Here is a 120,801-nt window from a genome sequence, read left to right on the forward strand (position 1 = left end):
AGCGAGGCGCTTTGTGAGTGACCGGCGCTACAACGCGACCCCAGTCACCTTTGAAGGAAGAGGGAATCGAGATGGGTCCCAAACGTCTTGTTCTTGGTTATTACTTTTGGTTGGAGAGGGCGATATTTCCTCAGCTACTGGGAAAAGGTTGTTTCGTCTAGGATCTGTCTTGAGCTAGTCGACTGTACAACGACGTCAATGAAATCGTCACCAACAAATCGGGATGGGCGCGACCGAACGGTTGTGACCCAGCGTGTGGCGCTGATACACTTGGGCCTGTACGAATCTGATATTTTACTCAAGAGTTCTTTCTTTATCGCTTCGTAACCTCCTTCGATTCAGATTTCCTCCATTGACTAGTGGCTGCTTCACTGGTAAGCCTGAACCTCACATTTTATACTTTATACTGTGTTCGTTTTCCCAAGACACCAATGTCAATTAACTTATTTGCAAATGTGTGGTGGAATCTTTTTACAACGTACGAAAGGAAACGACAACATTGTCGGAGACAAACATCCACACGACTAGCCGTTCACTGGCCGCTTAGACAACTCATGTACGGCCAGTCATCTCTTTCCCTGCTAAATGTTCCCTTTCTATCTGCTTCCATTCTCAGTAATCACATAACCATAGAAATAGAGACCCGACAATGTATCTATTTCAAACGTACTGAAATTATCACTTAGAGAAATTTCCAGCAGTTGCATGCTGCCACAGAGGCTGCCTTTAGTGACAAACGGGCAGGCGCAGGCGGTTTTTCCGAATTTATGGGGCGGCCGTTTCCTTCACATTTTATACCACTTTTCCTGCACAATACTTGGAAATAGCTTTTTTTTTAAGTCCGGCTGTTGTTTATTTGCTGAAACAACTTCTATTTCTCCCCCAGCCTTCTTTCACCATGCTCCGCCTGTGGTCCTTCAAGCATAATTTGTCCAAGGTGTGTTCCTAGACACAGGGAGATTGATGTGAATGAAGTGACTATTTGTCTTGCATGCGTTGCCTTTAAACATCCCTATCATTGCTGGCCACCCTCCTCCAGGCCCGCGGGACGTCTGCATGATTTAGTCGGCACAGCGGGCTGCAAAGCTTTCCGAACGCCTCTGGCGACCTGACCACCTTATAATAAGTGTCGTTTTCTGACGAGGCCCGAGACTCTCTCACACCTCCATTGCTCTTGCACGCATCCATTCGCTTGGTATCGACTGTAAAATGTGGTACTCTCACACTGCCGCATATCAGCCTTCCCTTTTCCCCTACCCTACTTTGGTTTGGCGCATTACACCCTGTGCTGCCGCAAGTAGCTCTTGGCGACTCCTTTCTTGGCTGCTAATGGTGTTTTCGTGCTCACGAGTGACACACCATAACGCTCCTTACTGTTAGGATTTTTATCGATGCCTAATTCACTGAAAATGTCAGTGTTGTTTATCAAGATCTGCACCAGAGTCGTCGTCTGGGGTTCTCTAAACCAAGCTCGTGTAGCTATTATTGCCTAAATAACACACGGCTTCTTATCTTGCTGCTTACTTTTCTAATATATTGCCAGTTCTTTATAAATAACTACACATCAAGTATCCTGTGGCTTCATTTCGCATCGCATGTCGCATATTATGCATGCTTGCATTGACGTTTTGAAGCCCATGCATTCAGTAGCTGTAAAAAGTTTTTTTTTACATTGGTATCCAAATGAAAGACAAAAATTTGTCGAGACCAATCGCTCTTGTCGCACGATGAGAGCAATGCCGAGTGACAAGAGTGACAGAAATCGCTTTTGGTAACTCCAGTCGCAAGTGTGAACCAGTCTTCATATGCTAACAATAGAAGACATTAATATTATCAATAATAACAATAACACTAGTTTTATTATTAATCATTGTTTTGTATATGTGAGGGGGAGACAAATTTTCTGGGCCCCGGGTGCAAGTTTACCCAGCAACGCCACTGCTCAGCTTCCATTGCCATCACTGCTGGAGAGAGAAAACTGACAAGGAAAACCTTATCCCTGACTAATTTCAGTTTTAAGTTGTAGTGGTACTTTTGTGCTGTTCGACAAGCAATAACTTATTTGCGGTAAGATTGCTGCAAGCAAGTCCTCAGTCACGCTAAACACAGAAGAAATGAACTTGAAAGCATTGCACATCATAAGATCTGTTCCTAAAAGTACATACTGAAGTACAATATTGTTCTTCAGCATGTGACAGCACACATCAAGGATATATTGGGTGAACTGACCAGCATCTGTTGAATGTATGGCATTATACCAGCTTGAACGTGCCTTAGAAGGGATAATTTTAAAAACGGTAACTTGAGAGGGCCCACGAAAAAAAAAAAATGCTTGGCACCAGGGCTAAGTGCAACTATAGTTAATATTTTCTCATTCACTACTTGAGGCCTGGATATGTATTATTAAGGCTTGGTTCCTACAGCCGGTAACAACAAAAAACACCTTTGTCCTTACCTCCCACCGGGCTGCATGTCCTATTATCAGCTGACTTAAGGTTTCAGACCAACAAAGTGATTAGCAGACAGATTATGGTAGTTACTACACCTTCGCAATGGTGAACATTACCTGCCTGCCTCACGACTCCGAACACACAATTATACCTTCGCACAGGTTAACTCCGTTGTACTGGGACAAAAACACAGCCCTGTGGTCTACGTAGAAGTGGTCTACGTTTGCAGTGGCTAGCATGGTTACGATGGGAGTGGTCATGCGCCATCCCAGTGCCCTCGTTGCTGCCTCTCGCCACGGCACGTAGACGGCGAAACGCCCAGCGGCCTCAACACGGCGCTCTAATAAAACACAGTGCAGAAATTCGACGGGAACGCACTCATAACTGCCGTAAATCGAGGCGGCAGAACTGATGCAGAGCGCCCGTCGTCACCGTGGCAACGTACTACGCGAAAATTAGGCAGTCGCACACACTCAGCGTCCCGATCACACGCTGCACACCACCGTAAGTGCTCTCCAGAAGTTCTTCGAGAGCACCTTCATCACAATCGTAAGCCAAACACCTATGCACCGCTGCAGCGGCAGGTAAAAATCACGACGAGAAGAGCGCAGCGAAATGACCGCGCATGGAGGCATGTGACCGCGCAACAGCTGCCATTGTCCTTAAACCATGACGTCACATCCGGCAAAAAAAAAGTCGCTTTCCTTGTTTTTTGATGTCTAGTTGGCGCATGCGCAGTAGTGCTCGTCCACCGTTCCTGAACGTCAGGTCTTCGCCGGCATCGTCCGCGATGCATCTCGGGACTGCACGCCGGCGCACCGTCGACTCTCTCGGTGCGCGGCGGTGCAACCAAAAATTGCCCCGCGACGGTGCACCCCGGTTTATCGAGGACGGACGGTGCACACCGGTGCGGTTTATCGAGGATGAAAAGGCGCACCGGTGTGCCCCGGTGTGCACCGGTGCGGTTAATCGAGGATGCTATTACAAACATGGAGCCCTGAGTGTATGAGACGAGAGCTTCGCCGCTGCGACATTCCACAATAAAACACAATAAAAACAACGTACTCTACTCTCGCTACCAGACCACTGCTCGGTGGTGATCTCTGCGCCCTCAAGCGTATTTTTTTTTCTTTTTTTTTTTTTGTCTTTCCCGGCATAGCGGCTTCTTGTCGCGTATGTGCGGTCGTCGCTTTTCAGCAGCGGCGGGTTAACCAACGGATCGCCAGCGATGCGACATGGTGAGTGTGGTGAGTACATACGACCAGTTTGTTACGATTCAATGCTTTTAATACCTCTACGCTTCCTTCTTTGCTGTCCCGCCCCGAGACTGTTGTCGCGAGGTTTCACACTCGATCCGCGAGGACAAATTAAACGGACGAACATTGTAAATTTACCGCAGCATCTAGTGACTGTTAGAATCCGTTGACATTAGCTGTTAATAGTGCCAGTCTTTGGTGTTTCGCGGACAAGCTGGTTGCCCAACCTGAATGCAAACGAATGAAAACGCAGCACACATTAGGTAGGGAGGGACGCGGATGCGACAACTGGCTGCCTTGGCATTTAATTACAGCAAAATGTTTGCACCAAGAAAATTGATGAGCTATAGCGATCGCCATTCATCACGTTAAAACCACATTCTCGCAAAGTCAAGCCTAGGGATTGTCACGCGATGAAAGACTTCGCAACCCCTTTGGCTCTTACTCGGAAATAATGTTGGGGCGTTGCTATACCCAGCACACAACAAAACAGAGTACAGTGCATGTGCCACACACTTGTCTGTAACAGCGAGCCTCTGAAAACGGCGGAAACAATCTTTTACAAAAACTGTGAGGCCAAAAGTGGTCGGTAAGATTTAAGAACGCCATGCCATAGTAGTTTTCTTTATATTCTTTTCGGGCGAGGAAGGATGAGGCTAGAAGTACGACAGTTGTGTTATAGATAAGTGTGTTGCTCTCTGTACATACTATATCACCGGTGGTTAAGGAGCTAGGGATAAAGGAGTGACAAAGAGGGAAAGGAAAACTGTTCAAGTTGGCTATCATTTTTGAAAGTACAAGGGCAGTCTCACCAAAACTGATTTAATGTGACGGGTTGGCCTAGTTGATATTCCATTGCTCGAATAGTGGAGGGCAATAAAATGGACAGGGGCTGTGAAAGGACAACACAAGTGCGCTACTACAACTGCAGTTTATTATACAGACACTCTTTTTAAAAACAAGCTAAGGACAAATAAAACTGTGCAGAAAGAGAAAGAACAAATAAAGGGGTAATCACATGTGATTAATTCTGCACGCTCAGACACCCGTTAACCCATGCGCCATCTACAAAATTGAATTTCAATTCAATTTCTCTGCCTGGTGGTGCAAGTGATACACACCGATACACCTGTCTTATGTTAATTGTTGAAGTTTGCTAATCGGCATAAAAACTACCTCCCTACTGTGCCGATCGCTCGATCGACTGCAGCGGGTGGAGCTGAGATTGGGTAAACCATTCAGGCATCATGGGACCCACTGCAGTGGCTATGGTGTTGTGCTGCTGAGCCCAAGGACGCGAGTTCGATTCCCGGCCATGGCGGCTGCGTTTCGGATGGAGGCGGAAAGCAAAAACGCCCGTACGGTCGAGATTCGGTGCACGCTAAAGATCCCCAGGTGGTCAAAATTAATCCCGAGCCCTCCACTACAGTGTGCCTTTAGCGAAGGTGTAGCTTTGGCACAAGCAATTATTCAAGCATTGTACCAGGTGAAGAAAAAATAACGTAAAAAGGTAAATAAGTTTGCATTGTTTTCCTTTCATGCAAATAAATTAAACGTGCTGCTGGTCATAGCAGAAATTTTTGGGTTCAGTTTTTTAGTATGAAGGCCTCTGGTACTAGTGCTCCCTTTAGTACGTGTTATCAAATGCTGTGTGCTGGCCACCAGACCCACCCGCAGCTTGGAGAACATCTTCTACAGCCTTCTGCTCAGTTATTGTTGGCTTGGCCATTTTTCCGGGTGCAGCATGATTAGGCTTCCGTTTCGTAGAAACAAATCTGAGCTTTTTTTGTTGCTTGGAGTATTCGCCACCGGATGCTGCACCTAAGAGCTGCTTGAGAAGTAGTGCGTGTGTGTGTGTGTGCGAGTGTTGAGTCATGCAAATCAGTTGTAATGTAAACAAGGGTAGGCATGCAGGTGAAAGTGTTATTTGGTGTGTTAAACCCGAAATTAGACTGCTTATCCTTCCGGTTTATCAACCATTCTTTGGTGCTGTCTTCATGTGGCACCCAACTTGCGATTCCCATTATAGCTACTCAGGACCATAGCCAGATTTTTTTTGGGGGGGGGTATGGATTTTGGGAAGGAGGTAGTTTTCCCGAAACAACAGTAAGTATTGCTTACATGCTGCCTGGAAACGATATTGGGAGGGGTTCAAACTCCCCCTCTGGGTACGGCCCTGTAGCTACTGCATGTAATTCAGAGTTCAGCTGACCATCATCTGAAGTGAAACTTTGCTTCTTTTGCAGCTGACTGCGACACACTGGGCCATCTTTGGATATGCAGAAAAATGGAGCAATAAATTTGTACGCTTTATTAACAAAATACTTCTGTTGAATGGTTACCTGTGTTACCAGAAAACTTTTCTTTGAGATTTATGGGCCGATCAAAATTCATCACATTGAGGTAATGGCAGGGCATTATTTTCTAGTACCAGGGTCCTTTCACCTGACTGTGGTTCCCAAGAAAGACACGGGGTCCCTGGAAAACCGCACCTTTACTTGAAGTCCCGTTCCCCCAAGGTCCGATCATCAGCAGGTCACGCTGTGCACACCTAGTCCAGCACTGTTGGCCATGTTCTAATCCAGGCCATGTGATGCCACATCTTCGTCTTCCCCTGGGACATATCCCGTGGGATTGACCACCGCCACCGTTGTCCGGTTACCACAATTTGAAACGACGCGCAAGGAGCAGTATAACGGATGAGCAGTTGTGCACAAGCAAATTACATAGGCAAAGTTACACATGCCGTGATCCACGGCTAGTCATCATTTGTCTGGCTGAAGTGCAGAATAAATGTCTTTCCATTTCTGACCATTTTGGTGTTGCCATGTCACTTCCTCAGCAAGTGTAACAGGTCATGCGAGGCAACAAAATGAGCCATAATGGAGTAAGGGATACAACAGGAGTTGCAAGTTATTTGTTTTCATAACGTTACTATTAGTAGACTACCTATAACAAAGCTACCTTTCAGTTCTTATGAGGTTTCACTGTAAATGCCACGAAAAAGTAAATCCCTGTTAGTCCATGAAGAAAAAATGAATGTTTGGTTCATTGGAATGACTGCCTCATTAGTATGACACTGGCACGCATTATGGGACGCAGTGCAACTGGCTGAGGCCAGCAAAAGCAAGCGCAAGTTGTTAGGCAGGGCTTATGAGCTTGAAAAACAAGTTTTTTTTTTTTCATTTTATCATAGTAAGAATCGGGAGAACAATGGAACTTGAAAAAATTACGTAAAATAAACAAAAGTACCAGTGTGCACTGTTGTGCTGTGCACAACAGTGCACACTATGCTTGTTAGAGCTGCTCAGCAGTATGACGCTTTGGAGTTTTCTCAACACTGACCGATTGGCGTAAGCGACATCGTCTTGCATGACCCTATTTCTTGAGCATACCCTATATTTCACGAAACGATTACTACATGCTGTAACAAAGACAAGCCAGAAATACAAGCCAGGTGCACATACGCTCAAAAACAAAGTGAGTATGGACAGTGGGCCTGAGTTAAGGTCTGAGTGCAGGGTTCGTACAGGCTTCAAAAGCAAAAATTCAAGGGTTTTCAAGGACTTTCAAGGACCAGAAAACACATTTTCAAGGTCCCCATCTAATGTTTTATCTGGGATTATTTATAACTTTTCCAACACAATGCAAAAGTTTTTTATTGCACAATACCTAAGCACATTAGTGCACATTTAGATAGGTGCTAACGGGTTCGTAAATGCTCCCCCAGCTTTATTTTCTTAATTTCATGACTCGTATTTACAGGTTTTTCTTTTTCCTTTGCGTTTTTCTGAGGCTGTTTTATTATATCGAGCTGAAATTATATTGAGCAAGTGTTGCTTCAAGGCAGGATGAACTATGTACACGTCCACCATTTGCACGTAAAAGCAAACGTAGATGGAGCGTATGAGGCACAGCAAACATGCAATGAGCAAGCGTGCACAGACTAGATGCAAGATAGAGAACAGAAGCTGGCTTTCACTGGATTGTATCCTGATACGGATTGGATTGACAAGTGCCTGCTCCCAATGTTGCCTTGTAATAATGAAAATCCACCAAACTTGTAATTTCACGCAATACACTGAAACTTGACTGTTACAATGTTTCTTTACATTCGTTAACACCTAATATCCATGACAAACACTTTAAATTCTTGTGAAAAGATAGGGCCATTGATTCTCTCCGGAAAAATCAAGGGTTTTCAAGGACCATGTAAAAATTTCAGGACTTTCCAGGCCTTGAAATTGACACTTCTAAATTCAAGGGTTTTCAAGGTTTTCAAGGACCTGTGCGAACCCTGTGAGTGGTATTCATGCGCCATCTAGAGGACCAGCGGTAAACGAAGAAATGAAATTATAAGGCATTAATTTTGCCACAGGGCATAGATGAGGGAGTAGGAGTTGATGATGACAAAAGCTAATTGAACATGAAAATGTTCACGTCGCAGATGAAGTCCAAGAGAGAATGATGATGAGGCCCATGTATCCATGTAGTGTATGCAGTTGCGTCGCCTACGCGGAGGCCTGTCACCGCAAGATGTTGCATCCTTGTCGGATGCAAGGCAAGGTTTCCCCATCTGCTGCAGCCCTAGGTAACGTGCTGAACATTCATTTCAAATGCCTGCCCTGGATACATCATCGCTGACATCACAAGAGACATATTTAGCGAGAAGATTGAAACTTTGGCTTAAATTGTGTAATCTCTTAATGAATAAAGCATTATTCGCTGCTTGGCAAGCAGTACACCCAATGTTGTGAGTGAAACTGGTATTTTGTCCTAATGGCCCCTTTAACGTGAATAAAAGGTTTGCTCTATAACAGGATTTGTAGCAACTGCGAAACTTAGCAAAGAACTGTAATGTTGTGGCACAGCAGATAAGACGAACCATGGTTGAAGGTTATGAGCGATCTATTTACATCATTTACAAAATGGCCATGAGAGAGTCAGTGGTGGCTTCGCCCCCACGCAGCTTCTCCCTCGTAATTGTCATCAATGGTCAGCCATGGGAATTGTCCACCATGCCCCGTGACAGAATGGCACCTGGAAAAATCAAGGAATGGTCAGGGTTATTCATTAAAGGCCAACGGTACTCACATTTCAGCTCGGCCAGATTTATCAATTTGTAGTAAGTACCACCCAACGCCGCCTGTATAAACATTGCTTGACACGTCGCGTGCTTTTCAATAGGAAGGGTAGGGACGCTTAGTTCAGCCACTCATCCGCTATGTGGTGCGCGCCGGCGGACATTTCTCCTTACGTCGCTGCTCTGGAGTCGCAAACGCTGCACCCACTTTTGACGCATGTCTGTCGGCTTGCCTGTTGGGTTTCAAGAGCCGTTTCGGTCACATCTTAGGCGCGACGGGGTGATAGTTCTGGGGCGTGCTGGGGATCTCGTTCAACATGTTGCTCGCTTTATACTTGCTGCATTTTTCCAAAGATAACTGACGGAGGAGGAACTGAAATATATGTGTAAGAACATATTAATTGTCAGGTAGATAAATAGCGAACAGAAAAGCTATATTTTAGGAAGGTGCAGCCATTATTTAACGGATGTTTTTTTCTCTCTGGAGAATTTAGGGAGGAAAAAATTGCCTGCACATTTTTCATTCAGACGCTCGCTTCCACCATTACTTTCGAAAAATATCACGTGCTTGTAAAGCTTAGAAGATTATAGAAAAAAAAAAGGATAAGCAGCTGAGGGTTCCGCCACACTGTCCGGACGCCTCTACAGTACAGTCCTCAATTTTAAAAGTGCATACCGATGCGGAGTGCGAACAGCGGGGAGAAAACAAGACCGAAATGCGGAGGGGACAGAGGGGGGTATGCCCCACTCAGAAAATTTCGGGGCCCGTGATTCAAGTAGATAAGAGCGCAAAGCTGGCACCAGCCTGCGGCAGCACAAGTGATTTTGCTCCGAGGCAAAGGCGGTTTTATCAGGGACAGACCAAGACAGACAGGCATGGTGAAAAACAAGGCGTAGGAGCGCCACCTGGGGAACCCTAAACAAACTTTAAACTATTTTGCATAGTTTCCGAGAAGCGGTGCTGGCGGGCGGACATGAAAGCACAAAGGAAGGCTACAAAGCGGGGAAGGGTTGGAGAGAGCAACAGGAGAGTGGCTGTTTGGCCACTTTTTCGCTCACGTGTTAGGCAGTAATCATACAGACGGCGCTGGTGCCACCAAATCAGCTGGGACACTAGTGGTGGCCCCGCGAAACGCTTTGTTAATCAGTCGGAAGAAAGCTCCGCGTCAGACCACGCTACACCTGGCAGCGCATCACAAACAGCCATGACGCGCCTGTTATGCTCCAGCCGACGGGGCTTCTTTCTCCAGCCAGCCACGCAACTGGAGAACCAGTCGAGCTCTGCTGTGAACACTTCACCTATTTGCTGCCCCATGCGCACGCAGAACTTGCGCGCTGGACAGCCGCAACATCACTCCAATGGCTGCGCTCTTCTCGATTTTGGTTTCAAAATCGACGATTTTTGCTGACCGCTTGCGGCTTCCACGCAAGCATTTCAGCTGTTGTGTTTTCATCTCACTTTCTTTTTTCAGAAGACCATACAGGAATATCGTTTTCAAGAGGTTGAAATTTTAGTGCAGTTGGCCTTTAAGAAAAAATTATTTTGGTAAGGGTAGTTTGCAAATTTTAACACTGCATAATTAGTGTTTACTCTATTGCTAAGTTGCAAGCACATTTGCAGCATTGTTGAAAACATTTATTAAAATAAGGGGAAGGGGAAACAGAAAAAGAAGCAGAGGGTGGTTATTCCAGTCCCATAGGTGGTAGGCTGCGTGCATTCACAGCTGTACTGCCCTGGGAGATCATCAACTCACTGTCTGAGCAAGTTGCTGTGCAGCAAGCCCTTCCACTGCTTTGAGGAGGGGGAGAGAGGGAGTTTGTGGGAGAGCCATGCCAGGTGGGGTGTAGTGTGAGGGGGTATTGAGGTAGTAACAGCAATTGTTGTGTTAGATGAAATCCTGTGAAGTTTGCGCAAAGGTGGTGATAGTGAGCGTGGGTTTAACGATCGTTTTAGATGCACCCATCTGCCATGGAAAAAGAGTGGGGGGGTGGGAGGCCCGGCAGAGGTAAACATTCTTAGCTTGGAGAAAAGGTACAGGATGGGACAGTCTTGGAGCAGGGTGTAAATGCCTTGAATGCAAGGTCACAGAGCACGTGCCACATTATTCCAATGAAGAGATGCATGGGCAGGGACAATGACAGTCTAGGGCCACTGAAAGGAAATGGTCGCTGTGAAAGTCCCAAGGAAAAGCACCCGCATGCCGCCTGCAAGTTTGTGAGTACGCTAATACAGGAGGAAGAACCAATGCAATGGCTGCTGCTTCGGCTGGGTTTCGAAGATGGTGAGGAATCCAGCAATAGGAAGAGTTACACCACTGGCATTGATGGCTTTTCCACATTACACCAGAGCTGTGCAGAACAGCCCTGAATATGTGGGTAAGTTTCAAAAAAAAAAAAAAAAAAAGCAGTAATTGTGAATTGTTTTTTTGATCACGCACGCCAGGCACAGAAGTGCCGTCTTTCTTCCGTTACCCCTCCTGGCTACCTGGCTCTGGCTCCCCCGATGCCTCGCTCTGCGGAAGTATTCGTCAACAAAGCTAGGGCCAACGCAGCTCTCACACCCCACATCACTAGAAAATGGATTTACCCAACGGGATCTCCACCTGTCCCCATTGCCGGATGACCGTATTCGCCACCCTTGACCAACACCACAACGAATGTGATGCATTGTGCGGAAGAAGCAGGACATGGAATATTATTGGGGCTCTTCGATTGAGTGTGAAACCTCGCGACAACAGTCTCGGGGCGGGACAGCAAAGAAGGAAGCGTAGAGGTATTAAAAGCATTGAATCGTAACAAACTGGTCGTATGTATTTCACCACACTCACCATGTCGCATCGCTGGCGATCCGTTGGTTAACCGGCCGCTGCTGAAAAACGACGACCGCACCTACGCTACAACACAGCCGCCATCACGCCGATTCGAGAGGCAAAAAAAAAAAAGAAAAAGAAAACAAAAAAGTACGCTTGAGGGCGCAGAGATCACGACCGAGCAGTGGTCTGGTAGCGAGAGTAGACTACGTTGTTTTTATTGTGTTTTATTGTGGAATGTCGCAGCGGCGAAGCTCTCGTGTGTATGAGCGTGCCAGGCATTTCTCCATGGTGCCAGGTGTTCGCAAAAAACTTCTTCTCATTGGCGACGACATAAATGCAGCTATTTTAAGAATGAGTAATTTATTGGAATTTATTGGAATTTATTGGAATGAGTAATGGAATTCTCACTTGGCCTATGTATGTAAAAAAATTCGTGCCGTATCATCTTTGTTGTACAAATTAAGAACATTTATTCCATTTTCGCTGCGAAAAGTCATTGTACATTCCCTTTGTTATAGTGTGCTTAGGTACGGTATTACAGTATATGGTCACTGTTCTTTACGTAGGATAGAGCGAGTCAATTCCATTTTGCGTTTTTTGCTGCGTACCATTGCATATGACTTGTGTATGGAGATAGATGACAATGTATTCAAAACCTTGATGTTGCCCGATTTTACCTCGCTCCTAAATGAAACCGTTATCTTAAAACATTTTTGGATTAATACATTCAAAACGTGTTACACTCCTGCTCGGTCCCTGAGACCGAAGCAACGATACGCAATTCCTCGTTGTTCCACAAGGTACGGGAAAAGAACACGCGGTTATTATGTGCCAGCTATATTTAACACTTTGCCATCTGACTTTTTTGCGCATGCTTCGAAATATAAACTGAAAAAGGCTTTGAGGCGCATGCGCTAGTGCTTTCCAGAGATTTCGGGGATACCGCATGGTTATCTGTTCTTGGTTGGTACTGCGCATAGAGTTTCTTACAATACAACTAGAGGGGAAACTGGCGCTGCAATCGTACGCCTCAATGGGCGTGATGGGTAGTTGTGGATTCGGATTGGCGCTCGATGGCTCGTGGAACTTGCTATGGATTGCAGGCAGTTTCGTTTTCGTTTTGGATTTACATGAACGCATTTGCCTACGCGGGGTGTTGGAATAAGCGATCAAAAATACGTTTCTCCTTGAACTGCATGCCTCCTGTTGCACTGACGCCGCCCTGAGTGGAATGTTTTATAACCAGAGTTGCGAATTGGGTGGATTATCAATTCACTGCCGCACAGCGAGCACGAAAACACAAATGACGGCGCTCTGTGCGGCGAAGTTGTCTGCTAATTAGGAGTTGCGGCGCTGCTCATTCGGTCCGCTGCTCATGTCAAAACTGACGACGGTTGCGAATCGCTTGGAACAGCCACACCTTTCGTGCGAACGCCGGCTCCTACGGCGTTGAACATGGTAGAACAGCAGCACCGGCGGCTGATAGGAACGCAGCTTGATGGATGTCACTAATTCAGGCAAGAATAACTTCTCCAAAGGTAATCGGTTTCTTTTTTTTTTATGAGCACAAAACTTCTCTTACTATTACAAACCACCAGCGCCGAAACTTTTACAAGTGGTTATTAAAGAAGTCCGCGTCCTGCTGTAGTTGGCGGAAAATGGCAAACCTGCTCCACAAACCTCCTCGACTCCGCGTCTGCTTTTTATTTAAACGCGCTGTTTTTTTCGTACAAAACCGGTTTTTCGTCACTAAATTTCTTGTTTGCCATGTAATTTGCAAACGGAGAACCGGGCAATAAGAGCTTTTTTGTCAAAAAAACACATTTTGCGCAGCCACAAGCCCGTTTCTATCCTACGCAATCCGGTTCCAAAACTACCCATCATTCCCATTGAAGCGTAAGCGCCGCTGCCATGTTCACGTTGACACTAGCGCCAGTTTCCCCTCTAGTTATTTGTATGAAACTCTATGGTACTGCGTACTGTAACATATATAATTTTTGGCAAAGGCTGCTGCACCCCGGGGATTCTTTCCCCCGGGGCGCTCCAGCCTCGCCCGATCGGGGCTGGCTGGAGCGCCCCACGGAAGTGACGTCACCTGTTTTTTGTTATTATTTCTTGGATTTGGTCGTCGTTGTTGATCACCGAAACTAGTACGAAGTACCATGCCGGCCGTGCAAAGCGGCCGTGCCGGCACTCATGTTTAGGTCGGCTGTGCTTTTCATTGTTTACGATGAAAAGCACGCGCTTTTTGTACGCACCGTAAGCGCAGGCTGATAACTCTCCTCTTTGGTACATCGGCTGTCGTTCGGTGTTGTATTATCTACGTACAGCGCACCTGCGGGCAAGGCAAAACCACTCCGAGTGGAGGATTCGGAGGATTGTGTTGCACGTTTAAATTCGCCGGCTTCTGTAACCGCACTTCTTTCTTTATTTTTATTTTGGAAGGTGTGTGCGTGCCCCATCTCACGCCATCAGGTTTGATCTGCTGTGGCTCAATAGGGAAGAATGGGTCTGTGTCCTCAAACGTGGGCACTGGCTGAAGACTCTGCCAGCAAAGGTCGTTGCACGAAGGCTGCTTGCGCTCCCATTTAGATCATAGAATCTGTGGCTTTTGTGGGGAGAAGAATAGGCCGAAGGAATACCTTTGAAGGCCCTCATTTGACAAGAGTTCTCTTGGGTCTAGATTACTGGTGCCCAGTGCACTTGATCTTCCACTCTGGTGCACTCTAGTACGCGCCGCTGAACACCAGCGTTTTTGTCCGTATAGTTTTGGCGCAGCAGCCTGAAATGTTTTGAAACCTCACCATACTTTCTGTGCATAAAAAGACCAGCAGGTGCCTTATTTTGGGGAGTGAAATCAGCACAGCTGGGACAAAAGAGGCCTGAATGTGACAAAAAGATGTTTGGAGTAAACGCGTGTTAAATGCCTCTTTTCGTCGTGCCTACAACTCTGTATATTTGGTCATGTTGTACCAACTTTTCCGAGCTTCCAAAGTTACAAGGTACACTGCAGTGCTACATCACAAAGTGTCAAAAAATTTGGCTTCTGGCAGAAGCACAACTTTTCCACCCTTGTTAGTGATGGCCTAGAAAGAATCACGCCGAAGCAGGAAGCAACGACCAATCCAGGAGATACACTGCACTTCATTTCACCAACTTCACACACCGTTGTAAAAATTGTGCTGGTAACTAATAAACAGCGAGAGCACAGCGCTGTACCACACGCTGGTAAGGGCAGCAAATGTAGCGCCAACAATATTCTCCCACATAAACTGTGCCCACAGCTCCTGTCAACACCAAATTTATAAAAGCGTTGTTGCACATAATTTGTATACAAACGTCATGTATGTAGTGCGCATGTTGCTTCTGGTCATAGCAGCAGCTGTCCAACAGCCTACCACTGCAAGTGATGAAGAACCGGCCAACCATGTGACGTTTGTTGCCCAAAAAGAAAGAAGCGTACAGGCCTTCGTTTTCTGACAAGCAGACTGGATGCTCATCACTCTGAAGTTCCCCCGCAGTCAGAGCTGTGTGTGCGCATCCGTTTACGCGTATACGTGCTGCCACGTGCACCTGCAGCTGGCAGCACGTGGCAGCAAGGTTCCATTCTGCCAAGGTGCCGGTTTAGCGCCGTAGTGAGAGGATTTGGCTGCTGCTCTGGCGAAATGAGTTCAAGTACACCAGTCCATACAGCGGTGGCCCCGCCGACGCCACGTATATGTACGGTCAGTTTTCGCGTTTGATGTTACACCTTCGTCTTTAAAACTGGCGAAACTTGCGCTAAGTGTCGCAAGGCGAGCTGGAGGATTTCTTTTTAGATCTTCCTGAAGCACTGAATGACACGTATTGCGAAATTTGTTTATTTACGTGTTCCGTCGTCGCTTCTCACTGTGGCAGTAGTAGTCATCGTCATGTCCATCTTCCGCATGAATGACTGGCTGACCCGGATTGCTTTGTCCGCAGGCTTTCCTATTCCTCCTAAAGTGAAATGCGTCGGCACGCGGTAGAACCGGTTTCGCGAGCTGGGCGTCTGCGAGGTGTCTTGTGCTCATCCATGTGGCGCAGACGTACGTGACTGTTTCCCTGGTATTTTTCCGAGCACCACGGGCAAGCCAGGTTGATGCCGCACGCTCATTGCAAAACGCGTGCACAGGTGCGCGGTAAACGGCGGGAGTAACTATGACATTATGTTTTCTGATGACGCCGCACACATTACGGCCAGGAACGTATGGCGGCTGGTCGTAATTATTATTCATTTTATAATGGGCACAATAGCAGTATTGTCGTAAAAAAGAACTGCAGCTAAATTATAAATTCTAATTGTTGTATGCTAGTGACATGTTGCAAGAAAATCGGAAATGTAATAGTTATATCCCTTCGCTCACCATCTGTACAAGTTGTACCTGCCCCATGAACCTTCAAATGCTGATTAGTCTCATGGCCAACTGTTCCCAAAAGGACTACTAGCAAACACACAACCTCCAAGAAAACACATCCGGCATTGGGAAGAAACATTTAAAATTGGCTCACTTTATTTGACCAACAACCAGTACATTTTGCTTTTATAGCCCACAAAAGACAATCGCCAGCACTGCATTATGGCTGAAGAACTTTTCTGCAGTTGGCTTTGGCAACAAGCAGAATGCACCACTGGAAACAAGCCACAGCTTTTACCAGCCGATTGGTTGCACTGGGTGTCAAGAGATAAAAAGGAAGAACCAGCAAAAATGCTTTAATGTATGCACAATGATCAAACATTAATTCAGAGTGTAGAAAAACATCCCTTCCAGCATGTTCGGCTGATCAACCCATTTGTGACAGCCTTATCGAAGTGAAGGCAAGAACGAGTCTGTGGCAGGATTTCGATGTGGGCTTTAAGAACTGTAGGCTGTCTGCAGTCACAATTACTATTGTTCGCCAAACACCCTAGTACACTGAGTGCAGTGAACTTCAGCAATGAAAGTAGTCATAAGAAATTTTTATCGTATGGTGACCGTTGCGAATCCTAGTAAACCGTTACAAGCACCTGGCATGCTGGCAAGAGAGAGGTAGAGATAGTAAAATATTTTTGAAAGGAGAAGAGGCCAGCCTGAGAAACTGAACTTGGGCCTGCTACTTAAATCCCACTGGGGCAAGGAAGGTACTGAATACTGAGGGTATGAGAAATGACAGTGAAATCAACCAATGAACTTTGTACACTTAAAGCATGTATAGGGCGCAGAAACAGACTAATCACTGCATAATTCACATAACTTATTTACCGACCATAAAAAAAAGTTCCGCAGTTTGTGAAATTTCATTACATAGACCCAAGAGTCCTGACAGGTCAAGCAGCGATTTGACAGCTCGATCTTGCTTCTTCGTGTCAGCCCACGTGCCAAAAATCTTTCGTTCAGACAGAGGGTAAGCATTCAAGTGTAGTAAGGCTGCTTCAAGGTCTTTTCACCCACTAGTATACCTTGGTCAAAAACTATGCAAATGATCAATTGTCTCTGTACAGCCTTACACAGAAGGCAGTCCGGGCTGTCCTCGCGTCCGATTGTGTGCAGATACTTTCAGGTCAATGCTACTTTAAGCCACAGCCTGTGTAACAAGGTTTCATTGACTTCTGTGAAGTTGAGGGGAATGAGCGAGCCAGAACCTTTGCTCGGGATCAGTCCTGGGGAGCTGTTCCTGTCAATTCTGTGGGTCAGACCAATGCAAGGCAGCAGCTTGTGCACGGGCTCTGTAGAGTATTGCGTTGCTATCTTGTCTTATGATGTGTGTAGCCAAAACAGTGTATATCCTTTAGCCGGCACAAGGCAGCATTTCCTTGACAGAAAATTAGTTCTATAATTGTAATTACACTAGCTAGTTTCTAATAATTTTTTCAAACAAAGCGCACGACTACAAAGTGTAACAAAGGGAAGAGACAGCAACGACTTCCAGCTAGTGCCTTGTTTGAAACGTATGACCCATATAAATACCATGCGCTTTATAACATCACCATAGCAAAAACAGCACGACGCCATGCTGCAACTTTTCTGCTACGACCCCCATGAGCACTGCCAGCTTTCATGTCCGCAACCTCGTTAAACTCGGTTTCCCCTTGAGAACATGATTTTAGTGCTAAAGATGACAGACACACTTTACTGGTGCTTGCATCTATCAATCAAACACCAGCAAACGTCAGTTAATTTGAAATGATACGGGGTAAACTTGGAAGCTGGCACAACTCGGTGGGATGGGAGTGGCAACAAAAATCTGTGCTCAATACAGCCCTGTTGTGGCATTTTTCAGCACGGCGACAGTTGTCACACCGCCCTTGTTAACCTATATTCGAATCTCCTGATACTATGGAGAGACTTGTTGCATTGGTGGCACACTGGAATAACCACTGTGTTGAACCATGGAGCCTGCCAGTTGCCATTCAAGTATGCGAGTCTGCCGATGGTAATTTTTTCTGGCGACTGTTGCACTGCCCTGCAGTGCTTCATGAATTATTTCCTGCTGGCACAGCCATTCCATTCCACGCAGACAAACAAAATGCGCACAGGCCGCATGCAACAGGCATGTGTTTGTGTTGTTGTGTGGGAAGCAGGTTTGGCAACGGGTACCAGTCGGCTGCGCAGTAGCACCCAATGTATGCTTAGATGCAGATATACCTAGCGGGTCCACCTTGGTTCATTCCACGGAGGCAAAAGCAACGCTGTCTCATGTTTCTCTGATGGTGCTTTTCAATGGCCTCAACTATGCATTGCATTAAACAACGAGACAGAGAAATATTTTATGGATTTGCGAGCAGAAGGATGTTAGGGCTTCCACCCCGTGAGAGCCGTTCTTAGTCCAAATGCACTGAAACCCACAAGTGCCGTCAGTCGCCCACCCCGGACTTTCACTACCGCCTTCACCATCGCTACAGTTACATCTGGATTTTTTTAATTATTAGTAACGATTAATTATTAACAGTGACTCCACACGGCTAGTCAGTGAGTGGAAGTGGTTTGGTTTGTTGGGTAAAAATCAGAACAGACTGCTTTCACCATATGTTGCGAAGTGGGCGTGACAGTGACCCTGGCTCGTCAGTGAGCAGAAGTGGTTTTGCCGGTTGGGTAAAAATCAAGCATGACTGCGTTGAGGGGCAGACGAAGAGTGTGGAGCACGTCAGACATACTTTTAGCCTGTGCGATCAGTGTACGTGCTTTGTGCCATTGAGAAATTTAGCAGGTATATCCCGTGTATTGTTTTTTACAAGTTTGTCCGACATAACTTTATACACAGCGTTAAATCATTCGTTCCTTTTAAAAGCAACACAAAGCCAGCAGGTGAGAAAGAAAAAGGTATGCTAGTAATACTAAAGGAAATTCAGGCTATTAGCAATGGTTCAGAACGACATGCAAACAATCTTTGCTAGCATGCACAGTAGCTGACGAAATACTGCAGGGTAACAGTATCACATGCACACGTGATTGCAAAGAGGGTTATGGCATGTACAGGTAAGTGTGTAAGGTTGATTTAGTGCTAATATGCTGCGTGCACACGTAAATAAAAATACCCTGCAAAAAAGATGAACAAGGCAACTGAGGTTAGATCAAATAGAAACAACAACTACGCAGAGTCACCTAGATGGTATGCTTAGAATGTAGATATAACAGTTCAACACAGCACGTAGCATCTGTTATTGCTGAAGCCACTGACGCATCACCTAGCCTGTCATAAATGGGCACGATCACGTACGTTTGGCGACATCGTAAATTTTGGAGCACACGAACACAACACACACGGAAAATGCCACAGTAACTCACGACAGATACCCGGCGCATTTTTTGGCCACGCTTGTAACGACAGGGATCACGGCAAGTTGAAGCGAACGAACGAAAACTCGCTGTCACTGCGACGCACCATAGCTAACTGATGTGGCTCTAGATTATTCACGTATACACTCCTGCAGCGACACGAATCTGGACACTTGCAAGTCGAGTACGGAGCAGTATCAAAGTATTTGCCTCGCGTTGTGATACCGACACAACACCGTGTATAACGATGACTGTGATGATAGCATCGATGACTGCGGCCCCAGCAGCTTCACACAAACAAACCTCTGGAAAATTATGAAGCACCACACACATCGGTCACGTTTTGAAGGCAACACGGTGCTTCGTACTTTACTGCACATTTTGGGGCAACATTTGGTTCTGATACGTACGTATTTGATATGAAAACATTGTGCTCTGCGCAAGCGCTGACCAGCACTTCGCGTTGCTGCCACGAATAGTCATCGGACTTTGAAGACTGTGAATTACTGCAGAAGATACAAGCGCGGTGACACAGGCTTGGAGCTGAACACCTCATATGAAACGAAAACACAGCGCAGCACCGCACCACTCGTGAGCGACTCCACACAACGCCGACGCTCGTAACATTCTCGCTTGCCTCGGCACCGCGCGAAGCCGGAATATTTGAAATAGGCCAACGGAACCATGGAACGGAACAAACTCGGAACAGACAAGCCCGTACTAGAGTGAACTCTACCCGTACGTATGCCAATACGGGGCCGAAATTCGCTCTTCGATGGAATTCGGCCTCTTCTCCACGCCGCTCGTCCGTTGGTCATCCGTAAAACCCGTGGTAAATCTATAAAAAGTGCTTTGTTTGCACAACTTTCTTCTACGCGAGTGTCAAAAACAATAACAAACTCGAGTTTCGCAGAGAAAAATATAATGCAAACATCTACAAAGCATGTCTATGACGTCACGGTGACTAGGTGACGTCATATTAAAAGACAATAAACTCAGGCTAAAAATAAATCTTGATATTGTAATATTAGTGTGTCACTGCCAAAAATATATGCAATACTATTGAAGTAATTGCAGTGTAATGCAGTTACGCAATTTTTTTGTTGACGTACGTCACTTCCGTGGGGCGCAGCAGCCAGTTCGGGGGGAATCGGCTCGGAAGCCCCGGGTTGCAGCAGACGCAGCCATAATTTTTTTTAACGCTTGTCGCCTGCCAGGCTCTGCCTGACAAGCCCGTTGCGGCTTAGGTAGGCCTGATTATGTACATGATTTCTGTTTGACTAATAAATATTATTATTATTATTATTATTATTAACGGTGAACTTTATGAATAACATGAAAAGTCAGAATAGCCCCTTAGTGGCTATAAGTGGCTTCGCAAGGTCTTGTTTTGTCTCGCGTTTCGCGTTTGTTGGCCCAGTGTTTGTTGCATCGCTAGTGTAGACCCACGTGCGTGCTCATAGGCGCGTCGCTTGCAATGCTTTCTCAAAGTAGGATGGGTTCCCAAGTCCCGACGCTGAAGTTCCCCGATGTGCGCGTAACGCCTTCAGGGCCGGTTTCCGTGATGAGCGCCATCGGTCCCGAGCTGAATTTCATGACCGGTGAATACGGAGAGCAGCCGCTTTCGGAGATCTACGACTGGCACCAGGACGTCGCGAGGTGTGTTCGATCCGCGTTCAAACGTACGCTCGGATGTAACGCCGCGTTTCCTGTTGTTTCAGGAGCGCCTTTGCCGACATGCTTCACGACGCAGAGCGGGTAACTCGCATCTCCATTTTCGCCTCTGCACTCGTGCTGTTCCAGTGCGCGTATGCGTTTCGCATCGAGTGACAGTTGCTTTCGCAGCATTGCACGTGGTGCTTGTCGACAGGAACCGCGGCTGTCACCTCTTCCGTTACTGACAGCCGGTATGTTTCGCCTTCCAGAACCAACTCTATCGCAGGGCCCTGACTGAGGCCATAGACGCCGTCCGAAGTCGAGGAGAAAAGGCCAAGGTTTTGGACATCGGTACCGGCACCGGCCTACTGGCCATGATGGCAGCGAAGCACGGCGCCGACACGGTGTACGCTTGCGAGGTATGCCTCGGTTGCCTGATAAGATTGCCGCCGCAAAGTGCACTTCCCGGTTGAGAATTAAGTGCGCGCTGCGGCCTTAGTGATATATCACAAGCACCGGCAAACAGATGACCGACCTAGGCTGTGGTGTTTGCGTTGCTTCACTGAACACGCTGATATTGACTAAAGGACGCAGCCATGAGAGCAGTATTTGTTGGCCGTGCCAGTTTGTTCTGACGAACTCGTGGGCTTTACAGAAGGGGTGAAAAAGAAACTCCATTCTGATGACGGTGTGATGTGGCTTACGAGCCGTTGTTCTCATCCCTTTCCTGGTCCTGCTCTGGCAATTTTGGCAATCTTGTGATGAGGGAATAATGACTCAGTCAGCTGTGCCGCAGTTTTCTGTCTCCCATTCTAATCCTGGAAGGACAGCACGTGCTCCTTTCTCAGGGCTTCTGTCTTTGGGAGGCCTTTTGGTTGTGCTCTTGTTTTGGCTTTGTTGTGCTGTGACGTCGTGGCTAATGCCAACAACTGTTGTGTTGGTACCGCAAACTCTGCCTGCATTTATGTTGACAGGTGTCTGCGTTTGTACCCTGTCAGCAGGACCGCTGACTCAGGTTCTCCAAGCATTGCTTTCAGATCGTCAGCATTATGCAGAGGTTCGAACTACGTTGTGGTTCATCTTAGTGTTCAAAGCGCTCACAACACAGGGACTGTGAGGGACTCACAACACACAGAGAGACGACACGTCCCTATGTTGCAAATGCTGCGAAACCAAGTAGCCCAATTGTCCATGCTGCCGTAACCTTGTGGTTGGCCAAAATTAATCTGGAGCCCTCCGCTACGGTGTCCACTACGGTGTGCCTCATCGCCTGCGTGAAACCCTAAAATCAATCTACCACCTTTTGGTTAACATGAAACTCAGGTCAAGGCTGAGTTATTAGTAATATGCTACATTTCGTGCAGTCTAGTAAAGAAAATGTTGCTTAGGAATATTGTCTTTGCTAAATACTGCATAACCATAGTGAGGCTGCAGTGTGAAAGGAGCTGAACAAAACTCGGGACCTCATTTAGCTGTTCTGTGCGGGGGATCCGTTTTAGCGATTTTTGCTTGTAGTGGTCAGGTGATGCTCGATGTGGGTTGGCCACAGGTGTGTTTCAGTGTTTGGGGACGTTGTGGTTGGCACCCACACAAAACCAGCTTGTCAGGCGTGTCTGTCTATGAGCTGTCTTGAGGCATAGCAGCAAAATTCGTGGGGAAATCAAAAACCAAGGCAGCGCACACTAAATACAGAAGATAGTGTGCAAGACAGCCAGTAGCAGAAGCTATGCACTTAGGCAGATGCTGTTTTTAAAACTCGCGTTCAGAAATTTTGGCCAAACAGGGGGAAAAACCGAACGGAGTCACAAAGTGGAGACAAAAGGCCATCCATTTTGTCTTCATTTCCACTTTGTCTTTCGCCCCTGGGCCATGAAGACCATGAAGTACCAGCCTGGTTCTGAACGAGACTGCTTTGTCCTTACAACAGTGGCACAAATTCTATCACAAGCTCCCAACAAATAATGGAGATATTAAGGAAATTGTGTGGTGCAGTGGGGACTTCCTAGCCATTTTTCTACATTACAGAATCTTGCTTGTGTGATTGGCGGGTGGTGACCTAAACCAGCACGAAGTCACCTGAGGGGGCCTCTAATTCTGTTTGATTGCATCAGTTGAAGGCTAACAGGCAGTTGACGCACTGGTAATGGTGTGTTATCAATGTTTCAATATTTCTTGCATTTTTTTTTGTTCAAAACGTCTTTAGTGGCTGTAATTGAACTGTGTGACAGACTGAAGCCTAGTTCTTTGAAATTAAACAATGTATGGTCTCTTCATGGGCCCTTTATGAATAAGTGGTGAGGAGAACGCATTGAAAGCGTTAGACTCGCATCGATGGTTCTTACAGCAGAGTTGGTTCTGTTATCGTCACTCCTTGGCTGCTGAGCATGCGGATAGAGTTTGATCACAGCCAGGGTGGTCGCTTTTCTGGTGGAGATTCTGTCTAGACTTCTGGGGGCTAAAGGTTCTCATCGTAGACCTCCAGTACAATGCACTTCATAGCCCAAAGGTAGGTTAGGCATATAAACCGGCATGTAAAACCCAATTTATAACTTTCAATTTTCCTCTTTGCAATGAACTTTCTCACACATTGCGACACCACCGGGCTGACCCTAGTTGGTTATAACACGCCTGGTGCACTGTTACCCAATTCTTCACCTTTGTAGGTGTGGCACATAAAAAGAAAAGTTCAATAGGGGCATGGTGTGGAGTAAAGGCAGGGTGCGGCTGAGTAGGCTGTGTCATGCTAAAAGAGCTGTGCGTGTTTGTTGCGATAATAGGACAGAGCTCGGGCTTCCGCTACAGGGACCCGGTGGCCGTTGTATGGCGCCACCGTCGCTTCAGCCAACAGCGCCGCCCGTGGCGAACCGCTCGTCAGTGGAATGCCGGTGGCAGTCAGTGCAGCGTAATTGTGCATGGCTTTCTGTCCATCTGCTGCGGTGCGGTTTGCAAAGCGTAGTTAACCACAAGGACTTTTTTCAGGTAGGTAAATCTTGAAAGTGAAGGCGAAAGTGCGAGGCATGCCATGTGTGTAATTTGCGCCGATACTGAGTATTTACAAATAGCAGACGACACTCAATGCGCCAAGCTGGAAGTGCAAGTGCGTTCCTTCGAGCACATTTTTCATGCCTGCATGCAGTTTGGTGTATCGAGGAATATAGTGCAGCTAAATGCTCCTACAAAGCCGGTTTGTGCAGCCAATCTGGGAATGCTGCGGCTCTGGCCTTTGGCAGCTGATGACTAAACGGCGTCGTGCGCAAGCGAAAGGCAAAGTTGGGGGTGCCTTCTAAGATTTACCCCAAAACAGAAGTTATGATAGACGACGCTCTGAAACTTCAATAACTACGGTAGAAACGTGTTTAATTTCACAGAAATATGTTTACTATAGCCATCGGGAATCGTTTACTGAATAAATACCGCATGATAGTAGAACGTTATTGCTTGTTGTGGAAAAGCATTGCTTTATAGGACTTGCAAATGGTTGCTGGCTTGTTGGTTAGTGGTTTTTCAAAAAACAGTACCTACCTGCGTGGCTGAAGGATGAGAGACAGGACGGTTCCAAAAACCTGCCCTTAGTTTCACAACTGAATGCTGCGGTCAAGTTTTACAAGCTGCCACCTATGCTTGAACAATCATGCACTCCTCCGTCTAACGACGATGATGCTTTATCGCAAAGCTTTCCTGTGCGGGTTTCCTTTGTTGCCTTCTGGATTTAAAATTTCATTAGTTGAGCTTTGAATTTGACCATCTTTCGATCGCTGCGTATGTGACGTTGACCCTTTCCTATTCTATTTCGCCAGAAGCAAGCTTTGCGTTCAACTATGGTCGTCGCTGGATGGAGGGCTGGATGATTTTTTTTGCTTAATTTTGCCCGCCCATGCACCCCTCTCGAAACCGAAACTTTTTCCAGCGTGTCGGAATGTGCTGGATGACTCAGCTGACACACCTCTATTTGAGACAACCAGTGGCATGGTTTTGGTTTCTTTACAAGACATTACATGATTTTTTATGTACTCAGCCTAGAATACTTGCGCAATAAAAAACACAGGCTTAAGTTAACACTGCTACAGTTTTTAACTGTCGGTGCCAGCCTTTATTTCACGCAGGTGGTTTAAAGAGGAGGGGGCATGGTTTGTAGCTTGGGCTGTTGGGTGGTTGAACAACCTTGGCTCTTTGTAAAAGGACCGCTACAAACGTGGCAGTTCTGCTTCAGCTCTCAGTCTATTATGTTGTCACTCACGAAAACCGAAAACACAAAGCTCATGGTTACAAAAAGTGTAAGCTGCTGCGACGTTTTTATGGCCACATGGTAATTGATCTCGTTCGTAAGTACCTTTCTCCTCAAAGCACGCGTATCGAGGTATCCCACCCTTAAGGCTGGCGTGGAAACCGTAGCCATTGAAACCAGTGAAGATAATGTAAAGAGGTAGAAATGATTACTACTAATAATAGTTTTATTTCTACTCGGATATTGCGGAGCCAGACGCAGAGCGCTGCAAAGAGCGCACATGTCAATACAGCCCATTCCCAACCTTAGAAGCGTCCAATAAGTTTACGCAGCCGTTAGTACATCCAAGAGAAATGAATACTAATTATAGTAGTTTGATAGTTTGATTCGTACTCAGAATGCGTGGAGCCAAGCGTAGATTGCTGCAAAAAGCGCTCGTAAGTCATCATAGCCCGTACCCAACTTTAGAAGCGTCCGACAAGTTTACATAGCCGTTACTGCATCTAAGAACCTAACACATCTAGATGTGTCTAGACTTCATTTCACCGCACATGTTTACTCACAACACCACCAAAACATTCAAAGCACCGAAGCAAACATGGCAAAAAGAACGGAAGGCTGTGTAGTCCAACACACCAGCTTATTCCACTAACGAGGGGAGCGCCGAGTGGTGGCGCCACCGTCCAGCTGCCTGGTCCCTATAGCTGCAATTCGCTTTTCTGATGGAGGCGAAAAGCAAAAACGCCCGTGTGTACGAGATTTCGGCGCACGATAAAGATCCCCAGGTGGTCAAAATTAATCCGGAGCCCTCCACTACGGCGCGCCTCATCGCCTGCGTTGCGTCGGCGCGTTAAACCCTACAATCAATCAATCAACCTATAGCTGCAATTAGGGATATTAGATAAAAAGGTGAAGTGATGTAAACTTGATGTAAAGTTTAGGCTGCGAGTTGATTGAATGATTAGATCGATTGAGAAAAGGTCGAGAAGTCGGCCTTTAGACAAGTAAAAAGGAATAAGGGGTTGGTACGAAAAAAAGCAAATGTATTGCGGCAAAGTCGTACTCTGTTCTGAGTTCCTTTAGACCTCGGCCTCCGAATAAAATTTCACCTGCTAGTCTTCGAAGAAGCTGGAACCCACACAAATGTTGTCTTTTCGAGATGCTGCAGGGAACTGCCGGGCACACTTAGTCACGGAAGTTCCAGGCTGTCGTGTGGAATGAAGCACCTTGGCTCTTGTAGAATTGAGCAATTTTTTAACTTTAATCGGATAATGTTGTGAGTGGTGAGCCTCCAGGAAAAGACTGTATGCCATGCTGATGGCAGTTTCTTTGAAGGAGGCATTGAATCCTGCATTTCCCTCTTTTCTCCTCTTTCGAAGGCGTCTGTGCCAATTGCGCGCTGTGCCAAGGAAGTGATCCGGGACAATGGCCTTGAGGGAAAGATACGGCTGATTCCAAAGAGGTCGACAGGCGTCACAGTCGGACCAGGTGGGAACAGAGACGCCTTTCTTGTGGGGGACAAGGTGGGAGGTCGCAGGAATGGGCATTTTTATGGCGGCAGTCAAAAAAAAGAAAAGGAACCTAAAATAAGTCGTCACTGGTACTGTTTTGTTTATCACATTTGCAGAAAGTGCACGCACTGGGCATTTGTATTCATATTTGGAATGGTTAAAGGGGAATTTGAAGCAGTATCCTATGTAAAGATTTGTGCCTGTGGATGCATGTGTGTGTGTAAATGTGCTGACACGTGACATTATAGTTTCCTGGACCACACGAGTGCATGGTGAAAGCACTGCTCCGCAGTCTGGAGGAACGGCATTCATTGCCTTGTCTGAGCCCGCTTGCAGCTTGTCTACTTGGGCGCTGTCAGGAGCCACGCTCTGCTTGTCAGTGAGGCTCCAAAGCATTCGCTGCACCCTGATCACTTATGATGGCAGCAGGGTGTGCTGACGGCGCCACCTTTTGCAGTCAAATGTTGCTCGGAATGTTCGTCACGAATGACCAGTGCTTAGAGGACGAGACACACAAGGGGAGGAATGGATAGGACAGCACTGCACTGAACTAGTCTGTTTTTGAAGAAACACAGCTTGCATTCGCACATCGGTCGCACGTTTGTGGAGCAAAGTCATAGCAGAAGGAGCACGATCACTGGCACAACTGTGCGGTCGTGATCTGTTTATTGAAATGGCGAAATAAGTAGGCAAATTCTTGACTGTCTTTGTGCCCTTATGGGTGGCTCAAATGTGCATAGTGTAAGCTGTGTTTCTACAAAAAGGAATTAGTTGAGAGTGCAGCGCAGTCCTGTCCTTTCCTCCCCTTTGGTGTCTAATCCTGTGGGCCTATTGGTGAATATCCACCAACTTGCCCAACTCACAGTCCTCTCGAGTTACTTGGGGTGGTCCTGTTGACATTTTGTGTCTCTCGCTTCATCTTTCACACAACATAAAAAAAAGCCGCTTGTAGGCGGTGGTGGGGGATGATGTTGAAGGACGGGAACAGCGCAAATTTGACAGACACGAGAAGAAGGAGACGACACGCACAGCGCTGACTTACAACAGTTTATTCTTTACCGCTCGGGCACATATATACCACCACGGTTAAAAAAAACAAGGAAAAGCAAGACTAACATGATAGTGTTAGTCTTGCTTTTCCAGACCACCAGAGAAATAATTGAAGCTGCCAAAATTGCCCGCCTAAAAGATAAATGCGTAAGCATGCCCTCTCTGACCCTCTCCCAAAAAGAATTAGATTTTTTGACCCCAGGTTAGTGCAGCACGTGTTTTTGTGCCGCAGAGCGAGTGGTGATGTGCGACGAGCAATGGTGATAAGAGACACTATCGTGTTTGTCTTGCTTTTCCTTGTATTTTTTAACCGTGGTGGTATATATGTGCCCGAGCGGTAAGGAATAAACTGTTGTAAGTCAGCGCTGTGCGTGTCGTCTCCTTCTTCTCGTGCCTGTTAAATTTGCGCTGTTCCCCTCCTTCAAGTCATGAACCAACATGCCCAAGCCTCAGTCCTTGCAAGGGGGATGATGCCCCCCTGGATCAGTGGACAGTTTTATTATTCTGGCAAGGTGGTGGTATGTGGTAAAAACATGTGGGAGAAGGTTCCGTAGTCACGGACTACGTAGAAATCAAAACGGCGGGATTGAATAGTAAGGGTTTATTCATCATAGAAAATTTAAAAAGAAGTCTAGGTATTTTGTTTTCCTCTTGGTCTTTTTCTTTCCCTCTATTTTACTTTATTTTTTGTCTGCAGAAACAAGGAACCCATGTAGTTCAGGGCCTTACCTGTTTGGGCATTGTTTTCACAGTTACGTGAAAACATTGCCTTTGTCTGTGCCTTGCTGGGACGCTTGCCCGCAGATTAAGTTGTGTTGCATAGCTGGCAGTTCATTCTCATTTATTGGCAGAGAAGTTTGACATTTGAACTGAGGCTCCCTTCACAGGCCAAGACATGGAGGAAAAAGCGAATATCCTGGTGACAGAAGTCTTCGACACCGAGCTGATCGGCGAGTGTGCAATCGAGACATTCACAGATGCCCTCGAGAGGCTCCTGGAGGTGGGGGACGTTTTTTTGCTTGTTTTTGATGTTTCTTTTTGCAACCCAGTCATGCTGTAACATTGAAATGGGCTGCCATTACATCTTTTTTTAAACTTTTAATAATGTTGCACAGGTGTGTGTCGTTTGCACCTACGTGCATTCATTCTGCTTCACTTGGTTGCTTTGCTTGCGGATGAATGTTATAGTGCACTGTTCATTTTTGTTCCAAAGGATTACCTGTGATAACATTCACGTCAGACAGAGCTATCAGTTTACGTGTGCTCACTGTGGAGCGCTATGTAAACTTGTTTGTTAATTTATTTTATTTGTAGATGCGGAACTTTCTAACGAGACCTTTTCCAGGGTCCGTACAATGCAACGTTTGCAAGCAAGGCAACGCAACCAATAAAATATAATGTGGAATACGAGGCACATAGAAGTTCAAAAGCATTAACGCAACAGCGTTTGTTACAGGAGCATTTCCAGTGCAGATATTGAACCCTGTGTACTGCTTCATTAACTCTTTCATGACTGCCAGGAAAAGTCCTATTGGTGTAGGGTGCGGACGAAAAATTTTTTTGTCACATAAAATTTGTTTATATAGATTGTAATACACCAAAATGTAGAAGAATAGATTTGATTTTCATTGATATATGTATAAAGGATGTGCTGGCAACACAGAGATCACACAAAAAAAATCCGAAAATACAAAATTTTATTTATTTATTTGTTTATTTACTTATTCATAATGCCCCTAAGGGCCCTTGTGAGAGGGTATTACACAGGGGGGTTCACGGCCGGGCTAGAGCGGCGGCACGCGCTGTGTTGATACGGCCTTCGCAGCGGCAGCGAGAACAATGCAGACCAGTCTCGACGTACAGTTCCGCCGCTCTCTGCGTGCGGGCTGCAGGAGCCTACCCTGGCCTGGTTCTTGCACGTGCGGGCTGTTTTCACCGCTTTCGTGCTTATGTGATTTATCAGAAAACCAAATGACGTCTTACAAACTGTTTGACCGATCAATAACTTCGGGACAATAACCTCGGGACGTCTTACCGATCAATAACCTCGGGACAGCACAGTGGTTTGAGATAAGTGGCGAGGCAGTGGAAGGGGCAAGCGAATATATCTACTTAGGCCAAGTTGAGACCCCGGATCCCAACCATGAGGCAGAGATAATTACAAGGATCAGAATGGGGTGGAGTGCATACGGCAGACATTCTCACATAATGAGTGGCAGCCGACCATTGTCCCTGAAGAAGCATTCGTGTTGTTTTTCGTTAAGAATGCTAAATAAATGAATTAAATTGAAAGTGTAGGACAGCTGCATCTTACCGGTACTCTCCTACGGGGCAGAAACTTGGAGGCTCACTAAGATTAGGTTTCACCTTAAATTGAGGACGACTGAGTGAGCAATGGGATGGAAGATGATAGGTGTAAGATTAAGGGAACAAACGCGTGTTAAGGACATATTAGTAGAGATTAAGAAGAAGAAATGGACGTGGGCAGGGCATGTAATGCGGAGGCAAGATAACCGTTGGTCATTAAGGGTAACAGAGTGGATCCCTAGAGAAGGCAAGCGTTGCAGGGGGCGGCAGAAAGTTAGATGGGCAGATGAGGCCAAGACGTTTGCGGGGATAAATTGGTTGCAGTTAGCACAGGACCGGGGTAATTGGAGATTAATGGGAGAGGCCTTTGACCTGCAGTGGGCATAGACAGGCTGGTGGTGAGGATGATGGTGATTTATCAGAGATCGTATCGGAGCAGAATTTCGTAGCTCTGCTATATCACTATGGCGACACCTGCATGCTGGACGCCGGACTTCGACAAACTTTTTGTCAGGGCCAGACAACGAACGATACTGACCACTTATACACCATCAGGGGCGTATTTCTGGGTGCGCCCTGGAAAGGTGGGAGGTTTTTGAAGGGATTACTCTGACATTCGACTAGACGATAGCACTAATATTAATATTAATAACAATATTTTATTATTCAATCGTGTTTTCATATGCTCCCTGGGATGGCCAATGGGCCTTTCTGGCTGCCGCCGAATGCTTACTGTTATTATAACTGTTACGCACAATATTGTATTATTATAATGTAATAAATAGGGCTGGATGTTGATTAGAAATTTTAATTCGATTGGTTGAACAATCTATTAATTAACCAATTAGTCGGGTGTAAATAATGACTTAGAAAGGGGCCATTTTTAATGGTTGTTTCTATTGGCTTGTTGATGTTGCTGAATACAGGTCATTTTATGTGATCAATGGTAACTTGTCCATGCAATTGGAGAGGGCGAGAAATTCGTTGAGAATTCGATCCAACAGCAGCGAGTTTCTTTTCTTGTTGACAGTCATCCCGGCTTTGCTGATCAGCACAGCATGCAAGCGTGTGTTTAACACACGCTCGTGTTGAGGACAGGAAGTAAATGGGATTAAAATGGTGTTGAGGTCAGCGGGACACACAGCAGCCTTTTTTACAATGGCTGCTAGTTCCAGAAAGGAGAGATTTCTGCGCATGGCACCCTTCCAAGGGATCCAGATTGCTGTTGGCTCTTGGCTCGCCTGGACTTCAACCAATTAACTGATTTAAAAAAAATAATAGTGACTGGAACATTCATCTATTAATCGGAAGGTTAATCGACCAATTGCCCACCTCTAACAATAAAAAAACCTTTACTACTACTTATAATGTACAAACGTACGCAGTAGCAACATTCGGGGACATGTCTACGAAAACAAAGAGTGAACGCGCGTAGCCACTGCTTCTGTCCGTCAAACGAGCAGGGCAAAATTATACAAGTTATGCGCAATTCATGATAGCTCGTATGCAACACATTAGACACTAGAATAATCAAGTGGCTCTCGTACCAAACGATCATAGTTTCAGAAAACCTATGAAATTGATATATGTAATTTTCACGTGTCGCTGCCAGTTGCTGGACCTGAATTGGCGGTCAGAATTAACACACTTGACAGAGCATAGCTTCAAGCAGTCGGCGCTGCATTGTTCCAGAATGCCGGTTTGTGCTGCTCGTACTTAAATCGCGAAGCTGATAGCTGGCTAGGGTTGTGAATCTATGCCACAAATAAACTGGTTTCCAGTCTGCCTCGTGCCCTTCAGTTCGCAGGTTGGAATCCACCAATGCTTTTAGATGCGAAGCATCTCATGCTCGGGCCTGTGTCCCTCGCTCCCTCGTTGTTCTTGTCCGCCGTCCGCACTCCACTGCGCATGCGCGTCTTCAGCCCCGTCAGCATTTGGGCCGACGTCAGCGCAGTCCACTATAAAAAGAAATAGCCCGGTTTCGATCCCGCGACTCTCTGGCCGCAATGGGAGGTACGTGGCTCTCTTCCCACTGCGCTACAAACCGAGACGGGAGCATGTGCTACGAACGCGCCTTATGTCCTTCAGCCTTTCAAACTACGTCAAGAAGCTACTGATACAACGAAGGCACGCGAAGCTGAACGTCAACGGAAGCGACGAACTGAAAACTAATGGGAACTTCAGTCGACCCCATGGCTGCTTCGCATACTACTCGGGGTTCCCCTACGGGAAGATGGTGTAATTTTTTCTCCAGCATGGACTCTCAACAGCCGCTGTGCCACTTTTAATAAGTGACCTGTGACAATTACAGTATTCTTTAAGCGATGTACTCCCAACCTGCATACGAACCCGGAAGAATCGGTTACGAGTTGAGAGCGAGATTAGTAAAATTTTGCTGCGATTAATCTGTTGCACTCAGTGGCAGGTGCCCACAACAGCTGAGTACTCAGGATTTCAGTTCGGGGGGTGGAGGGACCTGAAGGACCACAAAAGGGAATAAAACAAAATAGCGAAGGAAAATTTGATTGCTGCATTGAGGTAAATGTCAAATTTTTCTTGGGGTTTTCCCCTAAATCTGGCCAATCAAAATAAAACGAGACGACAGAAAGAGCCAAAGGTAACAATTTATATGGGTGATTTCGTGCTCTGTCTCATTTTCTAAATATATCAATGATTTGTTTAGAGAAATTGCATGCATACATCGAAGCCGCGTATGGCTGGTGCGTAGCGTACGACACAAAAATAATTATCGGAAGTCATTATTCGTTGGTGGGCAAGGAGCTGTTGTCTTCGCCAGTTGCTTCGTACCCCGCCCCCTTCCCCCTCTTTTGCGTAGCCAGGATTGCAGTGAAAGAGAAAACGAGCAGCAGCAGCGCCTGGCCTGCCCGCGGAGTGGGAGACGCGCATCAGCAGAGCGAGCTCGCAGCAGCCGCAGGCAGGAACTGGGCCCCTTGTGAAGGCCGCACCAATGCGCGCACGCCGCCGCTCTAGCCCGGCCGGGGGGGTTACACGGGCAAGAGTACAAACAATAAACGTCAAAAAAAATTTTTGATAATCAACTGTAATTTTTTTTGAGAAATTGGTGGGGGGGGGGGGGGCAAAAAAATTTTGTAAAAAAATTCCGGAATATATATTTTGTGGCAACTACTTGTAGGTAAACATCTGAAAAGTTGCAAGGGTAAAGCCGGAAAATTGGTAGCACAGCAAAAAATAAACTTGTGAAGATGGGACAGTTCTCATATGGTGCAATAAAACTTTTTTTTTATTTCCACATCAAAACATTGTAGGTGGCTTCCAATGTACCAGAATGTAGACACATAAAGCATGTGTTTATTATACAGCAAAAATAAAAAAGTAAGCTCAAAAAACACTTTCAGGATTACAAGTTTCTTTATAAAAAAGTAACTCTAAAAAAAAATCAGCAGCGAAGAATTCTACATATGCATTTTGTAGCTGGCAAATATTGTTGCAAACCGAAAAAGTTACAACAAAACAAGTAAAGAACTCGGAGCTCACAAAAACGTTGGTCCTAGTGGTGGTGCCACTCACCAAAACAGTCCCTGGTCGCAATGAAGCAGAGTTAAACACCACATCCTTTACACACGATACTCGTCTTCTGCTGCACCTTCCGGTTGGCATTGCACATGTTGCAGTTCCGTCTTTTATCGGCAACATTAGGCCTGTGCTGAAGCTTTTGAGTTGGAGAAGCAGTGCCAGAACTGGTGTCATCAATTTGCAGAAGTTGTTGCACAAGTTCTATCCTGAATGCAAGCTGGTCGCACCCAGACTTTCTCCGAAGTTCCCGTACTTCCGGGTGGCCTCTCCTGTGCTCCTCAAAAAGAACGAAGCTGTTGACAACAGCGATATCGATGCGGTGGACGAGCAGTGTCTTCCACCACCTGGCGCACTTCATGAGGACGTTGCCAGATGCAATTAGCTGGTCCGACCTATCTTCCCTGCCTTGTAGTCCTCCATGAACTGCGGTTTCCGTCCACTGGCCACCAACCTTTTCGTTTCTCATTGCTGTAATGTGGGTATTCGCGGTATGGGCCGTACTACTTATCATGTGCACTGCGCGTCTATTCTTCCATTGCAGGTGGAGAATGTCTCCTTTTTTAGCTTTCTTTTCCTACGTGGAGTCCTTTGCGGTCTTTCCGCATAGTTCCACACGCAAGAGCCTTCCGCTCCAGAAGGTGCAAAAGAAAGAGACGTAGAGGTGTAAAAATTGTCCATGAATATCCCTGGTCAAAGTGGTCCTCACATGGACTAGTCACTCCGTCCAATGCCAGTCCATGCCAGTGTGAACCTGTGCTGTGCAGCCAGCCAGTATTCGAGTCGGCGATGTGGTGTAGTGGCGCCCTCTAGTGGAGCGCCCGCTCACTGTGTGCGCTTGGTTGTATTAGTTGTAATTAGATGTCGTTGCTGTGGTCGCACGTGACGGGTCACGTGCGTATGCGTCTCGGTGTCGTCTTGTCGAACAATAAACGTTTTTTTTGGGTTCTGATCTTGGTACGAGCAGGCCGCACTCTTTCTTCTTGGGCTTGTGGGTGGGCCCGGCGCGCTGAGCCTTCGCTCCCGTCGCCGCCGAGGCCGCTCGCCGTCGCCCACGACACAACAGGCAAGGACCCAGAGCTTGCGGCCCCACTTGGCAATCTTGTCCCGCAGAGACCGCCTTATTCCGGAACGGCCTTTCCATTTCACCATCCTTTCATCCACGGAAAGGTAACGACCAGGCTGGAAGTGCAGCATCGACACCGTGTTTGTATGCCGAAGCAAAGGAGCAGTACGGTGCAGCTTGCTGTCAGAACGCGGATCCGTGGTCTGTCGCACTCGGGAATCCCAGGAAGGAAACAAAACATTTTCTTGGCATTACCGTCGGTGCAGTCAGGCCGCCAAAAGGCTCACAAGTGCTCCAAAACAGGTGCAGCTGAGGGACCTGTACAGGGCCCATACAAATGAGGGGACTGATGAACCTCAGCTGGCGGAACATTTCTCCAAGAGCCGTCTCGTTCAGCATACATCGGTTTGTCGTGGATGTGGGTCCAGGCATATTTCTTTGTGTTTTCACACATCTTGGCTATCAGTTCAGCTGTGAAGAACAGCAAAAAAAATCCCTGGCACACACAAACTGCCTCGCGCCACTACGCCGCGCCATGCCCAAGTCGACACCCGGCTGCCGTCGTGGGCAAGACTGCACGCGTTGCACAGCAAGAGGCATGGTCCATACGATGTTGAGACCCGGCAGTACTAGTACTGGATAGTGGCAACACGCTCCATCCCCTCACAGCCGCTCACAAACACGACATATCACGAAAGCGAAACTTACCGCCAAGCTGCTGCTCATGTTCCTGGTTGATTCAGGGCCTAGTCACTGTCGGTGCTAAAGTATGACGACAGTGCATCGTCGTCAGGTGCACTGCTACTACTGTCATCCGCTGAAGTGTTTGATTCGCAAGAAACGGGGCGATTTTTGTCACCCCGGAGCAGTGTGCTGCCGCCATGACTGATGCTCTCACCACGCAAACCCGTGTCTTCTAACCAAGGTCAAAAATCACATGTTCATTTGAAACCAAATCCGAACCTCCCACGGCCTTTTATGCTTCCTAAACTACAATTCAGATGGCGCCACATACCTGTACGGCGAATGCATGCGTGGGAATTTCAACTTGAGTGCATTGTTCAAATTGAACAAAATGTAATGGGCGCAGTCGCGAAAGAGTTGAGGAGGTCGTTCCACTCAACACTAGAATTTGAATTTGAAAGAATCATGTTGCGGGGTAGATGGGGTTCACAATATGTGTGGCAGTACCTTGTGTTGTAACCTGACGAGTAAGTTTATGAGAGGTTTCTATGTGATAATGCCCTTAATTAATTTGAAAAAGAACTTGGAGCAGCAAATGCAGTTTCCTTTTGTGACTGGCCACAACCCAATTTGTTGGAGGAAGGTGTAGCTACATGAATTTTAAATGAATCTTGCAGTGTTCTTTCACAATCTTTCTAATTCTTCAACATTGATGTTCTATGATAATTTCATAACTATTATGACTATTTTTATGCCGGTCACTCAATGTACTGCATTCTTATCATTGTTAGAGTGTAATGATTAGCCAATCTGTTACCAGTATCGTTTCAAGGAATCGCAACCACTTTGATATGTTTAATAGTTTGTTATAGACAGTTCAGTGCTGGAACTGCTGCGCCACAAAATGTGAGGCAACAGCGAAGTGTTGTTCAGTGCCAGTCTCATTGCGCAGGGAGCAGTGGGGACTGGTTCGTTCAGCTGCCGTCACAATTTCCTGCTGTCCAGGCAGTGGCGCAGTTGTACGGGACTTGGGGTGCGGGCAGTGTGCAAAACTTAGCCCCGAAAGGCGGCTTCACTGCACAGTGTGCTGCGCCGTGAAGCATGCGTCGTCACCGGCAGTCATTGCAATCTTCCCACTTAGTGCCAGAAGCAAAGAACAAAATAGTGCTACTCTTCCGTCGGACTCTCGCTATTTTGTCTTATCCGCGCTAACCATTCCAAGGATTACATGCCGCCGTGTAGAACAGCATAAAATAATGGCGCTATTCCACAAGTGAGAGAGCAGATTCTATTCTGAGTAATCAGCTAGGTGGGTGTGTCTTGCCGTACAGCAGTGCTTTTTTGAGGGGAGCGGGAAAGCCCTTAGGCTCGGTGTGTGGCTTATGTGGATAGGCGTGACACAGTCGCTCAGCATTATTTACGTGCCTACAATAATGCATTGTGTGGTCAACAGAAACGGTTATATTGCCGCAAACCATGTATGGGTTTGTTTATTTATTGTTTGGTTTTACTGCCTGGCCACGCCCGGCTGTGTTCTCTGCGTTCCAAACGAAACGCGTCTTTCATTCTTTACTTTCATGCCGCACAGGCTATCACATTCTGATAAGCACACTGCTTCGTCCTAACGTCGCTAACCCAGAATAATCTTCTGTGATCTACAATGTTCTGGATGTGAATCGACGTTTCCAGAAACACTTGCTCCGAAAGATAAAAGCCTGCAGAGCAGACGCCGTGGCATTTGATCTCCGACGCTCGCTTGAGTACGTCACTTTGCTGACTGCTGCTTCACCGCCCGTGTATTATTTGAGTTGTTAGGGGAGCACAAGTTCGCTCCAATAAACGTGTTTTCCTTCAAGACAACTGCGTCGTCTCTGGCTTCGTGACAATATGCTAGGGCATTTTTTTCACTTGTGTATTGTGAACGTCAACATGTATTTTTAATTTTTCTGGAGTCTAGTTGGGTTTATTTCTGCAATGCACAAAATTACGTATTGTTTCCTCTTAGTTTATTTTTCTCTCAGTTCCTTGTTTTTGTTACTCTTTTTTCATTGTCTGGTTAAATCTAGGCGCTCAAAGCGTCGCTAATCTCCAGTCTTCTCTTAGTTATCGCTCTGTCAGCTGGTGTGTTTTAATTATGGGAACATATATTTTCAACTTATTAAAAAGGTGGTCGGCTCAGTATTGAGGGACTGTTGAGTAAGAACAAATGTAATTTTTGCTCTTTTTGTGCGTATTTGCAACGGAAAAAAAGTAGCAAATAAATTGTTTGACTGCTCCCAAACCGACTTGCACTGCTCCGAAAGTTGTTCTTGGTGCTCCAAAGCTGCTCCAAACATCCCTTTTATTGCTCCAAAGTTGCTCCAAAACAGCATTATTCCTGCTCCCTGAACTCTTCCGAAAGTCTCAAGCCCGCTTCCACCCCTGTTAATTGTATCAAGGTGACCCTAGCACAGTGTCGACCATTTATAATGTAACTGCTTATAATGCGGGACCGAATATAAAGCAAGTTTTTTGTGAGTACCGGTTTGCCTCCCTTAGAAGTTCTCATTGTATTAACATTCTTCTTAAAGCACGGTTGCCCAAAGCACAGTAGTACGGTTTGTGGTGTGGTTTTTTGGCAGGTGCACTGATCGAAAGGCACAGCTGGGAAATTGTTTTAGGGCTGATAAAAATAGAAAAAATTAAAACGAATCAGCCATCCGACGCAGCCATCCGACGCAGAAGACAAAGAAAAGAAGAAGACAAGAGAACCCTTCAGTCCGCGTGTTCCGTTTGCACTCTTCCCCGCACGGGGCACCTTGATCAATCTTGGTGATGGTGTTGGCGACACCGCGGACCCCGAGCCCCCATACATAAGCTGGATCCAACCGTGGCTACGAGTTTTAAGGTGAAGAGCAGAAACCACAAACGGTGGCCGTCGGAGCCCAGGTCAAGCTCCGGCGGATGGGCTCCCTGTCTGTTTACCAGGCAGGGAGCTCCGGGACCTCTCTCGGTATGAGGGTAACCCGAGCGAAGGAAGTACCCCCGTCCCCTGCTTCTAAATGGTAAATCGAAAAACCCCCTCCAAACCTGATCGAACCCTGAAAAGGGTCCGCACCGAAGAATCTTTTCCACCTCTTCCTGCCATCAACTCCCCGAAACCCGACAACTGCCCACGTTTTTTGATAGTTGAGTCGGTTGACAAATCCAAGCCTCTTTCCTCACAATCCGTATTCCTTGTATCCAAGTTTCTTGAATCTATCCTTGGCAAGACATACAATGCTAAAAAACTAAGAACTGGTGAGGTCTTAGTTGAGGTTAACACACAGCAGCAAGCCACAACTCTCATGAGCCAAACCCGCATCACCGCAGCCTCAACAGCTCCCAGGGTGTGATATCTGAGCCAGACCTCCTAACCGAGACAGAGACCGATCTGCTTGAAGGCCTAAAAGATCGAGGCGTGACAGCAGTCAGGCGCATCGTCATAGGGAGAGAAAAGAAAGAAATAGCCACAAAGCACCTGACCTTTGACCGCTGCACACTGCCCGAGCATGTCAACGCAGGTTTCATCCGTTGTTCTGTCCGGCCGTACATCCCGAACCCGCGACGCTGTTTCAAGTGCCAGAGGTTCGGGCATGGTACCAACTCCTGTCGTGGCAGAACAACATGTGCCAAATGCGCCCAGCATGATCATCTCTCCAACAACTGCACTGCAACCAACTTCACCTGCCTGAATTGCCAGGGTCCACACGCAGCATACTCTCGCGCTTGTGAATAGTTTCGTCTTGAGAAAAAAATCATCAACATGAAGGTAACCGAAAACATCACCTTCCCAGAGGCGCGAAAGAGGTTTGCCTCTTTCCCCCTGGGGAGGTACGCCGACGCAGCTCGCCGTGGGGCAAAGCGGCGTCTTGTTTCGGCGGGGACCCACTACCGAGAGTCGGACTTGGTCCCGCCCCCGCCCCCCCCGGGGTTGCCTCTTGCAGCCCAACCCGCCTCCGCACCGCTCGCTGAGCCAGCAGTGGCTGTGGTGGCATCCACGTCCAGTGGGGATGCTGCTGCACCCACCGTTTCCTCCTCTCCACCGGCCCAAAGCACACGCGAGGGCCCGGAGGAGATGGAGACGGAAGAAACTGCACTGATTCCCACATCCGCCGCACCGCCTGTGCCACCCGGGGTGCACCTGACGCCCTCGGCGGTCGCGGCTCAAACGAAGGGCACCAGAAAGGGTGCCAAGTCGGCGGGGTCCGGTATGCCGGGTACCCCTTCCAAATCTGATGATGAGATGGATGTGGGACCTTTCCTGTCTGCTTTGCAGAGGAAGGAGCGGGTCCCTCCATCTGAACCTCCAGAGAAGGAAAAAAAGCCCCTCCCAAGAGTGCAAGCCCCGAAAGACCTTACGTAAATAGTCACACTCCAGTAGCTCTAACACATCATAATGGGAAGAGAAAACAGTTCAAGGCCTTCTGAATAATATTGACGACGTGCATGAGATTCTGCATGCCAATCAGCCAAGTTTAATGTGTGTCCAGGAAACACATCTGAATTCCAAGCACACAAATTTCTTGAATAGTTACCTGGTATACAGAAAGGACAGGGTTGGCTGTACACACTCTTCTGGCCGTGTGGCCATAATCGCCCGCAAATCCTTAGCATGCCACCCTGTCACGTTGAGCACCGTCCTTGAGGCTGTAGCCGTCCGCACAATAATATTTAATAGGATTTAATAGGTTGATAACGGTATGCTCCATCTACATCTCTCCTGATCTTGCACTTCTGAGCTCTGACTTTGAGGCGCTGGTCGACCAGCTGCCTGAACCATACATCCTAACAGGCGACTTCAATGCACACAATTCTCTTTGGGGCTCTTTTCGCACGGATGCCCGGGGTCGCCTGATAGAGAGGTTTCTTACATCCTCTGGAGCATGCCTTTTCAACAAGAAACAGCCTACATACCATAACATAGGACACAATACATACTCAAATCTTGACTTGGCTATTGGTTCGGCAATTCTCTTTCCGTGTTTTGAGTGGGGTGTGGGCACTGACCCATATGGCAGTGACCACTTCCCCACTTCACTAACATATATAGGTAAAGGCCCAAGCAGTTCATCTTCCCATAATAGGTTTAATTAAGCACGAGCTAACTGGAACACATTTACAGAGACATCGAAATTACACCACACATCCATAGGACACCTACACGTGGAAGAAGCTACCCAACTCCTCACGGCGCACATCTTCGCCGCCGCCGAAAGGTCCATTCCCCACGCCTCTGGTGCCCCGCGCAACCAGCGGAGGCCGTGGTGGAATGAGGACTGTAGGCGGGCGCGAGAGGCCCAGAACAAGGTGTGGGGTATCCTACGTCGGTACCCCACTTCGGGTAACCTCATTTTGTTCAAACGGGCCAAGGCGTTAGGAAAACGTGTGCGCCGTGAGGCAAAACGAGAGAGTTGGCGCACCTTCCTTACATCCATTAACTCATACACGGACGCACACAAGGCATGGACAAGAATACGCAAACTTAAAGGACAGCATACACGTATCCTGCCCCTGGTCAGTACAAGACCAGGCTAACACTCTTGCACAACACTTCCAACTAGGGGTGTGCGAATATCAATTTTCTAATTTCGAAGCGAATTCGAATAATAAAAACAAAGTTCGAATCGAATCGAATATTTTTCGAATATTTTTCGAATACGAATACTTATTGTTTTTTGTAAAATAAAAGTTTTCACCATCTAGAGACACAAAAACTGCAAATTTTTTGCACAAGAAATCACACAAAGTAAAATTAGGAATTACACAATACCATTGCACTCAACAGGTTAAGGTCTGCACTCACTTCAATGTTAACATGAAGAAAGGTTAACTGCTCGACATGTTCGCGGGTAGCAGTGACAACCTCCTGCTTGTCACGACTCCACCAGACACCGAAAACAGCCGCTCACTTGAGACACTAGTAGCTGGCATGCCCGAGCCCGTGCACGTTGCCGCGCACTGATACAGTAAAATCTCGATGATACTAATCTCGTGGGACTGCGAAAAATATTCGTATCATCCGAAATTCGTATGAACCAACACAGACCAAAAAGTTTAGCGCTGAAAAAAGTTTTCGTTTATTTCTTTTCTTACTTTCGTGTGAAGAAATTCGTGATTTTTTCTGCTTTTTTTAACCCCCGTGTCCCAAAGCAGTCCTTTCTGGAGCTTCGTAAAGCTTCGCGCTTATCTCCTCACTCGCTGTGCCCAAGCTCAAGCGTGAACAGCATGGTGCATTTTTGCACGCGATTCGCTCGCCTCGGCTCTGCGAACGCTGTATTTTCACGCCCGCATCGACGATTTCGCGCTAGCGGTAGCGCCTACCTCGGTCAGAAAATGACGCACAACGCGCGCGGCAGAATGGAGGAACCTGACTACTTGCGATGAGATCGAGACAGCCAGCTTGGCTCCGTCGGAGATGGTTAGGCTTAGCACCCCGGCAAATATTTTATGGGCGCTTTCATTAGTGGCGCGGATGATGTTTTATAGTACCGCTTTAGCATGCATTATCAGCTCCTTTACCGCACAAGAAACTTCGTGTCTCCCTTGAGCCGCATTTTAAAGAGCGGTTAGAAGCGGTCGCTCGAGCGCTCGCGCCACTTCGCGGCTGGAGCCGACGCCATGTTGACGCCGCCGGCCGCGCCGCGCGCAGCGTGGTGGTGGTTTCGCGGCGGTGTCAGCGCGCCTTGGGCATGCGCAGAGCGTTTTCGCGAGCAGAAAACAACAGCCCAGTCGTTTCTGGAGAAAGAGTGAAAAACAGGTGAGCGAGAGCCGTCACTTGCTCGTTCGGCAGTCGGGTGCCTCGCCGGCTCGTTCGTTTCTTCCGCCGGGCCGCGCAGGTCCGTTCGTAACAGCCGAAATTTTTCCCATTGCAAACAATGCAATTTCGCCGGAACTTTTCGGAAATTCGTATCATCCCGAAATTCGCACCCCCAGAATCGTATCATCGATAGTCCACTGTAACTACGAATAAACACCGATACAGTCTGCGAAAGCACGTACCGTTCGCCGTGTATATGATTCGCGACTTTGCTGCTGAGACACGCTCTGAATTTATTTTTTTTTTAGTTTTGGGTAGTTCGAATATTTCGAACAATAAAAGTGTCGTTCGAATCGAATCGAATACCAAAAAATTCGAATCGAATATTCGAAGTTTCGAATATTCGCACACCCCTACAAGTTCCAACACGTTTCCAGCTCTGCACACTACACAAACACTTTCCTGAAACATAAAAATACTTGTGAAAAGAAGTCCATACATGACAATAACAGGTCAAAATCTGGTTACAATTGAGTTGAGGGCTGCCCTGAGCACATGTAAACCTTCAGCTCCAGGTGCAGATAAGATTACATACACCATGATATAACACCTACACCCAGACACTCTTGAAACACTCCTACACCTATACAACAACATATGGCTTTCGGGGCACATCCCAAAATCTTGGAGGGAGGCTATTGTAGTGGCGTTCCTGAAGGAGGGTAAGGACCCTTCTTTTCCCGCCAGTTATCGACCCATCGCCCTCACAAGCTGACTGGGCAAGCTTCTCGAGAAGATGATCAACAGGAGACTCGTGTACTTCTTAGAGTTTAGTGGTCTTCTCGAGAGCTGCCAGGCCGGCTTCAGGGTGGGGCGATCCACAAACGACCAACTCGTCGCCCTTGAGTCGTATATCAAGGATGCGTTTGTCCATAAACAGTTTTGTGCTACGGTCTTTTTTGATCTTGAGAAAGCCTACGATACCGCTTGGCAAATACGGGATACTTTGCGACCTAAAAGCCTTCGGTGTCTCGGGCAACATGTTTAATACTCTTTATAGCTACCTGGCGGAGCGAACCTTTCGTGTGAGAGTTGGCACTGCCCTTTCAAATGTTTTCGTGGAGGAAAATGGCGTTCCTCAAGGCGGCATTTTGAGCGGCACATTGTTCATTGTCAAGCTGAACTCACTTCGAAAGGCGTTGCCACGAACTATTTCCTGTACAATGTATGTAGATGATGTGCAAATATCTTTTAAATCGTGCAATATGTCAATCTGCGAACGCCAAGTCCAGCTTGGTGTCAACAAACTAGCACGCTGGGCTGATCAGAACGGTTTTAAGCTGAACCCAGTAAAGAGCACTTGTGTTGTGTTTTCCAAAAGGCGTGGGATAAGGCCAGATCCAGACATCAAACTGAATGGTGTCTCGATTCCGGTCAAAAAAGAGCACAAGTTCCTCGGTATAATTCTTGATGAAAAACTTTCCTTTATCCCTCATATGAAACAGCTAAAACAAAAATGTCTTAAAACAATGAATATTCTCAAGGTCTTGTCGCATCACTCGTATGGGGCTGACAAACAACTTATGCTGCGGGTGTTTACCAGCCTGGTAGGCTCGCAGTTGGACTATGGGAGTGCTGTATATGGTTCAGGAAGAGAAACAGCTTTAAAAATGCTCGACCCAGTGCAGCACTTGGGCCTTCGACTTGCGTCTGGTGCTTTCCGGACTAGCCCTGTGCAAAGTTTGTATGTCGAGTGTGACAAATGGTGGCTAGGGTACCAGCGCGAGTATGTTGATTTACTATATGCTTTTAAAGTTTCATCAATGTCTCACCATCCCATTAAATCTATTATGAACGATACGTCCGCATCCCAACTGTTTTTAAATCGTCCATCTATTTCTGTGCCTTTCTTGCTCAGGGCGAGGGAGGAGGCTTCTGAACTTTCTGTCTCGTTTTTAGACACCTTCAAAACATGTCATTGATTCTGTACCCCCATGGCAACTTTGCTCTGTATTATGTGATTTGTCTTTTACTCAATTTAAGAAAAACACGGTGCCCACTACAGCAATTTCGCAGCATTTCATGTATCTCCAGGCGAAATATGGGGCAACAGAATTTTTTACTGATGCTTCAAAAACGTCCATTGCGGTGTCTTTACGGCGGAAGCATATGGTATACTCCTTGTTTTAAATCACATCAACGAACTTAATATCGCAAACTCCATCATTTTCACGGATTCACTAAGCGTCGTGTGTACATTATCATCCCAAAGGTCTTGCAAAAATTACGTTGTCAATGTAGTTTTTAAATCTTTAATGTCGGCGTATGCCTCAAATCTGAATGTAACCGTCTGCTGGGTTCCAGGCCACGCTGGGATCGCGGGCAATGAGTTGGCTGATGAAAGGGCCGCTGCTGCTGCACTCTCTAGACATAGCAACAGTACCCTACACTGACCTCAAGCCACTCATCAGGCAACACCTACGCAAAACATGGCAAACACACTGGAGTGAACAGTCAGACAACGAACTGCATGCCACACTTGGGACGATGCACAACTGATTCACTCAACAGACACACCGAAGTGACCCTAGCAAGGTTACGGATAGGCCACACACATGTAACACACTCCCACCTGCTCACTGGATCTCCAAGACCCATGTGCAGTGGGTGTGGAGAGGGCCTATCCGTAATCCACATACTCATTCAATGCAAGGCACTTGACACAACACGACGCAAGCACTTGGCGCAACTATGCAGACAACACATCCCGTTTCACCCATCGTACTTTTTAGGAGACGAGCCCATGTTTTCCATCAAGCGTGTTTTTAAGTTTCTCGCTGATGCCAAGTTTTTACATCTCATCTCTCACCATGCATCATGACAACCTGGCTCTTTACACCAGTCATCTTCATTGCCTTGTGTTGTACTTCGTTTGTTTTTACTGAAATGATTTACTTTTACATTCATGTCACTTAAATGAACCAACCATTCTTTGGCGCTCTTTGCCGTCAGTCGGCCTTGCGCCACAAAAATCCAAACATCATCATCATCACCGTTTGCACTCCTGTGATGAGCACAACTTTTGGCACCCTTCTGAAGATAGCGAGCCCCTGTGCACGCAGTGAGCTGTTTCTATTGGAACGCCGTGTCGTCTGCGTTCTTTCTACTTTCGTCCCTGTTTTGTGAGCGCTTCCACCTTCAAGATGTTTCTATTGGAACCTTGTGCAGACAAGCAACCGCCTTTTTCCTTTTTGAGCATCTGGAGATGGCGAGGCACGACGTGGGAGGCTTCTGCTACCTGTACATTTCATTTATTGCATCCTTAAAGGCCCGAGGGCATTACACAAGGGGGGCAACAAATACTCAGTGACTGTGTACAATTTGATGGAGACAAAACAATACACAAAACGCGCGTAATAATAACGAACAACAAAACAATAAACGAACACTATCACTTGGTGTTAGATTCAAAAACAGGAACTATTTGGTAATAATAATTATACTGTGCGCTGATGCACTATCTCTCTAGTGTTAGGTTATTCACTGTAATCAAGTGGGTTTCCAGCTTTTGCCGGAATGATGCCCGGTCAGGTGTAACAGCAATGTTCTCGGGGAGGTGATTCCAGTTTAATTGCATGGGGGAAAAAGGAGTACGGCCGTTAATGCGTGCAATGGGGTTTGAATGATTAGTGCGGGAAGAAGTTCTGTTCGGCGGCTTTAAAAGTTTGTGCCTTGACTGTGGGCGGAAAAAGAAACTGTGCAGGAGGCATAAACGTGAGATGACGCGACGTGAGGCGACAGATGGCAGGTTGAGTGACTGTTTTAAGGCGGTTACGCTGGTTTCTCTAGAAAACTCTGAGGTTATAAAGCGAGCTGCACGGTTCTGTACTGATTCTAGTTCGTTGATGAGATATGCCTGGGAAGGATTCCAAATGGACGATGCATATTCGAGTTTTGGGCGCACGTATGTTAAGTATGCTAGTTTTTTAATGTCGGGAGATGCAGATTTTAGATTACGACAAAGGAATCCAAGTGTGCGCAGAGCGTCTGAGCAGATGGACTGCACGTGCGGCGCGAATGACACAGACGGGTGTATGTGCACTCCGAGATACTTGTGTGACGTGGCCGTGTCGAGAGGAAGCGAATTAATGAAGTAGGTGTGATGAACAGTGGAGCGTTTACAGGAAAATGACATTGATTTACATTTAGTAAGATTTAAAGGCATCAAAGATTCTTGGCACCATATGCAATTGTGTCGAGGTCTTGCTGTCGTTTAGTTTTGTTTTCGGTGTTTTGAATGGCGGAGTATACGACACAATCGTCTGCAAATAAGCGAAGGTTTGTTTGTATGTTAGTTGGAAGATCGTTTATGAATATTAAAAATAGACGAGGTGATAGGCCTGCGCCCTGAGGGATGCCTGATGAGACGTTAGTTTTGGGGGAGTCATAATTATTTGCAGACGTGTACTGCTTGCGGTTAGTGAGGTAGTGTTGTATCCAGGAAACAATATTCGGTGCAATACCCGGTGAAGAAAGTTTACAAAGTAACAGGTTATGCGGTACGCGATCAAAAGCTTTTGAAAAGTCCAAAAATATAGCATCTACCTGAAGGTTAGCATCCATGTGTTGTAAGAGGTCGTGGGTGAATTCGGCTAGTTGGGTCTCACATGAGAAGTGCTTTCGAAAACCGTGCTGGTGATGATAAAAGAAATTCATTGATTCTAGGTGAGATGCAATATATGAAGATATAATGTGTTCCAGTAGTTTAGAAGGGAAATTGGGCTGTAGTTTGCTGGATTGGCGCGCTTTCCTGTTTTGAGTATTGCAACTATCTGGGCTACCCTCCAGTCGTCTGGGACTTCGCCCGTTTCAATAGATTGGGTGAAGATGAAGATGATGATTGTGCTAATAAAAGCAACTGCCTTCCGCATTACAAGCGCAATGTGGGGTGAGAAAAAAAAATGTGGCTCGCGTTTTTTATCTTGTCCCGCCAGCCTAAACCACTTTTTCCCTTCCTGCCATATCCGCTCTTTCAGACGCTAAAAATTCAGACATGCTCCCTGAATGCTCAAACACATTAAAGTCACCCTACCAGTTTGTGAGACCATGCAGCGGCATCTGATCTAAAAAAAAAGAAAATGCAAAATAAAGATCACAGGGCATGCCCAGCTTATTTTGCACGTGCGCGGCGCATGGCTGGTGGGCTAGCACACCACCAGCCATGATGGTCTGCTGTGGTTGCAATGTGGTTGGATTTGCGCATGTTTTTTTCATGGTGTGCTGCTGCCAATAGTGTGGATTTGGCATTCACATTATTTCAAGTAATGTTTCACATGATTTCATTATTGGGACTTGACAAGGCCAAGCTGACAGGGCAGGTGAATGCAGTGTGCACTTAAAACAGCACCAGTGCCACTCCAACGGTGCTCCCTTGGCCTGCAGCCGGGGTGCCAGGTGGTGCCTCATGCGGCCACGGTGTACGGCCAGGTGGTGCACTCCCCCTTCCTCAGGAGCCACCACTCCCCCTTGGGACCGGTCCTTCCCGCTGGAGGCGGCCACCTCCGCATCGAGGTGCCCACGGAGGGGACGTGCCCGGGCTCGCCCTCACTGCACGACCTCCAGCTGAGCCAGCTGCGGGAGGGGGAGGACTTCACGCCCCTCACTGCACCCCTGCCGGTCTTCAGGTGAGTGCGGGACGGTCACCCGGCCGCTCCAAGGGGATGGTGGAAGTTAGGGGTGCGCATGCGATCTTCCCCCGAGCCGGATTCTTCACATCTGCTTTTCCCCAGAACTTGTGGGCGATGTCTTCATCAAAAACGGTTGTTCGGCCAGTGGTGCCTCGTCCCACTGTCTGCAGCAGTGTTGTGGGGGTGCAGCCTGGGTGAGGTGACCATGCAGTCGGTTGTGCCGTGAGGCAGTGCCTGGGAGAGTGTTCTGTGTAATAGGGAAAGAGTGAAGAGAAGTTCTGGTAGCTGCGCCAGAATGCCCCCCACACCTTGAGGACAGCTTAGCCGAGCTAAGAAAGTGCTATGTGAGGCCGTAGGGTCAAGAGGTACGGCTCGGAAGATGCACTCGCACAACTGTTTGTTCTCCAGTAACAAGTGCAGTGGAACCCTGATAACACTACTTTCAAGAGACAGCATGAAAGCGTTGTATGACTGGGGTGTTGTATGATCAATGTGCGTGTGGCAAATGTATGGGTGTGCGCAAGTCTTGTCGTCTTTCACCCATTTCATGTAGTTACTTTTTTCTTTTAAATAACCACCACGCACCTTCAGCACCCACCCTTTGACGTTCCCGAAACAGCAGACGGCTGCACTCGCGAATAGAAGTGCAAGCTGTCAAAGCAATGTACACGTTTCATGCTCAAGGGGTGACCACGGCAATAAACCAGCACATTAACCCGCAACGGCCGCTCATTATTGCGTCTCTAGAGGAAATGTGCAAGCAGAGGTAACTGTGTCATTGCTTACTGCTAAACAAGCACACATATTTGTTGTTTTATCATGTGCAGTGTTACAATGTTAGCACAAGTGCAGCGCCCCCACGCGGCGCTGTTAGTTTTATGTCAGCCAGGCAAGCCTGGCACAGTGGCGAGTGGCCGTTTTGGGAAAATAAAGACAGTTCGTTCTGGGCAAACGGCTCGGCATGTTCTCATGTCGTTCGCGGGCCTGACTGCCTACTGTTCGCGGTAGTTACTCCTACCACTCGGCCATCCGTAATTCTACACATCTAACATGCAGCTTGTGTCTTCCGCGCGCCACGCGCAACGTGAACGAGCAGACCACGTGAGAGCGCCATCCACACTAGGACCGGTTCGTCCCGCCGTTGCCAGGGGCCGACTGTGTTCAATCTCGGGGCGAATAAAATCTCAAGGGGTTTGGTTATACAGTTAAACCTCGATGTAAAGAAGTCTTTAACATTCGTAATTTACTTCATTACGTTGAAATTTCGCTACAATGAAATGTGCGGTTATAATTAAGTGTTCATCCTGTGAAGCGTTTCCTGCAAACGTAAACGTGGCGCGCATACACGGCTGGCGCACTGTTTCTGTTTCTATCGGAGCTTAATCGTCTACGCGGGCATCAGCGTGAACCGCATGGAGCGTTTTGCTCCTGCAATAACGCGCCCCGCAAGCCACAGGCGCACTGACGCAGCCGCAGAGACCACCCGCATGATGTGGGTAGCTCCAGCGACCGCTTCTAACCGCTCACTGAAACGCAACTCGAGGGGGGCATGCGAGAAAAAAAGCGGATAAAGCGGGCGAAATTTTCAGTGTAAAACGTCATACGTGCCGCTTACGAAAGTGCCCATCAAATATCCTCCGCGGTGGTAAGCCAAATCGTCTCTGGCGGGGCCAGCTGGCATCCCCGAGCGTTCGAATCTCCCTGCCATAGGGTGCGTGCCTCCCCATCAGCGAAACTGGTCAGGCTCCTCCCACTGCCGCGCGCAGCGCAAGGGCGCAAGTTGCTTTCTGGCCAAAACAGAAGCCGCCACCCGCACACAATCGCGGACGCGGGCGTGAAAAAAACGCATGCGCAAGGCTTGAAGATTCACAAATGCTTGCTGGACCGATGGAACTCATAAGCATGAGCGAACTCGAACGAAGGGCAAAGCGGCGGCATGCGGCAACGGCGGCCCCGCTAGAGACGATTATGCTTACCACCGCGGAGGGTATTTGATGAACGCTTTCGTAAGCGGCGTGTATGACGTTTTACAGTGGAAATTTCACCTGCGTTATCCGCTTTTTTTCTCGCATGCCGCTCGAGTTGCGTTTCAGCGAGCGGTTAGAAGCGGTCGCTGGAGCTACCCGCATCGTGCGGCTGGTCTCCGGGGCTGTGTCAGCGTGCCTGTGGCTTGCGGGGCGTGTTTTTGCAGGCAGAAAACGCTGATGCCCATGTAGACGATTAAGCTCCGACAGAAACAGAAACAGTGCGCCAGCCGTGTATGCGCGCCACGCAGTTTGTAGGCAAGGAGCTCGCTCACGGACTCTGTGGCTCGCTGCATCCGCGGCATTGGGCGGCCCGTGTCGCCTTTCGCGTTTTATAGAGACCCCGTTTCGGCACTTGCATCTTCCAAAATCTACTTCTACAACTGAAATTTCGTGCCTGAATCTCCATGAAACTTCATTACATTGAAATTTGGGCAAACGGGACTTCGTTACACAGAGGGTGAAAATGCATGGTGTGCCTACACTTGAAGTTACAAAGAATTTCGTGGTTCATTACATCGAGGGTTTCGTTACATTGAACTTCGTTACATTGAAGTTCGTTACATCGAGGTTTAACTGTACCATGTTCACAGGACACCCAATGTCCTCGTCTCCAGGCTCCAACACATGGCTCATTGAAATTACTGTGGCTCAACTGTCGGCTTGGCCAGACCATCAGAGGCACTGAGGTTTTGTGAAGCCTGGCCAAAGAGGCCTATGGTCTTGCACACGCCTGTATGCCAGGGACTAGTGTTGTGTCAAGAGTAAAGCTGGTGTGGACCCTGATTGTCTCTTGAGCTGAGAGAGGCTGTGAAATTGGTGCATCAAACAGTAGCACTCCCTAGTCGCAGTGCACTGTTCTCCTGACCTGATGCTTTGGACGTTGTGAGATAGCCGACACCCTTCGTGCATGCTTGGCAGGTTTGACTTCACCGACGCCAAGACGCTGCCGGATGAAGAGTGCACCACTGTGGCCGTTGAGGCAGCGGCCGGGGGCACGTGCCACGCGGTGCTCATGTGGTGGGAGCTGGACATGAACCCGGGGGGCAGCATCCGCCTCTCGTGCGCTCCCTACTGGGCACACCCGGCCGGCAAGGAGGCTCCCGTGAGTATTGACCTTTGCGGCTGTGGAGGCCTCGAGTTGGGAGGGAGGGATGAGAAGGGGCTTCTTAATTAAAGGGGCTACGGGAGCAAAACACGTCTGCCAGGGACTGGCATTTGGGGACTCACCGAGCTCCACCCCAGCCCTGAAGGATGCTTTTTTAGCAGAAAAGTCGCAAGAACTTCGGAATTTCACGCTGCAGTCACGTACTGTGGGGCAGCAGTAAAACCTTGCCGTTCAGGTGATGTGATCAAGAAGCAGAGCTGGTGGGTCATGTTTCTTGGCGGTGTGTGCGGTCAGCGGCCACCAGTCGCACCAACAGGGTTCTGGGACGTCATAGGGGTCGCACTGGAACATGGCTAGGAAGGGGCCACAACTTGGTATGCTTCCTTTAAAGGCACAGACTTATCTCGAGTCGTTCCAAATGAAAAGGCATCACTCTATTCTGAAACACCTTTGCTGACAGCAGCCTAGAAGTCCCGCCGAAAGGAATGCTGGCAACCATAGCTGTGAGCCCCGTGGCAGCACAGTTTTAAGGGGACACGAGATTAAAAGAGGTGTTTAAAAAACTTGTCCCTGGCTAAAACAACTACAATGCGCAGTCTTCCTTATTCCTTCATGCAGTTTTTGCATCACGCCTTGAAATCGGCAGAGTTGTTTGGGCACATACGGCAGTGTCACGTTAGACGCCACATGGCACCACCTTGGAGAATTCAGAAATTTTGCTGCAAAATTAAAATTGTTTCCGCCTGTTTATTCAAAAATTTCTTGCAGTTGCCTCACGATACAAAACGTTGAAGCTTGACTCCACAAAAACCAGTTGTCTCTCCTGTTAGTATATAGTGTGGGGATTGTGGCTGCCCGCGATCCCGACTCGGTACGCGGCAGCGCTCGAAGGGCCGCGCGGCTTGCGCGGGATTGCGCAACAAGACGGCAAGAACGTGGCCTCGGCACCTCTATGCTCGGCACGGCCACGGCAAGAATAGAGGGGTTCGCTTGCGCGTCGCGAGATGGCGCCACCGGCGCGCGCGGAGCGGCTTCGGCGGAGAGGCGGCTGCGGAGAGCGCGGGACTTGGTCTGCGGCGCTCGGCGAGCACGGCGGCGGTGGGCGGCCGCTCCGAGCGAGGACGAGAGGACGAGACGGCGGCGGCGGAGCGACCTGGCGCCTTCCCCTTCGAGCCTGGACCGACCATCGTCCACCGGTAGTTCGACTCCGGCCGCTCGAGCAACGGAGGATCCGAGAAGACTGAGCCAGCTAAGGGAGGTTTTGGGAATAAACCCCCCTTGGAGGTTGGCGTCGGTTGCCTTTGCCTCTTGCCTGCCTCTCACGCCGGCGCCGTCTACACGGCAGCCGCGTGCGGAGGATCGTCGGAGTATGACCCGCACCACAATATTCATTATTTGTTGGAAGTTTGCGATAAAGTCTGTGTCATTGTTATTCGGAAAAAGCAGCATTTTTGATGAACTAAACCTGTATTTTATTTTCATGGCCCGTTTAATGCGCTACTGAAGTGCAAATACATCTACCTAAATTTATAAATTTTATTTGGGACAACTAGTCTTTGGCATAGAGTTTCATACTATAGCAACTAGAGTGAAATCTGGCACTGCGATCATACGCCGTGATGGGTCGTTATGGATTTGGATTGGCACTCGATGGCTTGTGGAAGTGGATTATTATGGATTGAATCATTCTCGTTTTGGACTTGTGTGAACGCATTTGCATATGTTGGAAGAAGTGTTCACATTTCTCCTTGAACTGAATGTCACATGCGCACTGACGCCGCCCTGAGTGGAAGTTTTTTATAACCAGAGTAGCAAATCAGGTGGGTTATGAATTCATTGCCGGCACAGCGAGCACTAAAACACCAATGACGGCGCTGCATGCGGCGGAGTTGCCTGCGAATTAGGAGTTGCGGTGCGGCTCATTCGGCAGAGCAATGTATTTTCGGAGCTGATAACGGTTGCAAACTGCTTGGAACAGCCACATTTTTCGTGCGAATGCCGGCTCCTATGGCGTAGACCAGCCGGACCAGCAGCCGATAGGAACGCAGCTTGGTGAATGTCACTAATTCAGGCTAGAATAACTTCTCCAAAGGTAATCGGTTTCTTTTTTTATGGGCACAAAATTTTTCTTACCGTATTTGCATGATTGTGGGTCGACCCCCAAAAGTTGCATCTCTCAAAAAAAAAAAAAAAAATGTGAATGCCGCCTAGAAAATTGTATCACAAAGAGAAGCTCTTCCGTCAACCCACACAGTGGCTCTACCATCAATGATTGATGCTCCCACAAGAGCCGTGCACTCACGGTATGCGCGGTAGGTGTTAGAAAAGAAAAGCTTTTGTATAAGCACCCGGAATAACCATGCATGCGCTGTGGGTTGAGCGGGAAGAACACATTCGCTGCGAGATGACAACCATCGAAGCAACCGGCAGCGGCCACTGCCGCGCGATACCAAAACAAACAACATCATGGCCGACGGAAGCGGCCGCGCGCGATTTCGTTTTGTGCGACTAACCTCCCGCCATCGCGTTTGGAAGTGCACTGAACAATGTGATATGATTTGGGCTACTTTAGTACCGCTCATTGAATCAAGGGGTTCGCTAATACTCATTTTGTTTATTAGAGACAAACAAAACGCTTCTTGACGCATTTTTGCACGCGATTCGTGCGCGTCGGCGTTGCGCGGGCGACTTTTTCATGCCCGCGTCGCCGATTCCGCGTGCACTACAGCTTCTAGTTCTACGTCGGTATGACGCGTGACGAGCGCGGCAGTGGGAGGAGCCGGACGACTTGCCCCAATGGGGAGGCGCGCTCTTCATGGCGGCAGTTTGAAAGCGCTCGGGACAGCCGGCAGAGATGTTTAGGCTTGCCACAGTGGCAGATATTTGATTGGCGCTTTCCCTAGCGGCACGGATGATGCTTTATAGTGTCGTTTTCGACCACATTATCAGCTCCTTTCCTGCACAAATGCCATCGTTCGTGCCTTCAGTAATATCTTAAAGAGCAGTTAGAAGCGGTCGCTGGAGCTACACGCACCTCTTCGCGGCTGGTGACACCGCTGATCGCATAGCGCGCAGTATGCGGGTGTTATTCGCGGCAGCGTCAGCGCGGCGCATGTTCGCGAGCAGGAAACGCCCCACGTGGTTCACACTTTAGTCACCATAACCATGGGAACGAGGGTGCAAAGCTGTCCCCACCTCGTAGCACCCCCCGATTTCTCGTTTCTCTTGCCGTTAATAGCGGTAGACGGTTTGACTTCGATTCCAAGTCGACGCCCCAACATTGGATCGTCAAATTTGAAAAAAAGGGTCGACCTACAATCGTGTAAATACGATAATATTAAAAACTACAAGCTCCGAAACTTTTACAAATAGGCTTTAAAGAAGTTCGCGTCCCACTGTAGTTGGCGGCAAATAGTTGGCCTCCTTTCCTACGCGTCTGATTTTTATTGAAACGCGCCATTTTATTTTGTACAAAACCAGTTTTTGGTCACTAGCGTTCTTGTTCGCTATCTAATTTGTAAACAGTGAACCCGGCAATAAAAGTTTTTTTTGTTGAAAAATACAATTTGAGCAGCCATAGGGCCATTTCGATCCTACGCAATCCGGTTCCAGAACTACCCATCATTCCCATTAAAACGTAAGTGCCACTTCGGAGTTCATGTTGACCGTAGCGGCAGTTCCCCTCTAGTTATTATTGTATGGAACTCTATAGTCTTTGGTAACTCACTCGGCTCCTGTCTGACAGCTAAGCGTGTTGTTTTCTAGGAAACAAAAAATTCATAAATAACCACAAACTAATTCTTTTTACCATTTGTTATTTTCCTTAATGTGGCAAAGTAGCAAATTTTGCATGAAACGCATCCTAGAATTCAAGTGATGCAATCGTGATTGGACTCAGTGACCTCCTATACTATTTTGTAAGCTCACTCTGGTGGTTTTGTTGGTAGAAAGCCACGAGTTCATTAACTGGTATTAGTGACGTCACAGGTAGTCTGCGCAGAAGTCATTGGGTTGTACCACTGGTCACTTGGTTTGTTTGTAACCCAACTTAATTATCAGAATTTTACAGTAACATATTGGAATCGGCTTGCGAAGGGGACATGCTCCTCGAAACAGCTTTTTTTCTTTTAATAATGAAGTTCGGAGGCTGAAATTTTCGAAGCTTGTAAATATTGAGCTCCTGTTGTCATACATGCAATCAGATTTCAAATATCTGCTTCGGATGAAATTTTATGCAGCATGGCATGCAGAAAAAAGGCTTTTTTGTGCGCGCTATTTTTTATAGTAAAAATTGTTACTGAAACTTTTAAAATAGCCTAGGTAGTTCCTTATGAACTGCAAAGTGCCCAAATCTACCTGAAAAAACCTCATGTTCATTTTCCTCACCACGAAAAAAAAATGACTGGTAGTGTGCCTTTTCTTGCTTTTTTGTTTCATTACCATCAGAAATATCTAAGGACGCTAATTGCATAATTAACAAGATTTTGGTGCTCTACTCTACGTGTTATAACGAACATCTGTGCGAAATTTCATTGCGGTACAACTGTAAGTGGGAAAAATAGTGTGCACAGACTCAGAAAACTGACAAAAATGCCAAACTGAGAAAAATGCAATTGAAAGTTTATTTCTTTGGCAGATTCTTAAGTTCTTGCTCAAACAACATGAAACTTGGTGGGGATATAGTCTGAAATGTCCACATTAAGGTCCTGAAGCTAGAACTCGCCTGCTGCATAAGTTGCGCCCTCATGATTTTAGTGGGTGATGGGATCTAGGCTTAGCGGTCAGCTTGCCAGACATCTGCCTGAACGTCTGCTGGTCACTTGCACTGCTTAGTCTTACCAGTTGTTCTGAAGGGAAGATTCCCAGTTCTTAGAGTTTGGCACAAAACCTGGACAGGCGACCGTGCCCGATGCCAACCGCGCGTGCAGGGAGTACCGCTTCCACATCGAAGGCGAAACTATCACGGGGACTTCCACTGCAGAGTTGAAGGTTGTGGCCTCCGCGGCCAATAGTGGCAGTGTGATGCAATGAGTAGACAAAAGAAATCACTCCTGCAGGACATTCTACGTTTTTGCACTTGACTTCCAGTACTGATGCGAGGCCGTTCCGCTTGTTCGCGACCTTAACTACGACAGTTCGCACTTCCCCCACGTTGCGCACACGGTGCTGCTCACAAGGTCAGTAAGAGCACTGGCACCGCTTTCATTGCTGGCCGTCTGCCCGCCTTGGAAGGCTGTGAACTTCTTCTCCGATGCGCTTACAAAGCCGATAGCGTCACTGATAAAATCGGCCTCGCCTGGTTGAGCCGCACTCGCAATGCTTGCATGCGCGTTGCCGTTAGGCCTCACCGTGCCGGTCGTGCCAGCGTTGGCCGTGGTCATTGCAATGCTGTGCCGCTTGCGCTTTCCCTTCTACGGGCGTGAAGTCCGGGACTTGTGGCGACAAAAGTCGCGCTTCTCCTCAGCGTCCATGATTAAAAACTCACAATAAGGAAATAGAAAAGATAGCGCGAAGTGTTGTGAATGGAACAATGAAGGCGATGGCTACTCATGAGCGGCGAGAGCCAATGGCGGTCCCGATTCCGCATCACGTGATTTAAATACCCAGTCATAGCCTCCTGTATAGGGCGTTACACAGGACGCTATGGCCAGTTAGATGCTCTCAAAAGAGGCGGGAACTTCTGGCAGACTGCCAAGGAGCTGTGAGCCAGGCGGGGCACTGATAGTCACCACGGCTGTGCGAAAAATGGCCGCCTGGAACCATGGCTGCTCGCGGCAAACGGCGCTTCGGCTCTGCAATGCCTCGGCCGTGGTGCTGCTCATGTACGCGCTGCCACCCTACGCCAGCCCAGCTGGTGACAGCTGGAGGGTGAGCTCTGCACGGGCGTCCGCACCTCCCTGGGCGTGCCTTGAGACTCACGCTGGCTGAGGCGGGTGCATGGACGCTCCAGGTGACGGCGGAGCAGCGTGCCCTGGGCCACATTGGCTGGCTGCGGCGGGCCGAGACCCCTGCTGCAGCGGCTGCGCACACACCGCCACTCGCGCATGCTGGCCCCTCCGCCAGCCGAGGTGCACATGGAGACCCCAGGCCTGCAGGTGTGAGGAGGTGACCTGGAGGACCACACCCGGCTCTACTCAGACGGCTCGGCCGGCTGCACTACACCGCATCATCCGCTACGGCCGAAATGGAGGGCCTGGACCTGCTACTGGAGCTGTGCGATTCCCGAGTAGCCCCAGTGCGGATCTGGGAGGGCGACCTGCGCTCACCCCTGGAGCAGGCCGTGTGGGACAAGGTGGCACGACAAGGCGGAACGGGGAGCTCGCATGCAGCTGCAGTGGGGCTGGCCCCCTCGTCCACAGCGGCCCAGGCAGTGCCCGCCTGCTGATCCAGTGGCACGTACGGGCCCAGGGAGGGCCCCGACAACAACACTCGGCTGTCCTGCGCCTCCACGTGGGACGCGTGCGGACGGCCGAGTGAACACACTGGCTGGAGCTGGTCGACGCCCCGTCGTGCCAGCTCTGCCAGCCGGCTGTCCAGACCCTGCCGCATGTGGTCCTCGAGTGGCCCCACTTTGCGGCAGGGAGGGCTGAACTGTTGCCGGAGGGCTCGGCCCCTCGAAGAGTTTCTGTGGCCGCTGAGCAGTGCCAGAGAGCGTGACGAAGCCCACGATGCCCTCGAGACTTCTCCCGGCTCTCCGCTTCCTCCGCACTTAGACTGAACTCGGGGGTGAGACAGCTGCGCATATTGCGCAGTTTTGATACAAATTTGTTTTCCTGTGCCAGGCTGCTCCCGAAGCTTTAAAATTGCAAAAATTGCGCCAAACTGCTCCGAAACAGTATGAGAGCCAAGGATTTTAACGCTCCCGAGTGGGAAAAAATGCTTACTGACGGCATAATTTTCCAGCAACTTGAAGGTGATGCTGTTTGTAAAGGTTTAATTTATTGATCATTCAATAAAAAACCCACATAAAATAAACCCACATAAATAAAACCCTCATAAAAAACCCATTTAAAACTAGATAGTTTTTTCGAAAGTCACAATGTCGGGTTGCACATGTTATATTGTGCGAGTTCTGAAAGTTTTCCCATCGAAAACCATTGCAAAGTGTGTACTGAGGCGACAAACGACTTGCGCAAGTTGATTTTAAAACGGCAATTTTGGGAGCGCCGCATTTCCGGAACGACATTACTGGCTACCACCATCTTGGTGCGGTGAAGATTGGAAAACATGGCCGCTGGGCGAAGCAGTTTCTTGTTGTTCAGGCAGAGTGCTCTTCACCGATTTCTACTGCGGTTTTGGTTGGGGGGGTGGCCGGGTTTACATTTAGTCGTTTGACTTGTTGCGGGAAGTTACGCAACTCGAAAGACGGGAGTTCATCAAAACCAATGCGGTGCCCGCGAATTCGCTGTGTTTCAGCCGTGAGTGTGAGCTAGGCGCGGTGCGTGCTTGAAGTGAAATTTGGGACTCTTTGCGGCATTATAAAAGGCCGAGTTCTTAGAGTTTTAGCAGTCTGTCCGTTCCATCGCGTACGTTGTTACCGAGTTGATCAGGACCTGTCTGCGCCTGCGCGCGCGGAAGGGTGAGGAGGCGCAGACGTGGCGAAGGCAGGCCCGCGGAAATAATCCCCCTACCGCGACGAATGCCCAAGTGCCCAGACGGGTCCCGGTCAACCCGGTAACAACGTACATGACTTAACGGACGGACTGCTAAAACTCTCTATTGTCGCTCTTGACAGCGGCAGGAATGGGACGATGGACACTGCAAAAGTGTGGCGCAGGGTACATCACCGCCAAATGTTCAAGCAATGTCCGATAGCGGGATGGGCTATTATTGCACGCTAGTAATAATGGTTCATCTATCTCAAGTGAAATTTAATACCAAAGGGGGGGGGCTAAACATACCAATGTTACTCAAATTACGGTAGTAGCGAACGTGCACCTTGGGGATTGAAATAGGAGGGCTGGTGGGGTCAGACGATTGTCACCTCGCTTTGCGCAACTTTTGCCGTGGCTCTGCAGTTGTGCATAACACCGAATTTTGAATTACAAAAAATAATAATTTTGACATTCACGTAATAATAAAAATGCCTTAAAATTGCTTAGTTTTTCAATTCGATATTTTCAACAGCACTCCGCGTTATCTATGCATAGAGCCCAAGAATTTAAAAATGGTTTGTAAAAAGGTAGTGCAGTTCGTGCCTTGTGATACTCTAGTAGAAGAAACTTTATTGAAAGGCTGTTTCAGTGTTATGTACGCTCAAAACCGATTAAAAAGTGCACTTTTCCCCTGGAGTTTAAAGGTGTAATTTTTGTTATGCTCCTGAGGTGACATAATAAATATAGTTCTTCTGCTCCAAAATAGAGATTTCGCTGCTCCCAAAACTGCTCCCAAATAGGGTTCAGCTGTCTCACCCCTGTGAACTGTGGCCATGGTTCTTTGTGGGTTGGCCGCCTTGTACACAATAGATGATCCGTCATCCTGCATCCGTCATCCTGCATGGACCCCAGAACAGTGATGGCGGCCAATGCAATGAGGCTGCATCCTCAGTGGCACTTGGAGCCACACCGGAGAACTGGGCAGGGGATCAGCATCGGCGGGTCTTGGCGGATCACTGGCTAGGGATACTCGTGTCCATGGCTCATCAGGGCTGGGGTGGGCCGACGTGATCCAAGAGGAGCCGAGGCCAGGTGAGTCTGGGGCCAGGACAGCGATCCCCGGCTACCCCGCACCCTCACCAAAGTGTTATGTGGCGGCAGGACACGGGAGAGAGGAACCATGCCGGATGATCTGTTCACATTATGTGCAAGTGGCGATGACAGTGTGGGTAGGCGGCCCGCCAGCCACTCCTTTGTCATCATTGTTGTTGTGGATGGTGGGCCATGACCCCATGGGCCACTGTTTACCCGCCACGCGCTCACACGACAACTTTTCAGTGTTCATCTTTTATTCATACAGCAAACGACTGGAGCAATCTTCCTGCCAACATTGCGGTATTGCCAATAACAGTTATTTAGGTATGCGATAACAATTGTGTCCCGATAACCTTTTTTGTTTTACACCTTTCCACTGTATTTTGCCTGACTTTTTTTTCTGCCCACCCCTCATGTAATGCCCCCTAAAGGGCCCTTGAGGTACCAATAAATAAATAAAACATAAATGTATCCTCCCCTTCTCTCTCTCCTCTCTTTCCTGTCTTCCCCACACCAGCAGGCGTTCCGGTGTCCATCCCTAGGTGAGACAAACTACGCCTGCTGGTGGTCTTTCCTTTTCGTTTTAGTGGTCGTTGCGGCGGCTACCGGCACCAAGACAACGGCCGCGAGCGTGTGGTGCACAGACGCCACAGACAGGTTGCCATCGCTCTGCTCCAAGACCGAGTGTCGCACCGTGCTCAGCGACTCGAGGAACGCCGTGCGCAACTTTGCAAAGGGGAGAGTGTGTGCACCGGCGGCTGCCATCATCGCAAAGCTCAAGCTCCAAGATCGAGGCAGCACCATCCGTATCAAGTGGTTCCCGGCTCACGCGGGCGAGTGTGCATCCTCACCGAACCACAACGAGACGGCTCCCCCGAGAGTGACCGTTCCGTGTGGTGGTTCGGAACCAAGGATCGAATGGCCAGTCATGGCGAAGTGACGGTCTTATCGCCTAGCTCGACGAACAATGCCGCCTCCCCACCTGGCACTCCGTCGGGAGGAGGCCATCATCCTAGGGCAGCTACAGACCGGGTCACTCCCCGCCCCGGCAGTTCTACACATCAGAGTGGTGTGTGCAGTGTCTGTGCAATGGGTCCGGCGGACCAATGGCACATCATGTGGGACTGTGCCAGGTTTCCGAACGAAGCTACCTCCAGGACATGCCCGCCCGAACTCCAAAGTGCCGTGCAGTCTAAGACAAGGACACTCAACTATGGGCCGTCCAGCAGGCCCGGGGTGCGCTCGGAAAGCACAAGCCTCACGACCCGCCACAAACGGGCCGAACTCGGGCATTGCAGAGTAGGGCATAACCCCGGGTCGACGCTTGGCCAACGTCACGGCGCTTTAAACCATCGGTTGCCGGCATTTAATAAAGTTACTCCTATCCTTAACAATACATTCATTCATTCAAAAAAAATTTTTTAGTTTTTTTACGCTGAGATACGAAGCTGTTCGATTGAGAGAAGAAGGCTTTGTCTACCTCTCTCAAGCAACCGAAATGGCAGCCAGCCGCGCTGCCGTGTGGCGAGAATTCTCAAAGATGGCCGAAATCGGTTTGATTGTGCGATTTTGTGGGTCATTGCGAGTCATTCAGGCATGTTTGTTACAAAGTTCTCATTGGTATTTCATTTTAATTTTTTTTTTCCATGAAAAGGAAAGTCAAAGCTGATAATGCAAGTGAAAACAAAAAGTCGACGTATTTCGAAAAAATGGCGATTTTTCGAAACGCGTGTTCCCTTGTGTGAAATACCGTAAAACGCCACCTCTGACTGCAATTTTGTGAAAGCGCTTCTGTTGCCTTTGAAATGGAATTAAAAGCTGATGGACATCCTGATATACTACTTCAAGTGAGGGATCATGCGTTTTTCAGCTGCCTCCAACAGCCAGCGATGATTGCTTGCTACGAAACAAACAAGTAAAGCTGGCATTTCTCTCTGCTGTTTCCCTTCCATTTTTCTCATGACATTTCAGAGCATGTCACAAAGTGCTCAGAGCAAGCTGAGCCCGACTTTATTCGACTGTCGCCATCTTCCTGGAAGCCAGTTCTCATTGGCCTTCACTTTCTTCGGAGCCAGTCAGAAGGGAACATTTTAACATCATCTTGGATGTAAAGGCGGCAAAGTGGGCCACAAAGCTTCGTGCTTTATTGCGGGGCTTGATGATGCCGGCAAAGCTTTGTCAGGAATGCCTAGGAGGTGCTGCCATCTAGGGGCAGGTATCCAAAATGTCGCCCCATTGACCGAAGAAGCTGACAACCATCTCATTTCAAGTTAATTGCGCTAATGATGTCTGCTTTTACCACTGGTTGTTTTGTACGTATCGCCTATTGGTCAGTAGCTATTAGAGCACTGCACGGGCCTGGGCCGGCCCGAAAGCCCGGGCCCGACCCGGCCCGTGGGCCGGGCCGGGCCGCCCGAAGTCGAATATCGGCGGGCTCGGGCCGGGCCCGGGCTCAGTGCCGCGGGCCCGGGCTGGGCTCGGGCTCACTGCCGCGGGCCCGGGCCGGGCTCGGGCTCGACGCCACGGGCCCGGGCCGGGCTCGGGCATGAATTTATAGGCTCGGCCGTTAATAGTTCCGACGTGAAGTGTAGAAATGAGCATAAAATTGAATATTCTGAGTACACTTTTACGCGCTTTTTGATGTTAGTTGTACACATTGTTATAAAAACGTGTTTTGCTAGGTCTGATAGTCACTATACTGTAACTTTAATGACATTTCATCTACTGCATCAAGATTTTATATTTTGGTGTATAAGATATCAAAGATACGGTTACAAGGAATGCCATAGCGGGGAAGGAATTAATTAAGCCACCCTGGACACGGCCTCCGCGATCGGCTGCCGGCGGCGCGCCTGCGGCAGCCGATCGCGGAGGCCGTGCCCTGGAGCTGTGCACCTATGTCTATGTACGTGTATTTTAGATGTCGAACCAATCTAAATGCGGCAGCCGTGGCTGGAAATCAAACTCGCGTGCTAGAGAAGCGCCACCGCTTAACAACCACTCCAGGAAAAATACCTCAACGCACGCACATATTCGGGGATTCAAATGGAGAGCAAAAAATTTCATTAATACCAACTTGTGACCGAAACAACCACATGAAGTTGCCAAGAGTCTGGTCATCAAAGGTGATGGTGTCTCTCGTGTAAGAATACGAGCTATTATTACGCCCATGTGGCGTGAACTGCAGACGGTGTGAGCTAAGCTACGTGTACTTTTAAACCATTATTTTTTGCGTTACAATTCAGGGCATGCTTCTGCGGACTAGATGCTCCGTCTGATTTCCCGCTACGAAGACACTCGACCAAATATAATAAACAAATTTTCTTCGACGTCTAAGACCAGGCCTGGTCACACACATGCGGGCCCTCCCTAGGCTCAAAAAAGAAAAAAAACGACCGTGCCCGGGCTGGGCGTGGGCTTGAGACGACGGGCCTGGGCCGGGCCTGGGATTGAGACGACGGGCCCGGGCCGGGCCTGGGCTTGAGACGACGGGCCTGGGCCGGGCCTGGGATTGAGACGACGGGCCCGGGCCGGGCCTGGGCTTGAGACGACGGGCCCGGGCCGGGCCCGGGCTAGGCTCACTTATGAATGCCCGGGCCGGGCCCGGGCTCGGTGTTACGGGCCCGGGTCGGGCTCGGGCTTCACAAAGCGGGCTCGGGCCGGGCTCGGGCCTTAAAATCAGGCCCGTGCAGTGCTCTAGTAGCTATGGCAGGCTCATACGTTCACCACCATGCAAGTTTGACTTCCCTTGTGGCGAAGGTGATTGGGCAAAATCAAAGGTGGAACATATAAGCTAGCTCAGGATTGTGTCTTTCAGAAAGTTCACGACCAGCAAAAGTTCTTGCATGCATTCACTTTGCACGCACGTGTCCCTGCTAGAGTGTTGTTTGTGAAAAGCGCTTAGGCAAGCTCCGCCAATCGCGTTTCACCATGCTTTTGGGATTTGAGAGAATGTGAAAACTCGGCAGACGCTCACCACAGTGAGTCACGGCACATTTGGCTGGCATCATGCTGCTCAGTGGGACTGCTGGATGAGTGCTAGCGCGAGGTCGCAGTGCATGTAGGCAGAGGCCTCCTTGGCACCAGTGAAGTACGAGCACTGGAAAGGTTGATTCCCTGCATTCTGCTGGTCATGCACAGTAGAGCAGGGGTGTCACTCAACACACACTTGGCAACTGCAGTGGCGAGACCACTGGATGCAGGCTGCCTACTACCCGCCCTGCCAAGTGGACGTCCGTCCTGGCCAGAGGCTTCACCTGACTGCCTGCCGCGATGCATTCAGCCTGTGGTTCTCCGTGTCCCTGAGGTAAGCAGTGCTTTCCTGCCGCCACACACAAGGCCACTTCTTTTTACAGAATGGACGATTTGGGGGCGGAGGGGACAGGCAGTAACTGAGAGAATTTGCTGGCTTTTGCTTATTTGCATTTGCTGGCACAAACTCGTGGGTATGTTACCGGTAAAAAGTTACAGTGGTACAGTTTCAGTTACTTAAGCCAAAAAAGTAACTCTGTTACAGTTACGTTTCCAAAAGCGACTTGCCACAGTTGCAGTTGCTGTGAAAAAGTAACGTCCTTACTTTTCTGTTACGGTAAAAAAGTAAGTACCGTGGAACCCCGATTATACAACTTTCAAGTGACTGTGCGAAAACATCATATGACCGGGTTGTCGTATGCCCAAGGTGTGGGTAAGCGCCGGCCTTGTGGACAGGCTCACGTGACAGGTGGGCGAAGAACTTAAACGCCTATATTTAGCGCAATCTTGCATGATTTGCAAAAGTATAACTAAAACCCTCTGTTCAAAAAGAACTGAAACACCTATTTAGCGCCTACTTTGTGCTCCCTCCCCTCCACGGCGTCCGAGCTAGCCTGCAAGCCAAGCACCGTGCACGACGCGACCCCGTGCCGTCTGGCACTATTTATAACCCGCCAGCCCGTTGCCTCGCGCACGCGAGGTAAAGCCGGCGCATTCAAGTGAGCTGAGAGGGGAAAAAGCGAGTGTGAGACTGGCAAGGCCAAGCGAAGCAAACGATAGTACCAGGCAGCAATGGAAGAAAAGGTGGCAAGGAAATGAGCAGAGTGACAATGCCACTTTGAAAGACACTGATCAGCAGAAAGGGAGAGAGGGCGCCGTGAAAGGCAGAAACTCTGATCGAGCGGGTGAGGAAAGCGGGTGCTCCGTCAGTGCCGTGGGGTTGTCGTGTGTGTTCTCGCGTTCATAGTCGGCGGCTGTATGGGAGCTTCCACTTCACGGTCCGCCTGGACAGTGATTACTGGTGGTTGGTGCGTTGGTCGTCGAAGGGGAGCTCCCGCTCACGAGTATCTGCCTGCTTGCTTGCGTCTGGACCGCCTGCAGACCTCCGCACATCAAGCAGCGTCCAATGGGGCTCAAAAAGGAAGAAAGGTCAAGACGAGGCAGCGAAGCGCTGTAAAACATTTCAAAAATGCCGGTTTATCCGCGCCAGGGTTTGTCGTATGAAGCGTGCACCCAAGCATCATATCATCGGGGGTTTTTAGTGCATTGTTTCTATGGGGAGTTTGCTGGAACCGCGGTGATCCGTCGTCAGAGGTGGGTCGTCATAAGTCCGGGTGACATATCCGTGAGGTTCCGCTTAATAGGTGACAAACGAAGGGTTTGAGTTTATTGAATGGAAACTTGCGAAGGTTTGCAGGTAGCCGAAATTGCATGTGGTCAAACTAGGCGTGTGCAAATGCCTAATCATCATCACCACCAGCTTATCTACGCCCACTGCAGGGCAACGGCCTCTCCCATAATTCTGCTATTACCCCGGTCCTGCGCCAACAGCGAACAATTTATCCCCGCAAATGTCTTGATCTCGTCTGCCCATTTAATTTTCTGCTGCCCCCTGCAACGCTCGTTTACCCTTAATGACCAGCGGTTATCTTGCCAGGGCATTACATGCCCTGCCCACATCCATTTCTTCTTAATTTCTACTAATATGTCTTTAACACGCGTTTGTTCCCTGGCCTACTCCGCTCTCTTCTTGTCCCTTAAAGGAGCCATGAAGAGAAAACACAAGTTTGGTTCATTCAAAAGATTGCCTCGTTAGAACCATAACGACACCACTTATAACGCAAACTTCGCTCAAATAAGCTACATAATTAGGAAAAACGGAAATGACCATGCGACCCACCAGCTCATTTTCCGCAACAGAACCTATGATGTCACTCGAGAATGCTCTGCGATTGGCGGAGGCCGGCAAAAGCAAACGCATGTTAGGCAGGGCTTACAGTTTGCATAGCGAGCTAAATGCCCGTGAAACATACTGCACATTCTTTTTATGACAAAGAACGGTGGAGTAAACGGTTGAAGTTCCGAACGAACACGCAAGCGTGTATGCCAATGCGTACGAAACTACCGCGAGCCAAACTCGACATCTTGCCGTCGCCACCGTCGCGCAGACGAATTTTCGGGTACAAGGCTCTTCGGGGCGAACGAACCGTCCCAGCACGCACAGCCGCGACCTTGCTTGGTATCGTAATCCCTTCACAGGAGGTTGGCCGTCATATCGCCAACCAGCAAAGGTAAAAATAGAAACAAGGGGAGTAAGGAACACAGAGCAGCAACGAGATAGTGCCACTCGTCGCACAGGTTTCGGTATGGAGGTCGTGTTGGCTTGCTGCTGTCGTTACGAGCTCGTTTACAGTTTACAACCACTGAAAACTTCAGTTTGTTTGAGTACTTTACAATGAAATTTCGTTGCTGTGTTTTGAAATGCCCATGTAGTATGGGCAAATCATTGAGGGAGTGCGACATCCCCGCCAGTGAGATCTCCATTCATGTGCTGCCCAACGACGAACCTCGGCGAAACAAGTGGCTACGTTTTGTGAACTTTGCAAACGGAGGAGAAAGAGAGCTAAAGGAAGTACGAGTGTGCTCGCTTCATTTCCGAGGAAGTGATTACGGCAGGGACCCGGACATGCTGGCGCTCGTCGCCGACTTCGTCAAAAGCGCTCTGGCCTTGGGGAAAAAAATTGCCAAACACACCGCGCATTGACGCTCGAATCTTTCTGGTCAGAGCAGAGAGCTCGAGCGAACGGCTTTCCATACACGATACCGGCCAACTGGCATAAGCGATACTGCTACTGAAATTGAAAATACGGCACATACGTACCAGTCTGTATTCGTCCGTCGCGACGGGGCTGACGAGGCAGCGGTGCCGACGGCTGGGCGTTCGTCTGTTGTGGCTATCGCGGAATGGTCGCTTTCCCGTCCACCGCGTATCCCACAACTCTTGCCGCTCGTGCACTTAGAAGCATTGAGCGTTCAAGTGGTGTGAGGTTGTTAAATGCAAGCCCGAGCTCCTTGGCGAGAGTTTTGTTCTCCGGATCAGGCGATTCCATGACTAGGTCTGCGGGTGCACTAGGTTTTACTAGTATTTTTAAAATGGCCGCCGTCTCGGTCGACTCCCGCGTGTGGGTGCTATATAGAGTCGACATACTAAGTATCTATTTCATGGACCGGCTCGTATGACGCCATTGTTCACGTGACGAAATGTGCAATTTTAGCGGGAGATTTAAAATTTTGGCTTAAATTGCCTTATTTCTCAGTGAATAAAGCATCATTTGCTTCCGGGAAAGCGCTTGGGGTACTATGAAACACCTAATCTTTCGAATAAAACAAACTTTTGTTTTCTCTTCATGGCTCCTTTAATGTTACACCCATCATCTTCCGCTCCATTGCCCACTGGGTCGTTCTCAATTTAAGTTGAACCCTCTTAGTGAGCCTCCAAGTTTCTGCCCCGTAAGTGAGTACCGGCAGAGTCCTTCAGTGCTTTACTGGTCACGAAACCTCGGCGCTCGTTTCATATAGGGACCGCGCGCGCCACTACAGACGCCACCGCCACACAAAGAGCATCCAGCCGCCGCGCGTGCGGCGTATTGGCCAACTCTTGGCATGCAAACGCTCGCTGCTTTTGGTGTCTGTGCGCTGAATAAGTGTGTTTCTTTTTCGTAGTAGTTAGCGATGAATAGTCCAGTCATTGTGTATATCACCTGCCTTCAATGGGGTTTTATTTCTTTAAGTAAATTACCGGAGACTTCGGTCCCGAACGGCAACAGCTTCTTCTGCGTGCTCTGGCACGAGCGCTGCGCCGTCGTGTTTATGGATTTTTAAATCTCTATTGCTTCTTTTCTTAAAGTAAAAGTTGTAAATACCACACATACGGTAGCTGCGTAGTCACGAACTGCTGCGGGCCTATCGATAATACAATAAAAAAATCTGAAATAAACTAAGTACGCGTCGTTCAGATTACGCTTAATGAATCCGTTGATTGCTCTGGAATGCACAGAACGTTAAAAGAGATAGCCCAATAGTATTGTCGTTTAGATGAGTGGGTACATACTTGAGAACATCTAAAAACGCTGCAGAAACGTGATGGATCAAAACACGAAGAGATATATGTTGCACCATGTGTCTTTCCGCTTGCACGCTTTACAATCCTTGCGAAAACAGGAAGCGAAAAAAGAACAATAAAACTGATTTAATCACACGCAACAAAAAATTTCAATGTTACGAAGGGAGACAAAAGAGCGTGGTCCAGCGTACAAAAATTTATTTTTTCGCGCTGCGATGTGCAGCACACGGAGGTAACAGAATATTGCCGCGTAGCCAAGAACGACGCAAAGCTTTTCTGAATGCAGCGAGCTAGCGAGCTCCTACTCTACAAAAGACTAGAATGAAACACAAACGTCGAAGAAGCAGTCCGCAGTGTGACGTGCACAGATGAACGTCGATAAAGTGAGTTGCGCGGCGTTTGCTATGCATGCATTACTCTCAGAACGTTATTAATTTCAAATCCATGGAAATAGGATCGAGAACATTGTCGAAGAAACAAAAAATCAGTTAGCGACAAGGTGGCACCCTTTCCATATCAAACAAATATTGCCCGACGGGACGTACGACAAAAAGAGTAAACGGGCGCTCCGGTTGAAACGCCAGATAAACCGGAATCGGCCACACGCGATTACAAAACAAACAAAACGAACCCTAAGGGATAATTCGCGGAAATATGAGAAGTAAAAGCACAAGGACGTCCCAAAGCTTTTTTACACGTGAGCCTGAGCGCAAGGTAATAAAAGTTTGCAAACAGGTAATGAAGCACCGCTACAACCTGACTGATATGACAAAAATCCGGCTTTAAGTTAGCCTTGTACAATTCTAGGTGCACGATGTTCTCACAAGGGTACATTGCTTTTTCCATTCTCACACACAGTGCATTTCTCACGCAGCTCCCCGTCGCTCGGTCAACAGAACAAGGGAGCATTTTCTGTGATATCGTTGTACAAGGAACGACATCCCGGGACACAACACATGTTCGACATCGTCATTGCACTACTTAAGTCGCATCACAAGAGCGTGAGATGCACGTTACATTTTTTTCCCGTACAAAACAAACACCACTCGCCGCGGCTCCGCTGTTCGAGCCAGCGCAACGCCGCCCGAGGAGTGACCTCAGTGAGAGGGTGGCGCCACCGCGCGGCGGCCAAACGCAGCATATGAAGCTCTCCCATCGAGTTACGGAGCAGTTTCGTGACCAGTAAAGCATTGAAGGACTCTGGTACCGGTAAGATGCAGCTGTCATACACTTTCTTCTTCAGGGACAATGGTAGGCTGCCATTCATTACCTGAGAATGTCTGCCGTGTGCACTCCACCCCATTCTTATCCTTCTAATTATCTCTGCCTCATGGTTGGTATCCGGGGTCACAACTTGGCCAAAGTAGATATACCATTTCCGCTTACCATTTCCACGGCCTTGCCACCTATCGAACGGCTGTGCTGTCCCGAGGTTATTGATCATTACTTTCTTTTTGTGCGTATTAATTTTCAGGCCCACGGTTCTACTCTGTAGTGAGCATGCTTTGCAATTCGTCCCCCGAGTTACTTAGCAAGTCAACGTCACCAGCAAATCTGAGGTTACTCAGGTATTCTCCATCAACCCTTACTCCCACCTATTGCCAATCCAACGTTCTGAATACTTCCTGTAAACATGCTGTGAATAACATTGGAGACATTGTGTCTCCTCGTCTGACGCCCTTCCTTATAGGTATTTTACTGCTTGCCTTATGGAGGACGATGGTGGCTGTGGACCCATTGTAGATATCCTCTAGTATTCTCACGTAATGCTCGTCTACACCCTGATTCCGCAATGCCTGAATGACTGCTGAGGTTTCGACTGAGTCAAATGCTTTCTCAGAATCTATGAAGGCTATATGTAGGGGTTCAGTATGCTCTGCGCGCTTCTCCATCACCTGATTGATCGTGTGAATGTGGTCCATTGTTGAATAGCCTTTAATGCTTGCTCTTTAGGTTGACTGAAATCTAAGGTGGCTGAAATTGTGTTGGCGATTACCTTGGTAAGTACCTTGTAGACGACTGACAGTAGGCTGATCGACCTGCAATTGTTCAAGTGCTCCCACCAAAGGTGAACACAAAGGAAGCGAAAGCTGTTTGTGAGAGGTTTAAGTGAGGGTAAAGAATGATTGAAAGGTGAGGTGCGATGTGTGGTTGGATTGGGGCATGTTTCCTTCATAGTGCGAATTTTCGCAGCTCCCGCAACATGAGTTGTGGGTGTTCTACACCGGGACTCTGCCTGTGATGGGGGCACACTGGTCGTGTCACTTGATTCTGCCGACGTGACATTGTTGGTGCTGCCGCTGCTCTGCTGCGTAGTGGGCGCATATAGCCGAGTGAAGGGGTGCTGCAGTTGTGGCGTCCCCACGAGGAGCAGCTTGTGTAGACCTGGCTCACCTTCTGTCCCCAAGCACTGGCACGGCCTTCCCCAGCACATCCCATCGACCTTCAGGGAAAGTGTCATATTTGTGAGGGACAACCTGTGGCAGTGTTCCCAATCTCCTGTACCCTTCGGTGTGGGATAAAATATGACGATGCCTTGCAGAGAAGCCGATCAAGTTCCCCAGCCTCCCCACTGCTCCTGTGGCCTGCACAATCTGTGCAGCCGCTCCAGGCTGGCCATGCTGAACGACGATGCCAGGAACGCCACGTACGCAGCCGCACTGCGCAGGGTGGGTGCTGGTTGCTGCTATTGCCGCACAATGGGATGGACAAACGTGTCTGCATGTTGCCACGTTTGTCCCGAATTCCCTCCATTTAAACGGGGTGCAGTGCCGAGCCGTGGGAATGTGACGCTCACGAGAGTTGGCAGCGCTTCATCTAGGAAGGGAACAAGGAGCGGAAGCACGCTTCCACTGTCGGCAACGGTGGCCTCGAGAGTTGTTTTGAGCGGCATCATTGCGGCCTTCACTGCACTCGGGGCAGTGAGATGGTTTGTCGAGGAAGTGGAAGGAGAATCATGACTCCTCTTCCCGATAAGGGACTTCACATCACTGACATGAGAGATCCAGAAGGAAAGTATACTAAGGAATTCATCGTACTAGCGAACATGAAGACAAGGACACGGCTAAAGAGAAGACGAAACACATGTAGACGAAACATCTAGAAGACGAAACACCTAGAGTGTGTTTCATCTTCTCTTTAGCTGTGTCCTTGTCTTCATGTTCGCTAGTATGATGAATTCCTTAGTATACAGTAACCAACTTGCCCAACTTAGCGCTTTAGTAGTCCAGAAGGAAAGGCCATGTTCAATGTTCCGGCTCCGATGGAACGAGCCGAGATCCTGTGCAGCCGACAACACCAGCCAGGCATTGGGTGCAGATTGGTGGCACATTCTGGGCATTGCAAACAGGTGTGTGCTCTGTTGTCTGCATGTGACGAGACTCCAGACGGACGCATGAAGCAGCATTGGTGCGCTCTGCCGGCACACATGCACTGCTCCAGTTGGTTGTGTGTGGTGCGATACTGGAGGGCTAGGGGCGGGTTCTTTCTCTGCTGTTTGAAGTTTGTGGTCTCTCCAATCTGCACATGTGGCCAGCCTGCGCAGGGAACGACGTAGACAGTGCCGGGACACTTTTCTTTGCGCAGTTTGACCCTTCACCTTTTAGCTTGTGCCCATGTTTAGAACATGGCAGATGAGCAGTGTGCGCATTGTATATGGGCGAAGCATGCCTGATAGTGCCTTGCTAATTCTGGGCACATGCAACCTGGCCCCTGATTCACCGTTCTGTGCACTGGACGCAGGGAGTCGGCAGCTCTTATTCATACGCGCGTTTCTATTCTGGGTCTCTTCTTCTTCTCACTCATCTTCGCAGACACATGTGGGTTTCAGTAGTTATGAGCTCCCAGGAGTGTGCCATCCTGTGATTGACTGCAAGCGAAAATTTGTCTGCACATGTGCATGCCGTCACGACACTTCATCGCCAGCTGCTGCTCCCTAGCCAAGCAATGGCCTACCCTGCAGTGACAGAGGGATCATTTGCATGAGTGGGATCACCCTAGTGAGACGTGGATGGAAGGTGGTTGTGTGTTAGTTAATGCCAAGCAATTGCCTGTTGTCGCACCACATTGGGACGTGCGTGTTGTGTGCTCTTCAACAGCCCCTCCTCCTGCCCCTCTTCCAGGTGGTCACTGGGCAGTCGGTGTGCCTTTGCGTGGGCAATGGAAGCCTGCTGCCTCTGATGGCTGCCAAGCTGGGAGCCAAGAAGGTGGGAGGAATGCTCACCTGTTCACTCTGCACTCGTGAATGAGGTTCCACAGAATTGGGACGTTGTCTCAACCAGATGGCCATGACGAAATCTGTTCTTTTTTCATGCTGTCTGGCCCCGCAGGTGTTTGTGCTGGACTCGGATGACCGGCTGGTTGGCCTGCTGGAAAGCTACGCCAAACACAACGGCCTGTTGGACAGGATCCACGTGCTGCCAGACAACCCTTCTACCCTGGAGGAGGAGAAGGTGGATTGGATTGTCTTGGCTGGCTGTCTTAAGGGGGCCACGAAGACACGATACCGCATGTTTGGGTCACTAACAAGGCTGCTTTTCCCCCAACAACAATGGTGACAGATTTAACTTGACCCTCCTGCACACCACTGAGATACTGAGGAACCGAGACGACGCAGTGGGAACACCTCAGCCACTTGGTGGCCCTTTCTCCACGACACCTCGCACAAGCTGGCTTGTGTGACGGGCAGCCACCGACTAAAGCCACTGCCAGAAGCATGGCTGGGTAATTGCAGCGGGGCCCCTCGCTTGTTTTCCAATGGGGGTGTCGTGGAGTTTCGCACTGGTAGACGCCAGAGGTAAATCTAGTGCTGCAATTGCAGGCCGTGTGAGGCGCCACCATTGCAGCTAGCGACGTTCCTCGTCTCCGTGGCTTGGCTAGCCACAAGGCTTCTTTTTTGTCTCAAAGAAAGAGTTGACAAAACAGGGTAACTGTCTCGTCGTTCTTTGTTTTCTCTGTTCCGGTTTTGAAGCGCTCGTTTTCCTTGAGCAATTCACCAACTAGCCCAACAGCATATTTTACTGAAATATAGGCAATATTCGTTGAAAAGTTTAGCGGTCAATTTCTTTGCTTGGTAACGCTGGAAACGGCCACAGACATGGCCGATGCGCCACAAACGTGGCGCGGCTTGGGACACTGCGGCCGCACGCCGCAGAAAAAAGACACTGGCGTGCCTCATCTGCTCCGTTCCAATCCGATTCTAAACGGTGGCGTCAACAGAGATGTTATTAATCGCACTCACATTCAGCTGGCGGCAATACTTTGTGAAGGTGAGGTAGAGTTTTTAACGTGAAACAGTCATGTGTTTCACAGTCGTGCTTAGCACGGACAAGTACCGCCATCCCGCGGAGCCCGACGTAATGAGTGATGGCACACTCGCATGGTTGCATGGCGGAGAAGAGGGGTGCCTGATCTGGGGGCCGTGCGCACAACGTCACCTAGCAACGGACGCCTGGCCACAGATGTGGCGGTGCACACTTGGTTGCCTGCACGCATTCCACGCCATTGAATACCGGCTACACAGTGGAACCCCGCTGATACTTCCCCTGGTTTTGCGACGACCTGCTTGTTACGATGAATCACCGGGGTCCTGGCAAATTCTCCATAGAAGCAATGCATTAAGAACCGCGATGATAAGACACTCGGCTGCACGACGGACCCTGGCGGGTTTTTCCCGTCTTTTACACCGCTTGGCCGTCTCATCTGGACCTTTCTTTATTCTTAGCCCCCATTTGACGCCGCTTGATGCGCAAAGGTCGGCAAGCGGTCCAGGCCACTTGCTGAAAAGACGCAAGCAAGCAGGCCGAAGCATGAGTGGGTAAACGCAAAATGTGGCAGTGCAACGCCGGCACATGCGGGGAGAAAAGCAAGCACAAAAAGAACAGAACTCCCGCTGGCGCAGTTTCAGGCAGGGGGCACGTGAGCACTGTGAAGCAGGAGTTCACCTTTGACGACCCCACGTGGCAGCAGAAGGCCAAAGCGGCAACTGCGGGTAGTCCCAGTCCAGGTGGGCCGTGAATTTGAAGCTCCCATCGAGCCAGCAAACACGAAAACACATACGACGCAACCCCACGGCAATGATTGAACACCTGCTTTCCTTGCCCACTTGATCCAAATTTCACAACGCTCTCTGCCCTCCATCTGGTCTCTTTTCCCCTCTCAATTGGCTTGACCATGTGGGCCTTATCTTGTGCGCTCAAGGCTGGCGGGCTATAGGACAGACGGTCTGCGCCTGTCCTGTGTTTCCCACCGTTTTGTGGCCATCTCAAATTGGGCAGTTTTTTCTTTGTGTTGAAGATGCATTAACTCGGCCACCAACAAGTTCTTTTAGGCGCAAGGAAGCTTGTTGGGGTGTTTATTGCGTTGGCTGGCTGACGGGGAGTGGACATTTTATTGAAGCGGAGTTTGGACTGTATGAGCAGCCTGCCTCTCCCGTTCTCCTGCCGGCCCCAGGCAGACGTGGTGCTGTCGGAGCCCTTCTTCAGCTTCAGCCTGCTGCCGTGGCACAACCTGCACTTCTGGGCCCTCCGGCACTCGCTCAGCCCCCTGCTTCACCCCAAGGCCGTGACCCTGCCGGCGGCTTGTGCCCTGTATGGCGTGGCCGTGCAGTTCCGCGACCTGTGGAAGATCCGGGCCCCGGTCGGGGAGGTGGAAGGCTTCCAGCTGGCCGCTTTCGACAGGCTGATCGAGGTGAGAGCATTGGCCACCTGCATGGTGACAATCATCTTTGCCAATGTTGTTCCCAGCCAACTTGGAGGCCTTCCAGAGCAACCTGTTGGCCAGCATCTAAGCACATCTGAGCACGAACTCATCGCCGCCGGTCGCCCCTTCATGCGTGATTGTGTGGGGAAGCAGCGGAAAAGGGTGCTCGTGCAGCCAGGCTTCATGCCTGTTGTTTCAGCACAGATGACTGCTGCCGTTTGGGTTGGTGTGTTGCGCAGACTGCACAGTAGGGAAAACAGACAACCCCATGTTGGTCCACTAGAATGAAAGTCCAATCCTTCCTAGTTTCGTTCAGCTAACTGGCCAGGAAATATGCTCAGTAGCAAATCCCAAAAGGACCTGCTTTGTCATAATGCACCTAGCTTCACTGGTCGTCCTTCTTTGCAAAGTGGAAGAACGCTGAGCATTCTTTTTTTTTTTTTTTTTTTTGATGCATGGAAGCTGCAATAACTTACTCATGGGTGGGAGACGTTATCAGGCGTGTGTTGAAGAGGATTGGGATGTGTACAATGATCAGTTGGCCCTCCCCTGCTGTGGTGTGCCCCACAGGGGACGTGGGGCTTCAAATGTGCACAGGCCTGGGTGTGGTCTTTGTTTGGGGAGAGCACGGTGGATGTGCCGTCCCTCAAGCCACCCGAGAGGAGCAGCACCAGGTCAGGTTGACACTGTGTAAAACTTTACACTGTAAAACTTTACACTGTGCAGAACAGTGTAAAACTTCAAGTACATTTTGGCTTTTTAAGTGCAGAGCACTTTAGGCGCTCGCCTTGTCGTCCTAGCTCGCTCGCTCGACCCAAGTATATAGATCATTACTAAACAGCGCAGCAAAAACACGGACACTTTAGCTGAGGTACACAGGACGAGCGCTGTCCTGTGTCCTGTGTACCTCAGCTAAAGTCCGTGTTTTTGTTGCGCTGTTTAGTAATGATGGAACCAACTTGCCCAATACTGCACTTTGCTTATCCAAGTATATAGAGTACCATGGTGGCGTCCCAGGGTAACACTGTTGTTCGTGGCGTACCCCAGAGGCTTCGAAAGCCAAGCGGTTTATATAGTCATAAGCATGCGAACTCGTGAAACGCTGGCGCTTATCATACACCTTCCTGTTGTTTAGCGTAAAGAAAACTATAGGTGCATTGGAGGGAAAATTTGCGTAATTAACCGGCAGCGCCCGCGTTCTATTAGTTAAGGACGTCCGTTGGGTTGGTTTTTACTATAGTAAACGCAAAATGTGGCAGTGCAACGCCGGCACGTGCGGGGAGAAAAGCAAGCACAAAAAGAACAGAACTCCCACTGGTGCAGTTTCAGGCAGGGGGCACGTGAGCACTGCGAAGGCAGGAAATTTGAATTGCATGGGGTAGTAGCAGTAAGAGGTACAGCCCATTATGGTGAATCACTGCTCTGCACTTCCAACAGCTTTCACATTGAGTGGAACGGCTTTAATTTTTTGTTCAGTCTTTCTGCCGAGTGCAATCCGTATAAGGAGGATTTCGTAATTTACCCATCAACCGATTTCTTTTCACATGCTCAATAGCTGAAATTGTCACTTGTAGTCACTTAACTGCAGTTTTCTCAGCTTCAAGTTTTTTTGTTTTTTTTTTTCTTTTTTCATATGTGGCTAGCCTTACAAACATTTTCATGTCGTATTTTTTTTCCCCCCAAAGGAGTTCTATAACATTATACAGTGTAGACCAATCATAACGTATGTCACGGAAGCCGCTCAAATCCGCACTATAAGTGGTAGCGGACTATAAACAGAACTTGCTCGAATTTAACCAAATTGCAATGTGCCTTCTTTATCACCACTCAAACAAAGGCCTCATTTCTTCTTTTTTCCCACATGAGAGACGCTGCTGCACAGTCTTAACTAGGGTGTCTCGACATCACACACATTGAGGCACCCTTGGTGTTGCAAACAGCGCACACGCCTTTAACTTCCTTTGTGTTTGTGTTTTGAGGGAGCATGGCTGCGTTTCTTAGCGTCTAGGAACAGATGCCGCGGGAAAACGGCAGAAGAACGCGGCCGGGATTTTTTTTCGCTCCACCTTGCATTCGCGATGCCGAAGGCGGCTGCTTACCCCGCATCGTGGCTCGCTACCTCCCACGGTTTGAAAAGGGAAAGTCATACTAACGGAGACAGTGTGGGGAAGGAGAAGAGCGGGGGCTTCTGAGGTGCATACACCAAGCAAGGGCAGTTGTGGTTGTCACGTGTGTGCAAACGAAATACGCTAACTAAAGAGTGCCTATTTTTTTCTTTTCTGTATCGAAGATAGCGGAGAGCAGGGAGTGCGCACTGCATGGGATGGCTGGCTCTGTCTCTTTTACTCTTTCTCGCAACCCTGCGCCGGTCGATCAGCGGACCTGCCGGGAAACCGCACTACAAACGGTATTGTGCTTTGGCCAACCGCATTTTAAACGGTATGCGTATGCATTGACTTCTATGGGAGGCCTACCGGTGGCCAGGAAATATCTGGTCCCGCACTATGAGTGGTTACGTTATAAATGGGCTACGCTGTATTGTTGAATTCGGGATGAAATGGTCTGCATGCTGATGCTATTTTTATTGGCTCAGTGTGCCTCAGGTAAATTTTACGAGTACAGTAGACTCTTGATAAACAAAATTTCAAGGGACCGAAAAAATTAGTTCCATTTACAGGAGTTCCATTTACTGAGATAGATGTGTGAAAGTGCAAATTTATGTGCGTACACACTCTTAATACCATTTTATGGAACTCTAAGCACTAGAAGGTGAATGTAGCTGATAGTTTTTAGTTTTTTCAACTACAAGAAGCATAGGCACAGCATTCACAAAGTTGATTTGGCAACAGTGAGTCGCTGTGCCACTACAAAATGCATCAATTATTTTTGTTTGAGCCCTTGACACTGCATCTTCACGGAGGCTAAAGGTCTCAACTTCGCGAGTGCTTGCAAGCCTCCAAATTCAGAAGACGGCTACGCGGTAATTAAGTGCGAATGGCACCCGATGGCACGAATCCGATGGCAGCTGAGCCCTGTAGCCTTGGGCATTGAATCGAGACCGAACGACTGTTGCATTCATTGCACTAACACAGCTGACCAAGATGAGGCAAGAAAAAGCATGGAGGAAGAAAAAAAATAAAACAGCCGGAACTGTAAAAATCTGATTCTCATGCACAAAAGTTTCACAAGAAGTTCCATTTCTGGTTCCGTTTACACGGTGATGCGGATATTTTAGTTTCGATTAGCGAGAGTTTTTTTACGTTATCTGAATACAAAACCAACCAACTTACAGGCTCCATTTAAGCGATTTCCATTTATCGAGATTCTGCTGTAATAATATGAGCTCTTTTAAGTTTTATGAACACGGTACTCGGCACAGTTAGGCTAATTATATCCGATCAAGTGTGTTTACAGGGGTATAAATGGCGTCAGCATTTCTGAATACCATTTCTGAATACCATTCGTTCAAAAGCATTTTGTCTAGAAGGCCCCTTAACAGCCCATGAGAAATTACCTAATGAGGCCATAGTATTTCGTTTTGAACTTTGTGCTGCTGAGCCCAGTGACGGGGGATCGTTTCCCAGCCGCGACGGCTGCTTTTTCTATGGAGGCAAAAACGGCCGTATGTGTGAGATTTTGGCGCACGTTAAAGATGGTCAAAATTAATCCCGAGCTGGCACGCCTCATTGTCTGTGGTGTCAGTGCATTAAACCTGATGATCAATCATCGATCAATTTGTTTATTACTCAAGAAATAATTGTGCTTTTTGAAAACTAGTGCCATATTTGAAAGGGGGAAGAGAATACATATGCCCAGTGATTTTCATAATGCTAATGAATTAATAACAAGTTCATTTTATGACCACTGTCCTTCCTTCCCGTGGCGGTTCCGTAAAGTTATCCTTGACAAGGATATGAGGCTGGGTCCAGAGGATAGGGTTTGTAGAACAAAAGACAAGGGGAGTTTGCAAAAAGAAAAAGTGAGTGTGTTCGTGCGAGCTCCACTCGATTGGAAACCTCACCACTTGCATGTCTCAGTGGTGCCCACCAGGACTGGCGTGCATCGGCTGGGCTGTGTGGTGACGCCTCTGGTTTGAACATTCAGTGCCCAAGTGTCTGACAAGCATTCACACAGGCTAGTCGAGACATCCAGAGGGGTTCAGGTCGCTGGGACGTTGGGGATGTGCGGGGGTGTTCAGGGCAGGTTCGCACGGTTCCTGGAAAACTTTGGAAGTGTCATTTTATGGCCTTGGCAGTCCTGGACCTTTCTAGCGGTCCTTGAAAACCCTTGATTTTATGAAACATGGTTAAGTAGCGCGGTAAGGACGGGACAAACGTAGAGACCACGCAGGACTAGCGCTAGATTTTAACTCTTTTGTGACCGCGGCAAAATTGACCGGTTTTTGGGGGTACAAGAAAACATTTTTCTGCTAAAAAAATTGGTTAGTCACTAATTACAGGAACACAAAATGCAGATTATTTAATGGCCTTTCCAATAACACCAGTCTTTTATATGTTTTCATACATCATAGTTCTGCAAAAAATATCAAAATCAAAACTTTTGTCAAGTTGTCAAAGAAGATGATAAAAAGGGAGTTGTGTATAACAAACTACCTGTAGTAGAAAAAAATTAGAATACACATTTTGTAGGGAAACATTTCAAAAACACACCCAAGGAAAAATGTCAGGTTGCACAGAACAGTTTGTCAGATGTAAAAAAAATGTTAGCCTGTGTGGTGCCCAAGCGGTGCGGTGAAGCCCAACCTCCATTTCAAAATGTGCAATTTTGGGTGGTTCCCTGGAAGAAATCTGGCGGTTTGACATTATGAGAGGCACCAATTTGCCCCTGCGTAACGCAAAAACATCTTGTCAATGACTGACTCTGCATTTACAGCCAGCACAGTATGAGGGACAAGCACGCGATGAGGAAAAACATGCATGAAGTTGAAAACGGAACTTCGTGGTTGATGCTTGTTGACGTTCACTGTCAGTTATCTCTCGAAACATAAAGTTGCGCTTTATTATCATCTTCTGACTCGCAATTGTAGCCTTGCTTGCAGGAACGAGGTGCAATGCGCTAGAATCAGGCCCTGCAAACTTTGGCCGAGTAGCTGTTGCGCGATGAAAAAGATAAGCACAACGAGCCTCCTCTAGTGCAGCGCCACCTATCATTTTTGAAATGAAACAGTACGAAAACTTATCGGAGAGTTCGTCCGAATAGATAGTTCAACTAAGCAGCAACACTAGGCACCCGGAGATACCCTCGTATGGAAACGAAACTGTAAGGCGAACAGCTGGCAGTGTGTAAGGCCGGTTTGAAGATCTCTCTTCGTCGGAACAGATATCTGTCGACTGGGTGTTATCTTTTGACTTGCATCAGAAGTTCTTATCACAGAAATTGGGTTAGAATTAGGTGAAATCAGGAGCGGAATGCTTTGTTCGAGGATCAGTCGTGGACGCTCAAGGTGCCATGGCAGGTAGCCTTGAAGTTGGACGTAACTGCATAGTAACGCTAAATATGAATTTCGCGATGCAGAAAAGAAACCGAATTGATTGATTGATTGAATAAACTTTATTCAAGACAGCAAGCGTGATGTTAGGGCGCCCGCCCGGTGTGACCGAAACTGTTGTAAACTGTTTGTGAATGGTCCTGTGGTAAGTAGAACTATAACACAACTTAGAAGATGGTACACAAAGGCAATAAAACTGCCTAAAATCATAAAGTAGCTCTGCAAACAGTCACTGGTTGACATTTTCAGTCAATTTCAGGGATTATTACTGTCAGAGTGCAAAGCTGGTGATTGAAAATCATTTTCTGATTCATCATTCGTACCCTGATAACAAAAACCAAACGCTGATGCAGAGCAATTACCATATTTACTCGCGTAATGAACCCACTTTTTTTCCAGAAAATTCGGCATGAATTTGGGGGGAGGGTTCATTATGCGGGAAAAAATTGCAACAGTTTTAAAGGTTGAAATTTTATACAATAAAGTTGCTAAGAGAACCGCTGTCAGAGCCTTGCCATTTTCGTAAAAACACGTAGGTAATTATGTAATCAAATTTCTTTCTTATTCACAACATGCTAGTGGGTCCCTACTCGCCATGGAGCTGTCCTCCTCAGTAAAGTGGCTTGCTGCCTCACATTTGTTGTCGGCCCACAGCGCACCGTCTTGCGTGCTATCAAGGCACTCCAAAACTTCTTTTCCGACACCGGGAAACTTCCCTTCTTTGGACCCACGAAACACACGGCGACCCCCTGTTCCCCGCCCAAAAACCTCGTTTTCGCCCATTGCGTACACGAAGTGCCGCCCAGCCGCGCAGTTTCCATGTGCGTCAACGCACGCTGCACCACCTTCAGTTTAAATCTGGCTGTGTAGCTCATGTGCTGGCCCATCGTACGGCGCGCACTAGGAGCACAAACAAAATCACGCCATATCCACGGAATGAATGATGATAAGTGGGGCGAAGCTCGAGAGGGGGAGATCATCGGTAACCGTAACTCTCCCGCGAAAGTTCGCCCATTACATCATTAAGAAAGACGTAAGACTGTGTGCGTACATTGTACAAATCAACTTTTATTTTGTTCTTTTATTTTGTTCTTGTTCGTTTGTTGTTTCGTTTCTTCGTTTGTTCTTTTCATTTCGTCGTTGTCATGACTGGATTGCGAGGTCCCTTCATTACGACGGCTTTATGATCTGTGAAATGAAGCGAGAGAGGTTCTTGTACTGGCTGCAATGGGAAGTTTGCAAACACTAAGTCTATACACGTTCCTCGGATCGTGGTAGGGTTCATATGGATACATCTGAGTGCGTATTTGAAGAAAGAACTTTTATTTAGGGCGAACTTGTGCCCGAACAAGACGAGAGGAAACGAGCAAAGGTCCTTGCGTCTCGTTCCATCTCCGAGAACGACTGCCTGCGTTCGTGGCGTGATCTCTTGCGTGATCTCCCCCTCGCAGTGCACGTGCGCTCGCGCCTCCGTTGGCGAACACAGACAAGCTCGCGCTCCCGGTGCCGAGTTTGCGCTGCTGGTTGCAGCCGGTTCTTGCGCGTGCAACGCGGCCCACTTTGCGACATCACCGAAAGCATGCGGCGGTCACGTACCACGAGACACAAAGGATGGACAGACCCATGGCTTTAGGAGCTTCGCCCCTAAAAAGGTCGTAACACAGCTGAAAAACATAACCACGAGCGTTATGGCGAAGTCGCGGAACCTCAAGAGCAGAGGATTGCGGAGTACGTTTAGTGCTTTGTTCGCACTCCGCCAGAACCAACCATGGCAACAAAGAGCGGGGAAGGAGTGCGGAGTACGTTTTGTGCTTTGTTCGCACACAGAAATGTCTTTGCGACGCAAGAAGGTTCGTTTTGCGTTCAGAAGGTGGCGCTCCGCAAGTGCGCAATTTTTAAATTGTGAGCCACGGCACTCGCGCTCATGTCTCTTGCTACTGTTGAGATTTCTTTTTGTTGGAATGCATTTTTAGCATTTCTGCGCGTACTGTAGCGTGATATCAAGTTACTATGATGGTCTAAGGAATCTGCAATCATGCTGAGATAAAAACATAGTCCCTCTGCATTTTCTATTCAAAGTGACAAAAAAGCAAATTTTCAGGAAGACAAGTGGGGTTCATTACGCGTGTAAATACGGTACGAGTGGTACGCATTCTTTTTGGTAGCAGTAACGCGCAATGACAACGCCCCTTTTCCACACTCAGGTGATGCAAGTGCGTGCCAAAAATCATGTTTTGGTTGCAAAAATGAAAACAAAGCTGCTTTTTAAAGGGCACTTTCTGAGCTAACTCCAAATAACATGACTTGTTCCTGAAACGCCTGGAATGCTATGAAAAGGGGCTCCCAAGCTATCGTGATTTTGAATAGCTGCGGTAACGAAAGATTTAATGGTGATAATCAGTGGCTCTGTGTCTTCGCAAAAATTTAATTAAAGTGTTTGTCATTTATTGTAAGTGTTAACCAGTGCAAAAAAAACATTGTAACAATCAAGTTTCAGTGTATTCGTAAAATTACAACTATCGCAGTGGTGGAACAGCTGCGCCATTTGCGCCATTGAGTGCCAAACGTGTTTAGCTGCGCCATCCTGCGCCGAACCGCCCTGTTGCGCCAAACCCGCCCGAATTAAGGGGGACGCGGGTCTTTAAATGGTCGAAAATCGTGAAAAAATGCATTTTGGGAAAAACACAGTTTTGAAGTCCCCATACCTTCAAGCACCTCCTCTAAAAGTTTCAGAGCTGAATTCGGTCGGGAAAGATCTTAAAATAGACTTTGTAAACGCAGTGGGAGCCGCAAAACGCCGAGAATCGGGCTAAAAAGCTTGGTCTTCGCGCACGCGCCGCACTCGAAGCAGGCTGCTGGCGACGGCCGTCTTGGGCTAGACTTGTAACTGCTTTCTTTGTGCGTATTTTGCGCTATCTCAAAATGGCGTCCCATGAGGAGAACGAACCTTACCGCCGATTTCGCGAAGATCGTTTACGAGTCGCTGATTGGCAGGAGCAGGCGCGCTCGAGGCAAGCCCCCCGTTCCGCGTCTCTGATTGGCCGGTGCGCTTGAGCCGCCATTTTTTTTCGTTTTGTTTTTGCATGCGTGCGTCCGCCGCCGCAATATTTTCAATCGGGTGCGTTTTCTCTGCAGTTAGTGACTGCGATTCCATCACAACGTCTTTTCGTCTTGTGCCGCAATGCTTGGAGACCTTTACCTCAACGATTTACGCACTGCAAGTGCACGAAAAAACGACGAAACACGCCGTGAGCGGCGCTGCCGGGATCACGGCTCCACCGTCCGGGATCTCCTGTTACGTACGAAGCCTAGTCCGAGAAGCGCCACGTGGAAACGTCCTGATTTAGCTAGCTGGTGTGCTTTGGTCTTATTTGCAAAAAAAAAAATGTTGGCAGCACAATATGTTTGTGCTTTTCTTTAGTTTCCAGAGACGTTGAAGGTAATGCAAAGTAGGAAGTACCGTTTGTGAAGTTCAGCAAAAAGTGTAGTTTTCCAGCGCTGTTTGCAAAAGTTTTCATTACTTGCAGAGAGCTTTTCCGGTAATTTTTGTGGTACGGTCGCATTCTTGTTTTTTTTGTTGTTGTTTTTTTCCTTGAGGAACAGAGTGACACGGTGCTTTTTTATATTGTAGCTTTGCTGTAGCAAGAGTTAGAAACTAGAGATCTATTTTTCTCTATCTTATTTTGCGACATCATGCTCTGCCTTACGGAGTGTTTCTTTATCTGGCTTTTGACCTAGGATGAAAAGACTGGTATCATTTCATTTGCAATGAATAGGTCTAGGAGGTGAGGCTGTTTGTATCACTCTGGCATTGATCGCCAAATGAAAGTCCACCTGCAGCTGTGCAGTTTCTTATTTTGTGAGATTACGCTCTTCCTTACTGGATGTTTCTTTATCTTACTCTTGAGCTGGGATAACAAGACTGGTATCATTTCATTTGTATTGAATTGATCTAGGAGGTGATGCTGTTTGTATCACTGAAGCGTTCATCACCAAAGTGCATATCACCTACAGCCTTGCTGTAGGTTTGAGGTGCACTGCAGGACAATGTCTAGTTCTGGGTGGCTGCTGTGCTTTAGTCTCATTGACAGCACAAAAATAACAACACGTGGTTTGAACAACACATGAAAAGACACTGAGAAAAAGTGGAAGAGGATACTATACAGTTTCTGAAGTTTAACAGTAGAAAATTTAATTTGCCTTCAAAATTTGTACGGTATTCGTGTAAATTTACGCCAGTCTTTCCAGAATTATCCTTGTCACATACTTGGTGTGGGTTTTTTTTTTGTGAAGAACAGAGCTTCAAAATGATGTTTATTACATTGTTGGAGCTATGCTGTAGCAAAAGTTACCATGATCTGAAACTTCAATTGCATTTTTCTCACTTTCTTTTTGCAAGACCATGCTCTGCCTTACGAAGAGTTTTGTAATGTTGCTCTTGGGCTAGGATGACAAGACTGCTACCATTGAATTCGTACTGGATTGATATAGCAGGTGATGCTATTTTTATCACCCTGTATATGCGCACCTATTTGGAAAAATGAGTAAAGAATAGACAATTTTATACGAATTGTTGATATTAAATGTTCACCTCCTTGATGCATTGCAAAAGTCTTAAAAATGAGTAAAAATAGCATAGCCTGGCAGAGCGGATCTTTTTCATTATATCCGCACATTTCATTATAGAGTTTGATCAAGCGGTACTGCTTAAACCCCCGTAAGGACTGCCTCAATAAATAAATTTTAAAACATTGTATTTCATTGACAAATAAAGCTATGTTAAAACCAATTACATATTTGAAATGAGCATAGAAGCTCATCAAGGCTGCTAATTTCCATCTATCTGGCACTAAAAATTAAAAAATAAATGTCTAGAGACCCACCTCCGCGTGATGCGACCGCCACGATGCCCAGCGCCCGAAAGCTTGGCTGAATCATCGGGTTTTTCGGTTTCATCAATGCGTTACTGGTTACGGTTTCATCAAGACTATGAGCAGCTATCGAATCTGGCTTTGGCTTAGCCATAAGGCAGCAGGCACTACGCTCCATCTGTTTGAAATTTGCATGGTTGTGGTTGCCGGTGTCGGCTACTGCGCCACAATAAATGAAAAATGGCCAAAAGTAAAATGTTTTTGTTTCTCACCAGAAATGGAATAATATTCCATTCCGCTCCGATCCGCATGAAAGGTAATAGTTTATTGGAGGTTAACATCAATTTAGTCCCCCATTTATGGCGATCCTATCTTTGCTGCCCACAACTTTGCGTTGCTGCATGTATTGAACAAACAGGGTCTTGGACGCTTTGCCCTCGCTTGTTAATTCGGTGCACTTTTGCTTTGAAGTATCTGCTCATTTTCGCCCGTAAACTTGTAACGGAAATGAATTTAAAACGGATGCTGGTTGCCTCTTGCCTCCGCCTCCTGTTTTTGTGTATTCAGAAAAGAACAAATAAACTTCAATTAAATTCAAATCAATTCAACTTTGGGGTTAGCTTTGCTTAGTGGGGGATGGTCTATTATTACTAGGGCCTTCTGACATGCTCTATTACATTGTCTGCGGCGTAAGTGCGTAGACTTGCATCCCTGTGACGTGTGAAGAAAAAGCTATGTTCAGCTTTGTACGCACTGAAACTGCTGTTCGATAGAAAAAATGCTAGTAAACACCCTGTTTTACCGAATGCCGCCGTGGGGTCGCATAAACACTGCCCTTTGCTGGACACGAAGCGAGGCCTGTTATCTGACCCCTTTCGACTCTCCGCGTGAGGTTTGGCCTTCGAACGGTAATAATGCGACGCACTCGCTGGGGCCGAAGGCAGATGACTGCTCATTTTGTAAACCTCCAGATACAGTACAAGAACTGCGTTCCTGGCTTAGAGTAGGCTGTAGTGCATGGTAGAACGCCTGAGAATGGTAGAGATCAGGTAATTGGCAGGGGACTTGCACAGCAGCCTGTGCGGAGATTAGGGGGGGCACCATAATGCTGTGAAATGGTGTTACATCTCCTCCAAAAATGCCTTTCTGGCTGCTCCAAGCCTGCTACGAAAGGCACTTTTGCCTGCTCCCAGGACTGCTCCCAAACCCATGGACCCTGTTCCACCCCTGCTATCGCTGATCTTCGATAGTACGAGTCAACATTCTGAGCAGGAACTTCACAGTCCAAGCCATGTCATGATACACTTCAACGAAATCCGGCTTCTGTTCTCCATCTTTCATTACCCGTCATAGCCTGCGGTCGCTTACTCGTTGTATGTTTGCAGCACCTTATACAGTAAAATCTCGATGATACGAATCTTGCAGGACCGTGAAAAATGTTCGTATCATCCGAAATTCGTATGAACCAACACACCAAAAAGTTGAGCACTAAAACAAGTTTTTGTTTATTTATTTTCTTACTTTCGCGTGAAAGGGACACTGAAGTGCTTTGTAAACATTGCGGGATTACTAGCGCAAATTGTAGTCCGGAGTCCATAGGCCATGTTTCGACCACTCTGAGCGCGTTTACGCGAATTTATTTAGTAGAAAAAGCAATTCGAAAATGCTGTCCTCCTCTCTGCACCCTCGCCCATTTTTTGTGGCGTTTTCGTGTGACGTCACGAGGAGACGAGCTGGCAATTGCCTGCGCTACTGCACGGTTCACCGACCTTCCGATCGAGTCAGTCGGCACAGCGTTTAGACCGCCGGCCGCCGACGGGTCGTCACAATTGGCTCGCTCAATTGAAACTAAGCCACCACACGTTTGTGAATGAAAGAATATGCCGTTCTTTACTTTGTTAGTTTGTACACTGTATCTAGCTCCAAGTCGAGTCAAGGCCGCTTCACACAAGCGCTGCACAAGGGCACATGCGACGCTTCGCTGACTTTACGCTAGTGACAAATAGTCACCGAAAGTACTTCAAATGATAAGGCTAAATAAAAGTGTAAACTGGTTATACATTATATACTTTATATATCCAGCCCCACCAGAGCTGGCCTGTGGCCGAGTGGTCTAAGGTGCTAGGTTATTGTTTTGCAAGTCGCATGTTCGAATTCCCGAGGGTGCATTGTTTTTTTTTGGGGGGGGGGGGGGGGGGGGGGTGGCGAACTTTTTTTTTCGTTTTTCGGCCAATGTTTTTTAAACCGAGTTCACCATTTTTGGGCCGTAATGTTCACTGTTCCACGAGCAAGTTTGCAGAACGCGCGCAGACTGCCACTGACGCTGTAGCGAGCTCTCGTTAGCGTGCTGCTGCTTGCGGTCAGTGGGCACGGGCCTGAATCAGCACACCCTTGGCCTGGTGCGAACACGCTTTTTACGATACAGGCATGAGTGAGGCAAGCTACGAATATGAGGGATTGTCACTTGGCGCATGGCATTTGAGCGTCAGCGGTGACGCGGAGGGCATCATCCACTGCGTAGGCCTTGGCTAGTGATTTTTACGATTCCAAGCCGTCCTGGGAGGCTTACCTCAGGCATTTTACAGCCGACAATATGGCAGAAGGGCGGTACGGCGATTACTGAGATATCGAGAAGGCCCATCCAACGATGCCGTTGGATGTCAAACATGTTGTTTTACAGAACCGAAACCGAAACTTCTTTGAATGCTAACCTCGGACATCGTCCAATCACGGTGCCATCTCCTCGTGACGTCACAGCTTTAGTTGGTGCGGCTGCCACAGACCGCGCATGGTAGTTTTTCTTCTTTCCCGCTTTATAACGACTTATCAACCGGATAAACGATGAAAAGTGTGGTAATTTGAGCCAGTCTATGCAGTGCAAGCAAAACCGGGGGAGCTTGGCAAATTCACTTCAGTGTCCCTTGAAGAAATCTGTCTTTCTGCATTTCTTTCTGGATGCATTTCTTTCTGCATGTCTTTCTGGTGCCGCCTTCCAGGCGTCGCAAAGCGTTGTCTGAAAGCGTTGAGTCGTTGTCCAGCTCTGACCGCGTGTATTCCTTTCCGTGAGTGTTCCATTTTTATGTATAATTTGAGCTGTTGCTCGCTACAGCCCCGAGAAATATTGTTTCAACTTGATAACCTGCTTTCGAGTGAAACTTTTTGTCCTTCCACCCTGTAACGGCCCACTTCTGGGCTAACAGTATTAATAAATGAATGAAATTAATTTTTTCACCTCCATGTCGCCGAGCAGTCCTTTCTGGAACGTGTAAGACTTTGCACTCGTCTCCTCACTCGCGGTGCGCAAGCTGACTACACGCCGCAACAATCAAGGCGGCAACCACATGGCGCATTTTTGCACGCGATTCGTGCGCGTCGCCGTTGCATGTGCAATCTTTTCACGACCGCGTTGACGATTCCGTGTCCGCGTCAGCTTCTGCTTTGGTCAGAAAAATGACGCGCGACGTGCTTGGCTGTTTGGAAGCGCTCGAGACAGCCGTCTGGCTCCACCAGAGATGTTCATGCTTACCTCCCCGGCAGATATTTCATGGGTGCTTTCACTAGCGGCACGAATGATGTTTTATTGTGCAGTTTTTGCCCACATTATCTGCTCCTTTACCGCACAAGTGACTTTTTCTGTGCCTTTAGCGGCATTTTAGAGAGCGGTTAGAAGCAATCGCTCGAGCGCCCCGCAGCACTTTGCGGCCGAAGCTGCCGCCATGTTGCCGCCGCCGGTTGGGCCGTGCGCTGCATGCGGGCGGTTCTGCGGCGCTGTCTGTGCGCCTGTGGCGGGCACGGCGTGTTTTCTCGAGCAGGAAAACAGCCCAGCTGTTCCTGGAGAAGGAGTGGCAAAAAGGGGAGAGAGAGCCCGTACGTCGCCTTCGCTTGCTTGCTCGGCAGTCGGGTGCCTCGCCGGCTCGTTCGTATCATCCGCCGGGCCGCGCAGGTCTGTTTGTAACAACCAAAATTTTTTCTATTGCAAACAATGCAATTTCGCCAGGCCTTCTCAGAAATTCGCATCACCCAGAATCGTAACATCGAGATTCCACTCTGTGCTCCTTTGCGTTTGCCTTTACGTGGCAAATGGCGGACGTGGACTTGGCAGAAGTGCCTGGGAAGTGCACCTCTCGGCAGTCGTGGCTGAGCAGAGAGCCACGCAAAGACAGAGCTTTTCCAGACCCAACGAACGCACATCGCGTGAAGTGCAAATGTCTGATGTGTTGGAGTGTTAAAGTACAAAGAGGCGAAGGACGTAGAAGAATGCACAAGGCAGGCGCTGTTTGGCATTTTGCTAAAAAGCCATGACAAAATGGAGACTCCTGAAAGTACCTGGTGCTGTGCACGAGTGCCTGATCCATCCATGCAGTCTCAGCACAGCCATTTGTGCAAGACACATGAATTGGTGGCCTGTCCAGAAATCTTGCGGACGTTGAAGGTAGTAACATCGAGTAAAGTTTGCAAGTTGCAATGAAATGTTCCCAGATAACATAGTGCCAAAGGTCTTCTGTTCTGGGGAGTAACAGCACACGTATGTAGCATGCCATGGTCGTTGACCATTTTTTCTTTCATTTTTTTCATCCATGCAATGGGAGATAGAGAAATGCATCCGTTACGTTATCCTGTTTGATGTGTCTGGAAATGATTACTTACGTCGAAATAAACAGATATTCCAAAATCTGAAACCTCTGAAAAAGAGCAGCTTGAAGGAGCAAGGCAGTTGAAAAGCCGAATTGTCGAGCAGGAGACTGACCACATGCGAAAAACAAAGGCAAAGCTTGGAGCAACAGTTGCTGATTCTATACCTTTTCTCATAAAGCAGGATATGCAGGCAACATTACCAGCATTTTGAAATCACAAAGCCTGATAAAAACAGCAAGAAAAAAGAAAAACCTTTAGACACCAACAAAGAAATAAAAAGTAAAGCTGGAGGAACTTTCATGAACTCATTCACACATAGTATCTAAATGTTCTGCAGCTAACTTCTGAGGCATTGTGCCATAAACAGTTTTTGCATTGTGTTGAAAAGGTTAAAAATCCCAGATAAAAAACATTTGGGGGTGTCCGTGAAAAATTTTTTTTCTGGTCCTTGAAAGTCCTTGAAAACCCTTGAATTTTTTTCCTTTTGAAGCCTGCACGAACCCTGTTGAGCTTGAAATTCTGCTCAAATAAGAGGACTCTTTTCTTTGCCATTTAGGACTGATGGAACAGCTCCAGAGTGGCTCTGCATTTTATGTGCCCACAGAATTTCCACTGCAAGAGCAGTTTTGGACTGCCCATCACGGGCAGTTGTACAGGCAAATAAGAGGCTAAATAACGGCACAGGTAATCTGGTTTCAAGTCTGAATGACCAATATTTGGATTTGAAATTGGTCTCACAGTTCAACTACAGTGCAGACCATTTATAACGTAATAGCTTATAGTGCGGACCGGATATAAAGCGGGTTTTCCTGGCCACCGGTCTGCCTTCCATAGAACTCAATGCATATGCATACCGCATAAAATGCGGTTGGCCGAAGTTGGCCGCCACTGCAGGGAGTGCGGCTGTGCTCCACAGTTAAATCGGACAGTCATGATGATGCAGAATGAGAGCCAGCGCACCAGGGAAATTGGCGAAGCTGAAGAGATGATCGAAAGCAGAGACACATGTGTGATCCAACCATCAATTTTGCCAACAGATGATGAGGTTGTGCGCATAAGTGGTTGCGTGAGATAAGGTTTTGAGCTGTTTGTGATTTTTGCGTGTGTTTTTAATCCCACTTTTTTTTTAACATGAAAGTGTTTGCTGCCAACGTGCGCAGTGCTCCAGGCGGGGATGGTATCACTTGGCAAATGCTCCTCAACCTTGACGAACCAGAGAAGCTCCTGCTGCTAGACGAGCTGAACGAGATTTGGCGAACTGGGAGCATCCCAGCAGAATGGAAACATTCGATTATCTACCCCATCCCAAAGCCAGGGAAAAGACCCAACAGCATTAAGAATCTCCGACCTACAGCTTTAACGTCAACGCTATGCAAGCTCCTCGAGCACATGGTGCTGACTCGGCTGACATACCACCTCGAGGAGGAGAACCCAGCTTTTTTCTATCCAGCCCAGACTGGCTTCCGACCAGGGCTGTGCACTCAAGACAGCCTTCTGCTACTGTGCCAGTTGGTGGGAGGGGGGCGTCAAGGTCGCCTTAAGGTTCCTGGCATCCTCCTGGCAGTAAACTTGCAGAACGCCTTTGACACGGTGGCGCACACAGCAATACTGGCGGCTCTCGATAGGGCTGGCACACGAATCATGAACTTTGTGCGATCCTTCCTGGTAGCCCGAACGTTTGAGGTCAAATCTGGTGCAGGCCACCCAAGGACGTTCTCAAATGCCAGGGGAGTGCCGCAGGGTGCCATCTTGTCTCGAGTCCTCTTTCACATCGTGATGCGAGGACTGGCTGTAGAGCTATGGAAAATTCCGCACCTGGGCTTGACATTCTACGCGGATGACATCACGCTGTGGGTGGACCCCAAGGGCACAAACTTGAACACAGCAGATGTACAGGGAATCATGCAGCAAGCCTTGGACACCATCGATAACTACCTCCCTTCCACTGGCATGCAGCCGTCACCGTAAAAGACTAATCTCCTCCTGGTAGGTGGCTACGACTTGAAGCGAGCGAAGATAAGCCTTACACTGGCCGGCAAGACCATCACCCGACCAGCAGAGCGGTGGGTGAGGATCCTTGGGGTTCCCCTAGGCGAGGTTGGTGGACCAAAGGAATGGATCCGTCAGCTTAAGCCAACGTGGCGCCGACACCTCCACCTTATCCGCCGCGTAGGCAACCACTTTGGCGGTGCCAGTACACGCACCATCAGGACTTTATGTCTGGCAACCCTCACTCCTAAGGCATGCTACGGAGCAGCTTGCTTCACATTGAGCCAAACACACTGCGCACAACTGGAGGTCCTCCATCTCGAATGTCTCCGCGCAATAACTGGCCTGCCGCATCACACGAGGACTGAAGAGCTCTACAGGTACTCTGGCCTCCCTCCTCTCAAAGCCTTTATCGAGGCGCACAATCAAGGCCATGAACTACGACAGCAAAACACAACAGCGAGCAGAGGACTCCTCACCCTGACAAAAGAACTGCCCCCTGATGCACCCAGACTGCCACACCTGCTGGAGCCTTGGCTCGATGTGCTCCTCAAGCTTCCAAAACCACTCTCCAGAAAGTGCCATCAGAAGGATCATGAAGCTGAGCGTAGAGCAGCAGCTGCCCGTACTGACAGAACCTGGCACTCTGTGTTCACGACAGCCACCTGGGACCCCATCACGCACAGAGCCAGGCTAGCTGCAATCTCCCCAATCGGCACATGCAGACAGATCCACGTGTATGAGCACCAACCCAGCCCAGACCAGATTTCACTGTCCGCCATCCTGTGTGCAGTAGACGAGGTTTGTGGGGAGACCCATCGAGGACTGAGGCAGACAGGGGAGAGGGTGGTGATCTACACGGACAGTAGAGAGGCCATAAAAATCCTTGGCCACACCCCCAGGACTGGCACGCTTGCTCACGGGATCAAAGTGGCAAGCACAGTCCTGTACAGGCACTATGGAGTGGAGGTGAGGGTGGACTGGATACCAGGTCACGCCGGTGGCATTGGCACTGGCCGGTATTGGCCGGTGGCATTGGCACAGGCGTTGGCGAGTGAGCTAATGGACGACCGCTCCGCCCTGGTGACCCAGACTATGCCCGCACCAGACGACCCCGACCCAAGAGCCAAAATTCTGGCAGCCAAGAAGGAGGGAAGGCGCATCCTTTGGCAGCACACCCCACCAACCACCACCCACTGCCCCGAGGACTGCCACGGGGGGCTCAGGTCCTCATCCACAAGGCACGTGCGGGGGTCGGACTAACAGAATGATGGGCCCACCACTGATGCAGGCCCGGGGCCCGCCAGCAGGACGTCGCTTGCCAAGCACACCCATAAGCCAACCCGCCAATTATGCTCAGCTGCAGATTTCGCTGCAAATATGCTCAGCTGCAGATTTCAGCTGCAGAAAACACTTTCGTGTTTTACTGATTCCTGTGACTGAGGGATCAACCAGTTTTTTTTGTTGCTGTTTTTATATATATATATATATATATATATATATATATATATATATATATATATATATATATATATATATATATATATATACATAGAGTCTAGTCCACTTATAACAATATCCAAGTGCCAAGAAAATCCCATCGTTATAACCGATAATCGTTATAAGCGGGTCGAGAAAAAAAAAAGCCACAAGAGAGATCAAAACATTTTATTAGCACGCAAGTGAGGTAGTGCCACTACTCGTTTGCAGAAAAGCCATAGTCAGTCAGCTTTGACTGCTTCACGCGAAGCTGACGCACATCTTTTTCGAGAGCATCTAATTGCTCCACATAGCTGAGCGGGAGGTCCTTCGCGAAAATGAAGTCCCGTAGGGAATGTATCATTCGTTGGGCCTCGTGCGATGACGGTACCTGGGTAGGCTGCTCAGCCGCGTCGTCGTCGTCGTCGCTCTCACCGCTGTCCGCTGAAACAGTGAAACTGGTGAAGCGTTGAACGGAGGCAGATGCGGAGAAAAAAAAGCACTCAGTTCGGCGCGCAGAAAAGGTGAGGGAAACTTCCGAGCTGCGAGCAGTGCGAGCCGAACTGGCCGAACCAGCCGAACGTTGGTTCGGCCGGACGCGCGGACGAGGCCAAAGCAGCGGCTCCGGGAGGGGGGAAGAAAAGCTGCTCCTCCTCTCGCTTGGCGCAGTCGACTCGTTTTCTGAGGGGTGGACGGGATGCAAGGCGCGTCGCGTGCTGTCTGCGCCGAGTGCCGGCGCCAGCGCCGGCGGCAGCTCCCATTTCCGGCGCGTGCGGTAAGCGGATTCAATCGCTATATCCGATATCGCGGCTCGGGAGCATCGTAATAAGCGGGTTATTTTACCATAGAAAGCGTACAAAATTGGACGGTGCAATCGTTGTCCATCGCTATATCCGATATATTGTTATAAGCGGTATCGTTATAAGTGGATTCGACTGTATATATATATATATATATATATATATATATATATATATATATATATATATATATATATATATATATATATATATATATATATATATATATTGTGAGCTGAGTTTGTGTCTTGCTGCCTGCTAGGAGATATTTGTCCCCATTGGTATTAATCATCATCACCAGTAGCTTGCAGCTACTGCATCATCTGCTGTACATACTCATCATCACCGGCACAACCTTGTCTTCGGCTAATCATCATCAGCAGGGACACTGGGTCGCCATCTTTGTTCGTCCCCGCCTGACGCCTCGGAATAAAGGAGCTGCGAAAGCAACGGTCCCGTCACCTTCTATCTACGGCCTCACAAGATATATATAAAACACGTGTCTTCCTAATAAAAGTTCAGTTGGTAGACAGCGCTTGTGTCGTCCTTTCTCTTCGTGTCCTGTTTTTCGTCTGCGCTGACCATCAGCGAGTATTTGTTTCAACCCTCGTTGCAGCCTCGCGACCCTGTTCTGCTGGCTCCCCTCTGGGAATCAGCCTGTTTGCGCTTGTGTTATTCTTTTTTTTTCCTTTAACACTCGAGCGACATCCTGCGGCATTAGTGTTCACTGGGGCGTGGGCCCCGCCCATCTTCCCAGAGTTCCCGAGGCCTGAGTGATGACACAGTGGAGCCCCAGCCCCTGTGGGAGTACCCTGGCACCGCCCTCACTCAGCCCTTCCAGATGCTCGCCCTGGACCTCTCAGCGAAGCCCGGCGAAGACACTGTGGCACACTCGGGGCGTGTCAAGTTCCAAAGGTCAGGCCCTTCCCCTCGTGGGCTGTGAGCCCTGGGTCATAGAGTTTCTCACTAGCTTACCTAGAGTGGAATCTGGCGCTAGCGTCAACGTGATTCGGCGCGAAGCGCTCTACGCCTCCATGAGTGCCGCCATAGTGTGTAGTTCGGCTGGCAGTTCGGCATGGCATGACCGGCAATGACTTCTAGGCTACGCAAATTGAGTTTTTGTTTAAAAAATTGCTGCCGAAAGTGCCGCTGTCAACAAATTTTGTTTTGTGTAAGGCACTGTGTTGGAGGGCTTATGTTGCAAAACAAATTTGGGGGGGTTACAAAGAAAAGAAAAAAGTAGAAGTCCGGCCTTTGGCTCACGCTGCCAGATACAGCGGGCCGTCTCGGATATATTTTTGTTATTACATTCTTCAAACTTGGTGAGGTTTTCTTTGATTTTTTGTAATATTTAGCTGAAAAAAATTATTTATATTGTCTTAAGCTGTGTTCTTGCTCCCTCTCATTAGTCTCATTATCGTATGCTACGCGCCTTGCAGGCAGATGCGAGATGCGAGAATTATATAATCCCGTTTTATTTATTTGTTTGGTCTAAGCAGGTATAAATTAACGTATAAGTGAAGCCTGTTACCGCAAGTAAGTCCAAGTACGCGCGCAACGCATTATGAAATTGCATGAATGCTTCAAATGGCAAATAAATACTGGCTTGTCGAGTTGCTATGTATGTTGCCCCATTGCACCTGCCAAGGCAGTGCATGCTTCATGGAGTAAGTAAACGCAGCGGCAGCGACGAGGGATGCGAAAATCGTAACTGAAAGTGTGCAGAAAACGGATAGTGTGGGCTAGCGTAGCTTATTTTGTGGCTGTAGTGTGGGCGGCGGCGGCAAGCGGTATGATGCGGTATATAACAGGCCGCTGGGACCCTCGCTCGCTTTTTGCTGGCCAGAAGCAGCCCACAAGCGAGCGGCAGTGGTGATACAGTGAACTGTAGCGACGAGCGACGACAGAGTACATTGGCGGCAGTGTATTAATTTTTTTTCGCTTGTCGCTGTCACCCAGTGCACTCTGCTGTTGTACCTTTTGAGTTACGTTTTCGGCGTCGCTTGTCGCCGTCACTGCATGTGGTCACCCCTTCATCTTAAGAAACTCGCCGCTAATGCGAGCATATGCGTTAAGTGCTAATCACGCTGTTATTTAGGCATATCTGTGATAGCCATTGAATGCCAGAAAGTGGCATCCCGAAAATGGTAAAGCATACCGAAAACAGAACTAACAAGCACTTCCGAGCCGAGAAGCCTAATCCATAGCACTTTGTACTAGCCACTTGCTGCCAATCTGATTCGCACACTACCCACAATTCCCATGTCGGCGTGCAATCACAGCGACACTTTCCGCTCTAGGTAATATTGAGAAACTCTATGCCCTGGGTTTTTTATTTCCTGCCAGAAGGTTTTTTTCGGTGGGTTTTCCTAATGTAGGACACCAGGGCCGGAAGAGCCAGAGGGGCCAAGAAGACAAAACACAACCACTCACTCATGTCCATTTCAGTCATGTGAGAGCTTTATTAACCGAAAAACAAGAACCGCTAGAAAAAAAGATTAATGCTTTGTGCTGCAGTGACGTATAGCGTGGGACCGGATAAAACGCGGGTTTTTGTGACCACCGGTAGGCCTCCCATAGAACTCAATACATGAGCATACTGCTTAAAACGCGGTTGGTTAAAGCACAATACCGTTTATAGTGCAGTTTTCCGGCGGGTCTGCTGATCGACCGACGCAGCTGGGTCATTGTTTTAGGGTAGCAAAAGAACGAAGAAAGGATGAAATCGGCCATCTGACACAGCGCACACCCTTTGCTCTCCTCTAACTTCGACACACAAGAAAAAGATAGGCACCCTTTAGTAGGCGCGTACGTGATAACCACAACTGACCAACGCCCCCTGAAAAACTATGCCTGGGACCTCACTCTTTTTGCCATAGAGAGTTCCCTGCCGCGTGTTGTGACCAGGTGCCATGCGAATGCCTTCGTACCACTTAATCATGTGACACCGTCGGCGTAGCCAGTGGCGTAGCTGGGAGCAGCCGGCCTCGGTGCTGTCTGCCTGCGGCCTGCGGAGAGCACGAGCTCCCGCTGGCGTGGGTTACAGGGCAGCCAACGCCGTGCTGTAACCTGCCTGCAGCTCTGCGGCAAGATTTTGTGCTGAAACAAACCGACCAGTGACAAAAAATCCCCCCGAGGTGACCCGCGTGATGTAGTCATCCAGCCACAGCAGTGTTTTCTTTTTCGGGGAGATTTTGTGCGTGCGTTCATGCGAACGCACAATGCCCCCGCATGTATAAGCAGACGTGAAAAATTGGTCATCTCTTTGACCGTGCCCACCTCTGGCTGCGCCTCTACGTCTTGATGCTATCGTAGATGTTTCACAGTTAAGGCATAAAGTTGGGCTAGTTGGTTATCTGACTGCATTTTACTAGCGAAAAATAGACACGGACGAAGTCTATACAAAAGCAAGAACAGGGCTGCGAGGGAATTAGCTGAAGCGTCTTATATCAGGGAGAGAGCGGATGACTGGATAAGTGATACCTCGATTGCTCTGTACAGTAGTGAAATGGTTTTTCTGAAAAACGTGCTGTAAACATATCTGCTGTAAACATATCTGGTTTTGTTATCATCTGTGTATGTGTATGCTCCTTCTGTCTCGCCACATCTTTTCCTAGGCAATATAAGCACATGCGTGCCGAGTAAAATAGTTGGAAGTTAGCGCCTGTCTCGTCTGCTCTGTTCTTCGCGCTTCAAATCACGGCATCTATTCACCACCTAGCCCAGCAAGAAGTTCTTCTCACCTTGTGAAGTCTTTCTTGAAGTAAGTTGTAAGAAAGTGCGGGCTACGTGCAACAGAGCGGTCCTTGATTGCGGTGCTGGGGAAGGCGTCTCGTAATAGTATTGCGTGCAGCTGCTTCTCACGCTGGCGCGTTGTGACATGACAGCCCCGGTTGCTTCCGTCGGCAGCTCGATGAGCAGCTTGGTACACAACACCACATTACTGCTCAAGTGAAACGGAACACTGGCTCTGCAATAACAGGCAAAGCTGGTGCTGTCAGCAGACAAAACTACCGCTATTCGTGTGAAGCTTTCTTTCCCGTAAAAAAGCTGAGTTTCTCAAGAAAGTGGAATTTACTTTATTTAACAAGAAACCACGTGAGTGCTATTGTCCGCATGTAAAAGCGGTGACAAAGTGCAGTCGGCAAGGTGTCGCCTGCTCGCGAGAAGCCAGCCGCTCCGCTCCCAGCGGCCACCAGAGGCGCTCACCTTCGTATCGAAGGGGACGAGAAAAATGCGAGGGCAGGACAGCGAGTTTGCAGCTCACATTCCAGGCAGCATAGGCGGCATTGAAGTGGCCTTGCTTGACGCACCTCGGAAGATAGCGACTCCCCTCCCCGTACGTGCATGGCCCGTTTTTGCACACAATTCGTGCTCGTCAGCGTGGCGCGTGCATTGTTTTCGCACTCGTGTCAGCTACTCCGCGCTCACAGTGGCTTCTTCGCGTGGCAGTGGGAGGGGCCTTATGACTTGCACCAGTGGGGAGATGCGCACCTAATGACGAGAGATTCGAAGTGCTCCGAGCAGCCGGCTGGCCACGCCAAGAGGTGTTTAGGCTTACCACTGTGGAGTTTTAATGTTGAGGGGCGCTTTCACAAGCAGCGTGGATGGCAGTTTATATTCCACTTTTCGCCCTCTTTTCTTGCACGTGAGTCTTCGCTTGTGCCTCGTGCGGCATTTGAGCAAGCGGTTAGGAACGGTCGCTGGAGCTGCCTGCACCACATCACGGCCAGTGCGGACGCCATGTTGCCGCCTCTTACCGCACCACACACACCACGCATAACTGGGCCTGCGGCGTGCATTCCACGTTTTCAAGAGAAGTAATCGCTGCATGCTGTTCACCCTTCAGAACGTTGTGCAGATAAGCCACTGCCCTTTCCCTTTCCAAAGCCAAAGATTTCCATCGTGAACACAAGGTGAGGTAAAAAAAGAACTCCCACTGGCATTCTTATCACATTCCCACGGCATCTGTTCATAGACAGCCATGGTCCTTGAAAACACGAACACAGTGGAAGTTGATGCCGCACTTGCCGTTTGTAAGACCGCGCTTGCAATGTATAAGACCCTGCAGCAGCGGCTGATGTGAGAGAAAAAAAAACTAAATAAATGCCCTGCCTTTGTTTTTAAGTGCTGTGCGTTTAGGGATTATAAATATAGGATGACTTGAGAGGTACATTCTAAAATTTTTCGCACGCTTGTTCCAAGCGTGATGTGCTGTCACACTAGAAAATCATGCTTGCTAAGCATTATTCGCTGGATCCGTAACGCTTGCGAAGCGTGAGTGAACAATATTTTTTGCACGCTTGTTTTAGGCGTGGCACGCTTTCACGCTAAGCGCTCACGCTTGCTATCCGTGACTGGCAACCCTCTTAACGCGTAGAGAAGATGAAAGAGAGTATTTTTACTTACTTCATGCGACATTCTCCTGCTCTCCAAAATGCCCTTCTGGACATCAGATGTCACTTAAAAAGATCGCTGAAGGAGGTAATATTTTCTGTGCTATATTTTTGTGCTTGGCTGCAGTTAGGAGAATTTATACAGATGCCTGCCATCAAATAGCTAACTGCGAAAATCAACTTTCACTTTGCACCTTGCATATGCGCAATCTTTATAGAACATTGCAATGTGGGAGCATAACACGAACTTGCAAGCTTTACTATAAGGAATGCGGTTTATAGTACAGGTAGTAAGCAAAAAATAAAAGTTGAGTTTAGTAATTATTTATTGGCGGACATAAGTAAGAACTGTCTAAGCAGCCACCAAGCCCCTAAATATTACCCCCTGTTAGCTTTCCTTTTAAATATTTTTGACGGTCAGAAATGCATCTTATAGAGCAGGAGAATTCCGCATCAAGTAAGTAAAAATTCTCTCTTTCACCTTCACTAAGGCTTACAAAGATCACCAGTCACGCAGTGACAAGCCTCACATGGCGATTGCAGCATTAAATATTGCGCCAAATGGCTCAAAACTCAGTAGTGTTTTGGTTGGCGGCGCGGCCACTTTTTTGTAGTTTTTCGCACCTAACCCGAAAGATCGCCCATCCCGTATTTTTCACTAGATATCTCCGTATTTTTGGGTGGGGCCCCTTTCGCAGCCCTCGAAAGAGACACAACTCTGCCAGAGCGCACGCCTATTGAAGTCCCGGATTAGCGGCGGCTCCCGAGTTTCTGCCTCGAGAACACGTACTTCACTTTCGAGCGCACGTTCTACAAGCAGGTACATGGGACAGCGATGGGCGCAGCCGTGTCAGTCACAGCAGCAAATCTTGCGATGGAGGTGCTTGAGCAGCGTGCACTGAATTTGTTCCGTCCTGCGCCCAAAACCTTTCTACGTTACGTAGACGATTGCTTCAGCGTGATCAAAGAGGAGGCACTGACTGCATTCACAGCGCACCTGAACAGCATGGATGACGCAATCAGGTTTACCGTAGAGGAGGAGCAGCACGGCAAGATTCCGTTTCTGGACGTCCTGGTAAAGCGCGAAGAAAAGTCCTTGACGTTCAGCGTGTACAGGAAGAGCACCCATACGGGTCGCGACCTGCATTCTAAGTCTGTGAACCCTGCCTCCCACAAACGGTCTGTAATCACCTCGCTTGTAAGCCGTGCGAAGAGGGTTTGCAAGAAACCGGAAGATGTCGCCGCCGACATACAGCACGGGCATCGGGACCTCTCTGCAGTGGCTACCCTGAGTCATTTGTGCGCTCCGTGGAACGTCAGCTAGAACGTCCTGCGCTCTCCGGCAGCATGCGTGCCAATCGTCGTGCTCCGATACCGTATGTTCCTGGAATTAGCGAGCACTTGGCGCATGCAGTTCTGTGCTCCTACAGTGTACAGGTAGCGCATGTGCCAACTCAAAAGTTACAGCACTCCCTGGTGAACGTGAAGGACAAGCTCACAGAGGCAAAGTTGCCAGGCGTTGTCTACAGCATTCCCTGCGCAGGTTGCCACCGAAGCTCTATGTCGGCGAGACAGGAAATTTTCAGCAAAGGCTCAAGCAGCACATGTACGACGTAAGAAAGAAGAACGTGCCTTCTATCGCTCTCGCTGAGCACGCAGAAGCAACTAACCATGAAATAGATTGGGCCAATGCAAAAACAATCGGAAAAGAGAAGAACTGCACCTCTCGGCTTTATCTTGCATCCCTGCCAATCCAGACCACGGAGCACACACTTAATCGCAATGACGGCAACTTCCCCCACGTGTACACACGTTGCCTACGTCACATCTTGAAGCAAACGTAACCGGATCACTTTCGCCCCCACTTTTCATTGTGAACAAGGCACCCGTATGGGAGCCGAAACGTCTTTCTTTGGATTTTAAACATTCTTGGTCGGTGCCAGTTTTTATTGTTATAGTCTCAATAAAACAATGGTTGGTACCTAATTTTCTTTTTTTGCATTTTTCGGCTACAAAGTAAGGGGGTCGACCTATATTCCGCATTACATAATCCCACTACAATGAAGTCCGCTTCAACGAAATATTTCCAATTCCCCGTCAGCTAGCCACAGAAGTCAATCCAACAAAGTCCTCGCCACAACGAACCATTTGTCTGGCTTGCTTTTGCTTCAACGAAATTTTTGATGATTTGGGCTGGGTTTGAACAATTATTTTACAATAAAATAAGCATAGTGCCAGCTATCTGTGGCTTTCTATACATTCAGGACGCTTAGTTTCATTGAAAACATGCGCGGTGCGCCCACACTGCCACTCAAAACAAAACAAAACTAAAACTCGTAGGTGGACGCCATTGTGTGATGGTGATACGATGCGGTGGGCCGTCTTTACACGAGGCGCAAGCCAGGTTCGCCAAGCCGGAGCTGCAGTGAACTAGAATATTGGAATAGTGGCAAAAGCAAGGGCGTTTTCAATTGGAGGCAGTGAGGCCAAAAAACCGGAAATCTGCAAGGGGCGCTGCCGTTGATTACTAGAGGGTAAATAGTGCACTGGATAGTGTCACCGCCTTCCACTCGTTGTCCGTGGGTTCGAAACCCGTCGTGTGCCCTTTTTTTTTTCTTTTTTCGAAACCCGTGAACACGTATAAAAGCAAATGCTCTGTGCTAAACACCGACTGATTTAATGCTTGTGTTGATTATTGGCAGCAAAAAAAATTTGCAGAAATTGTCTACTAATGAATGGTAGCGTTTTTGTGCCACTTGTGTTGCGTGTGAGTTCTTTGCAGCCAAATATGAGTATGAGTAGCGAAAGTCGTTGGTTTATTTTATTATTTTCAAGTTTCATTTGTTTTTTTTTCTCGGATGATGCAAATTTTAGAATTATAGTGATGAAGCGCCTTCGGTTGGCTGATAATACTTTTTTACGAAGGTTCAAGGCATACTGCAGAGTTGGACCGTTTACGCTATTTTTTATTAGCATTTCTGACGTTCTTTTGCAGGCTTTTTAGTTTATTCTTCGGTTGTGGAAGGAAATGTATAAGATGCATATTTTTGATTTTGTGAGAAATTTTTGTGAAAATTTTATTTTTATTTTTTATCTCGTTTTCTAAAATGCTGCCCGACAAATTACGCTATTGTAACAATTAAAGCTGTTTTTTTTTCGACAAATGTGCATTTTTGTGGAAATGCAGGGGGTCCTGGCTGCGGAGGCACTCGGCAAAGTATGCTACCAATTACATTTTGGGCATAGAGAGTCGCATAGTCTTGCTCTTGGCCAAGCAGATATGACGGCTGCACGCTTTCCCCAATTGCCAATGCCTCTCTTCCCCTAGCGCAAAGGCGCCTAATTGTAAAAGATCTGGAATATTTGACTGAACTGTTCCCAAGCAGCTTTCGCTTCTCAAAGTTGCGCTCGGAAGAAAATTTATCCTCAAGACCTCGTATGACAAGCTCTCATTCGGGATAGCCTGCATTTTCTGTGGCATTCCCAACCTGCATTGGAACATAAAAGAAGTGGAGGGAAAAGAACATTGGGCCGCGCAGCCTTCTACACAGCAATGGTGGCTCAGGGTTTTCAGCTCTTGTGACATCCCATAGCAGGCGCGAGCATTTTTTTTCTTCAAGGTCAAATACACACAAAGCATGATGGAAACTATTCCTTATGGAGGAATAGTTTCCCGAAATTATTGGTTTTCTCGGGGGTGGATGGAAGAATGGCACGCCCATCCTTACGACGACCGAGACTTATTTTTGTAAAATCGATGCAACAAAAGAGAGCTGAGACTCCTACTTCCACCACAATTTGATCCGTCAAAACGTTCTTGTTAGCGGCGCAAAGATATCTGCGTGAAGGAGCGCCAATGAACGAATCCATGTTAAGGGGGGACACTGGTCTTAAAACAATTTCTTTTAATTTTCAAGTGAACTCTGTGAAACTTGTCAGTCTTGCTGCTTTTTTCCCACTGATTTCAAATATGCCAGTATTTTTTCAGTTGGTCAATTAGTTCCCAAGATAATTAGAGATAATTAGCCATTTTTGCCCCCACAATTAACAAAACAGTGTTGGTCACAAAACTGTAATCTTTATATTTTCCATTACTATGAACCCTGCTGAATGCAATCTTGGAAACAGTTTTTTGATGCATCGCTTGGAACTAATTTTACAGCTCATTAAACTTCGGTGTTTGAAATGGGCACTGAAAATGGTTCCTTGCCACTGGTGCTACCGAAGTTTAATGAGCCGTAAAATTAGTTCCAAGCGGTGCATCAAAAAACTGTTTCCAAGATTGCATTCAGCAGGGTTCATAGTAATGGAAAATATAAAGATTACAGTTTTGTGAGCAACACTGTTTTGTTAATTGTTGGGGCAAAATGGCTAATTATCTCTAATTATCTTGGTAACTAATTGACCAACTGAAAAAATACTGGCATATTTGAAATCAGTGGGAAAAAAGCAGCAAGACTGACAAGTTTCACAGAGTTTGCTTGAAAATAAAAGAAGTTGTTTTAAGACCAGTGTCCCCCCTTAAGAAAAGCAAAAGATGAAGCGATTACATGACTTGAAAAGCACATCTACTGCATAGCGAAGTTTTTTTCTAAGTTTTAAATTGATTTCATTTACAGTTTCGTGTTTTAATTCTGTTGAACATTTATTATTACGTTCTGAATCATCTTTAACCGCCCCGAGTTCTCGAAGGTTGTTTCGCGATCTCCTTCCACCTTCCGGTTACAAATGCATTCAATCAGTCTCCTACACGTTACGCCTCTGCTTGTTTCCTTAAGCCACTGCCGGGTTCAAGTGCGTGTTTCAGGAAGCTTCGCGCTTCAACGCATTCGGAGCCTCTGAAGTCGCTATAAGCACGCACGCGAACAAAAAGTAGGCACACAGCCATAAACTTCTCGCTTTTTTTTGACGCCTCACACATTAAAAACATGCGCATAAAGTTGGCTTTGCCGCATGGCGTCTTGATGTGAGGGCATCGAGAGAGAGAGAGAGAGAGAGAGAGCGAAAATATGAAGAGAGGGGGGCGGGGGCGGAGGTTCATAGGGCCGCCGCGACGCGCAGTGCCCGCGACAAAGGGCACCGCTAAATGTATGAAATCGTAACGTGATACAGCTGCGCTATGAAAAAGTACGTATTATCCTGACCTTAAGTGTGGTTTAGGCATCTTATTCGAGCGCTCCATGCATATACAAAAAAATGTTCCTGCCACAAGCGAGAGGGGGGCTTCCAACCGCGTAGCAGCTATCTGCAAGTAATCAGCTCGGTGGAAACGCCTTGTTGTACAGCAATACGCTTTGCGCCTGCATTTCTTCACCTCTCCCGTCCTCCTCAGAATCGCACTCATTGCGTGCTGCTAAAAAAACAGATATCCATTGGTATGTTTGTTATCTGACTAAACACGACGTTACTGCGCGTCACTCTTTTTTCTAAACATTGTACAGTAGAATCTCGATGATACGATTCTGGGTGATACGAATTTCGGGATGATACGAATTTCTGAAAAAGTCAACGGACCTGCGCGGCCCGGCGGATGATACGAACGAGCCAGCGAGGCGCCCGACTGCCGAACAAGCAAGTGACGGCTCTCTCTCTCTCCATTTGTCACTCTTTTTTCTCCGGAAACGGTCGGGCTGTTGTTTTCTGCTCGCGAAAACGCGCCCCGCACGCCCCATGCACGCCGCGAAACCTCTCGCACGCTGCGCGCGCCGCTGCCGGCGGCGGCAACATGGCGGCGGCTTCGGCCGCGAAGTGGCACGGCCGCTTGAGCGACTGCTTCTAGCCGCTCTTTAAAATGCCGCTCAAGGCAGACACGAAGTTTCTTGTGCAGTAAAGGAGCTGATAACGTTGGCGAAAACGGTACTATAAAACACCATCCGCGCCGGTAGTGAAAGCGCCTATAAAATATCTGCCGGAGTGCTAAGCCTAAACATCTCGGGCGGAGCCACCGCGGGTTGTCTCGAGCGTTTCGCAAGTCGTCAGCGTCTTTTTCTGACCGAGGTAGGCGATACCGCGGGCGCGAAATCGTCAATGCAGCCGTGAAAATACAGCGCGCGCAAAGCCGAGGCCTGCGAATCGCGTGCAAAAACGCACCACGCGGTTCATGCTTGACTGTTGCGGCGTGTAGCGAGCTTGGACACCGGGAGTGAGGAGACAAGCGCGAATCTAGGCGAAGCGTTGCGTTATGCGCTCCAGAAAGGACTGCTTTGTGACGTGGGGGTTTAAAAAAAGCAGAAAAAATCACGGATTTGTTCACGCGAAAGTAAGAAAAGAAATAAACGAAAACTTTTTTCAGCGCTCAATTTTTTGGTCTGTGTTGGTTCATACGAATTTCGGATGATACGAATATTTTTCGCGGTCCCGCGAGGTTCGTGTCATCGAGATTCTACTGTATTATGCTGCCAATGATGCGGAAATATACCGTGTTATGTGTTGGGGCAGATTTCGCCTCAACAAATTTTCGCTTCAACGAAATTTTTTTCACGTCCCGTCAATTTCGTTGTAGCGGGATTCGACTGTATACGGTACATTATAAGCGGTCTACACTATATGGGCAGGAGTGACATAGTGTGGGGCAGCAATTAAAAGGTGGCGATGAGTGTGTCAACTGCGCATTAGCATTTGAGTGATGTGATCAAACAAAACTAGTGGGCCCGCTACCATCACCTGGCCATGTTTCTTGGCAACGGCCGAGGTCAGTGGCTGTCAACTGCACAGGAAAGATCCTATGACATCATAGAGGCTGGGGGTTGCCACCACTCGCGATTACTTGTTTCAAGTTTGCGATAATACTGCCATCATTGTTATCGGGACAAATGAACCCGAACTGTTTTTGGTCTTCGTCGCCCTTTTAACGATTTTCGTCTCTCCCCATTCTCTTTTCGTCCGTTATGCGCCAGCAATGGACTTTGCAATGGAGTGGCCCTGTGGGCAGACTTCCGCTTGGATGAGCAGAACGTGATCTCAACAGGCCCCACGCAACTGGTCATCCCCGGACGGGAAATCACCTGGGACCGGTATTCTCGGCAGGGGGTGCGTCTGTTCCGGGTCGGATACTGGGATCCTGCCGAGCTCTTGTGGAGTGTGCACTTCAACCCGTGCCAGGGGTCCCTGACGTTCGCATTCGACATCATCAGGCCTAGCTGAGCTTGTGCATTGTAAGGTTTACGTTTGCTGTTGTCATCACATGCGGTGTGGTTGTTTTTGTTAATTAATTACACCCTGGCTGGATCAGCTGCTGGGGTTTCAAGTCCCACTGTGCACTTTGGCATTATGGAATGCCTTTCATGTGCAGTATATTGCAATGTGAAGGGCTGCCTGGCATTTATGTTTGTAGGTATATTGACTCGCGTACATGGACTTTCACTGAATAAAACCAGCTTGAAGGGCAAGCTTGCTTCTGTGTGGTTCTGCTGCAGCTGAGGGCTGAACCTGATTGCATTCGCAGGTTGTGTACTGTGTGCGTGTCTAATGGGCTGTTATACTTCAGACCTTCCTCTTTAAAAGTGTGCAACAATCATGGGTGCTTGTAGTAAAAAAAAAAAAATCAAGCCCATTGCTCAAACTAGGTGCACACGACAGCAGGACTGCTTGATGTAGTAGTGGCTGCATTATTTAATGTTGTCTTGTAGCCAGGAACAATGCAGGGTGCTTGAAGGAATAAGGTTTAATGGAGCAAACTTGTACTTCCTAAAGACCTTAAATTGAAGAATACACAACTGTCGAAGAAGCAGTCAGTGGAATGAAGTGCACGGACGATCGTCAGCGAATTGAATGCCACAGCGTTTGCCTGGCGAGCATTTATCTGATGTCCATGTCGGTTACTGAGACAACCAGTTGGTCTCGCACAGACTTCAACACCGATTGAAGTTCACTCTAGGCACAATGTCAGGGCTGGCTGTGCATCCTTTTTTCCCTCCCCAGCAGGACGGTATGATTGGCCAGCATGTTGTCCACAGCAGCCTCAAGGGAGTGATGGCGGCCCTTGTGCAGTGCTCAGTCATCAGGTGCAGCTAATGCCACATCATGTCCGTGTGCACAATTCAATTCACTTTAGGCTTACACCCGTCTCAGGCCGGGTTCAGACCCAACATGGGAACTCATAATAACCTCTGGCTGCTTCGGAGGGTCCTGAACCGAAACTCAAGAAGGGGACTACCAGACTACATCCTGGCAGTCGACATAAAGAAAGTGTTCAACAATGTCAAGCAGGAACACATTCTGTCTAATCTGGCCGGGATTTACCCCAGTCAGCGTGCTCTCGATTGGATTGCCAGATTCCTGGAGGCCCGACCAATAGACCCTATGCAAAATGCGGCCCGCCATCTCACGTCGACTCCGGTAACTAGGTCCGCCATTTTGGTACGGTCGTTTGAAACCGAAACCAATTAGCAAAACATAGAAGGCGGGCATTGACCGCTCTTGGTGATGGACTACAATGCCGGAGCATTGCTTCGTGCCGCAGAGCACGCAATGCGGAAATACCGGTTCAAATGGAGAAAATGTACGTGAAGTTCCACGCTTTTGAACGAACTTTGTAACGCGAACTGTGCCGGCGCGAGCAACCTTTGTGACACGCTGGGCGCGGTGCGCTTGGAGCGAATATTTGTCGTTGGTTCGCTAAGCGCGTGGTTCCGTAGTCGCTGTCCGTATGAAAAATACAGCTGCGTTGGAGTTCTGTTGTCCAGCCTTTGTATTCTAAATGAAGCCTGAGCGTGCGCCGCCTATTCACGCGACTGACAGCGGCGCTCGACCGGGAAAACAGTACCACACGTTGCCAAAATTAGGCTGTTTCTTTACTGGTCCCTGTGGCTCTGCGCCCGCTTCATTTCATTGTTAAATGTTACCGCTTAGCCCCTACACGATCCTTTATCTTACCTAGGGCTGTAAACAAACTTTTCTTGCCGCATTACGCCGTCACGGCGCGGTTGAAAATTTCCTCTGTGGCGGGCGCGCGCGGTATGGGAGTGTGTTGTTGGTTTCTTTACGTTGCATTTAGCCGCGTGTCGTTGCAGAAGTGGCGAACACTGTTTTATGATGATCTAACGGTGGAAAATTCGAGCTTTTGCACTTGGTTCCCGATTTGCCGGGCTGAAAGGTTTGTTGTTACGTCAAGTCAACTTGGTGCCCATTGTCATTCCAGCAACGATGTATTTACTGTCGAACATTTTGCGACTAAAATACACACTCACTCCTCTAGTTTGTCACATGCTGTATGCATGCATCCGACGTAATGATAGTGGCGATTGATGTAGGTAGCTGAGACAATTTTCAAGTTTTATTCAAAAAGAAAACAGCCACAGTTGCATCAGGCTGCCGCGCATCAGCTTGAGTGCTTTTACGTTTTTTGCATCCACAGCGAAAATCCCAGTAAATTAAACTACTTCGCTTATTTATAGCGCGTGCAGTATAGCAAACTGTGGATATAAAGGGAACAAAAAGAAGCATTCGCGCACCCCTGCATGTCGCGGTCTAGTAAACACGACGTTGCCCAGCCTCTGCGTGCTCGCGAGATGACCACGGCGAAATATGGCATGAATGCTTGCTGGTAGCTCATAGGTGACCCTTCAGGTGCCATGCCAGTCCTTGTTTCTGTCACTCGGGGTGGGGGAGGAGGAGCGGGAGGCCAGCACAACTGGGGCAAAAAACTCATTCCCAAGGCTACCAAGTTTTCTCCCAAGCGCCTGCACAGCACTTTGTTGCTGCTCGCATTGCTCCTGTACTCGACGTGCATCGAACAGATGCATTGGCAAGGGAAGGGAGGGGCCATTTTATCGCGGGCTTCTCCAGTCAATGTTTTGGACACTCGCTGGCTTGATGCCCTGCTGTCTCGGACGTCCCCACTGTTGTGGCAGCTCAGTGCACACAAGCTCCGGTGGCGCCTCTTAAAACCTTCGGCTTGCAAGAGGGCGAGTAGGTGCACAGCAGCCAGGATGTGACTCCATGCTCCACTGCAACCCGCCGGGCACTCGCACGATGCCTCCCCAATCGCCCCACTGTCCGTCTCAAAGGTGAGGCACACAACATAGGGGCGGCCACTTTTCTTCTGGGAGCGAAAGCAGCTGCTGAGCACATGGATGAGGCCAACCTGCAAGAACAGAGAGAGTATCAGTAAATAACACTCAGGGAAGAACAGGACTAGTCCGCTACAGTTTATGGTAAAGGGACAGAGCAGAAAGAAGTGGCCGCAAGGAACAGACTCAAAATGACCAGATTCGGGCAATAATCTACACCTCAAACAGCAATGATGTCAAAATTGTTTGTCAAGTTCGAGCCTGCAAGTATCTATGCATGCTTTGTTAATGCATTTTTCAAGAGAAGGAAGTTTAACATTTAAAAACCTCAGCGTGGGTAATGATACCAGTACCCGCATAATCGTGTTCGTCATAACTTAAGCAAGCAATAATATGATTATCTGGAACTCACTTCCAGAATATTTCGAGATAAACAGGTAAACATTCCAGCTATACCGATGACCCATCGAATTAAAAAAAAATATTCTAGTTCAGTGAGTTCGAGCTAACGAGGTTTTACTGTATTATCTATTTGTGCACACCAAAAACATGCGCATTAGAAACAAACACAACCACCCCACCACCAAAAAAGGAGAAGAAAGACACACAAACAAATTTTTGCGCAGAACATGCGCAATAAATAACGAAAACACACAAAAAAAGAAAATTCAAGGCGTATGTGCGCTTTTGTAGTTGACTTCGCCGCAAAGCACAATTGCTTTGCGGCAAACGCGCGGGCGGACGACCGTCACGGAAAACGGCCGCAACCTTTCCGTAAACATCTTCGCCAAAAATCATCCCGTAAATTCCATGTACAGCATTTGAAAATACCTAATCCACCCACTAGCGGTACGGTCTGGCGATTGTCGCTCTCCTCTTTCAGGGTTACTGCGACAGGGTCGCCGCTTCGCATTTGCGTGGTAAACAACGGTGAACAAAGTGCTCTACAAATGCTCATACCGGTTAACTCGCGTCAAGTAAAAACAAAGAAGTATTTACTTACTGCGAGTCGCACGTGTTTGTCCGCACCGATGAAGGCGAGCAATGCGCCTCGGTGGCTAGGCAGCATGCCCAGCTCCGCTGCCGCTCGGATGGGTCTTCGGCGCGGCACCCCGAGTGGTATGAGTCTTCAGACATAGTCGGCAGCGCAGGCAAGTCCTTCGTCCACAATCCGCGGTCGAGAGCCGGAAAACACCGTCCAGTTTGAGCCATACCGCGTTACCGTCACCTACACTTCCACAGTAAACAATACGAGACTTCCCGATCGGCGCCCGTACCAATATGGCCGACGGTCTCGTTTACATCAGTGTTGCTAGATCACCAAGCAATTTCGCATAGGGTCTATTCGACTTCGGAGCACCAGCAGTGTCCAGCCTGTGACATTATCTTGATCGTGGTGTCCCTCAGGGCTCGATTTTGGGTCCCCTGCTCTTCAATGTAGCCATGCTTACTGTGGCCCAAGAGCTTGAAACCAATACTGGTGCCCGCTACAGCATTTATGCGGACGACATCACCATTTGGACAGAGGGATGGGACTACACTGGGAATATTGAGGATATGGCCACCGAGCTCCAGGCTGCGCTAATTGCACTTGAGGAAACTCTTCCAAAACCAGGACTTACCTTAGTGCCGGAGAAAACGGAACTCCTCTGTGTCACTGGAAGGCGTAGTGCCCTCCTGGCAGGGGAGGCAATCACGTTAACACTGGGGAAACATGAAATCAAGACTAAGCATGGACATGTCAGAATTCTCGGCATTCCTATACACAGCTGCAACACGGGCCACCATTGGATCATAGAACTCAAAAAGCCTGCGGTCCTACACGCAATCAAACGCGTTTCCAACAAGTTTGGCGGAACACGACAGACAGCCTGCACCATCCTTTTGAGATCTATTGCAATTGGTAAGATCACCTACGGGGGTACAGTCGTAACCCTGTCAAAAACAGCCACCTTCGGACTATCACGGGGCTTCCCAAGTTCACTGATCTACGAAAGCTTTGGGACCTTGCACCCCTACCGCCAATCGAGTCGTCATTGGACAACCGGCTATACCTCACAATACAGGGCCAAGGCACCTGGCTTTGGGACACCCGACGAGTCTGTACAGAAGCCCGGGTTACTCGAGTTTCCCTACCCTGCACCCCTCCAAGACTTGCACGCCCCCCGCAAATGACGCCACTTCACCCAGAGAGAACCTCTCCCATGGGCACAATCAGCACAACGCCAATGCAGGATTTACTGACGCTGCTCTTAATGGATTTCGTCTGGCCTTGGCCTGGTACAAACCCTCGACCAGAGAAGCCACACGTTACGTCTGCACACTGGACCACGCAACACCTGCACGAGCAGAACTTTTGGCTATCTGGACAGCTCTGAGGGACAACACCGGGCCTTCTGTCATATATACAGACTCATTTGAGGCACTACGTAGCATTGAAGACCCAAAAACAGACATCCGCCAGATACTCCAGCACAAGCAGAGGCACGACGTTGACGCCAGGGTCAGCTGGACGCCGGGACACGTCGGGGATCGCAGGGGTGGTAACGAGGTGGCACATGGTCTTGCCACCTCACAATCTGGAGTTCTACCTGTACATCTCCAGCCTCTCCTGCTCGGATCTCCCGACCTCCGCGACCACCCCTACACGGACTCGCTGCCAGGCGGCCACTTCGAAATGGCGCGAGTACGACGCTACCTCCGGTTTCTTCACCGTGAGAGATTAAAAAGCATTACCCCTCCACAAATCTTTAAGAATTTACCCCTCAGCCAATCGCAAGAAATATTTGACAAAGTACTTGCCAACACGGCCACTGCATCTCATATCATCCATAAATGGCAGACACTTGCTGACCAGAAGAAGGGCGCATAGCAGCGTTCCCTACTTTTCGTCGCTTCGAAGTGGCACTGCAGTGCATCCCACAGATTAAAGATTGACCGCAAAGGAGGTGCAATGCTGAGCCGTCTTGTCGCACAGACACCTACCAGTTTATTCGGCACATCACCCGAGGTGATGGCAGCGTGTGTTTCCTTGTATTTTTGCTCCCATCTTCGGGAATGCGTGAACCAATTGAAAGTTTCGCATACAAGGTATTCAATGTGCGTGGGTAGCACATCGATCGCTTCATTACAGGCTAGCTGCAGCGAATGACACACACACTTTAAAAGCACAAACCAAGAATTTTCTGCCTTCATTTTAGTGTAAATGCTTTTGTGCTGTGCGTCCGTGCATGACGCTTTCCCATGCAGTCTGTCCCGAGGCCTATACAGAATTTCACCTGAAGTTTGTGTTCAGGTAGCAGCGCCTTCAATTGTGAAAATAGACCCTCCTCTGTTAAATTAGGCACCAGGCCGCTGTAACAAAATCATTTTTGCTGCTAGAAAAAAAAAAGCTCAACAGCTAATTCTGTTGTCGTCCGTGCTCTCATCCAGAATTAGCGAATATGGTGCACCAGACATGTCTTTCAAGAGCTCACCTCTAAACGTTGGTCCCAGTACGACTGCAGCGCACTACGTTCGGCCCAGTATGATGCCCGACACCAACGCCGAATCACTGAAGTGCCCACTGATCACGGGAGCCAAGTGGTCAGCAGTCAGGAAGCTCCCGTGGTCGGCAACCTGTCGCTGGGAGTTCCATTATTTATGTTTCCATACATTAGGCCTGGCAAGTTCGTGTTGAGTATTTATACTCCCCCTTTCTGATATTAAAATTTAGTTGCGAGACGAGCGGCTGTCCTTGTGTTGCACTTCATTCGTCTTTGCCTGAATTCACGCTGGTTTTATCCAAGAATGTCGTATTTCCCGAATCTAGCACGGCCCCCATTTAAATCCAGGCCAGGAAACATTTCCTTGAAATTTCAGCGTTGCCAATAATAACACTGTTTTTTTTTTTTTTTTTTGACATGCAATGCTATTCAGTGTAGGGCTTCCCTAGAGGGATATGTTTGTACTGAAAGTGACTGAGAGTTGTGTTATTGCTTTGAATGTGCTGCACTGAAAAGTAACCGCACATACTTTAAAGCTCTTCTTTTCATCCGAATCCTCTAAACGAACGTTTAAAAGTATGCAAAACATGACATAATGTATGTGATGTTCATATATACATACACGCGCAATACTATGCATACACCGCGCCAGCCAGCAACGCAGAACGACAACGGCAGCGGCATTTCTTTGTGCTGTTACGATTCTGCACGCCGCTGTTCTCTTAGCGCATACTGCAAGCTTCACATAGTGCTCCCGTGCTTTGTGGCAGAGCCTACCGCTACGTGTGCCTGGCGCGTGGGCGCCGCGCTGTCGGCGACTCAAAGCATTGCAGCGACAGCCAACGAATCAAGCCAACGCTGCAGCCGAGATCTGGTCTCCCCCCTCTCTCGGAAAGAGCGTTGTGTGTGTCTGTACTATGTTCGGGCTGTGTGCAGAAGCACTAGAACTGCTTGACCGTTAGCGCATCGCATCGGGATACGGAGTGCCTCGTGCCTCCAAGTGCACAATTCATTCGTTTTGCAGCAGCGAATCCATGCTGGCGCCCTGGCGAGTTCTGCTGTAATCTCGCCTATAAGCTAGGGTGCTGCCCCCGTAATTGCCTCGGCTCATCTCTCGCTATGCAGTAAAGCAGTTACGTTTGCCTTCAGCTTTTTCTCGTCGTCACCACGGCAGCAACTTTTGCTCGCTGCTCATCACCACGCTACCACACGCATGACGGAGGCGACGGAGCCCGGTTCGGGGGCGCCCTCCCGTCGGTAACAACTGGTGCCAGCAGTGGGATGGCAACGCCCCCCGCTAGTACCGGTTGTTACCAGACCCCCCACCCCCATTTCAGGTAGCATGCTCTCCCGCGCAATTTCTCTGTTCACGTGTCTGTGCGCAGCTTGTGGACACAAATTTGTGGTCGTAGTTGCTGAATTGACATTTATAGAACACAAGAAAACTAATTGCGGCATGATGGCCAAAAAGCCGCCATTGATGGACGGTTTTAGATACGGACCGGCAACCGGCCCACCGTCTAAAAAAACCGGTCTGGCCAGTCAAAACACAGCCGGGTGGCTACCCTACCTCGAATGCAAGCCGACCGTCAGGTTCGAAGGCAATAATGAATGGATGACGAAACTCTTTAAACGAGACTAATTTATGTTCTACCCGAAACTCAAATAAGTACACACACAATAAACAGAGATCGAAAGAACAATGGGGAACAATAAAGAGCTTGAGAACAGGGAACAGTAGAGAACGAGAATGCGGTATAGAAAACCCTAACGAGTCCTAACAACCGCGAAAGAGTCAAAGTTGAGGAAGGGAAAAAAGTCACAGTACGGGTTCACTGTCGGAGCGGGGTTGTCTTACATATCCGAGAAGCAGCTAGAGCCGTGGTGTTGCGGTGATGCAAGGTCCAGCAGATGTCGTGGCCGTGGTGGTCGAGCGCACTCTCGGCTCCTGTTGCAGAGTGGCCAACGCAGCTGTGTTGGGGCGTCGCTGTCTTTCACCGACGCGTGGCGAGACGACTTCCTAGCGGAGGAGAAGTTCTGGAAGCTGCGGTTGTGGAGGACCTCTTTGGGCATGGCACCTCTTGGGTCGCCTGACTGCCGTACATCCCGCTCATGCTGCACCCTCCAACTCCTCCACTGCTGTTCTTTTGTAGCATGAGCTACACTGCCCGAGGTTGAGCAGTTTCGCGTGGCTCCTGGAAAGCCGTGCTGCATATGCGCGAGGAGCAGTGACGTCACACGGCGCACAGAACGTTGCTCGCTGCCCAGCGTCTTTGCCAACCTCCGTTCCGCACATGGCGGCCCGGTCCACTTGATGATCATGCGAGGGGTGGAACCGGGTGTGGAACCGATGGCTCGTGCATCGCAGCAACACCGGCGTGCGCTTGTGGAACCAGTTTAGCTCTGGGGCGATTGGTGACTTCATAAATATACATGTGTCACATAATGCGCATACCGTGTGTGTGTCATCGAAGCAGCAGTAAGCAGGATAATCAAGCTAATCCTGGACAACCAGGAAAGCTAAGAATAACCAGCTGGACCTCAGCTCGCGCTACGTATATCCTGGCATAGCCGAGCTAAGCCACTGCTTATTTTTCCTGCTGCCGGGCGCTTTCGCGGGCAGCTGGCGCAGCTCGTGCTGCGGCCTCGAGCGGCTCGGTGCCCTAACTGGTGTCGATGACCTCGGTGGCACGTGCCTTAATTGCGTCATCTTTTTTATTCTTTTCGCGTATTTTCTTTTTGGGGTGGTGTTTTCTGTGGTTGCGATTTATTCGCATCACACCGACCAAAAGAGGCAAGGGTGAGAGCAGCCACAAAACCAAACGGACGCAATTATTACCCGCAAACCTGCTAAGTTTTAACCAACATCATCGTCGCACGTGGCCCCACTCGTCCTCCTCCGGCTCTTACCGTCGCAGAGTGCGCGCTATCTCAAGTGCATTTGCAAGGTTGCAATTGTTGAACAAGCCTGCGGTCATGCATCCCAGGATGACATTCCGGTCTTGTCTCGAGAGCGGATATTTCTTCAATCCATGCCGAGTTGCCCCGTTGCCTACACAGGTTCGGCCAGCTCTCTCTCGGCTGCCAGCACAACTTCCCACTTACAGGTGCCACTGTAATGACGTGACTGACGCAGTGGCACCAGCAGACAGACTTGCACAGCCAACCTCATCAGCATGGGCCTTGTGCGAACCTGTACGTCTGACTCTATCTGTACAAACCCAAAGACAGCCTCGATTTGCACAAGCCCACTACATTACACTGAGCGAGCATAATCGAATGTCCGACTGCTAGGGCAGCGGATACTATAATACCCTTCTAAAGTCTTCCTTGGGCGACTTGAAGGGGAAAATTTTGGTCTGTCTGTCTGTGTCTGCCTGCCTCTCGATTCAGCCACCCGCCCAAAGTGGAACAAAATCTTATATACTCACAGCCAAATCTAAACGTCTAAGTTCGGTGTAAATGTTCATACTTGTCAACATTGTTGAATAAGAACAAGACATTACGCCAATATCAGACAGAAAATTAATGCATAAGCGATATTTACAGCGTTCCTTTATAAAACAAATCATAGATGCTTGATTTTCGCGAAATGAAATAACTACATCCACTGCCGAAAAACAATTCACTCCATCGCTTGCTGTCGCCTGCGGCATTTTAAGAAATCAAGCGGGAACAGTTACGAAAGGTTCCACTAGGTAGGTTCCACGTTCTGCTTGGAGTGCACTTGCAGTAGAGCAATGTGGTTCTATAAACATTGAGGTAGAGCGCCTCGGTTCACGCGTGTCTCCGCCGTACAGGGGCGCTGGCATCGAGGCACCCGGCCATAGAGTATACTGTAAGAAACTATGCACCCGGCCTGGAGCAGTGGAAAGCGGTAAATTTAAATTGACTTGAGCAAACCTTTAGCATGTTTACCTTGGGAGGAGCGCAACAGACGAGGAACAGCATGCAGGGTTCGTACAGGCTTGAAAAGCAAAAATTCAAGGGTTTTCAAGGACCAGAAAACACATTTTCAAGGTCCCCATCTAACGTTTTATATGGGATTTTTTATAACTTTTCCAACACAATGCAAAAGTTTTTTATTGCACAATACCTAAGCACATTAGTCAACATTCAGATAGTTGCTAACGGGTTCGTAAATGCTTCCCCAGGTTTATTTTTTTATTTCATGGCTGGTATTTAAATGTTTTTCTTTTTCCTTTGTGTTTGCTAAGGCTGTTTGATTTTAAAACTTAGTTAATGTTGCCTGCATCTCCTCCTTTGTCAGCAAGAGTATCAGCTAAAATTAAATCCGCAAGTGTTGCTGCAAGGCAGGATGAACAATGTACACGTCCGCCACCATTTGCACGAAAAAGCAAACGCAGATGGAGCGTATGAGGCACAGGAAACATGCAAGGAGCATGTGTCCACAGACTATATGAAAGATGCAAGATAGAGAACAGAAGCTGGCTTTCCCTGGATTCTATCGTGACATGGATTGGATTGACAAGTGTCTGCTCCCACCAAACTTGTACTAATTTCACACAATACACTAAAACGATGTTTTTTTACATTTGTTACGATGTTTCTTTACATTACCTAAAATCCACGACAAACACTTTGAATCCTTGTGAAAAGACAGGGCCATTGATTCTCTCCGGAAAAATCAAGGGTTTTCAAGGACCATTTAAAAATTCCAGGACTTTCCAGGCCTTGAAATTGACACTTCTAAATTCAAGGGTTTTCAAGGTTTTCAAGGACCTGTGCGAACCCTGAGCATGAGAGGTGAGCTGGAAAGCGAAGGGAGGCATTTACTTGGCAAATGTCGACAAAGGCCATCGTTTTTTGACCACATATCTGCAACGAAAGGAGCAGATATGCAGCCAATTTTTTACTGGAGCCTTCAGGCGTTGCTAATGCGTGCCACGTGTTAACAGGTGCTCAGTGTACTACTTGAACATAATTCCTCGAGTCTCAGCCAACCTACGGCATTTTTTATCCCCCTTTCATAAGAGTGTTGGCTGAGGATGGAGCAAATATGTTTTCAAAGTTTTGTTACTGCATTGCTTACTATCGCATAACTCGTTACTGACGGTTTTGTCTCTGCCTGCCAGGCAGTGCCGTACAGGCCCACTGCAGCTTTGGCAGGTCAGTTTCACGTAACAAATTTGCCGTCATTGCCAAAGTGAAGCTTCAAAGCCTTTTTGGTGATTTAGCGACGTTTAACCACGGTGATTCCCTCCATGAGTGAGCTTTCGCGGAGGCGTTTCGGCATGAAACAGAACAGTTGGCCTAGATTATTTTGCCCAATTTGTTGTTATGTCATATAACCGAGATACACAGTGCCTTTGCAATCACGTATGAGCTGAAGATGTTTGCGTATTCGCTTGCAGCATTCCCAATGGGAAGCTCACTCTGGAACAAATAAAGTAGCAAATAAATTTTCATTTCACCTTAGACTTCAGGGGCGTGGCCATGGAGAGGGGTCAGGATGTTTTGCCGTCGGAACAGTCCTTGACATTTTCCGAGCGGTGCATTCCTCCATTCCTCCCCGTCTCCTCCACATTCCTGCCTTTTTTGTCCACGCTGTTCACACTCCGCATTGGTGTGTTATGCAAAAACAACACAAGAAAATTAGACAAAATGAGATGATGCTGGCAGGCAGGCCGGCCCTTTTTTCTTCTAGGGTTTTCTACTTTTGGCCGGCGGTGTATAACCCGCCGAAAAACATTTCTGGCTACGCCACTGCCAGACTTTATACAATATCAGAAAAAAGCATGTGCCGTATGGCCTATACGTGAATGAAAAAAGCAACAAAACCTACCAGAGCTGCCTAATACGGTGCATCGGGCACCTAAGTACGTAAATAAAACACGTGCCCTTAAATACTAAACCCAGCAGAAAAATGCAGAATAATACAAAGTCGGGCCAGTTGGCCAGCTTGCTGCTGCTAATGGTTCCCATCAGTCATTTGCAGATTAGCCTTTGTAATCGGGGCTCGTACCACGCTGTGCGCGTTTTTCAGTTGATTGGTGAAGCCTGACCTTTATATACAGGCTGGCAATTTTCTTCGAAAAAGCGTGAATTTGATTGTTGAGGGGACTGCAGTAAAATGACAAGGCTCCAAGTGAGCAAACATTGCTTATTCAAAGGCCCCTGTCAGCATATATCTTTACCATAAGGCGTGCTAACTATTTGCATGCAATGATTTCAAGTCCTTGCAATCTCCACATTGTGGCCGATGTTAGGGGCATGTTTCCATGGCTCCACCATTAGTTTTCACAGCTCCCGGCAACTCACTGAACAGTAGCGCAGTGCAGCATTCATCGCAGATTATGAAACCGTGCACTTTCAGTGTCGTAAATTCTGACTCCAGTGGCTCCATAGAAGTGGAGCCACTGCATTGCAACAGGCCCGCCTGATGAGTGTAATCTATCGCGATCGCCACCCAGCAGCCGCAGCAGCTCACTTTTCAGTGGAGACGTGCGTGGGAAGCCCGAGAAACGGTGGGGATGCATCCCCTTGTCGCAGCATTGTTTAGTCGTCGCGTCAAAGCAGCCGACTTCGAACAGCTCCGAGAAAAGAACCCCAGCACTCTGGGCATCCAGCCATCCCTCCGAACCTCACGCAGCGTCGCGTCCTTCGGGAACCTTTGACGCACGCACAAAAACCTATTTCACTTTGTATTCGCCAGATGAAAAGTTCATAGAGAAAGTTTTCAGCTTCAGCTGCGCCTGCACTGCTCGAGTGACATAGCGTGCCGAATGGGACCAGTGATTCACAGCTGTTTCGCGCGAACTCGCCGTATGTACTCAAATCTAGGCCGCCCTCGATTCCAGTCCAACCCCCAGAATTCGGAAGGTCAGAAAATAGAAAAAGCTTACCTCAAATGTAAGCCGAATGAATAAAGACGCGGGACTGAGACTAGAGCACGCACTTTATTAAGGTTGCAGTGCTTGTCATAGCATCTTCAATGCTCACTTGTCATAGTCGACATCATTGTTCTCTTTGTCACTGTCCCGTTCCCACAACACACTGTCCTCACTTCTGTCCAGTGCGTTCGAAATGCTGCACTTACAGAAGGCCCACACAATTAGCTCAGCTGGAATTTAAAGTCATGCCACAGTGGCCCAGTTCACCATTTGGCTGAGTGAGGCGGCTTGACGTGCCCCGTCAGTGTGAGTTTGTGATATTGCAGCGTCAGCCAGTCATTGCAATGCTTTCACAGCCTGTCCATTTGCTTGGAGGCACAGTTGAAAAGTTTGTTTCACTGCTTCCACCACCGCCACACGTCCTTCTCATCAACGAGGTTTGAAGTTCTCTCAGCCTCCAAGACAACCTTCCACTTAAAAAAGCCGCGGTGTAGCGGCACCGCTTGGTGGGCACCATTGTGCCGCAAACACGGGTGCTTCTAGAGGTCACGCGGCAATGTAAGCGAGCAAGCTGGGTTCACAACGTTCAAACAAGCAAAATGTAGCCTGCAAACCTGCAAGCTGCAAGCCTGTGGCCGTGAGTTGGCGTTGAGTGTCTGCGGTGACAGGAAAGCCGCGTCCTTGAATCTAAGCCGACCCCCGACTTTCATAAACAACTTAAAAAAAAAAAAGAAGTATCGGCCTACATTCGAGTAAATACGGTACCCATCAAAATTATTCTAGGCTTCTGCTTCGCGTGATTCATAGAGCCGAAGGCGACACGTTACCACCACAACCGTCCCAGCTGCTGTGCAGGCCCCAGAGGCCGCTTTCACGTTTCCTGCCTGGAGCAAGGTGGCGGCTGCTGGCAGCCTCAACAGCGGGGCGCCGCTGCCACTGCAGAAGTGTTTTTAGGCCTCCTTGGGCTACTCACCTTCAGCCAGCA

At 48.3% G+C, this 120,801-nt stretch overlaps 1 protein-coding gene and 2 long non-coding RNA genes across 4 annotated transcripts; 2 read left to right on the plus strand and 1 right to left on the minus strand.

Annotated features, from left to right (window-relative positions):
* Nucleotides 1-3,464: 3,464 nt before the first annotated feature.
* Nucleotides 3,465-6,517, plus strand: LOC144158124 (uncharacterized). The gene is made up of 2 exons (XR_013319946.1): nucleotides 3,465-3,697; nucleotides 5,953-6,517. It is a non-coding gene; the product is annotated as an uncharacterized LOC144158124 (long non-coding RNA).
* A 2,079-nt stretch (nucleotides 6,518-8,596) lies between these two features.
* LOC144158125 (uncharacterized) lies at nucleotides 8,597-11,729 on the minus strand. The gene is made up of 2 exons (XR_013319947.1): nucleotides 11,618-11,729; nucleotides 8,597-8,746 (listed from the first exon to the last, which is right to left on the minus strand). It is a non-coding gene; the product is annotated as an uncharacterized LOC144158125 (long non-coding RNA).
* An 8,959-nt stretch (nucleotides 11,730-20,688) lies between these two features.
* On the plus strand, nucleotides 20,689-106,833 carry LOC144158126 (protein arginine N-methyltransferase 7-like). Of its 2 annotated transcripts, XM_077688779.1 has the most exons (14): nucleotides 20,691-21,036; nucleotides 21,099-21,135; nucleotides 21,303-21,452; nucleotides 26,638-26,746; nucleotides 28,707-28,819; nucleotides 47,649-47,890; nucleotides 50,839-51,022; nucleotides 63,897-64,021; nucleotides 70,632-70,758; nucleotides 72,211-72,294; nucleotides 72,418-72,540; nucleotides 74,540-74,776; nucleotides 94,829-94,986; nucleotides 106,364-106,831. In XM_077688779.1, the coding sequence occupies exons 1-14, from the start codon at nucleotides 20,855-20,857 to the stop codon at nucleotides 106,608-106,610; spliced, it is 2,118 nt and encodes a 705-aa protein (XP_077544905.1). In that variant the 5' UTR covers nucleotides 20,691-20,854; the 3' UTR covers nucleotides 106,611-106,831. The 2 variants fall into 2 exon arrangements, with proteins under 2 accessions (XP_077544906.1, XP_077544905.1); XM_077688780.1 differs by lacking the exon at nucleotides 74,540-74,776 and having other exon boundaries at nucleotides 20,689-21,036; nucleotides 106,364-106,833.
* The last annotated feature ends 13,968 nt before the right edge of the window (nucleotides 106,834-120,801 follow it).

Source organism: Haemaphysalis longicornis, unplaced genomic scaffold (genome assembly GCF_048455015.1).
Source record: "Haemaphysalis longicornis isolate Haplotype H1 unplaced genomic scaffold, Haemaphysalis longicornis Haplotype H1 scaffold_10, whole genome shotgun sequence".
Classification (NCBI taxonomy): Eukaryota; Metazoa; Arthropoda; class Arachnida; order Ixodida; family Ixodidae; genus Haemaphysalis; species Haemaphysalis longicornis.

What these genes read in the sequence shown, in the direction of transcription:
- LOC144158126 (XM_077688779.1), top strand. Translation starts at nt 20,855, where the DNA reads ATGCTTTCTCAAAGTAGGATGGGTTCCCAAGTCCCGACGCTGAAGTTC. An exon ending in TGCTTCACGACGCAGAGCGG is followed by an intron (nt 21,136 to 21,302) that starts GTAACTCGCATC and finishes TTCGCCTTCCAG; the next exon opens with AACCAACTCTATCGCAGGGC. An exon ending in TGGTTCTCCGTGTCCCTGAG is followed by an intron (nt 64,022 to 70,631) that starts GTAAGCAGTGCT and finishes GATGCCTTGCAG; the next exon opens with AGAAGCCGATCAAGTTCCCC.